The sequence below is a fragment of the Gopherus flavomarginatus genome, chromosome 24 (genome assembly GCF_025201925.1).
Source record: "Gopherus flavomarginatus isolate rGopFla2 chromosome 24, rGopFla2.mat.asm, whole genome shotgun sequence".
NCBI classification, from domain to species: domain Eukaryota; kingdom Metazoa; phylum Chordata; order Testudines; family Testudinidae; genus Gopherus; species Gopherus flavomarginatus.
In genome coordinates this window covers 8,149,802-8,276,931 of record NC_066640.1, presented here as the reverse complement: position 1 = coordinate 8,276,931, position 127,130 = coordinate 8,149,802, and the positions used below count along the sequence as shown (strand labels likewise).

The 127,130-nt window shown below is 54.6% G+C and overlaps 5 protein-coding genes across 9 annotated transcripts; 1 reads left to right on the top strand and 4 right to left on the bottom strand.

The window, feature by feature from the left end:
- Positions 1-5,774: 5,774 nt before the first annotated feature.
- SHD (Src homology 2 domain containing transforming protein D) lies at positions 5,775-25,898 on the bottom strand. Of its 3 annotated transcripts, none has more exons than XM_050933684.1 (7): positions 21,809-25,898; positions 21,134-21,710; positions 14,733-14,859; positions 13,789-14,010; positions 12,305-12,476; positions 10,896-11,015; positions 5,775-6,591 (listed from the first exon to the last, which is right to left on the bottom strand). In XM_050933684.1, the coding sequence occupies exons 2-7, from the start codon at positions 21,464-21,466 to the stop codon at positions 6,405-6,407; spliced, it is 1,161 nt and encodes a 386-aa protein (XP_050789641.1). In that variant the 5' UTR covers positions 21,467-21,710; positions 21,809-25,898; the 3' UTR covers positions 5,775-6,404. The 3 variants fall into 3 exon arrangements, with proteins under 3 accessions (XP_050789641.1, XP_050789642.1, XP_050789643.1); XM_050933685.1 differs by having other exon boundaries at positions 22,233-25,898; XM_050933686.1 differs by having other exon boundaries at positions 12,305-12,473; positions 21,809-25,897.
- Positions 25,899-31,884: 5,986 nt separating this feature from the next.
- YJU2 (YJU2 splicing factor homolog) lies at positions 31,885-41,643 on the bottom strand. The gene is made up of 8 exons (XM_050934508.1): positions 41,566-41,643; positions 40,839-40,939; positions 39,605-39,749; positions 39,008-39,142; positions 38,033-38,214; positions 36,049-36,169; positions 34,638-34,821; positions 31,885-32,959 (listed from the first exon to the last, which is right to left on the bottom strand). The coding sequence occupies exons 1-8, from the start codon at positions 41,587-41,589 to the stop codon at positions 32,841-32,843; spliced, it is 1,011 nt and encodes a 336-aa protein (XP_050790465.1). The 5' UTR covers positions 41,590-41,643; the 3' UTR covers positions 31,885-32,840.
- A 3,433-nt stretch (positions 41,644-45,076) lies between these two features.
- EBI3 (Epstein-Barr virus induced 3) lies at positions 45,077-55,531 on the bottom strand. Its single transcript, XM_050934466.1, has 7 exons — positions 55,444-55,531; positions 50,802-50,919; positions 49,394-49,633; positions 48,942-49,059; positions 48,510-48,682; positions 47,394-47,557; positions 45,077-46,678 (listed from the first exon to the last, which is right to left on the bottom strand). The coding sequence occupies exons 2-7, from the start codon at positions 50,884-50,886 to the stop codon at positions 46,526-46,528; spliced, it is 933 nt and encodes a 310-aa protein (XP_050790423.1). The 5' UTR covers positions 50,887-50,919; positions 55,444-55,531; the 3' UTR covers positions 45,077-46,525.
- Positions 55,532-57,117: 1,586 nt separating this feature from the next.
- Positions 57,118-83,812, bottom strand: ANKRD24 (ankyrin repeat domain 24). The gene is made up of 20 exons (XM_050933859.1): positions 83,774-83,812; positions 79,796-79,926; positions 79,277-79,365; positions 77,107-77,171; positions 74,498-74,555; positions 74,099-74,169; positions 72,934-73,040; positions 72,158-72,345; positions 71,654-71,682; positions 71,269-71,361; positions 68,879-68,980; positions 68,681-68,788; positions 68,236-68,280; positions 67,791-67,889; positions 67,477-67,549; positions 66,070-66,191; positions 63,834-65,381; positions 62,893-63,036; positions 62,254-62,319; positions 57,118-57,603 (listed from the first exon to the last, which is right to left on the bottom strand). The coding sequence occupies exons 1-20, from the start codon at positions 83,810-83,812 to the stop codon at positions 57,526-57,528; spliced, it is 3,255 nt and encodes a 1,084-aa protein (XP_050789816.1). The 3' UTR covers positions 57,118-57,525.
- A 7,308-nt stretch (positions 83,813-91,120) lies between these two features.
- Positions 91,121-111,486, top strand: SIRT6 (sirtuin 6). 3 transcript variants are annotated; one of them, XR_007771430.1, is made up of 9 exons: positions 91,121-91,238; positions 93,181-93,308; positions 98,754-98,936; positions 105,447-105,506; positions 106,790-106,885; positions 108,151-108,231; positions 109,453-109,576; positions 109,656-109,765; positions 111,012-111,108. XR_007771430.1 is itself a non-coding variant. In XM_050934500.1 (8 exons), exons 1-8 carry the CDS (start codon positions 91,173-91,175, stop codon positions 111,357-111,359), a joined length of 1,086 nt encoding a protein of 361 aa, XP_050790457.1. In that variant the 5' UTR covers positions 91,121-91,172; the 3' UTR covers positions 111,360-111,486. The 3 variants fall into 3 exon arrangements, 2 of the variants coding, with proteins under 2 accessions (XP_050790457.1, XP_050790458.1); XM_050934500.1 differs by lacking the exon at positions 109,656-109,765 and having other exon boundaries at positions 111,012-111,486; XM_050934501.1 differs by lacking the exons at positions 91,121-91,238; positions 109,656-109,765 and adding an exon at positions 97,106-97,178 and having other exon boundaries at positions 93,211-93,308; positions 111,012-111,486.
- The last annotated feature ends 15,644 nt before the right edge of the window (positions 111,487-127,130 follow it).

Here is a 127,130-nt window from a genome sequence, read left to right as displayed (position 1 = left end):
AGGCAGTGTGCACAGATCCTGGCAGCTGGGGCCGGGGGGGACAGAACAGGACCCAGCTATCCAACAGCTGCCCCAGATACAACGGTCCCCGAATCCCCTCCACTCCCCACGACCCCCTGCCCCAGAAGCCTTGCAGGAGCAGAATCAACACCAGTCCCAAGTGGGGGGAAGAGGCCTCTGGCCACCCTTCCTCACATCGAACCCCTCCAAGAGTCAGTCTCCGGCCGCCCGTCGGCCCCTGCCCCAGCGCCTCGGAAAGGCGATCAATAGCAGGAGCTGGGTAGGTTTTCATTCTGCTGCCCCGGCTCCTTCTCTGACAACTTTGATTAGACCAGCTGCTCGTTAGCGGCTTTGATCCCCGGGGGGAGAATCCCTTTATGCAACGGAAAAGGCTCCTGTAATTTCTCCTCTGTGAAGGGGCTGTGTCTCTTTGTTACCGATCAGGGCCCAGCCAGCTTCCTCGGGCACAGCCTCCCATGGCAGCTGGCGCTTGGGATGGCACCGGGGACAGGGTGTGTGTGTTGAGGGGGGGTGGAGAAGGGAGACTCTTCCCCCCCCGGCAGGTTACATATGAGATTGCCACCCCCACGTGCATCCAGCTAATGAACTGTTGTGAATTGGGGCCGATGGGGATCTGCCCCAGGCTGCTGCATTCCAGGCCTCGCTCCCCAGCCCCCACCATACCCCTGTGCCAGCTATCAGCCTCCAGCTAATTATCCTCGGCCCAGCTTGGCAGAGCCTGGTGGCTGCTCTTCCAGCTCCTTTCTGCCCATGCAAGCTTTGGGCAAATATTTATTTCACCCCTAGTGGCAGCACAGACCACAGCAAGGATAAGGGCCGTACTACTACTGTTAGGAGCAAAGGGAGCTTCTCCTTGTGCTTGGGGGGAGGCCTGGGTTTCCAGCTGGGAAGGTGGCAAGTTCTAGTCCCAGCGCCGTGGCCTGGTGTGAGCATGAGCTCCAGATGTGAGCACCTCCCCTGCGCTGCCGCTTGGCGTTCACAGCTCATTAGGTCAAGCCAGACACCGCTGACCCCGAATCCCACTGGGAGGTGAGCTTCTGTCCCCACTCTCGAGGGTGGGGGGAAGGGCTATTTAGAGCAGCTGGAGGGAAATCAGGATCCTGGGTTCTGTTCCCTGCTCAGCCACGTGACCTTGGGCAAATCAGTTGACCTCTGTGTGCCTCACTTTCCCCTCCTCTAAAACAAGGTGGGGTCACACCAAAGCAACTCGTGTGCAAAGCCAGAGTCCTCCTAGCTCTGGACGCTTTGAGATCCTGGGGGGGAGACATAGGGAGAGGGGATGATGGAGCGAGGGGATGGAAGAGAGGAAGGCTGGGGAAGCAGGGGCCAGAGCTTACAGAGCTGTGTCCCCCTAGCCAGGGACGGCTAATTGTTACAGATAGCCGAGGCCCCAAGCGCCATCAATAATTCAGCCCCGGGAAGTGCCAGAGCATGTCAGCTTAATAATGAATCAGCCGGCAGGGCTCCCGTAGCCCCACAAGTAGGGCACTTACTAAAAATACCCAGCGCTCACGCCTGCTGACTGCCTTTCGGCTCCCGCAGCGGGGTCCACGGGCTGGGCGTGGGGCTCGGTGGAGGTAATAAAGGGGAACAGGGCCTGACAGGGCAGGGGTGTCGGGCTGCATTGCAATCACGGGGTGGGGGAGCTGAGAACGGGGAGGCTGATCTGATTCCATTCGATTGCCCCCAAACTGGCCTTAACTGACCCCTCTGACCTGTCACTCCAGGGGATGGGCCCTCTGCTGAAAGCAGGGGCCCACGGCCCCCCCATCTGCAAGGCAGCAACTTGCTTGGGGAGCTGCAGGTGGTGCCAGTTCAAACAAAACTGGGGTGAGATCACTGCAGAGTCTCCCCTCTGTGGGGTCTGGTGCGCTGGACCCCGAGATATGGAGCCAGAGCCGTGGCCCTGTGGCCTGGGTCCTGGACTCCTGATGCCGCTGGGCGGACCCCAGAGCTGCCACGCCACAGCCCAGATTGCAGCGCCACAGGCCTGGCGCCCACCCACAGCCCTGGTCCCAGAGTCACAGACCCACGGCGCAGTCTGGATCCCAGAGTCCCCCTTGGACCCAGCCTCCCGTGTGCCCAGGCTGCCAGCTCTGGAGCGCCAGGACTCCACTGCCCCATCGCTGGCTGCAGGGACACCCAGTCTCGCATCAGGAGAGACGCTCTGGAGAGGGGCAGCTGAGGAAGCGGAGGGGTTGGCACGATTGGTTCCAAGCCCTTGCCGAAGCCCGGCTGAGATCAAACCACAGCTCCCAGGCATTCTGCAGGGGCTGCTGTCCGCCCCCCGCCACACACACCTGGGACAGCATCTGCTGAGACACCCCGGACACACCCCGCAGGGCATCCTGCCCTGCGCTCTGCAGACAGGACAGCAGGGGAGGCAGCTGGAGTGTGAGTATCAACCCCCTCCCTTTGCCTTCTTCCTCTTCTATCTCCTGACCCAGAATGCACCAGGATCCTGCACCCCCCCCCCCCAGTGTGTTTTGGCCCCTCCACCACCTTCCTGGCCTGCTTTAGTTCTGGAAACGCTCAGGGCAGGAACCGCTGAGTCAGCAATCCATGGGGATGGGAAACACTCTGCACTGCAGGGACTCGAGCTCTGCACCCCCTCCACTCCCAGCCCTGGTGCAATGGGCTCCTGCGCTGACCCCCCCCCGACGCTCTGTGTGGGTGCTTGTCTCTGGTGCACTGACAGCAGCTCTGGACGCTGTTCTGGGCCCACCCCGCTGGAAGCATTCAAAAGAAACCCTTGTTTTCTCAGGGGGTTGTGGGGAGGCAGGGGTTCAAAAGATATTTTCCTCCCAGAAATGTTCCTTTTTTTGGTGAAAAGGAAACAAATGACCCTTAGGTGTTGTTATCTCGGCCGCCTGGGTAGCGGTGGTGGATACGTCTCCAGCTACCAGCACTAGAGTATCTGAGGCCCAGCTCTTCCAAGTATTTAGAGTCCTAACACCATTGATTTCAATCCCTTTGGGCTCTGGGCCTGAGCATCTCAAAACCTCAGCCCCCGTCAGGCAGGGACGATTCCCGTTTTACAGCTGGGGGACTATGGCCCAAATAGGCTAAGGGATTTGCTTAAGGAAGCCTGCCGCAGAACAAGAGTCGAGAGCCCACGTCCTAGCCCAGAGCCCACCCGCGGGACAGTGCTGGTTCGGGCGAGACAGGGAGGGACATGAACCAAAACCGTGCAAATATGATGTTTTGTGGCCAGCTAGAAAGAAACTTTTTTTGTTTTGCTGGCCAGGCCGTTTTTATAGCGACGACAGTTTTCAAACAGTGTCGATTTCTGGTTCAAAATGTCGGGGTTGGGCCCAAAGCCATGTTTCTTCATGAAATAAACATCAACCCGCTCCAGCCTCGAGTGCTTTCTACCCTTAGATCTGACTCGTCCCATGCTACCAACAGGGAAACTGAGGCAGGCCGCTGTGGCCCACAGGGGTGATTCAGCGGGGTCAAGATGGGAATAGAGCCCAGGTGTCCTGCCTCCCAGGGCTACGTCTCATCCTTCAGCACCGCCACCCTCCCACCCATAATGCTCTGATGCCCCCCACTCCTCTCTCGCCCCCCCAGCCCAGGCTTCTTAAATTAGATGCTCTTTGATCCAGGACAACGTTACTAGGACTAGCCAAAGCTCTCAGCAGGGCAGCTCAGGGTGCTGGCCGGGGGCCTGCCTATCCCTGCCCCGCTGTCAGCTTGGGAGGAGGGTTTTGAGCGCCTGGCACGGGTTGATCGAGGTGTCTCTGTTGGTGGCATGGCCCCGTGTGCCAAGCCGGGCTGGAGGCTGGCTGGGCAGCACGGGCGCTGGGGCCTGGCTCGGTTTGGGGGACATGAGAGTCGCCCAGGAGCAGCTTCGGAGCCGGAACGCGCCAGCTTATTCCGCGCTCCCCAGTGGTGCCCTTCGGGGCGTCGGCATGGACTGAAATCAGACGCTTTCGGGTCCCAGCCGCCCGGCTGCCATTGTTCTGCGCCAGGCATCTTTCACCTTGAAGTGACAGGAGCTGCGATTGGCGGGCGGCCCCCGTTTCTATGGAGACAGTGTCCTCCAGGAGCCGGGGCTGGGATGGAGCCGGGCGGAGGGGCTGGAACTGACGAGGATGAGAAATGAGAAACAGGCAGAGGCAGATGGACAGGGAGACAGACACAGTCAGATGCTAAGAAAAGGGGAGGCAAGAGCTTGTCCCCCCTTTGCTGGTGGGAAGGGCACTGGTCGCACCCCCCTTTGGATGCCAAAAGGGTCTATGAATTAATCAGAAATCCCACCCCGTCCCGTGCAGCGCTGGATTCAAAGCAGAATGTGACCTCCCAGGGCCAGCGGCTGCAGGGCAGGGGCCAGTCCCCTGGGGTATGAGCTGGAGGGTGGGCGGGGTTCACCCCAGGCCTGGGCAGGGGGACTTACATGCATCCCATGTTAGCCAGTGTTGTATGAAAAATCGGGACAGACCCAGTGGCACCGCCGTGCCCACGCTGATGCATCCGTAGCCGTGTGTGCACATGTCCTGGAGTCAGCCTGTCACCCGCTCATACAGCGCCAGGCACTGGCCCGACTGTGGGTGGGTGCCTGTGTCCAGGTGGGGGAGAAAGGGGCTGCCCAGACCCGGCAATTGGTGAGGGTCTGCAAGGCGCAGTCACCCCGGCTGGCGCGGTGGGAAAGGCCGGGGAGGACCCACTGGCTGAGCAGAGCCCACGGCATCTGTCTGTGTCCCAGAGGCTTCCCCCAGCCCTGCTCCATCAGGCATGGCTGCCGCAGAGCCCTCAGTGCAGAGGTCTCTCCACCAGCTAAGACTCCACATCTCCTGAGCCGTGTATCACCTCAGCCCTGACACCGCCTGCTCTGAGGGGGCTGGGCCAGGCCATTGTGTCAGCACTGGGCCCATTTCTCCCCACCTGCCCCAACATCAGATCATGGCGCGTCCGCCCTGCTAATGAGGTGCCAGGGCCAGCCTGTTGCCCAGGCTCAGCGAGGGGGGCGGGCCGGGGGGCTGGGAGTGGGGTAAGCTGAAACAGGCAGCAGCCATCTTCCCCACTAGACCCCCAGCCCCACTCCAGCCGAGGTTGGCCGTCCCCCATGGAGGGCTGCTTGGAGAGCTGGGGGGACCAGCTCAGATCAGAAGAGCCACTGCCACCATGGGCATTAACTGGTGCTTCGGGGAAGAGGCCCAGGGCTGAATGGGCCAAGGGCAGGAAGGAGACAGGTGCTGAAGGAACTGAGGAGGGGGAGAGCTGCCCCCGTCGTGTCCTGGGTGGGGATGGCCATGTCCCAAGAGGTGGCCTTGTGGCTGCAGGTGCTAATTTACCTTGCCCAAGGCCAGGAAACTCTCCCAGTTACCGGACCCGGACCGGAGGGAGGAGACGCAGCAGCCCAGCTGGGGAGCCACCTTTGGGGGAAATGAGGCTGGGAGGCCCCCTCGGGCTGACCCCTGCTCTCTAGGAAGAGTCGTGTCCACTGGATCGAGGGGGCAGGGTGACCCAACAAGGGGGTCTGGGGAGAGGAGACTCCCCCCTCCCAACTGAGCCCAGCTCCCCAGGGCACTGAAGGCAGTTAGGTGCAAATGGGGCTTTTGGCAAATGTCACCTGCTCTCTGGGCTCGGATCTCGGAGGCAGCCCCTCGCCTACAGATGGATAGGAGACCCTCGAGCCCTGGGACCAGATCTGCTCTTGCCCATCGTCCCCTGGTGAGTAATGCAGAGCCCTGGGCCCCGGGGGACCCCCGCCCAGCTGGGCAGAGACAGACGGACGGGCTAGGGCCGAGTCTGGACTACGGCGTTTAATGGAAACCTATTTGCCAAGGCAGCACGAGCACACACGGCACGACGGCTCCGCGCACACACGCCAGGGGGAAGGGGGTCCACTCGGCTCAGGGGGCCAAGGAGCTAGTGGTGGGGGGGAGCTGGCTCAGGCGAGATGACACCAGGGGTAGGACACCGGAGAGCTGTTACATGAACCTACCATCTCTACATGTTATTGTGCTCAGAGCATGTCCCTCCCAGGGCAGGACTGTCCAGGACGGGACATGCTACAAACCTCCCTCCCACAGTGGCAGCATCCCGGAGTAGGGGAGACCAAGGTGGGGGTGGAGGGGAAAGGGAATCTCCCGGACAAACAGCTCCGAAGCAGAAGCTCCCAGATGTGGCTAGAAGGGATGACTCCAGGCTAACCCCTTTGCTGTGTGGGACCTTCCAGGACAAAGGCCACCCCCCCAGAGCAAGACGCAGGGGTTGGAGGGCATTGGACGCAGCATTGCAGCCAGAGCGACTTGCCATTGCTGCTTCGAAGCAGGAGTCCCCTGTGCTGAAACGGCCGGGCATTCACCCCTAGGGGCTGGGCTGGGGCCGGCCCAGCCCTTCCTCGTGGTCAGCAAGCACCCAGTGCCCCCCCCGCGTCAGAGGGTCTGCACGGCGACAGGGTACAGCAGCGAGAGTTGCTCGGCGCCTTTGACGGGCAGCTCCTGAGCCGTGTAGTAGTGGATGACCTCGGGGATGCTCTCGAAGGGGGCGCTGTTCTGGCCCAGCACATACTTGCTCTCCCTGGTCTTGGTGAACTTCATGTGCATGAAGCCATGGCTGCTCCTGGGGATGGAAGCACAGGGCAAAGAGCATTAGCAGCGGGCATCCCCTCACATAGGAGCCACAGGAGGAACCCCATTGGCCCTGAGCTCTTGTCTTTGCTGCGGCGAGCCACTAGAGGGAGATATGGTCATGCTAAGCAGAGCTGCTCGGCTGTGTGTCATAGGGCCTATACTGCTAGCTGTTGCTGGGGATTCTCCCTTATCTGAAGCAGCAACAAGAAGTGGTTTTTGCAGCAGGAGGCTCTGAGTTCTAGTAGCCATGGTACTCAGCACGGTGACAGCCATGCAGTCACTGGTGGCCATGTGCTCTGCCACGCTAGCCTCCTCCTCATTGCTCAGTGGTGGAATCTGAGGCCCCAGAGAAGGGGAAGCCACTTGCTCCCCATCCCAGCAAACCAGCCCCAGCAAAGAACCCGGGAATGACGACCGGCCACTCTGTCTGGTCATCGGAGCAGGGCACTGCAATGTCTCCAGGCCGGAGGATCCCAGCATAGGAATGTTGCTGGCTGTGGAATCCCTGAGCACCCTGGCAGGTTGCGTGATCCAAGCCAGCCAGGAGAGTGGCTGCTCTGCTATCTGGAGCCAGGCTGGGGACAGAGACAGAGCCCACCCCAGCCCCATCCCTGTGCAGGGATAAATATTTCAAAGCGCGCGGCGGGGGGAGCGGGGCCCTGGGCTCCTGCCGGGGATCAGAGCATGCTGCTGCGATTAACCTGATGAAATATTCATGCCGGCCGCTCCCCAGGCCGCATGGCTCACTCTGTGCACAGACAGCCAACAAAGCGCCTGCTGGCCTGGCCCTTTGATGTGCATGTCGGCCGCTAATAAGAAGCAGATGTTCCGGGCAGAGAGTTCACGGGGAGCTACTTGTCGGGGGGATTGCGCCCATGTGCCGGGGAAGGGCCTGGGGAGAGGAGACCGGGCCTCTTGCCCCTCTCCCATCCAAGGCTCTCCAAGCCCTTTACCGGCAGGAATGACTTAAAAACTTACCTGCCTCAGGAGGGAAGCTTAAGGAACTAAGCTTACAAGATGCTGATCCCCAGTCCCTTGCTCTGACCACTGGACCCCGCTGCCCTCCTGGAGCTGGGAACAGGAGCCTTTTCCCAGGACAAGTGTGGACTCTGGAGTCCACCCTCCTCTATGCTAACCCAGCAGACCACCCAGAGCTGGGAACAAGAGTCTGGACTCTGGTCCTCCTGCACAAACCCACTCACCCATCCTTAAGCAGTCCTGGGGTAAGAGGGAAGCTCCTCTCCTGGAGCAGTAACTGGTTTAAAGGCAGGAAACAAAGGGTCAATTTTCAGAATGGAAAGCGATAAATTGTGGTATCCCCCAAGGGTGTGTACTGGGCCCAGCGCTGTTCAACTTATCCATTAGTGACCTGGAAAAAGGGGTGAACAGCGACGTGGCAAAATTTGCAGATGATACAGAATTACTCAAGGTAGTTAAGGCCAAAGCAGACTGCAAAGAGCTACAAAGGGATCTCACAAAACTGGGTGACTGAGCATCATAATCCTGCAGTATAAACTAATGGCACAGCCACTCGAATACTGCGTGCAGACATGGTCGCTCCATCTCAAAAAGGCGATACTGGAATTGGAAAAGGTACAGAGGTGGGCAACAGGAACGACGAGCGGGATGGAACAGCTCCTGTATGAGGAGCGATGAAGGAGACTGGCAGTGCTCAGCCGGGAAAGAGATGACGAAGGGGGGATATGATAGAGCAGCAGTTCTCAACTGAGGGTCCACGAGCCCTTTCCGCTTCTGAAACCTGATGCCCCAAGCCCCAGCACTGAAGCCAGGAGCAGCATGGGCCTGAAGGTGGCACCCACCCTCAAGCCCCGGAAGCCGGGATCAGCATGGGGCTGAGGCCGGCAACTCCCTCCTGCAAGCCAGGAGCAACAGGGGGCTGAAGCCGGGAGACCCAGCACCCCCTCTGCCGAAGTTGGAAGCTGCACTGGGAGCCCCACTTCCCGTACTCAGCCCCTAGCTACTCCCTGCCTGCACCCTGAGCTCCCCCACTACCTGCACACAGCCCCCAGCTACCCCGTGCCTGCACCGAGCTACCCCGTGCCCGCACACAGCCCCTAGTTACACCTCTCCCTGCACCCTGAGCTCCCCCACTACCTGCACAGAGCTCCCAGCTACCCCCTGCCTGCACCCTGAGCTACCCCCTGCCAACACATGGCCCCTAGCTACACCTCTCCCTGCACCCTGAACTACTCCTCTGCTCACACAGCCCCTAGCTACTCCCTGCCTGAACCGAGCTACCCCGTCTACACACAGCCCCTAGCTACACGTCTCCCTGCACCCTGAACTACTCCTCTGCCCACACACAGCCCCTAGCTACCCCCTGCCTGCACCCTGAGCTACCCCCTGTCCACACACAGCCCCTAGCTACACCTCTCCCTGCACCCTGAACTACTCCTCTGCCCACACACAGCCCCTAGCTACACCTCTCCCTGCACCCTGAACTACTCCTCTGCCCACACACAGCCCCTAGCTACTCCCTGCCTGCACCTTGAGCTCCCCCACTACCTGCACACAGCCCCTAGCTACCCCCTGCCTGAACCCTGAGCTACCCCCTGGCCACACACAGCCCCTAGCTACCCCCGCCTGAACCCTGAGCTACCCCCTGGCCACACACAGCCCCTAGCTACCCCCTGCCTGAACCTTGAGCTACCCCCTGGCCACACACAGCCCCTAGCTACCCCCTGCCTGAACCCTGAGCTACCCCCTGGCCACACACAGCCCCTAGCTACCCCCTGCCTGAACCCTGAGCTACCCCCTGCCCACACACAGCCCCTAACTACCCCCTGAGCTACCCCCTTCCCACACACAGCCCCTAGCTACACCTCTCCCTGCACCCTGAACTACTCCTCTGCCCACACACAGCCCCTAGCTACCCCCTGCCTGAACCCTGAGCTACCCCCTGTCCGCACACAGCCCCGAGCTACCCTCTGTCCAGTCAGGGGGTGGAGGTGATGCTCCCTCCCTGGGGCCCGCTATGCGGAGCTGACTCAAGCCCCTCCAGCGGTTGCCCCCCCAAACAGAAGTAAAACTCTGCCCATGCCCAAGGGTCCCCCCCGGCCCAGAGCCCCGAGTTCGCCCCTCTGCCCGCTGGGCCCTGGCGTTTTTGGAGCATGTTGAGGGAGGCCGCAGCAAGAAAAAGGTTGAGACCCCCAGCGATACAGGTCTGTAAGATCAGGAATGGTGTGGAGAAAATGATGAATAGGTGTGAATAAGAGTGAATATTTGCTGCTTCACATAACACAAGAACCCGGGGTCACCCAACGAAATCAAGAGGCAGCAAGTTTAAAGCAAACAGAAGCCTCCAGGAGAAGGTAGCGTCCATAGGGCACCACTAGGGCTGGCTCTATAGGGCCGGAGAGCAGAAATGTGCCACTCCTAGGTGGACTCTGGCCCTTGGGGCAGTGACCGACAACACCATGTTTTCACCCCTCAATGCCCCCGTCCTTCACCCACATCAGCCCCTTGGCTCCAGGAGTCGAGATGCCCCATGTGTCCCAGTGCCAGGGAATGGGGCAGGAATGTAGCGATCACAGCGCCCACCCACCCCCCACCAGCCCCCCGCGGCCTGCGATGCATCCAGCGCCTGGAGGAAGTGAAGTGCTCTCCTCTGAGGTCAGTTTCTGCAGCCCCCACCTCCATCTCCTCCCAGGTCTGCAGGGTAAGAAGCAACCAGCTTCTCCCCTCCCCACTCTCCCTCCACACTCCCCTCCCCACCACAACCCCAACAGGTCGCAGGCCATGGCACACCCGCTTCCTGCACTACACAGGGATTCGGTGAGATGCTTTCTCTCCCACGCACATACCGTGGGCATGAGCTCTCGCTCCGACCTCCAGAGAGAGGTGTCATGGGAGCCCTGGGAAATGAGAGGGAGAGAAAGGGGGAGTCTAGTGGTTACAGCAGGGGAGTGGGAATAAGGACTCCTGGGTTCTACGCTTGGACCTTGTAGTGTGGTCTGGTTTATGGGAGTTAGCTACCGACTTGCACCTAACCCTCATGGGAGTCAGACCTCCTGGGTTCTCTACCCAACTCTGCCAATATCTCACCACTGGCGACCAGACCTTCCCCGCTCTGTGCCTCGGTTTCCCCATCTGTGCAACAGGGCTAACAGCTCCCTCTGGTGGGGGTGCCAGTTTAATTCATGACCGCCCACCTGGGAAGCTCCAGGTGGCTGGGTCATAGAGCTGCAGTGTGTCAGTACCCCCGCTGCGGACAATCCCCTGGCACAGCAGCTCTCCGTAGAGGCTAGGAGGTAGAGAGAGCAGGCGTCTCACCTGAGCGACAGGGAGTAGTCATGGTGGCTGGTTTCACTGTTCCGCACCAGGTAGCTGCCTTCTTTGCACAGAGTCAGCAGGGTCTCGGCATCCGCTCTGCTGATGGAGCCGTGGTACCACCTGGGGTGGGGGGAAAGGGAGAGGGTCACATAGCAACAGACACAGAGCTGCCAATGCTCACCATCAGCCTCACAATACCTGCTGTTTTTAGGAACATAGAACACAGGGCTAGACAGGCGCTCCTGGGTCTTTGGGCCAGTCCCCTGCTATCCCAGGCAACCCCATCATATCATCTCGGCCATAAACCTAGCAAGCTCCATCTTCAAACTAGCTAGGTTGGCTTCCCCTACTCCTCCTATTGGGAGGCTGCTCCAGAACCTCCCTCCTCACAAACCTTGTTTTAATTGCCTGCCTTTTCTCAAATCCCCAGCTTCTGGAGTCACGTGAATACAGGAGAATCTCAGCTTTCCTTTAAAAAATTAAGTGGGCTTCTAGCTCTCCTACTTGCAGAGAAAAGCCTGAAAACGCAACCCAAGAGCACCCTGAAAGCTCAGAACCAAGAAGGTAAATTGAAAGAACCTCCTCTCTGCAATGTTTTTAATCCCAGGATTGTTCAAGGCCATCTCATGGTTTTTGGGGGCCTGACTCAGGAACTTTGAATGCTCGGGGTTGGCCACACTGCAGGCAAGGTCCATGTTATCATGGCAAGCACACAACCCCCTGTCCCCCGTCCCACCCATAAAGCTACTTCTCCATCCCCCTGGACCTCAAGATGTCTTTTACACCAGTGGAGAGTGGGAGCAACACGCTACCACAACCTTTGCCCTGGTGTGACTGACCACCCAAGACATAGGGTGACTGACAGTGGAGCCTGTTGCTGCAATCAGCTGGGCTGCAGAACACGCAAGCCAGGCCTGTCCACACGGGGCACTCTGGAATGACTTAAATACCTGCCCCCTGTGGGCCCTGACCCTGGCCCTGTGTTCAGGTGTGGTAGCAGCAGTGCTTTCTGGGCACGTATCCCAGAATGCCCAGCGGTTCTCCAATCTGCGGTGCATTGTGGGGTGATTGCAAACCATCCCCTGGGAAGAGAGAGGTCAAACTCCCAGAATTCCTCCGGGAATTCCTTCCTCCTGTGACAGTTTCCACGGCATGTGACGGTGCCAGCGCTGTGTTCTGACTAATGACCCATACACATGCCTTGCCCCAGTGCACCCTGGGACAAATGCATTAGGGGCTCAGTGCTTTGGCCACAGTTGCACCCAACATGGCCGGCTTGGGGGGTGGTACACCCTCAGCTCCCGCCCTGTAGGGCCTGCCATCAGGGCATCGGAGCAGGCAGGGAACTGTGGATCTAAAGGACGCTGGTGCCCATCCAGCTGCCCGGTTTGCCCATCCCTGGGACTTACACCTGCTTCTCCAGTGGCAGCGAGGGGTCCACGCGCTCGGCCACGGGGGGGCTGCGCTCTGGGCTCTGTGATCGGCCGTGCTTGGGGCCTGCCGTCAGGTGCTTCGGCGGCCAACGGTGCTCTTTGTTCAGGGAGGAGGGGCGCTCCCAGTCGGGGTTCTCGAACTGCACTACTTGGGTGGGGGGAAAAATGCGTTACACAGGGAGGGAGAGATAGCAGGCTGCTCCTGGTCGGGCCGCGGTCTCCCGCCCAAGCTCAGCTGAGCTCTGAGTCCCCCTTGCTGGCTCCACCCTCCGCTCCCAGTGAGCCCAAGTCTCTTGGACCCCACTGATGTCAGTAGCTGGGCCCCACATCTGGTACCTGGAGGACACTGGTCCCATCTCCAGCCAGTATCATTGGTCCAGGGACAAAGGAGGGTGAACTCCTGCCCTACAAATGCCACCCCTGCCCTGTACCCAGCCTGGTGGGCAGAGCCTCACTCAGGCCCAACCCTTCCTCAGTCCGATTCCTCTTAGCTTCAGCCTGTGTTCCCCGGTGCCTGTCTGCCCACGCGCCCTTCGAGCTGGGGGACGCTGAGTGCCCAGAACCCTGCTCATTCAGAACCCAAGCAAACAATGTCAGAGCTGGAGCTCGGGATCCAAACTCTGCTCTCAACCCCACTCTCTGTGCCTGATCCCAGCACCCCTCAGCCTCGGGGGAACCCTGCATCCCATTGCCCCGCTACATTACTTTGCTCCTTCAGCTCATTAGGCCGGACACAGAGACCACTGAAGCCAATGGGAAGACGGCAGAGGCTGCAGGCTCAGGCCTGTGGCTTCTTTGCAGCAGGGGTCTGTAACCCCATGGAGCCTGTCTGGGACTGGAATGGAGCCCCTGGCCTGATGGGCCCTTAAGGTGCCATTAGCAATGCCACATCCTTTCCCTCTGATGCCAACTCCCGCTGCTGTGCCGGGCAGGGCAGGAGGTCGGGGCGCCAGGCCGGGATCAGGGGGTTGTAGAGAGTCCCCTTGGCACTCCCTCCCTTTTCTGGCACCATCATGCCTGGCCCTTGTTAAAAATGACATCCCAATGGCCTCTTTCACCCTAGAGGATCCCAAAGCACCATGGGCCTGCAACCCCAGTGACACACAACCCACCCAGGGCATCAGCTGGACACACAGCCCCCTGGGGGTGATGGGGATTGCAGCCCTGACCCTACTGGAAAGTGCTCTGGGGTGTTTAATGCTCAGGCAGAGCAGGGAGGATTTCAGGGCTTGGGATCTTGCCGGAAAGGGCTCCCCACCAGAAAGGCCTGGAGCTGAAGCCACCTGCCTGGGCAGAATGAACTTCCTGGGAATTTCACACCTGAGACTTAGCCCCAGAGCCACCCCCCTCCCCGGGCTCCAGCAGAGCCCCGTGTGCCTGCACTGCCCCTACATTCCTCCCCACAGAGACTGGCCCTTCCCTGGGGCATTGCCCGCTCAGCAGAACAGGGCAGGACACACCTGCAAAGGCCCGGGAGATGTGGTCTTTCTTCCACTCCCAGGGCTGATCGTACTCGTCTGCCGGCCGCTCGTCATCTTGGGGCAGGCGGCTCTCGCGGGCTGGGCTGGCCGAGCCACCCTCTGGGTCTCGCTCCTGCTCCTCATAGGGGGTGTCGTAAAGCTGCAGCCCCTGCTGGCACTTCTGCCCCCTCCGGCCCTCCCAGTCGCCTTTGCCCTGGAGATCTGGGAGTCCAGCAAAAGGGGATTAGTTGGGCAGGGCCAAGGAGTCCATGTATAGACGTGTGCCAGGGCATCGGGGCAGACAGCAGGAGGCCACATGCAGACGACGGGGTGGGGAGGGGGGCAGTAGATGCTCACATACATGGTGGGATTGGGTGCCAGGCAGCAGGTGCACAGATGCATGGGGGGGTACACTGGGTACCAGGTGCCCATGGACATGAGGGGAGATTGGATGCCAGGGGCCCATGTGCCTGGGGGGAGATTGGGTACCAGGTACCCATGGGAATGAGGGGAGATTGGGTGCCAGGTGCCCATGTGGATGGGGGGAGATTGGGTGCCAGGTGCCCACATGCATGGGAATACATTTGGTGCCTGGTGCCCACGTCCATGTGGGGAGATTGGGTGCCCGGTGCTCACAGGCATGACGGGAGATTGGGTGCCAGATGCCCACATGCCTGGGGGGAGATTGGGTACCTGGTGCCCATGTGCCTGGGGGGTACACTGGGTGCCCCCCCACTCACCCAAGGGACTAGCTAGCCAGGCAGGGGAGTTGATAACAGCCTTGCCCTGCCCCTTGGGCACAGGTCCCTCAGTGAGAGTGAGAGGCAGCATCACCGAGCGTTGCCCCAGCCTCCGGGTGCAGTCGCAGCTGGGAGCCACTCCGTGCCCAGCACCATGCAGCATGGAGTCCCCCTGGAGACTGCTCCTGCCCTGGTGTCTCTCACCTGCCACCACCCGCTGGGCGTCGTTGGGCTCCATGTAGCCGTTGTTCTCTGGCACTGTCTCCTCGACGTCCCCTGGCTGCTCCCGGCTGGCATCGAAGGGGTTGGAGTACTCGCTGTCGCCATTGCCCTGCGGGCAGGAGGGCTACATTCAGCGCAGAAAGGGCAGGGCTGGGCTCAGCGGCACCCAAAAGGCCCAGCTGCAGGAGCGTCCCGGGGAACCAGCCCGGGGCACTGATCAGCACGAGTCCCTCTCCCCCAGCACATGGATCAGGGACAAAGGGACTTCACTGTGTCCACACGGATGAGGAAAGGTTAAAACTGAGCAAAGACGCCTGAGGGGGGATGCAAAGGGTTGTTATAAAGACTATGGTGACCAACTGTTCTCCATGTCCACTGAAGGCAGGACAAGAAGCAATGGGTTTAATCTGCAGCCAGGGAAAGTTAGGGTGGATATTAGAGAAAACTTTCTAACTGTCAGGGGAGTGAAGCTCTGGATCAGGCTGCCAAGGGAGGCTGTGGAATCCCCATCATTTGGGGTTTTAAAGAACAGGGTTATTCGGTCCTGCCTCAGTGCAGGGGGCTGGACTTGGTGACCTCATGATTTCTCTGTGGACATGGGAGTTAAACTAGGAATCTAGTGAGAGCTAGGTAGGAGCCCGAACCCAAGGCCACCAGCAAGCTCATCTCATCAGAGGCCAGGTGAAAAGTGTAGAGAGAAGGAGAGGAGCTGTGAGCCTCGAATGCTCTGAGTCCAACTTCCTGCTTTGACACCAACTCTCTGCATGATCTCAGGCAAGCCCCTGCCTCAGTTTCCCCAACGGTGACACAGGGCTAGTGACACCTGCCTGCCTTTCACCTGCTTCCCGTGGGTTTGTTGGGGGATCTTTGCAGAGTGTGATGGAGAAGGAAGCACTAAGACTCAGGGCCGCCCACTGGGAGTTAGGCTCCTAAATATCACTGAGAATCTGGCCTAAGCTTTGTCACAGCCGATCCCACGTCTCTGAAGGCAGAGAGGCAGCAAGTGGGCTCGAGTGTGAGACGGGAAGGGCTACGCCCTGGTTGGAGAGATGATGGAAAGCAAAGAAATCAGCGGGACTGCGTGGCCGTGCAGCTTTGGAGCTTTTCACCTCTGGGGCTCTGGCCTGAATCCAGGCTGGGGCAGGGAGGCTTGGGAGAAGCTGCCTTCTGGTGGCTGCTCAGTGCAGGGGGTTATTTGAGCTCAGGGCGATCTCAGAACTGGCAGAACGCATTTAGCGCTGCTGTCGCTGCCAGCCTCAGCAGGAGGGAGCCTGCTGTCCTTGCTCCACCAGGTCAGGGGGTATAGGCAGGTAGGCTGGACAGAGAGAGAGAGAGTGTAGGGGTGTGTGTGCATGAGAGTGTGTGTGAGTGCGTCTGTGTGTGGGGTGTGCATGTGTGTGTGAGTGTGCATGTGTGTGAGAGTGCGTGGGGTGTGTGTGTGTGCATGTGAATGAGTGTGTGTGTGCACACGCATGTGTGTGAGGGTGGGTGTGAGGGTGTGTGTATGTGTGGGTGTGGGTAGGTGTGCATGTGTGTGGTGTGTGAATGTGTGTGAGACTGTGTGTGTGTGTGAGTCTGTGTGTGTGTGTGTGGGGAGGTGAGTGTGTGGTGTGTGTGGTGTGTGTGTGAGAGAATGTGTGTGTGTGTGTGGTGTATGAATGTGAGTATGTGTGTGTCTGTGTGTGTATGTGTACCCCGGTGCGTGTCTTGTCCCATGCTAGCCCAGAACGCACCCGTTCTGTCGATAAAGAAAACATCAGCCCGCAGCGCTATCAATCCTCCACCTTCCCCAGCGCACAATTCACAGACACAAAAGGGGAGAAATAGGGTCATTGCTTCGAGAGGCAATTTCCACGCGCCTGTCTCATTTGCCTGCAGCTCTCAAAACATTTCCTCCGCAGGCTGTTTGAGCATGTCTAACGCACTGTCGGGGGCAGCGAGCAGGGGGACACGGCCTGGCAGCCGGGAATCAGAGATGGGGGAGCCGCCCGATTGGCACGGGGACACCTGCCCCTTCGCAGAGTGCAGGCAGAAGCTGATACCGCTGCTCATCAGGGAGGACAGAGTAAATGGCAGCTGGGCTGGGAATTTCGGATGCAGGAGAGCTGGCACCTGCAGCTACTGTGAGGAAAGCCCGAAGGATCACCGCACCTCCCGCTGATCTCCTCACACCAGCAGCATGAGGCCTGGGAGGGATCTGGGTGGGAAAACAGGCAGGGGTACCAGGAAAGGTGCAGGAACTTCCTACTGAGTCAGCACTGAGTCCATGGGGCACTGAGGAGCTGTGTTTCAGACGAGTTATCAAACCCAGTGTGCTGAGCACCTGCGCTCATTACAAACCCAGGGGCAAGGCATTAGCCCCTGTGTCCTGGTCAAACTCCAGATGGGGAAATGACTCTTTGGTTTCTTTTTCACCTCCTGTCCTGAACTATTGTGCAGTGTTGCTGTGTGCTCTTAGAGTTGCCATGTTCCAGCCCAGAGATGGCTGCATTTCAGTGCTGGGTGAGTCAGCCCTACGCAGAGGCACTGTTAAACTGCTGTAGCCGTTCACCCTAGAGGCACCTGCATTTCAGCAGTGGATGAGTGATCCCTGTGCAGTGTTGTCATGCGCTGCTAAAACAGCTGCCGTGTTCCACCCCAGAGGTGGCTGCATTTCAGTGCTGGGTGAGCGTTCCCTGGATCTGTAAAGAGTTAAAGAAAAACAACTCCCCCGGTGAGAAGTATGGCCAGCAAAGGCCAGTATCCAGCAGGGACTGTCTCTGAACTCAGGGTGATCAGTAGCAGAGAGGCGTAAATCAGCTGTAATCAGAGTCACTCCTGGTGTAAAGGAGAGGAGGACGTGGTCTAGTGATCACAGCACAGGGAGTTATGACTCCTGGCTCCTCTTCCTAGCTCTGTTTGTAGGTCCACACTGCAAGCGAGGAGTGTGATCACAGCGGGCCTGGACGTGCCAGAGCTAGCTTGGCTCCAGCCAGGTCAGACACCAACAGCAAAGGAACCGTGGCAGCGCGAGCTTCAGTGGGGGCTGTACGTGCCCCCCAGGCAGGACCTGGGTACGGACCAGGGGGATGAGCCTGTGATGAAGTCCAGGCTGCTTCAGCTTCACCGCTATTAGTACCTGAACTAGCTAGATCAAAGCTAGCTCGGGTATGTCCACATATGGTGCAATCACACCTCCCCAGCTGCAGCACAGGCAGCGCCAGCGTCTCCATCAGCAAAGTTGGGGGGCCATTACGTACCCGCTTTAGGGGATGTCAGGCTTACCGAGGCACGATCGTGTAAACATCATGTTATTCCAGTAGTGCCTTAGCGATCTCAACCGAGATCAGGGCCCCCTTGCCCTGGGCACTGCATGTTCATAAAGTGAGAGACGCCCCCTGCCCAGAAAAGTTTCTGATCTAAAGAGATAGGATGGCCGGGGCACCAGAGGGGAAGGGATTTGCCCGACGTCATGTAACAGGGCAGTGGCAGAAGCAGGAATAACCCCCCCAGCTGCCCCAGCTCACTGCTCTCACCACTAGACCACGCTGCTGCTGAGCTTGGCAGTGCTAGTCTTACCTCTCTAAAACAAACGGGGGCTTTCTTCCTCCGTGGAACCCACTAAAGGAACAGTCCTAAGGCCCCCTCCCCCTGCCAGCCTTTGCCTGCTTGTTACCCAGGATGGTTAGAATCTCAGGCAGTCAAGGTCAGATCTAGGTTATTTCTGCCTGTAAAGTTGCTCACCTTCCTAACAGCTCGTGCCATAACCTGCAGCTGCTCTCAAGCCCAGGCCCTCCTGCGGAACAACCACGTTACAGGGTCACAGGGACGATTCGGCTGTGGGTTAGGTGAGCTGGCAATCTGCTGTTGACGGCCTGGAACCATAAGCTGGGTACAGGGTCCTCCCAGCTCCCCGCTCCACCTGATCTCACTCATGGGGTGGCTGGAGTTTGGCACCCAAAGCACAATCGCTCCTGGTATTAAATGTCGCCCACTTATCGTGTCCAGTGAATTAACCATCAAAGGTAGAGGCTGAAGATGGGAATTTATGGCTGAGGCTTTAATTATGGCGAGTGGGCAGAGAGGAGGAGTGGGGAGACAGGGGTTCTAATCCCAGCTCTGCCACTGTCACGTTCCCTCACCCTGGGCCTCACATCCCCCTGGGGAGAGCAGCACTGACCTCTCCCACAGCGGGTTGCATTAGCCATTGCTGGGCATGCTGGGATGGGGTTACCCTAACGCGCTGCCACCGCCAAACCCTGGGAGTGGGAATGCAGAGGGTGCATGTGGAGAGAGGTGTGAAAAATCCCTCTGAGCCAGCCGCACCCCTGCCCGCCTCACATCGCTGCTAACAAGGCTGAGAGCAGGGGTGCTAAGGAGGGCGGGAATCTGCGAATCCAGCAGCAGTCGCATGCATCTGAGCCTGCCAACAGCCTTGCATTTTGGGCTGGATTTCACAAGCTCCCCCATGAGCTCACTGATGTGCTGATGATCCCCTAGCCTGCTGCACCGGCCCTGTGTTACAGCCAGCTGGCCGAGGGCACTGCAGACCCATCCCCGCCGTCTGTGACCCGGACAGAGGGGTCAGCGCTGATCTCTCCTTTGGCAGCACTCCCAGCCTGTTGAGAACCCAGAGTCCTGCCTCCTCACTCCGCTGTGCCACCCACTGGACTCCTCGCTCTGTACCGTATGTCTACCCAGCAATCACGAGACATATGCAAGCTGGTTCTGTCCACACTCGCTCACTAAATATAGGACCCTGGGCAGAAGCTCACCCAGGTCCTTAGGAATCTGCTTGACCAGCTAACCTGGGCCTCTGCCAGTGCTGCCGCGGCTTCACTGCTCCGCTTGCTGGGGTACACTACACGTCCTGCCGTCGCACCTCCTGACTGTAGGGTAGATGTACCCACAGCGTCCCCCATCTCCTTCATGGAACATTAGAGCCCATAGTTGAACGGCTAGTGGAAAGGATGTGTCCAGAGTCTAGCGGATGGGGCAGAGGTGTCCCCGCATCAGTGCCCATGGGCACGACCTGCATGGGCAGGCACTGGCACAGCTACCCCTGCGCAGTGGCAGAATAATACGTCCATGGATCCACTGCTCCAAAGAGCACCACTGAGTGCAGCAGGCTGCAACCCTGTTGATCCAGGCCCGTTACAGACTTAGCCCATCACGGTTCCTGCCCCACTGACATACCCAGAATGGGCCACAGATGAGTGATTGCTGGACAGCCCCAGGCATACCCTGAGCAACGCTCCAAAGCTTCCCCCTCTCCCCCAGTGCAGCTCAGCATGCTGTCTGCATGGGCAGCTCTGGAGGACTAGCAGGGACGGAGCCGGGCTGGAGAGGTGAGGCTCAGTGACTGTCAGAGGAACAATACAGAAAATGCCACTTGGAAAGTGTTACACAGCATTAATAATGACCAGTATTCCAGGAGGACCGAGACGCCCCAGATAAGACCAGGCCTCACAGCACTAGGCATTGTACCTACACGCAGCGAGCCCTGGAAAGCTTACAGTCTAACCAGATGAGACAGACCCAGGGTGCGGCAAAGGAAGGCGTTTCGTTTTAGCCCCATGTTACAGATGGAAAACCGTGACCTGAAAGAGGGGAAGGGACTTGCACAAGGTCCCACTGGGCGTTGGTGGCAGAGCTCCAGGTCTCCTGGGCACCAGTCCAGGTCCCAGTCCTCCTCTCCAGAGCTATGAAACCAGCAAGTCGGCTCTTTCCCTGATGCTGTCAGGAAGGATCATTTATTGCACATTTCTTGCCAGAAGATGAAACAAACCAAAAAGCATTGCCGCCGCTTGAAATCTTTCACTGCCCATGGAGCCCCATGATAGACACTCCCAGTCCTCTCCTCCCCTCCCTCCTTCCTTTCTCCAATTCATGGGTGTATCCCACAATGCTCAGCAAACTCTCCCCTTGGGAGTAATTTCACACACTGCCAAAATGCAGCCACCTCTGGGGCACAACCAGCAGCTGCTTCGTCATAATAGCTCCCTGCAAAGCGCTGTAGGACGGGAAGTGAACAATGCTGAATCTAACTGCAACATCAGGGTCAATTCAGGGAAGCCAAGGGTCCTCACCAGAGTGGGCCTCTGGCCAGGCTGCTGGGCCGAACATGCCAGCTCTTACAGAAAGCGTTCAGGATCAGCTGGACACCATCCGCTGCACAGTGCGCCCGACCGTGGCCAGAACAGCATTGACTCAGAGCAAAGAGCACCAGTGATTGAATCCCCCATCCCACTGCATGCAGCACCTCGGAAATCCCCATCCAAGCAGAAACCTGACCCATCCCTGCTTAACACGAGAGATCTGATGTGACCCCAGGCCGAGAGGGCCAGGCCTGAGTGTGATCAGACCCCTGGAGGACAGCTGCTCAATAAATCCCCAGCACCTACCTGCTCTTGCCCGCCTTTGAGTTCTTCAGCAGCCGTCGCCAGCAGAGCTTTGCTTCTGTTCAGGTCTGTGGACTCCACTTTGATAAGCCTGTGTTTTGGGGAGGTGTATTTCCCTTCTGCACAGCCACCGGCAGCTGCTGTATTTGGGGAACCCGATCCCACAGGATCCGGCTCCAGTTTATTGTCGCTGTCTTCATAGGGATCCTCAAAATCCAGGCTCTTCTGCGCTCTGTAAGCCTTTAAAATCTCACTCTCCGTGTAGTCGGGCTTGGGGGGCTGTGGAGGAGACCTCCTGCTCCCAAAACTCAAGTAATCTTTCAGCCACTTGGCCATTTGTTCCAGCCTGACAACAAAACCCTGACCTCTCTGGGCAGAACAAGTGGGTCGGGAAGAGTACTCAACATGACATCAGATAAGCCTTAGTGGGTCCCCATGATTTATAATCCAAATTGGGCGTCGTTCATCTTCCTTTCAGGAGACCCTGGGCATCAAGGGGTCTCCAATGTTTATGTCTCAGACTGATGTCTTATCCCAGAGCGAGCTTCTCCAGGAGTTGGAAATGAATTGTCCTCCCTCCCTTTAAAAGAAGAGGGTTTCAAAGGTGTTTAATGCAAAACGAAAAGCAACACACTCCTGTCTGGAGACCCTATAGACCCTATGAAATAAAATACTTACATCAAACCAGATCTCTGTGTGGGGGTTGGATCATGGAAGGGTTCCACAATCTATTACCAGTTCAAATGCAATGGAAAATCGAGGGGAGAAAAAGTCTTTTTTTTTTAAAATGTCATCAACCCTGCACTAAGCTTCAAAAAATAGACACCTGCAGCCAAAAACCTGTCTCGAAAGAAAGCCCCCGAGTATCTTTCTAAGAGATCGGTTTTAATCCCTAAAACGGATTTGCGATACTAAGCATTTACAAAGCATTAGCGCTTTTAAAGGGGAAAGAAAGAGAGAGAAAAGAAATTTACCAGTTCATTATGGAACGATCAGATCTAAGCAACAACAGAGCATCCCGCAAAGACAATTTCCTATGGTCTGGAAAGAAACATATAAAAAAAAACAACCCCAAAACAACCCTAGACAATGAACATCTCACCCGTTCAAACACCAGCCAGGCACATTAATGTCCATTTAAAAACTGCCTTGACAAAGTTCCTCTTAAATACATAAATATATAACCAGTGGTTCTTTTAAGTCTTTGTTAGACTCCTCTAAGAGATCCAGGGAACGGAATCGCATTCTGGCTACATTTGCTTGTCAGATACGAAGCTGTGTATATATTTATTTCCCATCACCACCAGAAACTTCCTTGGTTTACAGTTAAGGTTGCTGAAGTGTCAAACCCTCATACACGCAATTCCTGGAAAAACAAGACAATCTCCAGTACACGCTGGCACACATCCATCATTCGGGTTTTATTTCTGGTGCAGGGGGGCGGGGGGGAAAGACAGTGATTTATTCCAAAGCCCAAACAGGGATCTTACAAAACAAAAATAATCATCAAACCTCCTCCCTCTTAAGAGACATTCACAAAAGCAGGACTGGAAAACTTTAGCAAAAGTCTAGCTTGGAAGAGTCCAGTTACAGCTTTCTTCTCCTTTGTTAGATTTGGAGAGGGCTGTTATGATGCTTTCCTCGAGAGCTCATCTCCTTTCCAGGATCCAGGAAAGCAGCTGCAAACACAACACAGCCCAAACAACCGCACCAGTGATCTCCAACCACCACCAGTAGCTTTTTGCAAGGCCACAGCACAAAGAAAAGGAGGCGGGAGTGGGAAGAGACTTTTCAGCCTTTTGCATCCATCAGTTCTTTCCTGTTTTCGGGGACCTGCGGGCTACTTTTGGGAGGAAGGAGGGAAGGAGCTGCAGCTTAAGGAAGCCGGTCATAGCTTTGATGCGGTTGTTGGGGATGATTTGGGGAAAGGCGGGAGATAAAGAAAAAAAATCGGTAGCTGGAAGGTCTGGAAGCCTCTTTGCAATCGTTGCTCCTGATACGTCAAAGGGTTTTTCGCCTCCTCCTCCCGGCCCTAAGGTTTTTGCATGCACAGCTCCCTCTAGTTTGAAAAGGTTACAGAGACCTTCAGCAAGAAGCAAGGCAGCAGCTGGAGGGGCAGATACCTAGCACTCCCCAGGCCTGGCTCCCAGAGAAGTGTCATCCCCTGCAACAGGAAAAGGGAGGCAGGAGGGAAAATGCCCCTTCTCCAGATCCCTGATGCTTATGGAGCGTGGCCTGGGGAAGCATCAATAGATTCAATTCCCCCCAGAGGCCAGAGCCTAGTGAAACTGACCAGGGAAAAGGGAGGGATAAGCTGAAATTGAGCAGGCAAAAGAAAGTTGGGGGTATGCAGAGAGGGGAGGTTTAAATCTCTTCCTTTTTCAGCCTTCTCCATCCCATCTCCCCCGGCTGTCCCTGGCTAGGCACGCCGGGTGCTCCATGGCGCCCAGCCCAACCTGAGGTGTGAAATTGCAAACTGGCTCTGCTCGCTAGAGAGAAGGTGGCCGTAAATAAAGAAGAGAGAGATCGGGGAGAGAGGGAAAGTGGAGGGAGGGGGGAATTAAAGGCGAGGGCAGCTGGAAGTGGAGAGAGAGAAATTGAGCCGATAGGAATTAAAGAAAAACAAACAACAGTGAGGCTGGCTAGACGGATGAGAAGGAGATGCGCTGGAGTCTGTTAAAGTGGCAGCTGGTTGCTCCCTGGTGGGTGGGGAGGGGATGAGCATCTGCAGCTCTGACTGGCCAGGACTATTTTGGGTGGGCAGATGAAATACTGTGCAAGCCAAATTTCACCTGGGGGGCCACCTGAAATGTTCTCACTAGATGAGTATCAGCCCTAGTCACAGCAGCAGGGGGAAATCGAGGTTGGATGGCTGGAGCACTGGCCCCGCTGGGGAGCTAGGCATGCTGGGTTCTAATCCTGCCACTGACCTACTGTGTGCTCTTGGGCAAGTCATTTCCCCTTCTGCTATTTAGACTGTGAGGTCTCTTGGGCAGGGACTGTCTCTCACTACGTCTCTGTACAGCTCCAAGCACAATGAGGCCATGATCTCAGAGCAGGCCTACACTGCAATGGAAGGTGTGTCACACAGGCATACCCAAATTAGCTTTAATCTAGTTAACAAGGCTACGAATAGCAGTGAAGACACGGTAGGCCGGGCTATTTTCAGCCACGTCAGCTAGATGAAAGCTAATGTGGGTTTGCCTACCCAAACTCAATCCTGTCCCCCAGTTGCAGTTCAGTTGGAGTGTAGAGATACCCTCAGCTGGGACTTCTAGGTGCTACTGTAATAAAAATACATTCATAAGAACTTACAGAGCTTTAAAAATATCCTTGGGGCTACATGGGTGTGTGTGTGTCTGTATGCTGCAAGCCCTGGGAAACCGGGCTCACAGGTGTAGTGTATGGAAAACTATTAACATGGGAGAGCTACCAATTTAAATGCTCAGGGGTTTTCTGGTTCTGCAGGCAGGAGCCTCTGTAGGGAAGCATGAACACAGCAGTCAGTTTGCATCCAGGAAGCCTAGAGTAACAAGGTGGGGTGAGTTGTACTTCTGGGAGCAGCCTGCTTTGTCTCTCTCTGCTTTTATCACCCTGAATTCTACAAAATAAAGCAGTGCTACGTTGCAACCTTCCAGTGAGACTATTTTATGTTTTCATCTCACTTCTCTATTTGTATGTTATGAAACATAACAACAGGCTCTTACTTCAAGCTGGTTGGAAAACGTTGAAGAAAGCTAGATGAGTGGACATTTGAAACACCACCCCATTTCTCAATTAGCTCTGCTCCTAATTAAGGCTCAGGCCTGCTAGTTCTTCCATGCCAGATTGATACCAGTGGGTTTTGACGGACATAGATCTACTTGCAGGATTGTGGGGGGCTAACCTGGTGTCCTTTGAGATTAAGAGGGCAAGTGCACAAGTGCCCTCAAGAGTTACTAGCATTCAATGTACTGCGTGTCAGGTAGGCACGGTTCCTGCAGCCATGGTCCTGAAGTACCTGCCCAATGCAAGGCAGCTCTGTATGGAAACAAGGGTCCATCTACCCAGAGCAGGAGCAGGGCCCTACTGCTAGGTCCTCAAAATTATTTAGGTGCCTAACTATCAGTGGTCATTAGTGCTCTGTGGTTGCTTTGTTTCTTTATGATGTATAAAGACCTAACATTATACATTCAAATCTTGTCTACTGTTTTTCCTGGAAGACTTTATGGACAACTGGAAAACTGGGAGGATTACACCACCACATAGCAACCAAGGAAGTGAAATTTCAGCCATTGAGGGTTTTTTTAAGTCAGACTTTTCAAAGATCTGGGTTCATTTGGTTTTGTTCACATAGACCTTTGAGTTAAATCAGACAAACACTCAGGAGAAAAGCTGTCTTTAAAGATTCTTCCCCACTTCAGTTCTCTTGCCTTTCAAAGAGACATCCAGCAAAAAAACAGGGAAGACCAGATTTAATCTTTCTGCTTTTTCTAAGGTTAAAACCCCCTTCATTTTTTCTTTTTTTTGGAGAAGGAAACGAAATCTTTCAAGTCTTCCTCATTCATCATCAAGCGGCCCAAAAGGGCACAGTCTCATTGTTTTTCCTTTAAAGCAGAGATGACGTCCTTTCAACCTGAGCCCTGAACTCTGCTGCCGCTTCCCTCTGAATGTTCTGCCTTTGGTACATTGTAGTCCTGACTTCAATGTAGCTTTTTGTACTTAGTAGTCATAAAAATGGTATCGTTCTTTGCCACCTCCTGGGACACTCATCTATCCCTCTGTTTCAGAACAAAGAATTCTCCCCCCCACCACTCCCCAATCAGCAATTGAGAAGTAGCCTAACTGTGTTTCTAGGGGGAATATGCGTAAGAGCCAGCTAATTGTTCTGTTTAATGTGCTCGGCTGAAAAACATTCTGTCTAGCAGAACAGTTGTTGACAGATCTCATCAAATATAAATACCAGAGCCCTATATAAATATCCAGCATCTGAAGTATTAATGTTTGAAGAGGCTGCTAATTATAATTCACGTGCCAGGAATGTTCATTGTTCTAGTGACAGAAGAATCAAAAGGAAAATCTGATTTAGCCTTTTGTCTTTTGTTTCCTTTAAATGCAGGGGGGTTAAAATTTCTTCTGTCTCATTCCCCCAAGCGAGTGCACACGCCCAAAATAATCTGGGTGCGTTAAATCCATGCTGAAATAGGTCCCTGTTTGCTGTTTTTAAATGAGGGTTAATTAGTGAAATCCTGCTCATTAATTAGGGCTGGGAATACAGGGCCTGATCCCACCTCTGGGCAAGTCAGTAGACAGACAGACATTGAGTTCAGGGAGCTTCAGATCAGGCCCATAGCCCAGCCAACCACTGCAAAACCCCCTACAGTGCAGGCAGGCAATGCTGCTATTGGTAGAGCCGGGGCTCAACCCTGCTTGGCACCAGGTTAGGCCAGAAGCTTCAGCACAGGCAAGCTCTGTAACGACCCAGGGTACCAGGGGGGCTGAAGTGCGTGCTGTCATGGCTTCACGGCTCCAGTACGTGAGCTAGCTTGGTATGTCTACACAAGCGGCAAACACACACACCCCATGACTGCAGTGCAGACGTCCTCGAAAGCAGCTGGGCTTTGAAACTTGGAATATGGCAAGAATAGGCTGAAAATCCAGGACCAGCGGCTGGAAATCCAGCTAGACACGCCACCTACGCTGGACCTTTTAAGCAGGGCCCAAGTGGTGAAAAATCAAGTGGTGTTTCACCCCACCTCTGCCTTGGTATCCTTCGCGAAGCAAAGTGAACTCCCTGAGGGATGAACTTATTGAGTCTGGCACATGCTGCCCCTCGGCCGGGGTACCGGGCAGGATCTGGAAAGAGGCTGGCCTAGAACTGACCTCACCACAATGGTGAATTCTCCCCCAGCCCTAATTATGTGAAACACTTCAATAGAACCCCATCACCGCCATGCGGGTGGGGAGGAAAATGTAGACGGCAGAATGGTCTCTCCAAGGATACAGTGGATGTCGCATCGACTGAGTCATTCTAAACTGGAAAAAGTGCTCGAGATCGCGCTTAAGGGAAGAACCCAGCTGCAGCGAGGGGACCAGACACAGCCCAAAAGGGATCTTTCATCTCTCTCCGATGGCTAAAATGCTGTGAAAATGCTCCCCCAAAGAGGAAGAATGGGAGAGTTCCCCGGTCCGCCCCCCAAACAGACTCAACTGTCCCCCTGCAAACTGCCCCCCAAAGCATCATCGGTACTCGCAATTCCCATTTTCTTTCCCCAGTGCCGCTGGAGGACAGCAACAGCAGAGATCAATCACTGCTCTGGGTAATGAAAGGAGATGAAGAAGCAAACAGCTCTGACACCTCCAATTTATTACCCCAGGCTGAGCCATTTTTAACAGGGAGTAATGCAATTGTGCTGGCAAAATCAAAAGCCTCCGTATGGGTTTATTACACGGCGTGCTAAGCCAGCGGGAGCTGCTAACCTGGAGGCTGAGCAGGGCTGGGAAGGTAATAGGATGGAGCAAGGTTCCCCCAAGCACAGCAGTAATGAAGAGTGCCTCGGGGTAGGGGGTAAAGAGGGATGCCACCACCCTGTACACAGGATCAGCTCAGCCACAGACACTTCATGAGCAGTGGAAACGCTGGTCCTGCTGCACGCCCGCCTCCCATGGCAATGAAGGGCAGCTCTGCAGGAGGAGAAGCAGGCTGGGGGGGGAGGAGGGAGTTGTGACCTTGCTTTGCAGATCCAGACAGTGATAACACTCTGCGCTGCTCACTTGCATGTCGTGCATGTGGACAGTAACCACTGGGGCCTGGTTTGTATCTGTCTAAAGTGATCCCTAGGCTGGGCAAATGCCACATTTCACTGCACAGATTTGAAGGCGAGAAGAGACCATCATGAGCATGTAGGGTGAGTCCCTGCCTAATATGCAGGCAACAAGAGCTGTGGGCCAATGACCTTCAGGAACCCGGTTAAAGGGCCATCCTCCACATTACCAGCCAGAACCCTGAGACTACAGGAGCTGCACCGGCCCTGCACTGGCCAAGGGCTGAACGAAATCCTTAACCGCTCCTCGCCCTGCCGTTGTGTAAATCCAGTCTGCTCAGCACCGCCCTCCGATGACTGCGTGACAGGGAGGCACCGGGTGACCGACATAACTATTCGGCAGGATCAAGCCCTAAATTGCAACTTTAAGGGCTAGTCCGTGCAGTGCTGCAGGGCAGACTATGGGGGTGTGAACTGAGGGGTGCTCGAATGTATTGCACAGGCTCTAAGAGCCCTGCGTAGACCCTGCTGGCGCGAACTAAAAGGTACCTCGCTCGCATGGATGCCGTCCTGTTTCAAACAGCGCTATGTTAACGGGCAGTAGGTACCTGTTAGTTCGCGCCAGCAGGGGCAGTTCGAGCACTCTACAGTTCATACCCCTGTAGCCTGCACTGCGGCACGGTGCAGAAAAGCCCCATGGTCCAGATCCTCAAAGATATTTAAGGCTCCTACCTTCCATTGGTTTCAGTCCCTTTGAGGATGGCCATAAATAACTTGCGCTGAGTCTCCCATTTGTTACAATGAACACTTGTTACGGTCACCTAATGCTGTTTCTTAATAACACTTAGTAACTCTTTTAATAACACTTTGCCTTTCCCTAGCACCTTCCATCCAATGTTCTCAACTCGCTCTACGAACGCACATTAGCCAAGTGTCACAAACACTCTGCCTGGCAGGTCAGAGTGGCCTTTAGCAGACAGGGAAACTGAGGCACAAGGAGGGCAAGCGGCTTGCCTATGGCCAGTGGCAGAGCCAGGGATAAAACCCCCCTGCTCCCAGGCCCATACCTTACAACAAGCCATACTCCCTGCCATCTTTGCCACTGTCTCCCTCTTGTCAAACGCCTGGGAGACTCTCCCAACAGTGCTACGCAGCTGGGAGACCCAGGGAAACGCAAGCCTGACGGAAGCCAGCTCCGATAAGGTTTGACAAGCGCTGCCTGAAGAGGATGATAACGATCGAGGAGGACAGAGGGTGAAGAATGGAACAATTGGGGAGGCAATGAGGCAGAGATGGATCGTACCCCGCACCTTGGGTGACCAGACCACAAATGTGAAAAATCAGGAAACGGGTAGGGGGTAATAGGAGCCTACATAAGAAAAAGACCCCAAAATCAGGACTGTCCCTATAAAATCAGGACATCTGGTCACCCTACCCACACCAGGTAGTGGAATGGAAAGCCCCTAGGATCATGTGATCAGATGGGGACGGGGGTGTAAGTGGCCATGGCAGAGCGGATGATCCTGCGGATCAAGGAGCAGTGAAGGCATGTGGAAAAGATTCGCTGGTAGCAGGCAGGCAGGCTCATTGGAGGGGAGGGCTCCGAGGTGGCCCATTGAAAACGGGGCTGGCAGGCTCTTCTGTTTACCTGGAATGAACTGAAGTCTCTCAACTCCAGACAGGCACATGGAGCACCCAGGTTACACTAGAAGCTGAGGAAATAAGGACCCGTCTCTAGTGCATGGCAGCAAGATGGATGGGCTTGCAGAGCAGGCATCACTATGGGACTTTGGAGTACTGGCTTCAAGCCCCACTTTTGCAGCACACTGCCTGGGTGACCTCAGGAAGAAAGTTGAGAGAGCCCTGGGCTACCCACCCCCCCGCTGTGAATGAGGCCACAGCAGCCTTCTCCCTCACTCTTTGGGGCAGGGACAGCCCTGCTGTAGGGGTACATACAGCACCAGGCACAATGGGACCCTGATCTTGCTTGGGACCTCTGGGCGCTATTGTGATACAAATCACGGCGAGTCGCGGGGGCTAGCAGTGGGATGTGGGGCAGAAGGGGGAGGAACCTGGCACATGGGAAACAATCTTTTCAAAGTGTCACCCAGCAGCTGTTGCCACATGCGCACAATGCCACAGCCCGGTTCTAACTGGCTGCCGAGAGGGAGTCTGATCACAGAAACGCTGGTAACATTCTGACGAAAGCAAGTCGTCCCTGCCACGGTGCTCCTCCAGCAGCGGCAATGCGGTACGTGTCTCCTGCCAGGGAGAGCACGGAGTCCTCCCCGTTGTCATCACAAAGGAAAAGCGACCGAGGCCCAAGAGAAATGGGATTCCATGAGACAGAGTAATTCCATTGATCGCCGTGGGTAAACCAGAGCCGCAGGGCTGCTACACTCATGGAGCCAGCAGGTCTGGCGGAGGCAGACTGGCACTGCTTCGCCAGCAAGGCTGGCTGCACCTTCCTCAGCTCCCCCAGGGGCATTCGCTCACCCTTTTTAGATTAATCTAATTACGAGAGTTCGGAATCCCATTAATGTCTCTCAGCAGAGTGAGCATCTCCTGGCTGCCGGCTCCTTTCCAGGGCCTGGCTGGGTGCACCCCCGAACGCACCATGCAGTTCACACACAGGCTCCACAGCAGGAGCAGCCCGGCCCTTGCCTTTCCAAAGGAGCGCCCGTCCCCTGCCAGCCCCCACTCCCAAAAAGGAGGCAGGGGAGAGTGAGACCAAGCAGCAGCACTGGATGACAGCGTCAAGCGTCTCCCTGCGGCTATTGGTTTAACCTTTGTAAGGCTGGCAGGAATTCAGAGCACTGCTCCAGTGCACAGCTCGCCCCTCCTTACGCCTGACAGTGATCAGACAAGGCCCTGCTGTGACTGCCCCCCTGAGCAGGGCTTCCAGCCTTCACAAGGGCAGTCTCTGGCTCGGCACACCCCTAAATCAAAGCCTCTGGCAGACGCATCCTCCTGGTGCTCTTCGCAGGAGTCGTGGATTTCAGTAAAGCTACAGCTGGGCAGCTTCACCCTCCCTCCACAGTGACAGAGGGGGACACTCAAGGCTTCATTTGCCCCTTGTGGTCACTCTCCGCTGCCTGCTCCTGAGCATTCGGGTAACGAGCTGCTGGAGCTGGGACTGCCTTTATGGGGGCGGGGGCCCAGGCCATAGTTAGGAATGACTTGAGACAAAGAGGTTATTGCCTGAATCTCGGCCAGTTGTTTGACCTTGTCTTGTCTGACTCACCCAGTTAGAAGGCCACAGGAAGACAGAACGGGGCAGGGAGAGAGGCCTAGAAACCCCCACAGCATGTCATGGGAAAGCTGGAGAACCCAGGGAAAGTACATTACACAGAGCTAGGAAAGGACTTTGGGGGAACAGAGACCGCAGGGTGGTTTGGGGTTTTTTTTCCTGACTCTGCTTGGAGACCTTAATGGGCTTCAGGACTCTGGGAAGGTTTCGCCTTTCTCTGCAGCATCGGGCATGGGTCACTTGCATGTTTAAACTACTATAAATGGCGGATGCTCTGTAACTTGAAGTCTTTACATTGTGATTTGAGGACTTCAGTAACTCAGCCAGGCATCAGGGGTCTAGTACAGGAGCAGGAAGGGGTGAGGTTCTGTGGCCAGCGATGGGCAGGAGACCAGACTAGATGACCAGGATGGTCCCTTACGATCTGAAAGTCTATGAGCTAAGGACACAATAGCATGAAGCAAGCACGCAGTTGCTGAGCTCGTCTGAATCCTCTGCATATTCTGTGGGCACAGATTTGATCCAGGACTTTAAATCTTTTCCATCCCCACTCCAGCGAGTCAATTAATTAATCCACCCTCAACATATTCCTGTAGACCTCTCAGGCAGGTGATTTAGTGACTCCCTGTGTCTCAACTAAAAAGGTCACACACGCAGCCAGCAAGAGAACCCAGGAGTCCTGTCTCCCAATCTCCTACCCTAACCACTAGGCAACACCATCTGAAGACCCCTTTACAAAGAATGACAGGAGAAGGGAGAAATGCTCTTCAGAACTCTTTATTACATCTGAAGTTAAACATCTGTGTTTAAAAATTGCATGATCCTCATGGGAAATGAGAGGCGCTAGCGCTGCCTCTAACTTTAGCACAGGCTAAATGTAGCAACGTTGAGGACAGAAGAGAAGATCGCAGCCCCATGCCAAGAATTCAGACACGGGAAGAGTTAACAGAGGGGTCTGGAAACAGACTGGGTTTTACAGGAATTCCAGGAGACTGCTGCGTGGTGAGGGAGATGATGGTATATAGAACCACACACTTCATTACCCTCCACTTAGCTGCTGCTGACAAGGTTTTCGATAAGACACAGCATGATGGATTCCAGCCACAGTGAGTGACCTGCTGCTCTCAGCCCCTTCCGACATGCTTTGGGGCTCTGCTCCTGCTATCGGGCCAGGCAGCCACTTTCTACTCCCTGATCTCCCCAAACACGTGGTCAGGAACCTTTCTCCGAAGATGCTGGAAACATGCCTGAAAAGAGGAAGCTTGTCTCATCTAATAGAGATTCTTCCCCTGGGCAGCTCTGGTTTGCTGGTGCCACCATCACTCACGACAGGCTGACAGGAGCCCGGATTGATGGATGTTTAATGGGAAGAGATGCCTGGAGGCAATCTGCTTGCATTGGAAGCAGTCCCCCTGTATCCCAGTTTGAAGGAATGCTGCAACATGACGATATATTAGGGGTTTCCAGGAAGGGAGGGCAGCTCCGATTACACACGACTGGCCATGTGTGCAGACGGCCTGGGAATCCCACGGGGAGCGTCTATGCATAAGGACGCCAGCTCTCTGGCAGGATTCGGTTGTTAGGACAGCAGCTGCCTGGTGGTGGGGTGGAGAGAGGAAACTCTGCCCTCACTGCATCCCATTGTCAACTCCTGGCTTCGCTCTACTCCAGCAGGGTAAGGAAGCGGAGCGACAGCTCTCAGCAGAGACCCACAGACTCAGTCACTGGTACTGTCTTCGCTGTCGGAATACGCCCCCAGCAGACTGAGGGAAGAGCCCTGGGCTGCTGATGGGGGCTGGGTCACAGCAGGTAGCGAGGAGCTCCAACTTCCAGCATCTAGAAGCCAAACAGAGCAGGTTCAATCATTCACACCCCACACCCATGGCTGGAGAACAGAGAGCTGCACCTTATGGAAGCCCGAGGAAATCACTCCTGCTCTTGCCTGGATGGGCACTGCCATGTTCTGAGCACCCGCTGCAACACCAGGCATTAGGACCTGGCATAAAACAGTTTCCTTGGCACCTTGTCTGAATCTCAATGAGGATTAAAAGGTTTGACGTTGAGATGGTTGCATTTCTATGGAGGCTCCCCTCCTGCCCCCTGATGGTGACATAAGAGAATGGAAACGTCTGAGATACTTAAGCATAGAAGGCTTCCACCTAACTAGAAGAGGGTGAGGTGAGTCAAACCTCAGTCTAACACAGATGCTGTCTGTGAGGTGGCCTCCAGTGTGTGAAACTGTCTTTTGTGTACAAGCTCTCGAGCTGGAAAGGGGGGCGGAGGGACTGCTGTGTGGATCACATTGGGAAAACATCATTCAACTGGGCCATTCATGAAACACCAGGTTTGGATCAGCAGCCAACGTAATCTTACATAGCACCTGTCATTCAAAAAGATTAACAAACTACCCAGAGGGCTGGGATCATTTCCCCAGCCATCAAAATGCAGCCACCTCTGCGTTGGAACACAGCTGCTGTTCAACAGAACAAGGCAACCCCACGCAATGGTTTAAGACAGGAAGGAACGAATGCTGTGTGCAACTGGAAGTGAGGGGAGTTTGGGGAAGGCAGAATCGCGTTATCCAAATATCACAGCATACAACATAACCTCCCTCTACAGTAAAAGGAGATTTAACCAACTTAAAAGGAAGATGAAAGATGGCTTCTGATCAGCTGCGGGCTGTTCATGTTACTGCAGCAGACAGCTGTGCCAACTGCCCTAACCGCACTGTGGAAAGTACGTTTTGGAACGGCACAGTAAATTCAAACCCCATGGCTGGTCTCGCATTACCCTCTGTATTACTGTAGCACCTAGGAGCCTCAGTTATGGGCCAGGACTCCTTTGGGTTAAGTGTTGTACAGACACGGAACAACCAGAGGAGCTGTTTTATGAGCAACAATATCAATATACACCTCTACCTCGATATAACGTTGCCCTCGGGAGCCAAAATATCTTACTGCGTTATAGGTGAAACCGTGTTATATCGAACTTGCTTTGATCCACCGGAGTGTGCAGCCCTGCCCCCCCGGAATGCTGCTTTACCGCGTTATATCGGGTCGTGTTATATCGGGGTAGAGATGTATTTATCATGGTACTTCTACAGACTGGCACCATCATTGTATCTGAGCACCAAAATGTTAATATACAAGCTGAGACACTGGCAATCAGCCCTCATGCATCAGAGCACAAGCTCTTTGCCAGAGCGGTCAGGAAGGAATTTTACTTCCCCATAACAATGCGCTATACGGGAGGCAGGAGAGAGGAGACAGCTTCCTCTCTGAAACACTGGGCATTAGCCCTGCTGGAAATCCCAACACCCAGACTTGATGCCATTCTGGCAAAGTTCTATTGGGTCATGAATTACTAAACTGCAACATATAACTGAAGACAACATAGACACATGAGATTAAACTGCTTGATGTCACCATGCTGTTAGACCCCACCTTGGTGGGCTGGAGTTAAGTGGCTAATCAGATCCCACATCGCCATGCAGGTGAGACTGAACCAAAGTTACCTGAGCTCTGCTTCCCTGCTTCCCCACACTGTGTAGCCTGCTTCCCCACACCGTTAGCCGTGGTGGAGCCCGGGGTCTGTTTCTTCACAGTGACCAGGCCTGCCAGCTGGGACTTGCTGTTCAGTTTGCCCACACTCCTCTCCCAGCTTTCAATCTTTAGCTTCTTACTCTGGGGCTCGGTATCCTACAGAAGGGAGCACAGATATTAACATTTTCTGTCCTTGGATCCGCTAGTGGGGGAAGAGAGACTGTGCAAAATGTTACATCTTCGTCAAAATCAAGGGTGGTTTGGAGCTGCATACACAGAGGTAACATGTTGCAGAGCAGCAAGGAGAAAGCCCCTCTCTGGATAGCTAAAGGGTGTCAAGAAAGGATTTGGCTAGGATGGGATAGCGCATTGTTAAGTGCAGAGGAACGAAATCAGCCCAGGAAGATTCAGGCTGAATACCAGGGAAAGCTTGCTGTCACAGAGATCGAGAAGGCTGTGGAAGAGCCTAGCCAGGGCTGATGCCCCGTTGCTTGGGGCATCCACAGCAAGCCTGGAAGAGACACTGGTCAGCAGGCATAGTTGTCCATTGGTAGAGGGGTGATCCAGATGTGTGCAACAGGACTTTCCAGTATCCAGCTTCTGTGACCTCACGTGTTGGCTGCTGGAACAACCACTGGGTTTAACACACTAGTGACTAGATGGCTCAGAAGGATTAGCACTGGGACAGGGAACATTTCACAGCTCAACTCCAGCCTGGCTTGGGAGTCATTTGAAAGCTTTCAGAAGCCTGCACTGTTTGACGGTCTCAGTGGACAGGGATCGACATCAAAAAGCGACATCTGCAAATGGCACTAACTGGCCTGTTTGCTGGATCCTCTGTGGAGATTATACCAAGGACTGAGCTCTCTCCGCCTCAGAGCAAGCATCAGAACAATAGGCTGGGATCATGCAGGGGCGCTTGCCCTGATGTGTATAAACACAGGGCTTCGGTCTTCAGGGCTGTCCCGCTGGCATCTTCCATCACTGCTAATCTTGCATTGATGTGACTTCAGTTTGTACGATGATTAAACCAGGGAGCAAAGCCAGAAGCAACGTGCTGACCACTGAACCATCATCAGGCATGACAGTAGGGGTGGGGGCTCTTAGCAGCAGCTCACCCCCATGGAGATGAGCCCCTCTGCTAGCTGATACAGGCTGAAGTTTACTTCGACCAAAACCTCTCATTTCTTCCTTTCAGTCTAATACACAATGAGCCACATTTTCTAAACTAGGCACGAAAAGAGGCAATTGTGTCTCAAAGTCTCCAAACCCGGGGACTTCTCATGCAGTGTGGTATGCTGGGTTTTAGTTTGTCCCCTTGTGGAAAAATCTCCCATCTTGGAGAGCCACAAAGCTGGAAAAGCCCCTACCCCCAGAATTTACCTCCTGCAAGATGTCTGTGGGTTTCGCTTTTGGTACTGATCTTGAGGGCACTTGGGCAGCTTCCTCATCAGAGTCAGAGTCTTCCAGGAATCGCCTGCTCTGGGCTTGTTCCAGCATAGCTCTGCAAATCAAAGGGATCCCCCAGAGAGGTGTAACAGAGTGACTTGATTACAGTCTATATGTGCCCACATGGGCAACAAATATTTGGTAATAGGCTCTTCAATCTAGCAGATGGAGGTAGAGCACAATCCAAGGGCTGGAACTTGAAACTAAAATTCAGACTGAAGTAAGGAGTTACATTTTTAATTGAGAGAATAATTAACCATTGGAACTATTTACTAAGGGTCAGTGGTGGATTCTCCATCACTGGTAACTTTTAAATCAAAACTGGAAGATTTTTCTAAAAGATCTGCTCTCGCAAGTATTCCAGGGCAGGGGGTGGGGGGAGCAGAGGACTCCAGGTACTGTCCTCGCCTGCAGGCACCCCCCCTGCAGCTCCAATGGCCAGGAACGGGGAACTGCAGACAACGGGAGCTTCGAGGGAGGGACGTACCTGCAGGCGAGGGCAGCACACGGAGCTCTCTGCCTCCTCCCTTCCCCTTCCTCAGGGGCCGCAGGGACATGGTGCTGGCAGCCTCTGGGAGCAGTGCGGGGCCAGGGCAGGCAGGGAGCCTGCCTTAGTCCCGCTGTGCGCCGCTGCCACCCTGGAGCCATTCAAGGTAGGTGGCACTGCGCCAGAACCCGCACCCAAAAACCCTACTGCACCCCACACTCCAGCCCTGAGACCTCTGCCACACCCTGTACCCCAACCCCTTACTCTGAGCCCCTTCCTGCATACAACACCCCCTCCACACCCCGCACTCCCTCCCACACCCCAGCCCCCTGCCCCATCCCTACATTACATGGCCCTGCATGCAATTTCCCCACCCAGGTGTGGCCCTCGGGCCAAAAATCTTGCCCACCCCCAGACTAGGGGATGGTCTTCACTATGGGGAGATTGCTGCTGCAATCGATGCAGCAGGGTCGATTTAGCAGGTCTAGTGAAGACCCACTAAAATCGACGGCAGAGCACTCTCCGGTGGACCCCAGTACTCCAGCTCTTTCAGAAACATAAGGGAAGTCCACTGGAGAGTGTTATTCACGTAGCTGGGAGTAGCATAATTTAGATCAATTTACCTCGGCAGTGAAGATAAACCCTAGATTATCTTCGTGGACTTTTGGCCTTGGAGTCTATGACACAATAAAAACCATCCACCTTCATGAGACCTGCAGAGAGCAGTGTTGTCCTGCACACACTATAGTTCTGATATGTTACAACTGAGCAGGGACAGGCACTCTGCCAGAATTCAACAGCTCCCACAGAGCTGCCAGACACCATCTTCCCTTCCTAGTGTTAGCTGTTACGGTTTAGCAGGCCTGGAATCCGTGCAGCACTCCAAGTCCCCTTTTTAGGTGCAGTTCAGTGCTGCTGAAAGGTCTTTCATTTAGCCCCAGAATATTATCATAGACACTGCGGTAGGGTTTCTCCCCACACCCTGACACAAAGGTACTTTAGCCCTACACCCTGGAAGAGGCCTTCTCTCAAGGAGAGTTCAGTCTCAGAGGCCAGCTCAGTTTCTGATCTCTTCGCCGAAAATGCCAACTGGGACCATGATTTTTGGCATGCAAACGCCTCCCTGTGGAGGAACAGGTCACTTATATTTCCCTTACCTCTTTCAGTATTAGGGCCACCACTCCTCATGTGTGTCCTTTACCTGTTATGTCTAGATAGGTGGGACATCAGCCATCCTACTAGATCTCCTCACATCCCAATCCTCAGATTGCAAGTGTTACCCTCCTTTGGATCTCTGGCACTGTCCCTCCCATTAAAATAGTGTGGGGGGTGTTAATATCATTGCCCACCCCACAGGGGGCAGCCTGGAAAGTGTCACATATCCAGGTGTGACCAGAACTCAAATATGAGCAACATTTCCAGCTGACTCACTTCATCTCCGTCTCATCCTCCTCTAGCTCCCTTCGTTTCCGCTCCTCCTCATAGTCCTTATACTGCTTCAGCATAGATTCAAAGTCCACATTTGCCTGACGCTGGTTCAGCTCCTTCAGCTCTTGCAGGTTCTCCAGAACCTCCATCTCCAGCTTGGAGTCCTTTGTCCGGTTCTCCAAAACCTAGCAGCGAAAGCCGAAAAGCCCTTGAAGTACTGGGTAAGCCACACCGACAATTCAGGAACTGTATTATAGAACCATAGGATATCAGGGTTGGAAGGGACCTCAGGAGGTATCTAGTCCAACCCCCTGCTCAAAGCAGGACCAACTCCAACTAAACCATCCCAGCCAGGGCTTTGTCAAGTCTGACCTTAAAAACCTCTAAGGAAGGCGATTCCACCACCTCCCTAGGTAGCCCATTCCAGTGCTTCACCACCCTTCTAGTGAAAAAGTTTTTCCTAATAGCCAACCTAAACCTTCCCCACTGCAACTTGAGACCATTACTCCTTGTTCTGTCATCTGGTACCACTGAGAATAGTCTAGATTCATTCTCTTTGGAACCCCCTTTCAGGTAGTTGAAAGCAGCTATCAAATCCCCCCTTATTCTTCTCTTCTGCAGACTAAACAATCCCATTAGCTTCCATTACTAGTATGGCAATTCAAAAGTGCCTGCAGCCATGGTACCCAAGCAACAGAGTTTAGCATGAGTACTAGACGTGCAATAGCATGAGTATGGGGAGCCTCGTTTTCAGATCTTTAGAAGTTCAAGCAAAGATTGTGGTAAACTCCCTTCACTCATTCCAGGCTAAGACAGACCTTACTGCCAGCAGGGACCCCAGTTACCAGCTCTGCCTAGGCCAGTTCCGAAGTTGCAGAACTGGGGCAGTAGCCTCCTTCAATGCACTGAAGCACAAGTGGCCTGAGGCCTGCAAATCTCAGTCTAATATTTAGGACTTAGGGGAGGGCATTCAAATACCTTCATGGGATTGTTCAGCTCTTCCTCCTCTCTCTCCTTCTGCACTCTCTTCTCCTCTTCCTCCAACAGCTTCTCAGCTTGGAAGTTCCGAGTGGCACCATGTTCCATGGTGTAGTCTGTGTTCTCAGGATCCGTCTGAGGAAGACAGGGGCAACGTAAGGGAATTATTATGAATGTGCCACAGGCTGCTACTACTCCAGTCACTGTCAATCCATTCAGTGCTGGTAATGAACAGCCAGGATGACTTTCAAAGCAACACATAAAACTACACAAAGCACTTCAACCTTGTTTTATTCACATCACCTTCCAAAAGAATGATTATTAATGCCCTAGAAACACCCACTGTACTCGGACATTTGAGCCGCAATAGTGCCCTACTCAGACTGTGGATGAGACACTTTACTATTTGTTAAAAAGGGAATAGAGATGACGTAGTTAGGATGCAAAATTTGACCTCTGGTTATCTTAAAATAGTAGCATTTGTTGGGAACCATCTAGGACTAGAATGGAGATCTCCTGACACTCACTGCCCTGATCTACACCAGGGTGCCTCCCCCGAAATCAAGAGCCCAGCTACAGAACTCTCAAAACCTTCACCTTGAACGTGATTTCTGCCAGGCAGCGGGTGCACTTGATGTAGAAGCGAAAGATGGGAAGTCCCAGGTACACTTCATTCTGAACCGTCTCTTTGCGAGCATTAAACTTCTTGCCTTTATAGATGTATTCACCGCAAGTCTTGCACCTACAGAAAGCAAAGAGAAAGTGAATTAGGTCTACAATGTAATACAAGACTAGAGAAAGACAGGAGTCTAACTGACAAACAAGGGGGCTGAGCCTAGTTTTAATGGGCATTGTAACTTGAGAATCACATTCCCATCTGAACATTTGGTGCCTATTGTTATCCATAACCTCTAAGATGACCAGAACAGAAAGACATTAGATACATTGCTATTTTTTCCATTTAATCTTTGATCAGTGTCACTTCTGTTGATTGACAGTTGCCTCCCTCTGACATACTGCTCCAGAGTGGGGCATTCACCTGCACATTCTGGACATTTAGGTACTTATATAACCTTCATCACTGCAGTTTCTCAGGACCTCACCGTCATTAATGGATATTATTATATAATTATTATGTGTGGCCAGATAGTTAAAAAACAAACACAGGGCATTTAGACACAGGGCTGATTGGGTAACTTGCCCAAGCTCACACCACAAGTCTGTAGCCAAGCCAGGAATTGAACCCAGGTCGCCAGAGTCACATCCACTAGACCATCCTTTCCACCTCCCTGGTTTCTGTGAGGTTTTTACAGCAACAGTAGAGGCTGAATCTAAATAGGCAGGTGTGTCCATCATAAAGAAAAGCCTGAGTGGACTTGAGTCTGGTCATGCTGCCCTCAGGCCTGCCTGAAAGCCCCTTATGAATATGGCAGGGGAACATTTGGTCAGCCCTGGCATTTAAGCATCAGGCTATATGTGCATACATAGTAGTTTGGGAGTGTGTAGATTAAGCCATTCTAGAGGAGATTCTGATATTTAGTTAATAGCTATACAAAATTGACTTGCCCCCAAAAAGGTTATGTCCATTGTAAATATTGTGGTGCACCCAGTAACTCGCTCAAAAAAAAGCAGCCAAAGCCTCACAAGCATTCCTTATTACCAAAATCCAGTCAGTATGGTCAGCAAATAGCTAGATTCACCCTCCATCCCAATATATGGTCAGCTCGATGGAAACACAGTAAAGAACCAAGGGGAGGGATATCCTATGAAACCCGCCAAACTCTTCCCATAGGTTCTCCGGTACATGTATTGCCAGCAACACCTCCCTCACCTCATGTTGAACGGGGCCATCAACCGCACAACATATTGCCGGTCCTTTGGGAGCTTGAGCTTTGGGATTTTAGACGGATCGAAGTCCGGCGGGTAGTATTTCTACAAGAACAAAGCAGAACGGGATCAGCGGGGAGGCTGTGGGGTGAAGGTGTGAAGTGGGGTGGGGGGGAGGGTATCACCCATTGCTCCAGCACTTTGGGATCCACTGAGGATTGGAGCAGGGCCTCCAAGTCAGGGTTCCCCACACTCACTTCAGAACCTACCCACACGCAAAGCTTATAAGGCCTCTCAGCAGAACAGACACTGCCCCCAGCTCTCCCCTCCCCCGCTACGGGCCCCCAGCTCTCTTCCTCCCCTCCCCCGGTACGGGGCCCCCAGCTCTCCCCTCCCCCGGTACGGGGACCCCAGCTCTCCCCTTCCCTTCCCTCCCCCGCTACGGGGCCCCCAGCTCTCTTCCTCCCCTCCCCCACTACGGGGCCCCCAGCTCTCTTCCTCCCCTCCCCCGCTACGGGGCCCCCAGCTCTCCCCTTCCCTTCCCTCCCCCGCTACGGGGCCCCAGCTCTCCCCTCCCCCCCCGGAGCCCCCAGCTCTCCCCTTACTCCCCGCCCCCGCTACGGGGATCCGGTCCCGACCTCCCCCACTACCGGTCCCCTCCCCCGAGACGGGGCCCCCAGCTCTCCCCTCCCCCCGTTTCCGGGCCGCGCCGCACGCTGCCCCCGACTCACATTCAAAACCTTCCTCTCCGACATGTTGCCCCCTGCTTGTCCCCAGCCCGAGTCCGCCCCGCGCCAACTCTCCGCCCACCACAGGCACTTCCTGGAGCCAGCCCCCCCCGCCCTTCCATTGGCCGGAACAAAGAGACGCCGAGCATTCCTGTTTCCTATTGGCTCACACTGCCGCCCATCACAGGCAAACCCCGCCCACTGACTCAGGTGCTGCAGCTAAAGAGCTCCGTCTACGCGTAAAGCCCGGCCGAGGAAGGTTCCGGGAGGCGCTGAGCCGTGGCTGCTGCAGGGCTGGGTCAGGATTAGAGGCTCGATGGGGTTCAGTGCATTGGCCGCGCCTAGGGGCTGCTCTCCCAGGACATTTCAAACCCTCCTATGTAGTGTACAGAGAAAGCAGGGGCAGCAAGTGGCCCACTCCTGAGTTTGCGCATTGCACGGAGCCGTGCAAGGTTCATAGTGCAATGCCACGCTGGTCTCGCACTCAGCACCGCAGGGGCAAGAGGGCCCAGAAACAGGGGAGCTCTCACTGCCCCTGAAAAGAGCATGCTCCAGCAATGCTCGAGTTTTATACATGTGCTCCTCCGCCATGGGCGGGAAGAGTTGCCAACCCTCCCGGTTTCACCAGGAGTCTCCTGGAACTGGGCTCTTTCTCCCGGAGGCTACTGAAGCCAAACCAGGAGAGTTTAGGCCACTAAATGTCTGGTGGTGCAGTGAGGCTAAGCGCCGCTCCCGAAAGCAGACAGCACATCCCTGTGACCCCTAGGGGGGAAGTCAGGGGGTCTCTGGGTGCTGCCTCGAGCACCGAATCCGCAGCTCCCATTGGCCAGGAACTGGTGTGTGTGCCTGAGGGCATGGACAGGGTGGAACCCACCCCCCTAGGGGCCACAGGGATGAGTGGGCCACTTCTGGTAGAGGTGCAGGGCCAAGGCCAACGGGAGCCTGCCTTAGCCCCACTGTGCCACTGCCCAGGAGCCCCCCGAGATGAGCACCACCTGACTGGAGCCCACACCCCTTACCCCCTCCTGCACCCCAATCCTCTGCCCCAGCCCTGAGCCCCCTCCTGCACCCAAACTCTCTCCCAGAGCTTGCACCCCACACCCCCTGCTCCAGGCTCCAGCCCCCTCCCATACTCTGAACCCCTCTGCCCCAGCCCAGAGCCTGCATCTCAACCCTCTGTGTGTGAGATCAAGCAACAGAGGGAGGGAGGGATGGAGTGAGTGGGGCGGGGCTTTGGAGAAGGGGCAGGGCAGGGGCCTCAGGGAAGGGGTGGGGCAAGAGTGCCAGGAACCACGGCCAATGAGAGCTGTCAGGGTGGCACTTGGGACAGGGGCAGCGTGCAGAGCCGCCTGGCCATGCCTCCTCCTGGGAGCCGGACATGCTGGCCACTTCCGGGAGCTGCCTGAGGTGAGTGCCACCTGGACCCCACACCCTTCACCCCCTTCTGCACCCTAACGCCCTACCCCAGCCCTGAGCCCTGTCCCACACCCAAACTCCCTCCCAGAGCCCCCTCCCACACACTGAACTCCTCAGCCCCAGTCCCACACCAGAGCCCACATCCCCAGCCAGAGCCCCTCACACCCCAGCCAGGAGCCCCCCTCTGCACTCTGAACCCCTCATTTTTGGCCCCACCCCAGAGCATGCACCCCAGTCCAAAGCCCTCGCCCCCTCCCACACCCCAACCCCCTGCCCAGCTTGCTGAAAATAAATGAGGGTGGAGAAAAGCAAGCAACAGAGGGAGGGAGGATGGAGTGAGCAGGGGTGGGGTCTCGGAGAAGGGGCAGGGCAGAGGTGTTCGGTTTTCTGTAATCGGAAAGTTGGCAACCATAGTAAGGATATTTACTTTGTATATTTACATGTGATATTGACAATGTGTGCTCTCATGGTTATAAAGCTTTAACTTTTTGAATCTCAAAATCTGTTGTCATTAAATAATTATTGTTTCCCATAACAGTGAAAATTTAAATAGATACAAACTGGAAAAAATGCTTCAAAATAAGCAGCAATATTTTCCATCCAAATCATAACAGAATAAATAACGAACGCTGCCAAACCTATGTATAACACAGGCCATAGGGCATCCCTGAATTAATTCCTGTTTGAACTGAAACATATCTGTTAGTGCAAACGTCCAATCTAGATTTAAAAAACAAATTTAATCTTACTAGGTGTGACAAAGTGGGACTGTTTTTAATGTTTCCTCTGAATACTGTGTGGGTGCCTCAGTTTTTGGCCGACACTGTGTTTCCTGGCAAAATGGCCCGGGCCCTTCTCCCCTGTAAAGGGATGCTAAAGGTATGGGAGAACAAAGAGATCAGGTAACCTCCTGGCCCGGGAAAGAGACAAAGGCCAGAAAGGAGAGGTTGGAGGGGGGTTCAGTTTGGAGCTGGCTGGGGACGGGAAGTGAATGCAGACAGGGTTGTCTGGCTCGCTGGGCCCCAGAATGGACCCGGCTGAGGGATCCTGTTCTCTGTACCTACAAGCTCTGTTTTAGATCGTGTTCCTGTAATCTAATAAACCTCTGTGTTACTGGCTAGCTTAGAGTCACATCTGACTGCGAATTGGGGGTGCAGGACTCTCTGGCTTTCCCAGAGCCCCACCTGGGTGGACTCGCTGTGGGAAGTGCACGGAGGGGCATATGCTGAATGCTTCAAGGTCAGACCCAGGAAGGTGAAGCTGTGTGAGCTTCTTGCCTTGCCCTAAAGACAGTATGCTCCAAGGGAGAGGAGGCTCCCCAAAGTCCTGACTGGCTTTGTGGGGAGCAGTTCCAGAGCATTGCCCAGGGACTCCGTGACACTAGAACATAAGAAAGTCCTTATAAAATATACTAGAACAACAGGCAGGGGCGGCGCCAGGGTTTTTGGCGCCCTAGGCGCAGGGCCGGCTCGCCGGTCCCGCGGCTCCGGTGGACCTGCTGCAGACCGCAGGACCTGCCGCAGGACCAGCAGACCGTCCGCAGAAACGCCTGCGGCAGATTCACCGGAGCTGCGGGACCAGCAGACCGTCCACAGAAATGCCTGCAGCAGGTCCACCGGACCAGTTTGCTGCCCTCCCAAATCCTGGTGCTCTAGGCGACCGCCTAGGTTGCCTAAATGGAAGCGCTGGCCCTGACAACAGGCCAAAACGCTCCCCTCACACTAAGCTGTAGTTTCAAATGGATATGGTATTCTTACTTCTCCCTATCCTACACTCTTGTGTCAAACAACCACCAGGCTCAACCCCAGAGGTGGCTGCATTCAGCAATCCTCAAGTAGAGTATTTTGAGGCCTGATCCTGCAGACATTCCCTGCCAGGCACAGAGCTTTCTAATGTGAGGAGTTTACTTCATAGGATCGTTCATGATACTAAGCAATCCTGTGCTCAGCAGCAAAAGCATTGGCAGGATCAGGCCCACAAACTGAGATGCTGCAGAGCACTCGTGTACTTACCTTTATACGCACGGGTAGCCCCACTGGTGTCTTACTAAGTAGGGGTGTAAGTCTTTGCAGGGTTAGGGGCTTAGACTGTAAAACACTTTAAGGAGTGGACACTTTGCAACGAAAGATACTATTTTAAAAGTAAGATTTTTTTCTCTTCTTTGTTTGAATAGCCTCTGTCTCTTGGTAAAAATCTAATAAAATAGACGGTGAGTAGAAATATGATAAACCTAGATCCCCAAAGCTGAAAAGTACGTCAGCCAGACCATCGCTTAAGATAAATGCCATTTATTCCTTTTATCCATTCGCTTTTTGATTTCTCTACCTTCTGCATGAAAGAGCACCTTCTCGGATAGAACGCCGAAGCATTCGGACTTCTTTGGCTAAAAAGTGAGTGAGTATTTGGTTATCCTAGATATGTTTAACCTGATTACAAGATGCCTTATCGATAGGAAAACCAGACATATAAGCTATGCCTGTGGACACGGAATATTCCTATCCCGGTGACATCAACACACATATCAGTCGGTTACAAGCTCAGCTGCTGCTCATTATAAATTCGCTGCAAAGCCAGAAAATACTTGCATTGTTCCAAGGCAGTGACAGATGGGAGATGAGACGCTAGTGGCATATGATTTGGTCCCACAGGGCCTCCCGTGCTGTCTCCTCTTTAGGAGTAGGATGGTGGGTCTGGCACAGAGGACAGGGATACAGGGAGAGGAGGGCATCCATCATGGGGGAGGATGACAGGAAGGGAACTGGCCAGAAAAAGGGCAGGAAAACAGAAGACACTGGGCCCTGGGAAGAGGGTCAGCCGGCCTGGGTGGGGACCCACGCTCAGGAAGAGGATCCAGTATCGACAAAAGGGGCGTTGGAAGTGAACTGGCCACAGCCTGCCTTGAGGCAACGGCCTGGGGAAGGAGTGACCTCCTGCTGCCAGCTTGGCTTTGAATGAGTAGCTGAACCATGCCTTGTCCAAAGAGCGGGCTTTGGGCTGGAATTTAGCCCCGTCTCTCTTGGGAACCAAGTTCTGAGTTAGCCCTGCTAGTAGGGGAGGGTTAACTGAAACACACAGCCACCCCGGGGACCTCCCGAGCCTGCTCTGGAGATGGGACTGTACCAGGTTCATGTCCTCGGTGAACTGGCCCAGAGGGGCCTTGTCCCACACGCCTACCAGTGGGGCACGTACTTCTCTGCTCCAAGGAAACTCATCCCCAGTGTCTGAGGCCCACAGCAGGAGCCCGTAGTGGGTTACACAGGGCAGCAACAACAACAAAGCCCCAGCAGCCAGGGTGGCAAGAAGTGGGGGCTGTTACCCGCGAAGGGCTGGGGGCGAGGAGAAGGACAGAGAGGTTTTGAGAGCTCAGCAGCAGAAAGGAGTATCACAGCACAGGGACTCTCTCCCATCCCAACCCAGCTCCTGTGTTTTCTGTCAGGTGAATTACAGCCACCTGAGGGGAAGGCGAAGGTGAAGGCGAAAGCAAGTCAAATCTTGACCCCGCTGGGAGGCAGGTGCGAGAGATTCTGGCCGCACCAGACAACCCCGCTCACGGCTGTGTCCAGGGGGTGCCAGATACCAGCGGGCTCCAGGTGCTGTAGTTGCCATAGTCCGTGAAGTCCTTGGCTGCCACTTGCACGTGGTGGACGGCTCTGGGGCGGATCCCAGTCAGGATGAAGGAGGTCTGCTCGTACGGCCCGATCTGGGGGTCAACACGCATGGTGGAGGTGGGGTTAGGCCGGGAACCTGCCTGCAGGGCCACCCACAAGGGGAGGTTGCCTAGCGGACTGGGAGGCAGGAAACAGAGCTCCTGTACCTGGCTCTGCCTTGGGCTCGCCCCTGGATCTTGGGAAAAGCTAAGGTACGTAAGAGGAGGCACCGTGCTCAGCGCTGGACAAGATGCTGTGCAGAAACATGGAGGAGGAGGAGGAGCAGCTGTTGGATGCTTAGCGCACCAGAGGAAATGCCTGAGTGGATCAGATCCGGGGCCCACCTAGCCCAGCCTCCCACCTCAGACAGTGGCCAGCGCTCGCTGCCTCAGAAGAAGGTGTAAGAATCTGCCCCCAGGAGGAACAGAGCCAAGGGACAGAGAATTGGGGTGGATGGGGATCCCCTCACCTCCCTATTAATCAGCTCTCCAGCTCTTCAGCACACTCAGAAAAGCAAAGCGGCGACTCTCTGCCCTCGCCCAGACCCTGCAGTCCCGGTGTGGGCAGCGGGCAGGACGCGACTGGAGCCATTTCTATGCCAAAGCAGATAACGGCCTTGACCCAGACGGGTCCTGCCCGGCCCTGGGAGGGCAAACGAGGCCTTTTCCAGGGGGTTGAATGCACCGGCTGCCCTCAATGCCATCCGCGAACCAACAGCAACCCGCAAACTGCTGGAGCCGAGAGAGCTGGGGCCTCGCGGGCACTCACCGTTCGGTTGCTGTTGGCTCCTTCCCTCGTGTAGCGGATGAGGTACTTCAGTGGGAAGTACTGCGGGAAAGGCCAGGAACTGGGTGGCTGCCACTCCAGGAGCAGCTTCTTGCTCTCCCCAGGGACGGGGGAGACCCTCAGGTCTTCCGGGGGATCTGGCCGGACTAACAAAACACACAGAACACTCACCCCGGAGCGCCTGGCGAGGCCGGCAGCCCGAGTCCTTCCCTCCAGCGGCAGGTACAGCCTCCTTGCTTTGCCCAGCAGCGCCCGCTGGGGAGCCCAGCATGGTGAGTGTCCCAGGGCTGTGCTCTTTGATATCCACCAGGGGCCCTGCTGGGGCCCATGAGACCCCAAAGTCCTCATGGTAAGGTCCAGCCACTGGAGACTGAAGCCCTCTGTCATGGCACCGTATGGCGGGGGCAGGGGAGGTTTCCCAGGCACAGCTCCCCACTACAGAGTCTCACCCCAGAGCTAGAAGGAGCACTTCTAAGCATAGGCCTGCGGTGATGAGCTTTGGGGAGTGGTGCCTGCCCATCGCGCAACGGGCTTAGACCCACCAGCTCGTTGCGCAAAGGCCTCCAAGCGGCCAGCAGACCCGGGGGACTTTCCATCCCAGGTGAGCTGCGTGACCCAGCAAGGACCTGCTCCGTTTTGGCTGGGATTCCCCACGGAGCCCAAGGGGGGATGGGTCTGTCCTGCGGGTCTCCTTTGAGATTCCCAGTCTCCCTCCCCAATCCAGCCAGTCCCGCTGGTATCTGAAACGCGACGGTCAGATTCACTGAAATATCTTCTCTGGGGCCCCATGCTCCACTAGGTGGACCCTCCTCCCCAGCCCCATTACCTGGGTCACCAAGTGCAGGGATAGCACAACCGTGGAGGTGGCATAGAACCCAGGAGTTCTGACTCCCACTCCTGCTGCTCTAACCAAGACAGGTTAAGTGATGTGCTCAAGGTCAGCTCTGAGAATAGAACCCAGGAGTCCTGACCCCCCGTGTCCTGCTCTAAGCATGGTACCATGCACCCTTATGCCCTGGAGCCCTGCCCCCCAGCCCCCAGAGATCCCTGCCCTCCCCTCCCCATGGCGGCCTATCCCAAGAGGCTGTGAACTCTTACTGATCTGCTCCACGATGAAGGGGAAGAGGTTCATCGTCACACCCAGCGGGTTCACGGCCGTCACGTTCAGCACGTAGGGGGTGATGGAGAACATCTGGATGTCGCTGATGGAGCAGCTGCTGGCCCCAGCCCATGGCTGGACACACTCGTTCTCCTTGGCCCCCATGCCATGCCTGCAGCAGGGGAGGACGCAGCTCTCTGTCCAAGGGGCTCCTGGTGCTCACAGAGGGTCACATACCCCGTGGGCTTTGTGCTACCACGGCTCACCAGGGTAAACTGGCAGTCTGAGCTCACCTCTCACCCCAGCATTTGAGTGATGCCCCAAGAGTCGGCTGATTGCACCTGGGGACTGAACTCAGAGACCACCTAGAGGTCAGGTCCTCTCTTCCTCCCTCATCCCCTTGTCCTCAGCTGGCCCCTGAAGGATTTTACCTGTATGTGGTGATGAAATACGTCTCCAGGCGCGGTTCAGACGCCAACTTCCAAGTACAGTTGACGGTCTGGGGGTAACTGACAGCCCAACACTCAACGGCAGGCTTCTCGGGGGGCGCTGCAGGAGGGGGAGGGACGGACAGTCACACAGACATTGCAGGGGAAGCCGGACTATATCCAGAGCAGCGCAATCCTGGAGCAGCACACGTCACCCACCCCACTCAGCCTGGTACTCTGTCCCTGGGGGGGCCCCACTGATCAGCCTGCCCCAGCCTTCGCCAACAGAAGCAGCTCTTTTAGCTCAGGCAGCAGCAGAGGCATCTGCATTGAGAGCCTGAGGTCCCGGGTTCAATTCCCCACTCCTGACAGCCTGTGACACAGCAGCTGTGGGTGCTGGGGCAGAATGAGAGAAACCCCCCCCTCCGACACACAGAAAGGAACAGCACACTCACAGCCCACCCGCAGCCGAATCCTGCGCAGGGTCCTCCCAGTGCCGGGGTGGTGGCAGCTGTATTCCCCCTCCTGGGCCAGGCTGGCGTTCCGCAGCAAGAGCTGGTCCTTGTCTCCTCCCGCCGCGGCCTCGGACGCAGCCACCTTGGTGCCATTCACTCTCCATTCCACCCTCCCGCCAGGAGCGTCGCAGCGTAGAAGCAGGTCGGTGCCAAGTGCGCCGTGCTGGACGTGGCAGAGGCCTGCAACGCAAGGGGGGAGCTGTCACGAGGTGCCCGGCATGGTGCTTGGGCCGGCAGTGGGTGCTGCTTTGGGGCAGGGGTTAAAAGCCCCCAGAGGAATGAAGTGCTCAAATCCCATCATCATTTAGGGGAATTCAGAAGGGAGCAGGAGATCATCTGGTCTGATCTGCTGGGTATCACAGGCCGGAGAATTTAACCCAGTTACCCCCATTATGAGCCCAGTACTTGTTTGGACAAAGCGTCTCTTCCAGACAGGCCGCCAGAGTTGATCCGAAGGCACCTAGAGATGCAGAATCCACCACTTCCCTCCGGAGTGCGTCCCGCTGGTTAATCCCCCTCCTTGTTACCGCTGGGGTCCTGGTTCTCATTAGAACGTGGCTGGCTTCAGCTCCCAGCCGCCAGGTCTTGTCCTGCTTTTCGCCGCTAGCTTAACTGGCCTAACTCCCTCCGCAGCTTTTGAAAGCTCCCCCCAGGCTTGTGACCCAGGGGCCAGGACACCAAACTGGAGAGCCAGGACTCCTGGGTTCTCTTCTTGACTCTGCCACTGACCTCATAGGAAATGACTGGCCCAGGAGTGGGCCATTCCTAGCACGGGGAAGTTCCCAAGACAGGTGGTTCTGCCCAGTGTGATCCTGGCTAAATGGGGCTTGCAAAGCAATGTGACCCCCCCAAAGGAGGCAGCCTTCCCTCCTCCCTGCCCTTCTCGTTGTTAACCTAACGTGCCTAGCGTCAGTTCCACGCGTGATGTTATCCCCTCGTTACGATTAATCTGTAGGGGCTGCCCACCGGCCAGCATCAGGCAGAAGCCGATCACCAGCTGGGGTCAGGAGAAATTCCCCTCTCCCCCACCCCCCATGATCTAGTACCACCAGGGTGACCTGACGTCCTGATTTTATAGGGACAGTCACGATTTTTGGGTCTTTTTCTTATATGGGCTCCTATTACCCTCCACCCCATCCCGATTTTTCACACTTGCTGTCTGGTCACCCCAAGTACCACCCTCTGCTGCATGCGTCATTGCCTGGGTCGGAGTCAGGCTACTGGGCGAGATGGCGCATCGGAGTGCAAGGGACCATCAGCTCGGCGTATCCTGGCGCCACGGAACAAACCCCACAGCCACACAAAGCCTTGCTAGGGGCCACTAGGAAAGGGCCCTTCCCCCTCATACCCTCCTCTCCATCGCTCCCAGCCGTGCTGCTGCAGGGGGCGGACCAGGCCGGCAGGACCAAGGTGACGATCACCATCCACTTCATTTCCCAGCAGGTGCCGGTCAGCAGCACGGGCGCCTGGAGAAAAAGGCGTCAGGAGTGGAGCAAGATCAGGGTCTGAAAGTGGGTGTGGCTGGGAACAGATAACACCTTCCTGAGAGGTGCTCGACCCTGGGGAGTTGGGGCAAGAGATTGACGTCATTTATGGATGGGGTTTGGGCTGCATGAAGGCAGCATCATCCAGTGGTTAGAAGAAAGGGCCTGGGACCTGGGTTCTATGCCCAGCAACTGGGCAAGTCCCTTCACCCTTCTGTGCCTCAGTTTCCCCTCCCCCCTTTGTCTAGTTAGGCTGTGAACTCTTCGGGGCAGGGCCCCTCTCTGTCACTGGGTGTCTGTGCAGGGCCCTGCTCTGGGTTGAGCCTTCTGCTTGCTACTGGCGGACGGCTAAACAACAATCCTGCGGTAAGGAAAAGCATCCTGCCAGCCAAGTGCAGAAGATCTGATGCTGGGGCGGAGGCCCCATCTCGAATCCTGTGCCACATCCAGCCAGGCTGGTGCCTGGAAGAGCAAACGGCATGTGCTGGTGGTTGTGCTCCAGGGGAGGGAATCCATCCCTGGGGTGGGGCAGGCCACCCCACTCAGATTCCTTAAGAACGGCCATACTGGATCAGATCAAAGGTCCATCCAGCCCAGTATCCTGTCAACCGACAGTGAGCAGTGTCCCAGAGGGAGTGAACCTGACAGGTAATGATCAAGTGATCTCTCTCCTGCCATCCTGGCTAATAGCCATTAATGGACTTAACCTCCGTGAATTTATCTAGTTCTCTTTTTACCCTGTTATAGTCCTGGCCTTCACAACCTCCTCAGGTAAGGAGTTCCACAGGTTGACTGTGCGTTGTATGAAGAACTTCCTTTTATTTGTTTTAAACCTGCTGCCCATTAATTTCATTTGGTGGCGCCTAGTTCTTATATTATGGGAACAAGTAAATAACGTTTACTTATTTACTTTCTCCACATCACTCATGATTTTATAGACCTCTATCATATCCCCCCTTAGTCTCCTCTTTTCCAAGCTGAAAAGTCCTCGCCTCTTTAATCTCGCCTCATATGGGACCTGTTCCAAACCCCTAATCATTTCTCTGAATCTTTTCTAGTGCCAGTATATCTTCTTTTGAGGTGAGGAGACCACATCTGTACACAGTATTCGAGATGTGGCGGTACCATGGATTTATATCAGGGAATAAGATATTCTCCATCTTATCTCTATCGCTTTTTAAATTATTCCTAACATTCTGTTCGCTTCTTGATTGCTACTGCACATTGGGTGGACATCTTCAGAGAACTATCCATGATGACTCCAAGATCTCTTTCCTGATTAGTTGTAGCTAAATTAGCCCCCATCATATTGTATGTATAGTTGGGGTTATTTTTTCCAATGTGCATTACTTTACATTTATCCACATTGAATTTCATTTGCCATTTTATTGCCCAATCACTTAGTTTTGTGAGATCTTTTTGAAGTTCTTCACAGTCTGCTTTGGTCTTAACTATCTTGAGAGGTTTAGTATTGTCTGCAAACTTTGCCACCTCACTGTTTACCCCTTTCTCCAGATCATTTATGAATAAGTTGAATAGGATTGGTCCTAGGACTGACCCTTGGGGAACACCACGAGTTACCCCTCTCCATTCTGCAAATTTACCATTTATTCCTACCCTTTGTTCCCTGTCTTTTAACCAGTTCTCAATCCATGAAAGGATATTTCTCCTTATCCCATACAACTTAATTTACGTAAGAGCCTTTGGTGAGGGACCTTGTCAAAGGCTTTCTGGAAATCTAAGTTCATTATGTCCACTGGATCCTCTTGTCCACATGTTTGTTGATCTCTTCAAAGAACTCTAATAGATTAGTAAGACACAATTTCCCTTTAGAGAAACCATGTTGACTTTTGCCCAACAATTTATGTTTTTCTATGTCTGACAATTTTATTCTTTACTATTATTTCAACTAATTTGCCCAGTACTGATGTTAGACTTATCTGTCTGTAATTGCCAGGATCACCTCTAGAGCCCTTTTTAAATATTGGCGTTACATTAGCTAACTTCCAGTCATTGGGTACAGAAGCTGATTTAAAGGACAGGTGACAAATCATAGTTAATAGTCCTGCAATTTCACATTTGAGTTCTTTCAGAACTCTTGGGTGAATGCCATCTGGTCCCGGTGACTTGTTACTGTTAAGTTTATCAATTAATTCCCAAACCTCCTCTAATGACACTTCAATCTGTGACAATTTCACAGATTTGTCACCTACAAAGGACGGCTCAGGTTTGGGAATCTCCCTAACATCCTCAGCCGTGAAGACCGAAGGAAGGAATTTATTTGGTTTCTCTGCAATGACTTTGTCGTCTTTAAGCGCTCCTTTTGTATCTTGGTCATCCAGGGCCCACTGATTGTTTAGCAGGCTTCCTGCTTCTGATGTACTTAAAAAACATTCAAGTATCAGAGGGGTAGCCGTGTTAGTCTGGATCTGTAAAAGCAGCAAAGAGTCCTGTGGCACCTTATAGACTAACAGACGTTTTGGAGCATGAGCTTTCGTGGGTGAATACCCACTTCGTCGGTTGCATTTCAATGCATGCAATAACAAAAAAACATTTTGTTATTACTCTTGGAGTTTTGGGCTAGCTGGTCTTCAAACTCCTTTTTGGCTTTTCTTATTGCATTTTCACACTTAATTTGGCAGTGTTTATGTTCCTTTCTATTTACTTCACTAGGATTTGACTTCCACGTTTTAAAAGATGCCTTATCTCTCACAGCTTCTTTTACGTGGTTGTTAAGCCACGATGGCGCTTTTTTAGTTCTTCTCCTGTGTTTCTTAATTTGGGGTATACATTGAAGTTGGGCCTCTATTATGGTGTCTTTAAAAAGTGTCCATGCAGCTTGCAGGGATTTCACTCTAGTCACTGTACCTTTTAATTTCTGTTTAACTAACTTCCTCATTTTTGCATAGTTCCCCTTTCTGAAATTAAATGCCACAGCGTTGGGCTGTTGAGGTGTCTTCCCACGGCAGGAATGTTAAATGTTGTTATATTATGGTCTCTATTTCCAAGCGGTCCTGTTATAGATACCTCTTGGACCAGATCCTGCACTGCACTCTCACATGCCTCTCCCCTCGTGGGTTCCTGTACCAGCTGCTCCAAGAAGCAGTCATTTAAAGTGTCGAGAAACTTTGTGTCTGCATTTCGTCCTGAGGTGACATGTTCCTAGTCAATATGGGGATAACTGAAATCCTCCACGATTACTGAGTTCTTTATTTTGATAGCCTCGCTAATCTCCCTGAGCATTTCACTGGCTCTATCACTGTCCTGGTCAGGTGGTCGATAGTAGGCTGGGTGAGTGGTTGTGGCCCTGTGGCTGAGAGGTGCCCCTGTGGTGAATGCTGCTGTTGGGCAGACATAGGAAAACCCTGCTGCTCTCTGCTCAGGATGCACCAGGGCAGCACATGGGCTCCAACAGCCATGGTGAGGTCAGATTGTTTTACTGGCAGCCCAGCAAGGCAGGGACAGAAAAGGGGAATTTTTTAGCTGACAAAATCTTCTCTTGCGAAACCGTGCTCGGAGGCAGCCTGACCTACTGGTTAGAGCACTGCCCCAGGGAGACCTGGGTTCTATTCCTAGCTCTGACCCTGGCCTGCAGGGTGACCTTGGGCAAGTCACATCCCTGCTCTGTGCCTCTGTTTCCCCATCTGCACATTAGGGGTGATGACAGTGACCACCGAGCTTTGAGATCTACTGCTGGGAAGTGCTAGAGAAGAGCTAGGGCTTAGCATTAATGTTCCCCCACGGCCCCAGAGCTCTGCCTTTTAGCGGGGTGAATTCAGACCTAGGGGCTCTGGTGAACAATCCTATGTCTCCGCTAGGCAGGTCTCGTGTGGCAGCAGCTCCTGGGCCAGCTGGTCTGTTCTCTTGTTCAGCCTCCACAGCCCCTTCGCTCCTGGACAGCCCTGTTGCCACAGCCCAGGCTCTGCCAAGGCCCTTACCCACGTGGTGAACCCACATATCTGAGAGCCTCCCCCTCTGTCAGGGATTTGAGCAGGTAGGGTTACAGACCGGGGGGCCGAACACCGGGTGAGTGAAGGGACACAGAAGGGGTCTGTAGTAGAGCTAGGAATTAGACTCAGATCTTCCCAAGACCCAGCCCCATGCCTGGCCCCTCCGCCATGCTTCATACTCCGGTTAGGAGGGCAAGTGGCCAGGAGAATTTTGTCCTGCCTGGCACTGAGCTGAGGAGCCGGCCCACAGCCGTGGTTTTCGGTCAGTGCCAGATCCAAACAGCTGATGACCTAGATTCTCACCTGGACATTTTGGGAGGGGGAATGGGGGGGATCTCTCACTGGTCATCGCCCCGAAGCAACTCCACCAGTGCGCTCAACGGTTGATAGCAGCTCAGATGCCAGGAGGGTGAGTTACCCACCCCTCTCCTGGGCGCAGAGGAGGGCATGAAAGACAACAAATATCATGGCTTGGCCCCACGATGCTTCACGCCAACCACACGAGCAACAAACAGCCCCATCTGCTATCAAAGCCCAGAGGAAACCGGAGACTCACCCAACGCGCACAGCCTGGTGTCCTGATGCCGCTCCAAACCAGAGCCGACTGCAGGAGCCTTGGCTCGGGAAGCAAAATCCCCGTCTGACCTCAGCACGGCGGCTGCTCACTTCCTTGCACACAAAGCGCTCAGGAAATTCACGAGCTTTCCCACCAAGGTTCCCAGAGACAATTTGGCACAAACCACCCAGCCCACACGTCCCTGCCCCGGGCAAGGCGGGGGCCCTGGAATGGCATCTGGAGGGACAGCAAAGCACAGAGGGAATTGGTGTCGGGGGGGGAGGTGTTTAGTCGGTCTGGGCCGAGCTGCAGCAGGGCAAAGCACTTTTGAAGCAAGGGTTTTAGAAAAAGGCAGGGGCTGGATTATTCAGAGGCCTGATGCTTGGGCAGGGTTTGATCCTGCCCCTCAGAAGCCAGTGGGAATTACTGCTCTCACACAAACGCGAGCGGGGTCAGCCTCCTAGTATGCATCGTAACGTGGGGTTCGGGAGTCCAGCCCCCCGGCAAGTGCAAAGCTGTACTCGGGGCAGACACGGACCGGGCCCCAGGGGCCTGGATGAATCTCAGGACAGCGCAGCCGCTTTCGGCCAATAGCATTCTTGCTAAACTTTCCTTTTTTTAACTAAGGTTTTGACTCCCAGGTGTGTCTGGGGGAACCCCCTTCCCAGGTGACACCCCCCAACCCCAAATGGCTAGTCCTGGCGGAAACCATGAGCAACAAAAATCCCAAGCTCTCCCCCGACCAGCTCTCTTCCATCATAGCCTGTCCCCAGAGTCCCCCCTGCTGATAGCACTAGGCTCCCCCACCTCCACTGGGTCAGTCCCTGGCTGAAAATGGGGCTGGGAGTGCACCCCCCGGGATGACATCACCGGGATCAAGCCAAATGTTGCCATTTCGTGGGGTGCTGTTAACAACGTTTCCCAGCTGGCCGAGTAGAAAAGGAGCATTTTGCCTCTGGACCGCTGGCTATGGAGCTGGCCTCAGCCACAAACGCAATGAGTTTGGCAGGGTGTCAGCCCAGGCCCCATGAAACGAGCCAGCAAGCGATGGTTAACAGTCCAGCAGCACTGGCTGAGTCTGCTTGGTGGGGGCGCAGAGAGTGGCACAGGAGGGTTGCGGCTGTGGGTTGGGACTGAGGGGCACTGAGAGTTGGGGTGATGGGGGGGGCCTGCAGGGCCGATGTGCGTTGGTAGTTAGTGACGTGGGAAGGCTACGCAGGCCAGGACTGGAATAACAGGTGGGGTGGGAGCTGCTGTCCTGGGGTAAGAGACCTGGACTGGAACAGCCGCCAACTGCAGCCCCCCTGCTATTCCAGCCCTAGGCTCCCCCCACACCCAGTTCTGCCAGCGCCCCTCACTCCTGACCCGGAGCCCTCCCCCCCCCAGCTTTTCCAATGGTCAGCTGCAGCTATAACACCGTCAGTGCACCCCCGCCCCCGTGGAGGTCCAGACAGGCCCCCATGTCAGGAGAGGCTCCAGCCTGGAATGGCAGGGGTGGCAAGGCAGGAGGAGGGCAGCAGTGGGGACATTCAGCCCAACATCTGCCCCCGTCACCCTGGCACCAGCTCCCGCATGTACGACCCACCCCCTGCACATGTCCCTTCCCCACGCAGGAAAGCCAGCGAGCCTCTGCTGAGTGAGTATAAACAGTTTATTGCTGTGGATGCTCTGCTGAGAGCCGCAGGCAGGAGCTGGTGAGTTACCGCAGCCTCTCCCCTTCCCTGCTCCCTTCTGCCCACGGAGCGAGGCTGGGCCCCTCGCCCAGCGGCATCGCTCGGTCAGGAGCCCGCCTCCCCCGTCCCTGCCGAGATGAAAGCACTGACGTAAAGGGCACCTTCCAGCCACCCGCCCACGGGCACCTCCCAGCACAGGCTGCCCAGGAACAGGGAGCAAAAGGGCCGCCTCAGTGGTCACTCAACACACGTGTGCCTTGATTTCTGGTGAGGAAGCATGTGCACGGGGCCTCGCCACGCCGCTTGACGCTGGAGTCCAGCCGGTTCTGTGTGCGAGTCTGCTCCGCTCCCCTGTGGGGAAGACTCCCCTGCTCGGAACCAGGAACCGGGTTCCCTCGCCCCAGGGCGCTCATCTGCCTTGCTCCTGCAGCTGCTGCATCATCAGGATCTGGTACAAGAGTCTCTGCACATCTTCGTCCATGTGGCCCTGCAAAGGAGATGCAGGCGGGGAAATCACACCGGTTTCCCTGACAGCAGGTCAGCAGCTGCCCTGACTCGCCGTCCGCCAGCCCCACTGGCTAAGGCAGGGCAGGACCGTGCCGACTCCAGAGGCAGCCATCTCAGCAGGCACCTGGCAGCAGAGACGCTCTGGAGCTGAGCAGAGCCCAGACCCCTGCATCTAAGCCAAGGAGGCTGCTGTGCTCCCACCCACACCCTAGGCAGGAACACATGGCCACCGCCGGATGCTCAGTTCTGCTGGATATGGGCTCAGGATGCAAAGTTCAGCTCCAGATCCCAGCTGCCCCAGAGGCCAGGGGAGCCCAGAGCTGGGGGCTGGCTCTGACCCAGCACTACATTTCAGGAGCTCAGATGGAGGAGAAAAAGGCCATTCCAGTGCTGGTTTCCCCACTTTTCACAACCACTGTCACAGACACACACGCCTTGGACCTGTTGCACGTCCCGGGCACGGAGACACAGACATTGCCACGTCGGCACCGCATGCCTCGGACACGCTGCACATCCCGGGCACGGAGACACAGACATTGCCACGTCGGCACCGCATGCCTCGGACACGCTGCACATCCCGGGCACGGAGACACAGACATTGCCATGTGTGCACCGCACGCCTTGGACACGCCGTACATCCCGGGCACGGAGACGCAGACCTGGCCACGTGTGCACCGCACGCCTTGGACCCGCCGTACATCCCAGGCACGGAGACACAGACATTGCCACGTGTGCACCGCATGCCTCAGACACGCTGCACATCCCGGGCACGGAGACACAGACATTGCCACGTGTGCACCGCACGCCTCGGACACGCCGTATATCCCAGGCACGGAGACGCAGACCTGGCCACGTGTGCACCGCACGCCTCAGACCTGCTGTACATCCCAGGCATGGAGACACAGACCTGGCCACGTGTGCACCTGTGACTGTGACGAACTGGGAAAGTTCTTAATGTTTTCTCTGAATACTGTGTTGGTGCCTCAGTGTCCCCATGGCAGTTCTTAAGTATCTGGCAGAGCAAAGGGCCAGTGCACCTAAATGCCTGACACTCTGTCTCCTAGCAACTGATGGCCTGGGCCCCTCCTCTGCAAAGGTGCCAGCTGAAGGTGTTGGAGACAAAGGGATCAGGTGACCTCCTGGCCCGGGAAAGGGGCTGAGGAGAGAGGAGAGGCTGGGAGGGGTTGTGAGTCTGGAGCTGGCTGAGGGCAGATATGGGGGTCAGGCTCACTGCCCCCCAGAATGGACCCGGCCGAGGGGTCCGGTTCGCTGTATCTACAAGCTCTGTTTTAGACCCTGTTCCTGTCATCGAATAAACCTCTGTTTTACTGGCTGGCTAAGAGTCACGTCTGACTGCAAAGTGGGGGTGCAGAACCCGGTGGCTTCCCCAGGACCCCGCTGGGGTGGACTCGCTGTGGGAAGCGCACGGAGGGGCAGAGGATGCTGAATGCTCCAAGGAGAGACCCAGGAGGTGAAGCTGTGTGAGCTTCTTGCCCTGAACAAGTCTGCTCCTAGGGAGAGGAGGCTCCCCAAAGTCCTGACTGGCTTGGTGGGGAGCAGTTCCAGAGCACCCCCCGGGGACTCCGTGACAACTGGTGGCAGCGGCGGGACGTACTGCACCCCGTGAATGGAGCTGCTTGCAGTAAGTGACTGGGGAGCAGTAAAACAGAGGAGGGATAATGAGGACCAGGCATGCTGAAGGCTCAGAGTGGGACGGTTTCAGGGGGCAGTTAACCTCTGGGAGTGTGTGACCAGCGAGAAGGACTGTTGGAGTAACAGGGTCCCCCTGAGGATTGCAGCGAGCAGTCTCAGGGGCGGAGGAGCTTGCCGCTGGACCCTGGGAGAGAGAAGGATTTTTGCAGTAGCAGGGTTCCCCGGGGGATTGCAGGAGCAGTCCCAGGGGCGAAGGAGTCTGCAGCTCGACCCTGGCAAAGAGGTGGTGATCACGAGAAGGGCTGGCACACCAGGGGTTCTTCCTGGAAACCATGGGGGAGCCAAGAGCACACAGGCCTGTGAGTCCAGAGCCACTTGGGAACGGTGAAGTGATGGCCTATCACCATCTCCTTGAGAAGGACATTGTGATCCTGTGCACAAAGAGAGGGTTACGCATGGGGAAATTCACCAAGGCACAGTTAATCCTGCAGTTGGAGGAGAAGGACCGCTCTGAGGAGCAGATTCCTGGCCCAGATGGGGCTACAAGAGGATCTGAGAGCAGCTGGAGCATCAGCCAGGCATCCCCGGGAGTCTGGTCCCCAACCAGACGAGGGTCTTCACGATTGGGTTCCCCATCAGGAGATTGGAGATGGATGGGATGGGAGCAGAGCCTGAGAGAGCGAGAGGACCGTGAGAGAAAGCAAGAGCCCGAGGAAAAGCTGCAGGAGAAGCAGCAGCAGCGTGGACTGGTGATGGTGGATCAGAGAGACATAGGGGGCTGCCCAGGGGTTAGTGGGGAAACACGCCTGCGGGGGCGAGACCCTGGGACAGAGAGAACTGTGGTGGTGCAGCCCCAGATGCTGAGGGACTGTGGGACCTGGGTGAAGTTCCCTGGGGTGAAGCCCCTCGCCCTGCCTATGGCCCAGATCCCTGTGCAGACACAGGAGGGGTTGGGCTGGCTGGTCGTTGGGGTTCTCCAGGATATCGGCTGGGAGGCCCTGTTGGGGGGTGACTGTCTCCCCATGGGACAGGATCCAGGCCCCGCTCCTGTAACGGCTGAGGGTTTGAATTCAAATCCAGGGAACCAATTGGCTAGGATGGAAATGGTCAGTGAAAATGCAAATAACCTGGCTGGCAGGGGGGAGGGGCTGCAGGGCTCAGGATACCTGCCTACCTATAACCAGCCCCCTGGGGCTGAGTGGGAGGGAGAGATGCTCCCTGCCCCCCTGCACACCGGAGTGGGGGCTCACGCTGGCTCTGATGCTGTGACCAGAGCAAAGAGCTCGCTGCCTGGCCCCACTGGGACAGCAAGGGCAGTGCTGAGCACGGGGGCAGCTGAGATCCCAGCTGAGTGGGGGGACACCCGGGCAGGGCAGGTCAGCTGCCAAACAGGTTTGCCTGGTCCAGACGCGCTGCTGGGAAGTGATTACACAGCAGGGAGGGAGCTACCAGGGACAGGGCTCAGGGGGGCTGTTCTTTATGTTTTCTCTAAATACTGTGTTGGTGCCTCAGTGTCCCCTAGGCAGTTCTTAAGTATCTGGCAGAGCAAGGGCCAGTGCACCTAAATGCCTGACACTCTGTCTCCTAGCAACTGATGGCCTGGGCCCCTCTTCTGCAAAGGTGCCAGCTGAAGGTGTTGGAGACAAAGGGATCAGGTGACCTCCTGGCCCGGAAAAGGAGCTGAGCAGAGAGGAGGGGCTGGGAGGGGTGGTTAGTCTGGAGCTGGCTGGGGTCGAGGAGTGAAGGGTAGATGTGGGGGGTCTGGCTCACTGCCCCCCAGAATGGACCCGGCCGAGGGGTCCGGTTCGCTGTATCTACAAGCTCTGTTTTAGACCCTATTCCTGTCATCGAATAAACCTCTGTTTTACTGGCTGGCTGAGTCATGTCTGACTGCAAAGTGAGGGTGCAGGACCCTGTGGCTTCCCCAGGACCCCGCTGGGGCAGGCTCACTGTGGGAAGCGCACGGAGGGGCAGAGGATGCTGAATGCTCCAAGGAGAGACCCAGGAGGTGAAGACGTGTGAGCTTCTTGCCCTGAACAAGTCTGCTCCAAGGGAGAGGAGGCTCCCCAAAGTCCTAACTGGCTTGGTGGGGAGCAGTTCCAGAGCATCGCCCGGTGACTCCGTGACAGCACCGCATGCCTCGGACCCGCCGTACATCCCAGGCACGGAGACACGTGACATTGTCATGTGTGCACCGCATGCCTCGGACACGCTGCACATCCTGGGCACGGAGAGGGAGACACAGACGGGGCCACGGGTGCACCGCACACCTTGGACCCGCTGCATGTCCTGGGCATGGAGACACAGACGTCGCCACGTGTGCACCACACGCCATGAACGTACTGCACATCCCGGGAATGGAGACACACCGTGGCAAGGAGCGTGCACTCGACATGCACACACACACAGGCATACATGTCTCACAGGCTCCTGCCTTCTGCACAAGTGTCCTTCCACCCAGCATGACCCACCAGCTCCTGTCCAATGTGTCCTGAGACCCTCCGCCCTTCCTCCAAACTCCTGCTCGACTCCGAGGGACAAGGCCAGGATTCCCCACTCCCAAGGAGCATGGCACTTCTAAGGTCATATCCTTCAAGTGCTGGGAATCTTGGGGGCAGGGACAGAAATCAGGGGTTTTTGTAGGTCCAAACAGGCCTAGTAACCAGTGTCTGAAATGCTTGGAATTCAGACAATCACCCACTACACGCCCATTTATACTGGCACACCCATGTGCAAACACCCCCCACCTCCACGGACACACATACGTGTACAAACACGCACCCACGTATACTGACACATACGTGTGCAAAACCACACCCACTGATACTGACACACACGTGTGCAACTCCCCCTCCCACCCGCTGATTCAGACACACAAACAGACACACGGCCGGATACACACAGAATAGCGAACGCACATGCTCAGTCATCATGAGATACGGCGCTCCCAGCCCAGCCCTGCCCCCTGCGCACTGACCTGAATCGCGCAGAGCAGGTGGGTCCGGTAGAGCGAGACGACCTTGCAGTGGTGCGTCTCCATCTCCTGGAACCAAGGCGAGAGGTGCAGGGGTCACACTACAGTCCCAGTGGGACCAGGCCACTCTCCACTCATGACCCCTCTGACCAGCGCCCCCCTGCCAGACACGGCACAGAGCTGGGGGAATCGGATCCCGCTCTGGCTCTCACACCGAACCCAGCCGAAGGGAACCAGTGTCACTCCCCTTCTGGTACGCAGCTAAAGCAACTCCCTCAGTGCTGTATAAAGATGCGACTGTTTTAGTGCAGGGGGACGGAAGGGCAGAAGGCATCAGGCCAAGACACACTGGCCCAGATCCTTAATGGGAGTTAGGCGCCTATTATACCTTTGTGGGGCTGGGCCCCTGAATCAGCATGGTCTACGCAGACCTTGGAACCAGCGACTCTGCTGCTTCCACCTGCCCGGACAGTGCCCCCAGGTCCTGAGCTGCGCGGCAGTGTCCAGACGCAGCCGAGGTCAGCACTTAGCCCTGCCGTCCCCGAGCCCAACAGGGGACTAACACCGCAACGCCCAAGGACCCGCTCGATGGCGGGCTCTGCTCCTCCCCTCTCCCAGGTCCAGCTGGTCCCAGATACCCACGGCCAGCTGCTGTTCCAAGGCCTTTATCGTGCCCTGCAGCTTCGCCACCTCCTGCGGGTTCTGCTGCTTCCCCGGGCCGGAGAGCTCAGACAGGCTGTTCAAGGCCTCCTTCAGCTTGAAGACTTCCTTGGACAGCTCGGTGATCTGCAAAGGCGAAGGGATTGGCTGGTCACGAAGGGCTGGCTAAGTTCGCCGGGGCGGGTTTGAGTCTAGGGCAAAGTCTCGCATGATTATAGGACCCGCAGCACAAGGGATTCCAAAGCCCAGCTCCCCAGCGCCACCCTCTCGGCCAGCCCGCCGCAGAGCCAGAGCTGCTTGTTAACCCTTCGGTTGCTGCTGCTTCCTCCTGTGAGAGCACCCGCATTTCACTGGGGCATCGGCCCTTTGGGCAGCAGAAGGGCGCGATCTGCTCTGGGTGGCGGATAAACAGCTAAAGAGTCAGCGGCGCAAACATCTGTTGCTGGCCAGCCAGCTCCTGTCCCTACTGGGGGGAGGTGGGTTGGTCTCTTTTGCCACAAATGGTGACAAACAATTTGGGTTTTTTTGGAGGTTTTTCGCTCCGTGACCAAAGATTGCAAAGAAAAATTCTGTCTCGTTTCCCTGGGGGAACCTCCCCCTCTCACTTTCTCACCCTTGTGCCTAGCAGTGCCAGGCAGCGGCGTTTCCCCCTTTGAAACAAACATGCATTCGGAGAACGCTGCGTGGCCCCGGCCCCACCTTTCACCCCCATCATGTGGCTCTATTGCGGTCAGGGAGCTGGGATCCCCAGACCCAAATTTCACCCCTCTCACGGTGGCTCTATCTCAGGCTGGGCTCTGGGGTTGCCAGACCCAAATTTCACCCCATCCCATGGCTCTCTCGTGGGCAGGGCTATGGGGTCCCCAGTCCCACATCGAACCTGGCTCTAGCACGGGCAGGGTGATGGGGAAGCCCAGACCCACCTTCCTGTCCTTCTCCTTGACCAGCTTGGCCGAGTCCTCGATGCGGCCATGCAGCTCCTGGATCCGGCCCGACTCGGCCCGCAGGCTCTGCAGCTGCTTCTCTGCGGCGGCCAGCTGGGCCTCGGCCGCGTGCTTCTCGCTCTTCATGAAGAGGGCCTCGCGCTGCACCTGGAACACCTCCGTGCAGGTCCTCTCGTGCTTGCGCTCCAGGTCGCTTAGCTTCAGGCTCAGCGTGCTCACCTCTGCCTGCAGGTTGCACCGCAGCTGCTCGTGCTCCTCCCTGGGGACCGTACCCTCCCGCATGCTTGCCAGCTCGCCCTGCAGCCGCGAGGCCTCCTGGGCTTTGGCGGCCAGCTCTTGCTCCAGCTGCTCGGCTCTGGCCTTCAGCTCCCGGACGCTGCTCTCCAGGGCCTCCTTAGCTCGAGTGTGCTCCGCCGGTGGGACCCACTCCCTCCTGTACCGCTCCGTCGCCTGCTGCAGCTCCCTCGCCTCCCGCTGGGCGGCACTGTGCCTCTCCTCCAGCTCCAGCAGCTTCTTGTTGGACTCGGCCAAAAACCCGCCCAGCGCCCCTGCCTTCTCCTCCTGCTCCTGCCTGGAGATGCTCTCGGAAGCCAGCTGCTCCTTCAGGGCGCTCAGCTCCTCCTCCTTCTTGTCCTGATCCTCTCGGAGCTGGGCCTGCACCTCCTCGTACTGCCCCCTCAGCTCCTCCAGCTGCTCACGGAGCTGCCGGTTTTCCTCCTCCAGCCTCTGGCTCTCCGAGAGGCGGCCCATCACTCGCTGCAGCTCCCCGGCTCCCTCCTCCACGCTCCTCCTCAGCTGCTCCGCTTCTGCCTCCGCTTGGCAGCACCTCTCCAGCAGCTTGGCCTTCTCCGCGGCGGCTTCGCCCAAGGACACGCTGAGGGCCGCCCTCCTCTCCTCGGCGGAGCAGCCTCGACTGGCTGCTTCTTCCTGGGCACCCAGGCGCCCCTCCAGGTCCTTCACCCTCTGGTCTCTCTCCAGCAGGGCCTCCTGGGCTTTCTGCAGAGCTGCCCTCACCGTCTCCAGCTCACTCCCGGAGCTCTCAGCCGCCTCCTGCTCCTCCACGGACAGGATGCCCAGCTGGATCTGCTCCCGCAGGAGGTGCACCTCGGCCACAGCCGCCTCGTGCTTCTCCTGCATATCAGCCAGCATTTTGGTCAGCTCTTCCACAGACACATCTCCAGCCCCTTCTTCCCTGCTGCTTCTTTCTGCCGGCACCCTGGCCTGGCCTGCCTCCCAGCCTTTCCCCTTGGGCTCAGCTGGGGCATTGCTCCTCTGCAGCACCTCCTCTAAGGTCTGGATCTGCACCTCATATTCAGCCTTCAGCTGCTTGTAAGCCTCCACTGGGACTAGCTCGCAGGAGGGATCGTGGGGCCCACTGCCTTCCAGAGCCTGCAGGGCAGCCTGGGCCTCGGCATACTGCTCCCTGAGCTGGCTGAACTCCGACTTGAGGGAGTCGTAGAGGGCAATGGGGACGAAGTCTTCGGCCGGGCCCACGTCACTCTCGTCTTTCTCGTAATTCTCCAGGATCTGTGGAGGGTGGGGAGAATAAAACCATGAGACTTGCTCACTGGGATCCTGAGCCCCGACTATGCAGGTGTATTACAGCAGCACAACACAATGGTGCCTGCCATACACAGCAGCTCGGCTCCCCTGGCCCAGAGCTCCTGCACCCTGAGATGCTTCCTAGGGCCTGGTCTCTTCTTCCATCAATTACACCAGTCCAGTTACCCCAATTTACACCAGTGTGGGAGGAGAATCAGGCCCTGCAGTTTAACTGCACAGCGGGCTATGATACAGCGACAGGGTTAGACAGCAGGGCCTTGGAGTACAAGGCAAAGGAGCAAAGATTAGGCTGCGAACGGTAGAAGCTGGCAAAGGGAAGCCACCCAGAAAGCCTTCTCCAGAGGCCAGGAGTTGCGTGGGAGAAGACTCTTGCACAGTGACATTACAAAGGTCAGGGGCAGATGGGAGAGCAGAGAAGAGGCTGGAACATGACTTCAGAAGGCGTCCCCAGCAAATCCGAGCCGGGCCCTACAGCGAAGCAGGGAGCCTGCAGGGCCATTTGAAGGGGGTAGCAGGGGCGGCTGCCTAGTTTGATGTCTCTGCACACACAGTAAGGCAGGTGGCGGCGTCCTGCACCTGCTGAGTCTGCAGAGCCCATGGAGAAGGGAAGCGCCATCGTGTCATCAGGGAACCAGAGGGATGGAGCAGGTACCTGTATCTTCTCCAGCAGCTCCTGGTTTTGCATAGTGAGCGACTGCACCTGGCCCTGCAGCGTGGCCAGCAGCTCCTCCGTGGACAGGCTCAGGGTCTTCTTGGACAGCAGCAGCTCTGCCCCTGAAAGAGCAGCAGGACCCCCGGCCCCCACCAAGACCCATCACTAACTAACCCTGGTCCTTGACCTGAACAGCTCCACCCCCCCCGAGAGCTGCCCCCTGCCACCACCTGCTTCCTGCAAAACCTTCCCAGGCGTTTTCCAGCACAAGCCCAATCCTGCAAGGCGCCAGGGGCCCTCCTCTCCCATGGGAGCCGCTCACGGACCGCACCCCGGCCCAGGGCGGTGCTCCATCCCCCAGCGAGGGCTGGGCCTGGTGCGCTGGTGGAAGGGCCTGCCACGTGCTTGGCGAATACAGCCCTGTCTTTCAGCCGGGCAGCAGGATCTTGTGCTTAAAAGTTCGCAGAGCCCAGGGTCAGTCCTAGTGTGACGAAGTGGGGGGGTTTCTTGGTTTTTCTGTGTTTTCCAATGGGATGCATGCAGAGGGGGGTGGGACTCAGTGTCCCTGGGTGTTACTGGTTTAACGAGGGGAGGGGAGAGGGAGTTTGTTGGTACAGAGGACCGGAGAGGGAACTTGGGACCCCGGTCGATGGGCTGGAGGATGGAGACCCCAGCGACTGGTGACCTAGTGACCCGGAGACCCAGCTCAGGAGTCACAGCCGGTTCTGGCCAGTGGGAGGACAATGGGCTGCGAAGAGAGGACCCCAGTGACCCGACCAGCCGGTTCCAGCCAGAGGAGGGCTGAGAGGAGATGAGGCCCAGGCTGTCCTGTTTACGACCCTGTTTACCTGGAGAGAAGACAATGGACAGAGGCAGGGTTGGGGCCAGGATATTGGAGGCCCAGCTGGGAAGCAGGGGGGCTCTGGGCTGGAAAGGGGGAGCAGGCAGAGCCCACCTGGCTGCAGGGCGACTGGGATGTGCTGTGCTGAGGGAGGCCAGGCCTGAGGCCCTGAGAGGTTCCTGTGCTGTGTTCAACCCTCAATAAACCCTCATGTTTTATCTGGCTGAGAGTCGCTCTGGTCTAGAGAACAGGGGGCATCAACCCCTTCGGGGGGTCCAGAGCGAGAGGACTCCCTGAGCGGGCCCACGGAAGAGACAGACGTGCTAAGGCTCAGAGAGGTGCGGCTCTAGGAGGTGGAGGGGCCTGACCCCGAGAGAGAGGGGACCCCCACAAAGGGCTGCTGCACTGGAAGGGACACCCCCCATGGACCGCACAGGGCCACGAGTGGGCATGATCTGTGAGTCCGTGACACCCCGCTCTGCAGGGCACGCTCAGCCCCTCGCAAGGCCGTGCCCTCAGTGCAGAGCCGCACCAGCACCTGACGGGCCCAGGGCGCAACGACCAACCTGGGAATTCCAGCAGGTCCCCCTCTTCGTCCTGCAGCGTGTCAATGTCGTAGCTGGTGTTCTCCTTCTCGTTCTGGGGCACAGACAGGCAGGGAGTCAGGGACCCCCCAAAGATCACAGCTCCCCCATTCCCTGCGCTCTCCCACGGCGCCAGTCACTGAGCCAGGCAGCAGCTGATGCTAACCAGGACAGCACCAAGGCAAGGCTGCCCTGTCCCTGCAGCAGCTGAGCCAGCCTCAGGGAAAGTCCCACAATTCACTGGGCTCCTGCAGGACTCAGTAAGACCCAGCACTCCGTGTCCCCTACTCTCCTACCTCCAGCAAGGAGAGGCGGCTCCGGAGCACTTCAACCTCCTTCCCCAAATGCTCCTTTTCCCCCTCACTGTCCGCCAGTTGCTGCTGGAGCTCTTTTATCTGGATCAGAGAATTAGACACATCATTAGATCCGGACACTCGCGCCGATTCCCGTCCGTATCTTCCGAACTAGATGGGGTGGATCTTTAACAAGGCCTTAGAGCCAGACCAGAGCCCAGCAAGGATCCATTTAGTCTAGTATCCTGTTCCAGTGGTGGCAGATCCCAGATGCTTTGGAGGACAGATATCCCTAACCTGGCACTGGCATCCCAACATTTCCTCCTGACCCCCTGCTGATGACCAGTTTATGCCCTGAAGCATCTGCATGAAGCCATTTTCCCTTCCCATCTCAGAGACCATTTGGAGCGCTCGAGTCCAGTCTCCGGAGACATAACACCTGGCCTACCTCCTTCTCCATGGAGCGTAGGGAGTCCTCCTCCAACTCCAGCCGCTAGTGGGAACACAAAGAGAGTCCAAGATGGTTAACTCGCTGTGCAGCCTGGTCCTCCCCATGGTCATGCATCAGCAGGTCTGATCGTGGGCTCAGAGCCGCAGAATGGGCATCTGACGAAGTGGGTATTCATCCACGAAAGCTCATGCTCCAATACGTCTGTTAGTCTATAAGGTGCTACAGGACTCTTTGCTGCTTTTACAGAATGGGCAGCCAGGCTCTTCCAGACACGAGATGTCCCCTCTCACTTACCTCCCCACCCACCTTGCCGGTGCAAGACGCTCTAGCACTAGCCAAGGTGATGCCACAAGCAGCTCCCTTCCTTCCCATCCTCCTTCCACCAACCCACCCAGAAACCTGGCTCCCCCCGGCTTGCAGGGTGGGGGTATCACATCAGTACCTCCTGCTTCTGCTTCTCCTGCTGCTGCTCCAAACCCTTGATCTTCTGCAGGAACCGAGCCCGTTCCTGCCTCAGCCGGACGATCTCCTCGTAGGCCTCCCTGTCCTCCTGTGGAGAATCCCAGAGGTGGGGCAGTCAGGGAAGAGTGGTGGGTACCCATCCCGCCCCATCCCGGTATCCCTGCCAGGGGATCCTCACCGTGTCAGCTGGGGCAGGGCGAGCCCTGGCAGGCTTGGTGGTGACTATCCGGCTGCTCCGCTCTGTGGAAGGGGAGCTGTGCTCCGGAGAGTGTGGGGTGTGCTTGAAAACAGTAACAGTCACACAGAGAGAATGAGGAGCCATCAGAACGGTGGCTGGCTTAGCCAGGAAGCTCCCAGCTCTGTTCCCACAGAAGTCCCGTTATGCCTTCCACCAGAATGGCTTCACACAACACGTGCAGGGATCGTTTCACCCGATACCCCGATGCAGCCACCTCTAGGGGGCAGCTGTTTCATACTGCATGTTGGTTATGGAGATAAAAGCAGGGTCTCGGACCCAACTGCAACCACGAGGGGGATTTCAGGGAGCAGGCTGGCCCTGTCAGCTGGAGTTTGGCCAGGACACTGGGACTGCCTCGTAACCAGAGCACTGTGGTGGGACTCAGGAGCCCTGTGTTCTGCGCCGATCTGCTGGGTGACTTTGGGCAAACTGTGCCTCAGTTTCCCCCTGTAAAATGGGACGATGATACTGCTGACCTCCTGTGGAGATCTACACCCAAGTTTTGACAGATGGCACTTCCAGCAGCATGGGGCCTCCTAATGAGGCACAGACTCAGAGAAGAGCAGCTCCTGCTGCCTCACCATCTCCCAGCCAGCCACTGACCAGGCCTGCCCCTGCTTAGCTTAAGTGACATGGCAGGGTCACAATGCTCAGTGGCCGGGCAGCTGGAGCCAAAGAGGGGCTAAGACAGGGCTAGGAAATCCAGAGGAGGGCCGGGGGCTGGACTTCTTGTTCTCCATCAGAACCCTGTCATGGACAACACACTGAGTGGTGGACCCAGCCCTTGCCTGCCGACACCACCCTCACCACCCAGTGAACAGCATTCGGGGAAACCCTCTTTGCAGACAAGCGACCGGACCAGGGCAAGAGAAATTAACTAGAACCCGCCCCCCCCATGCCCAGCTGAGATCTACCCCTGGCCTGCCAGTGCCAATCTGCTGCTGGACCATGACCATTTGTCAGAGCCAGGGGCACCCGCCTCACAGGCTGCCAATCTCTCTCAACTGCCGAGGGACACAAGTCGATCGTGCCTAGGAAAGACCTGGGGAAGAGCTCGCTGATGCATTAGCAAGGTCCCACGGGGCAGGTAAATGCCTTAGGGCTGCACAAGGGAAGGATGGCACAACGATTAGGGCATTCGTCTAAAGCTTGGACGGCCCGGCTTCAATTCCCTTCTCTGCCACAGACTTCCTGGGTAACCCTGGGGAAGTGACCCAGGCCCAGATCCTCAAAGGTACGTTGACGACTAATTCCCATGGAAATCAACGATTTGACCTTAAGAAACCTGGGCCTCAGTCTCCCCATCTGTAAAATGGGGCCCATGGCACAGGGGCATCGTAGAATCATATCATAAAATATCAGGGTTGGAAGGGACCTCAGGTGGTATCTAGTCCAACCCTCTGCTCAAAGCAGGACCAATCCCCAACTAAATCATCCCAGCCAGGGCTTTGTCAAGATGGGCCTTAAAAGCCTCTAAGGAAGGAGATTCCACCGCCTCCCTAGGTAATGCATTCCAGTGCTTCACCACTCTCTGAGTGAAAAAGTTTTTCCTAATATCCAACCTAAACCTCCCCCACTGCAACTTGAGACCATTGCTCCTTGTTCTGTCATCGGGTACCACTGAGAACAGTCTAGATCCACCCTCTTTGGAACCCCCTTTCAGGTAGTTGAAAGCAGCTATCAAATCCCCCCTCATTCTTCTCTTCTGCAGACTAAACAATCCCAGTTCCCTCAGCCTCTCCTCATAAGTCATGCGCTCCAGCCCCCTAATAATTTTTGCTGCCCTCCACTGGACTCTTTCCAATTTTTCCACATCCTTCTTGTAGTAGGGGGCCCAAAACTGGACACAGTACTCCAGCTGAGGCCTCACCACTGTCAAATAGAGGGGAACGATCACTTCCCTCGATCTGCTGGCAATGTCCCTACTTATACAGCCCAAAATGCCTTTAGCCTTCTTGGCAATAAGGGCACACTGTCGAGTCATATCCAGTTTCTCCTCCAGTGTAACCCCTAGGTCCTTTTCTGCAGAACTGCTTCCTAGCCATTCGGTCCCTAGTCTGTAACAGTGAATGGGATTCTTCCGTCCTAAGTGCAGGACTCTGCACTTGTCCTTGTTGAACCTCATCAGGTTTCTTTTGGCCCAACCCTCTAATTTGTCTAGGTCCCTCTGTATCCCATTCCTACCCTCCAGCGTATCTACCACTCCTCCAAGCTTAGTGTCATCTGCAAACTTGCTGAGAGTGCAGTGAGGATAAACGCGTTAAGGATTGTGAGGCGCCACATGCAGCTGTGGGGAGGGGAGAGGGAGGCAGAGCCGGTGGCCCCCTCACCTGGCTGGAGGTGCCGGGGGGCGGCGGCGGGGCTTTCCTCTTTCTCGGGGTGCCGTTCCTCTCGCTGGCCAGAGGCTGGCTTGGCGACGTCGTCTGTGGAGACACCGACGGGAGAGGGCTCCAGGCTCTCTCAGCAAAACCCGACTTGGGGGGCAGGAGGGGGAGCAGCAAGGACGGGAGCAAGTTCAAAGGAGCATCCCCAGGGGCTCCTAATCCCTCCCCGGCCCTGGAAAAGCCTCATGTTCCAGGAAGGCTTTCGCAGGGCCTCTGTTCTCCCGTGAGCCCGGAGAGCCCTTCCCCTGCCCAGGACGGCCCAGTTCTGTGAAAGCCCCTGAGCGGCTGGATCGTGGGGCTCTCTGCTGGGCCAGGCCCCCTGCGTCTTTACCTGTGACGTTCGCTCAGCCGACTCCTCTTCTGCAGGAGGCAGAGGGGAGGAAACAGAAACCAGCAGGAGGTTAGAGGGGCTGGAGACACAAGCCACCCACGGCCTGGCCCCCTCAGCTCGAGGGGGAGCAGACAGACAGGCACCGCCCTGGGGCTCCGGGCTCCATGCTACCATGTGGCGGATGCAAACCTGGGACCCAACTCCCATCCCTCAGCAGACGCACACTCAGCAGCCCGTCACTCTCCAGCACCCCCCTCTGGCCAGGCCAGGGAGAGGCACTTCCCATCCAGAGTTTGAGCAGCTGGGCCAGTACAAGGAGGGGGTGCCTCATAGACCCCCCACAGTGGGGAAACACACATGCTCCCTGCCCCCACCCAGCAGAGTCAGGCCAGTCACCCCACCTGGAAAGCAGGGACGTTATCGCCTCCCCGGGCAGGGGTGAGATGCTGCTGCATGGTGCTCTGAGACCTCAGGAAGGATGGGGTTTGGCCAGGGGCACCTTACCGCTGGCCCAGGAGTGGCGCTGGGAGGCGTCCTGCAGGTAGTGCTGGATCAAGGCGTTCCCCGTGGCCAGGCCGTAGCGCGCTGCGTCCTGGCCCCTGGCGTCCACCATGCCGACCCGCGCCCCAGCATGGACGAGAACTTCCACCGTCTCCATGCTGCCGTTCTCGCAGGCCAGCATCAGGGCTGTTCTACAGCGGGGGTGGGGGGAGAGAGATGGCCCCACTCACCCTCCAGAGCCAGTGGCATGGGGCGGGTGAATTGGATCTCTGCTGGGGCCAACTCTCCTAGCCCTTCTCTCCTGCTGCTCCTGGCCCCTCTCCCCTCTCCGCTCCGAGGACAGGACTGCCTAGGTTTGCAATCAGGCTTAGGGCAGGCAGGATATTCCCCCAGCAACAGGCCCGGAGCGAGAACCCCAGCCAAACTCCAGCAGACACTGCACAGGGAAACCCCATCTCAAGGCGGGGAGCTCACCTGCACCATCAGCCCGCCTGCGCGGGGCAAAGGCGGGATCTGTGCAGGCCGTTTAGGTTACGGCTTTGTAAGACGCTTCCTCGCAGATCCGCAGCCAGTGCCTGCCTGACTCATCCCGCCCGCCTCGAGTCAAGACGGAGCCAGGCCCTGAGGTTGCCAGCTGGAGACCTCTGGCCCCTGGTCAGATCCAGGCTCGCAGTCCTGCCCAATGGTAGGACTCATTTCTCCGCCATGAGTCTCCCCACCCCGCACTTTAACCCTCTCTTCTCCAGCCCCATTTCCTTCCAGGGCCCTTCAACGCTCACCTGCCCTGCTGGTCTCTGCTGTTCACAGCAGCTCCGCGATGCAGCAGGTACCGGCAAAGCTCCGAGTGGCTCATCTTAGCTGCCAGGATCAGAGGGGTGCAGCCATCCTAAAGCAGGGGCATGGCAAAGGAAGGTCAGTGGGGGGAAGGTGGGAAATGAGCAGCAGCGGGTAGCCGGGCTCGGATACAGCCCCCTTCGCTGTCTGGTACCCGCCTCCTGGGAGCGTCCTCCCATCTGTCCAGAGCTAGACCCCACTGCAGATAGACAACGAGCCCACGGAGCACACACTGTCCCATTACCAGGCAGGCGGTCAGGGATAGACACCAACCCTTCTCTTAATCATAATGACACCTGGCTCTTCTCTAGCGCTTTCCAGCAGGGGAACTCAAAGCATTTCACAATCTTTAACCACCCACCGTGAGGCAGGGCAAGGCTATTATCCCACTGTCCAGAGGGAGAGGCACAGGAAGGCTAAATGATTTGCCCAAGGTCACACGGGAGGTCTGTGGCAGAGCAGGGAACTGAGCCCAGGTTGCCCAACTCCTAGGTGAGTGCCCTAACCACTGAGCTGTCCTTCCTGAGACAGGACGAGATATTATTTCTCAAGGTGGACACCATGTGCAAAGAAAAAAAACTACATAGAGATGTAAAACCCCGATGCAGCTAGTGAAAACCCAGCTCCATGAGCAGCATAAGCCACGACTGCGGGAGAAGTTCTCCCATCAACATAGCACTGTGCACATGAACACTTATGGCAGGAGAACTTATGTCACTCAAGGGGTGGAATATTCACACTCCTGAGTGACATAAATTTTGCTCAGGCCATAGTGTAGATATAGCCTTAGGTGCAAGATTCTTCTTCGCTTCATGTCCTTTAACACCGGGCATTATTCTGTCCATCTCAGGTACTTACACAGCAACATCCATTAGGAGCTGAAGGTAAAATGGGTATATCTGTTATTGCTGTGTTCTGTTTAGCTGCTGCTGCGTTCTATCCAAGAAGTGGCTGCATTTCAGTGGTGGGTGAGGTGATCTCTGCACATCTGGGTCTCCACTACATTACACCACCTTTCCAATGGAGAGTAAGGGGCACCTAGGCTTGTGGTGACTTTCTGTGCAGCAGAAATCAAACAAAGCATAAACCTGATGGAAAGAACCACCTCACCTTGTCCTTAGTATTCAAGGAGGCCTTGAAATCGCAGAGAACCTCTGAGCATGAGATGCAGCCGCTGACAGCTAGAGAGGAAGAGAGGGACCGTGAACCCCTGCTCACTGCCCCTGCCCCTACCCCCATGCCAGGATCTGGCCCAGGCTGGCAAGTCCCAAGGTGCTACACTGGAGAGAGCATATTGGATCCACGTGGCCCATCACCATGGAATCTGGGCACATTCCTGGCCCTCACTCCTCTGTGCATTCACCCTTCTGCACAGCCACCTGCCTTTGAAATCCTCACTATTGGTCAAGTTACTGGCAGGCGGTTTACCCAGCTGATTTGACACCCACGTTTAAGATGGGGGAGTAGGAGAGGGGAGGATGCAAGTGGGACGGAGGGTCCTCTGCTGACCTGCATGGTGCAGCGCTGTCCGACCGTTGCTGTCGGCGCCATCAACCGGGCAAGATGCCTAATGGGCAAAGAAGATGGTGAGTGAAGAACAGGGGACAACCACCTTCCCAGTGGTGTGGGAGTTAAAAAAAAAAAAAAAAAAAAAAAAAGAGGAAGAAGAAGAGGGTAATTTGTCAGAGAGACCCATGGGTAGGTACTACTCTGTGTCAGCAATTCTTGTCAGGCCTGACGTATTCACTACACCTAACACACCATTGTCATGATATACACCCAAAAGGTTGCCTGTAATAAGAACATACGAATGGTCATACAGCCATTTAGCCCAGTATCCTGTCTTCTGACAGTGGCTAATGCCCGATGCTTCGAGGGAGCGAACAGAACAGGGAATCATCAAGTGATCCATCTCCTGTCGCCCATTCCCAGATTCTGGCAAACAATACATCAATGGAAAACTAGTAACTTGCCGATCGTTAATATTCTTGTGTGATGTATGTACGGGGTGTATATAAAGAGTTATATGTACTAGAATATTGTGCTTAAAATGTGTTGGGCAAGCAATCCATCAGACCAGTCTGCCTTAGATAAAGGAACATGTATTTGCTTGTCTGACCAGCCTGGTTGCCAGGCAGAGACAATGAAGGTACGTTTCCATAACAGATAAACCAAGCCATCAACCTAGCAAATGAAGGAGACAGCTTCCAGGACAAAGACAAGCAGTCTGAACCTCAAATGATAAGCAGTTGACTCAGCGGTTTACATTAGTGTATTATAAAAGTGTCGCAGGTACGGTCTTTTATGAAAGCCTATGACAGGAGAGAGAACCTTGGTCTGGGCTTAGTTGTCAAAGAATACATTGCAAAGGTTTCCTGGATTATAAAAAGAAAGGGGAGAGAACCCCGTAGAGGACCATCACTTGGAGGATTCGAGGGGGCAGAGCTCTTGAAATCACAGAAGGTTGAGTCCTTCAACCAAGAGGGCTGAAGTTTCTGGGAACTAAATTGAGGTGAGAAACTTACTTGGGCCAAGACTGTAACTTTCTCAAATCAAGTTTTCGTCTTAGAGGCATCTTTTTACTTCTGCTTTGTTTGTAAGCCGTTCTATCTTTATTCCTTACATTTGGGATCCCTCAAGCCTCTGACTTTTTGTTTAATAACCTTCTTCTACTTTTTCTATAAACCAATGCAGGGCTGTGATTGAAATCAGCGTGTTTGTCAAACCCCAATTAAATTAATGAGCTGCTGTATATTGACTCTTCAGGGGGGCAACGAAGTTAATAATGTCTGTGTGTTCCAGGAGAGGGCTGGATGCTGTAGAGGCAGGCAGGTTTTGGGGAAATTCAAGACTGGAGTCACTCTGCAAACAGTACCGGGAAGATGGAAGCCGGGGTGTGACCCGCATGCTTGTCTGCTGGCTGTGAGCCACAACAGCACAAGATTCCAGGCACCCAGCGTTGCAGGGCACCCAAAATGTCACAGGTAAACTAACCTGAACTAAAAACCACATTCCCCACATGAGAAGTGCTGCTCTGTGGTGACACCTTCAGCAAATCCCTGGCTGCCTCAGCAAGGCACCGTCTGAAGTCACCCACACAAGGAAGGGTAACTGGCCAGGATCAAGGCCCCCTTTTCTATGCAGGTGCCCACCCTGTAATGCTAAGCAGCGGAGTTCTGCTGTGTCCAGTCACTCATTGCTGGGTTCAGTAGGGAAGGCAGAAGAGACAGGCTGAGGGATGGGATGTATTGACCTAAACTCTATCTTGCTGACCAATTCATGTAATAGCCTCTGGAGGAGACCAAACAGCTCAGGGGGTCATTCATGGACTTGACAAAGCTGGTCAGAAAATGGGATTTTCCCCAGGGAAAATTTTGATTTTTTTTCACCAAAAACTTGCACACTGAAAGATTTTGGCTGAAAATTTTAAATGTCTCAAATGCTGCCATTGTGCCTCGTGGGAGCTGTAGTTTGGGTGCCCCATGCTCACATTCTTTTCTATAGGCAAGGCTGCCTGGTCGGACTACAACTCCCATGATGCACCATGGTCTACCTTCTTGGCGAGGGGAAACAGGTCCATCATGGGGGTCCCTGGCCATAGTGCATCAAGGGAGACATAGTCTGGCCAAGGAGCGCAGCCTACAGAGGAAAACAGGGCTGTGGCAACTGAACTACAACTCCCATGAGGCACTGTGGCAGCATATCCCAATCAAAATATTTTGGTTTTTGAGGGATTCTGGTTTTTTACACACATAAAAAAACAAACAAAGTTTTTCCCTGGAAAGCAGACACTTTTCACAAAACACTTGGTCAACATCCCAATTTTCCACTGAAAAACAGTTTAGATGGCAAATGTTTGACCAGCCCTAGTACGGAGATTTCACACCTAGATGGCAATTCTAACCCTGCCTAGGTTGTTCCCTAGCCAGAAAGGTCGCATGGACAATTTCCCTGCATGGCCAGGAGCTTCTGCAGCAGGTGAACCCTATGAGGGCTGCTATATTCCCCACAAGCTCCCTGTACCCTGATCTCTGGCCCTCGGTGCTTCAACATCAACAATGGACACATCCCTCCCTGTCAAACTCCAGGTTCCCACTGCTCCTGCTTGGCTGACGTACCTGCAGCAGTTTGCTCACGCACTCTGGGTGGCCGTGTTTCGCAGCCAGGTGGAGCGCATTGTACCCTGGAAAGAGAGAGACTGGCAGGGTCAAGAGGTAATCATAATGATGGCGATACTTTATACGTGCCCCCAGGGAGATCATAACAAATCATCAGCATCAAACAATTTCTTCTCAACCCCTGGGCCCCACCCCGAGGCAAGTAATTGACATCCATGGATCATGTCACCCACCGCCAAATTGCAACCATTTCTGGGGCAGGACACAACAGCTGGTTAATAGTTCACAGCAGCGCTACGGGGTGGCTTAAGAAATGGGGACTCCTCTGGCCAATAAGAACCGCACAAGAAAAGCAGGGAGACAATACAATTTGCCAAGCTGGAATCTGACTAGGAATCCAGGGTTAACTCTCCTAGCGTGAGGGAAAGCACCATCAAATCAGATCTGGAATCATTGTAAGTAACCAGGAGCCAAACAGTAGGCAATCCAGCAGCAGAGTGCCCCCTAGCACCCTGCTGGGGCACTACTTTATTATCAGCTTGGGAGAAAAAGACCACAGCTCACTGAATCACCAACACCCCTCCCATCCAAAGAGCAAACTGACCAGACCTTGCTTAGCTTGTGAGATGCAGCAAAAGCCCAGCACAAGGCAGGCTGCAGGATCTCACTGAAGTGCTTCCTATGGTGTAAATTTTAAAATATTGGGACCATTTCTATTCGGAGTCTAAAGCACGCAGAGGAGACACCCAGACCCCTCCTAAGAGCACAGGACAGTGGTTCTCAAACTTTTTTTTCCACAGACCACTTAAAAATTGCTGAGGGTCTCAGCGGATCCCTTAATAATCTTTCCAAAAGTTGTTTGTACTGTTAGCTAACTAGTGTAAACGGCTTTGGATAAAAAAAAATGTAATAATAATTAACGTTTTTTTGTTCTACAAATAAAAGCACACAACTCTTGTTTTAATATCAGTAGGCTTACCCTTCTAATGCGATGGATGTGCCCTCTCTCCCCTGCCGCTGCAGCCCCTGAGCTGGGGCTGGAATGGAGGGGAGTCTCTCCCTCTCTCCCCTGCCACAGCAGCCACAGAGCTGAGCCTGGGAAGGAGGGGGGGGGGGTCTCTCCCCCATCACAGCAGCCCCCGAACTGGGGCTAGGAAGGACGGCCGTCTCTCCCTGGCAGCCACAGCCCTGGAGCTGGGGAAGTCGCCTCTTTCTCTAGCTACCGCAGCACTGCCTATCCCAAATTTCCCCCAACCCCTCTTCTCACCTCACTGCCCCCTCCCACCTACCCCTATTCCCCCCAAGGACACCACCTCACCTTACATGTGCATCTTCTCCAGGGTCCAGGCACCTAATTAGTGGAGCCACACCTGCGCGGCTCCACTAATTAGGTGGGTGGCCCTTCATTCGCTTGTGTGCGACTGCCCAGGCGTGCACCTTAGAGGGAACTATCCGCGGCCCACCTGAATGGAGCTCGCAGACCACTGGTGGTCTGGGGATCACAGTTTGAGACCCTCTGCTCTAGTATGTGGAAGCAGTTGGTGCCAGATATGCCTTTGACACACACTACCAGCAATTGGCAAGCGCATGATGGTTCTTATCCGCCTGGGACATAGCCCGCTGCCCTAACCATCCCGGTTAGAACTGCGGTGAAATGCAGGGTCCCCACATGTAGCCAGGCTCCGACAGACACAAGATTTCTCATTGCCCCTTTTGCCCGTGCTCAGCTCAAGCCTGCAGGGGCGTTTTTAAAGCAAGAACGCTGAGCAGCTTTGACGACTTCTTTCCAGGGATCACCAAGCTGACTCAGCAGCTGTGCCAGAGATTACAGGGATTTGGGGAGATCCGTCCCTTTTATCCCAGGGGAGGGCTGGCGAACGACCAGGAGAACAATGAAGATTGGACTAAAGGATCCCAGAGGAGCCTGCCACTCCTCAGAAAGGGAAAGCTCGGCAGCTCCACAGGAACGGGCTTGATTCTATAGCTGGGAAACACAGAAATTAGACAGGGCAGAGATCCATAAGGTCCCATTTAACTCCTACCCCCCCTCGGACAGTACAGGAGCGGTCCCAGCAGCATGTTTTCCACTGCTTTGTCCAGTTTGAAATGGCCCAAGTCAACGTCCTCACTGTCACGTCACGTCAGGGCGGAGTCAGACCGCGCTGCCTACCCGAGCTGTCTGTGGTCATGGCGTCCGCTCCATGAGCGAGCATCACTTCCAGGCAGTCCACGTTCCCTCTCGTTGCAGCCAGGTGGAAACTGTGGCACAACCAAGGAGCTCCCATCACCATCCACACTCCAGAGACCCCTCCCGCCACCCCCTCTGCTTAAAAGGCCAGAGTCCGAGAAGTTTCCGTATATACAAAAAATCCTTAAAAAACCCCAACACATGACTAATGTGTTTCCTTTCCAATCTCTTCCCCTCTGGTTTGTTTTTGTAGGGTTGCTGATCAACTCTTGGCCACACCCACTGGTTTGTTACCATAGGGCTGCTTGTGAATGGGGGGAGTGGCTGTGAGAAGCAAAGACTCTGAGAGAGGAGCCTTGGGGTTGCTCTCACATACGCCACAGCCCAGGCAGGCCCCAAGCTATGGGGAGTACAATGGTGCCTTAAAGCTATCACCTCAAACCCAGAGATGGGGGGAACCAAGACTCTGGCCCAGTCTCTTTAGCAGGGATAGTGACTCATGCGGATTTGCCCTCTGAGTCCAGTTTGGTGGGGACTAGGCCCTTGCGGAGAAGTAGAGACGTCACCTTCTCGGGGTCGTTGTAGTCCACGGCCTGTAGGAGCTTCTCATCATTCTTACCCCAGTCATGGCTCTGAAACCCAAACGGGCAAAATCAGGGACTTCGGAGCCCTACCATAGCTCACCAGAAGGGGAGGGGGAAAAGGATACATCCAACAAGTTGGGATGCTAGCCTGGGACCTAGGAGCTCCGGATTCAATTCCCTGCTCTGCCACAGATTCCTTGTGTGACCTTGGGCAAGTCACTTAGGTCTGTTGATGACGGCTTTTGAAAAACGGCTTTCCTTCTTCGACGCGGTGCTCACAAGCCAGTTCCTCCAGCCTCTCTGTGGGTTTGCTACTCTTCTCTGAACTCCCTGTGGTTTGGCTGGCAACGAGGTTCCAGGGAATCCCAGCTGACATCCCGCTTTGATCTCCGTGCCTGCCAGAGACATTTTCTTTTCGTCTTGTAACCAGCTTTGTGTTTGACTTTTCTGTAAAACGCTGAGAATCCACCAGTCTGTGTTGCAAGCTGCCACTAACACACAGGAACCAAGTGAGCCAAACTCCACTCAGAAAACTCATGGGAGAATTCGTGGGAATCTGTGGGAACACATCACTTTCCACCTCCTTCCCATGCCACTGGATTAAAGAATACCTCTCATGGGGTTCATCCCTCGCTTGTCTCCCTGCAGTCAAGATGCAGCCACAGCTCCCCATTAAGGTCATGATCCTGCAAAGACTTACGTACGTGCTTAGATTTGCACGCCACGGTGCACGTGGCTAAGCATGGGCACCATCATCCCATCGGGGCAGCAGGGTTCCACATTTGCTCTCCCCGGATACTGAAGTGCTGGGGTGCAGGTTTAATTCAATGACACCGAGCACTGGTGGAGGGAAAACACTGACACTCCTAATTAAATCGAGAGAGTGGCTGCTATTAAGGACAATTCAGCTGCGGTAAAAATGGGAGTCACCTTTAGAGAGTGGATAATGTCATCGATTCCTGCAGGCTGGTTCCTAAACCGCTCCTAATCCCAGGGCCAATACAACCGCTAGCCACCTTTGATGGTCCAGCCCTCAGCACCCCGGGCCGCACTGACAACACCAAGTGGGATGGGTGCTGAGCCAGCCCTGCAATTCATCCTGAAATCAACAGAAGCTGCAGGCACCCAGCTCCTCCCTGGAGCACATCCCACTACGAACAGCTGCCTTGTTCTTAAAGAGCTCATTGAGGGGAGCTCACGCTGGTGCCAGGAGCCTAGAATAACCCATGGACAGGTAGCTAAGTAGGGGGCCTGGCATAGGGGTGAGGAGATTGACGGGTAGACTGGGGTCGGGGGCAGGGGGTGCATGGAAAACCCGGGAGGGGTTGGGTGGGGTGTGTGCAGGGTCAGCCCAGGAAAGGGATTGGGTGAGAGGTGAACATGGTGCAGCACAGGAAGAGGGAGGGGAGGGGGAACCACCTGGAGGCAGGGTGGGGGCTGGAGGGACATGCACAGCTTAGGCAGCTAAGGGTGCAAGTGCCAGGGAGGGCAAGTGCACCCCGGAGCTGGAGGGACAGGGGCATATGCTCCTTGCTGAGGTAGGGGGTGGGGTCAAGGGGTACATGTGCAGGCCACGGAGCTGGAGGGTGAGGGGTCCATGTGCAGCCTGGGGAGCTGGAGAACAGGGGGTGCATGGGTGGCCTGGGGAACTGGGGGGCAGGGGGTGCATGGGGAGCCTGGGGGGGAAGCTGGGGGGTGAGAGGTGCATGGGGGGCAGGGGGTGCATGGGTGGTCTGCGAAGCTGGGGGCAGGGGTGTATGGGCGGCCCACAGAGCTGGGGGGCAAGGGGCACATGGGCAGCCCGGGGGGGGGAGTTGGGGATCAGGGGAGAACGTGGGGAGGGGGGTGCATGGGCAGCCCGGGGAGGGGGTGCATGGAGAGTCGGGCTGGGGAGCTGGAGGGCCGGGGGGAGCTGAGGGGCAGGGTGCGCATGGAGAGCCGAAACGGGGAGCAGGGGCTCCATGGGGAGCCGGGCTGGGGCGCTGGGGGGCAGGGGGTGCATGGAGAGCCCGGGGGACAGCTGCGGGGCAGGGGGTGCATGGACAGCCCGAGGGGGAGCTCAGGGGCAGGGGGTGCATGGACAGCCGGGCCGGGGAGCTGGGGGGCAGGGGGTGCATGGACAGCCCGGGGGGAGAGCTGGGGGGCAGGGGGTGCATGGACAGCCCTAGGGGGAGCTCGGGGGCAGGGGGTGCATGGACAGCCGGGCCGGGGAGCTGGGGGGCAGGGGGTGCATGGACAGCCCGGGGGGGAGCTGGGGGGCAGGGGGTGCATGGACAGCCCTAGGGGGAGCTCGGGGGCAGGGGGTGCATGGACAGCTGGGCCGGGGAGCTGGGGGGCAGGGGGTGCATGGACAGCCCGGGGAGGAGCTGGGGGACAGGGGGTGCATGGACAGCCCGGGGGGGAGCTGGGGGACAGGGGGTGCATGGACAGCTGGGCTGGGGGGCAGGGGGTGCATGGACAGCCCTAGGGGGAGCTCGGGGGCAGGGGGTGCATGGACAGCCCTAGGGGGAGCTCGGGGGCAGGAAGTGCATTGAGAGCCGGGCCGGGGAGCTGGGGGGCAGGGGGTGCATGGACAGCCCGGGGAGGAGCTGGGGGGCAGGGGGTGCATGGACAGCCCGGGGAGGAGCTGGGGAGCAGGGGGTGCATGGACAGCCCGGGGGGGGGAGCTGGGGGGCAGGGGGTGCATGGACAGCCGGGCCGGGGAGCTGGGGGGCAGGGGGTGCATGGACAGCCCGGGGAGGAGCTGGGGGGCAGGGGGTGCATGGACAGCCCGGGGAGGAGCTGGGGGGCAGGGGGTCCATGATAGTCCGGGGGTGGAGGGGAGCTGGGGGGCAGGGAGTACATGATAGTTCGGGGGTGGAGGGGAGCTGGGGGGTCAGGGGGGGAGCTGGGGGGCAGGGGGTACATGATAGTCCGGGGGTGGAGGGTAGCTGGGGGGTCGGGGGGGGGAGCTGGGGGGCAGGGGGTGCATGGACAGCCCGGGGAGGAGCTGGGGGGCAGGGGGTACATGATAGTCCGGGGGTGGAGGGGAGCTGGGGGGCCGGGGGAGGAGCTGGGGGACAGGGGGTACATGGACAGCCCGGGGAGGAGCTGGGGGGCAGGGGGTGCATGGACAGCCCGGGGGGGGAGCGGAGGGCAGGGGGTGCATGGACAGCCCGGGGAGGAGCTGGGGGGCAGGGGGTACATGATAGTCCGGGGGTGGAGGGGAGCTGGGGGGCAGGGGGTCCATGATAGTCCGGGGGTGGAGGGGAGCTGGGGGGCCGGGGGGGAGCTGGGGGGCAGGGGGTACATGATAGTCCGGGGGTGGAGGGGAGCTGGGGGGCCGGGGGAGGAGCTGGGGGAAAGGGGGTACATGGACAGCCCGGGGAGGAGCTGGGGGGCAGGGGGTGCATGGACAGCCCGGGGAGGAGCTGGGGGGCAGGGGGTACATGATAGTCCGGGGGTGGAGGGGAGCTGGGGGGCAGGGGGTCCATGATAGTCCGGGGGTGGAGGGGAGCTGGGGGGCCGGGGGGGAGCTGGGGGGCAGGGGGTACATGGACAGCCCGGGGAGGACCTGGGGGGCAGGGGGTACATGATAGTCCGGGGGTGGAGGGGAGCTGGGGGGCCGGGGGGGAGCTGGGGGACAGGGGGTGCATGGACAGCCCGGGGGGGGAGCGGAGGGCAGGGGGTGCATGGACAGCCCGGGGGGGAGCTGGGGGGCAGGGGGTCCATGATAGTCCGGGGGTGGAGGGGAGCTGGGGGGCCGGGGGGGAGCTGGGCGGCAGGGGGTACATGATAGTCGGGGGGTGGAGGGGAGCTGGGGGGCAGGGGGTCCATGATAGTCCGGGGGTGGAGGGGAGCTGGGTCGGCCCCCGCGGGAGCAGGCGGCGGTCGGGGAAGGTCGGGCGGGACGTACCGCGAAGGAGGCGGCCGCGCAGAGGCAGATCTGCTTCATGGTGCCCAGCAGCGGCCGGGCCGCCATCCACCCGCCCGGCCCGCGGTGCCAGACGAGCCGGGCGCCCGCCGGGGACCCTCCGCCGCTGCCGGCTCCCGGCGCCGCCGCCCCTCTGAGCCGGGCGCCAGCGGCAGCTTCAGTCACAGCGGAGGATCCGCCTCCCTCCCTCGGCCGGCGGCTGGGGAGCCCGGGCGGCGCCTGCCCCCTGCCTGCGGAGAGAGCCGGGCAGAGCCCCCCCGACCGAGCCCCCCCGGGGCCAGGGAACGGAGACCCCACCCACCCCTATCCGGGGAGCAGAGACTCTTCCCTCCTCTCCCCACCCCCACGTGGGGACCCCAGGCATCGGGGGCCTCCTGCAAGGCCAGGGAAGCAGAGACACCCCCCAAGCCAGGGGATCAGGGTTCCCAGGCAGGAAGACCCCCCACCAAAGCCAGGGGAGCAGAGGCCCCCTCCCACAAAGATTCCCACCCCAAATCAAGAGGACAGTGACCAGGGGCAGCTCCAGGCCCCAGCACGCTGGTCCCCGGCGGACCTCCCGCAGGCAAACCTCCGGAGGCAGCCTGCCTGCCGTGCTTGGGGTGGCAAAATCCCTAGAGCTGCCCCTGACAGTGACCCCAGGCCATAGGGATGCCCATCCCCAAATATTAGTTTACTAACATCGGCCTGTGACCCTGGTGGGGACATTGGGGTCCCTGTTTCCATGTGGCTCTGAATGAGGCTGACGCAGTTTGGATCCTACTTTGGCGTGATCAGAGTCATGGGGCCAGGAATCACAGGCTGAGGCTGGAAAAAGTCCCCCTAAATCACGTTGGGACAGGATGCGCTGGGACTTCCAGGACCCCGGTGAGCAAAGGGTCGAGCTCGGCTCGGCTTGGCCTTGCCCAGATGCCCAGGGGAAGGACCGTCCAGGAGTTGCTAGGAAGGAGTTGGGGGGAGAATGTCTGTGGGAAGGGAAGACGGTCCAGAGGCACAGGGCACTCTGAGTGTTACCCTTTGAGAAGAGGACCTGGCTGGCTACCTCTTGTTTCCTGCTGAGCCATCCCACCAGTTAATAGGTTTATAGGGCAATGTGCTAAATTAACGTGATGTGATCACCGCGCCTAGCGCTTTGTACTTTTGGGATCCATAGAGCTACAAAGGAGGTAAGTATTTTTATTCCCCTTACATAGACTGGGGAAACTGAGGCACAGAATTGCCAAGTGACTTTTCCAGAGGCAGACAGGGAGTCAAGGAGAGGGCTGAGACTAACATCCCAGGCACGTGCCTACTGCTTCTCCCATGCTAGTCTGCTTGGAAACTTTAAAAAAAAAATAGTACCAACGCAAAGCTATTTATGTGGAATGTGGACACAGTATCCAGTTCCTCCCATGAGAGCTCTGTGTCTGCTAGGTATGAAATCTGCAGCCCTGGCACCCAGACGGCAAGGTTAGAGCACTCTCTCTCTGCCTTCTAATTTGAGGTTGGGTTTTTGTTCCGAGCTCCATTTCTCTGCACATGTGGGTGATCCACCGACTGTCTCCTCCGGAGCTTCCAGTCGGCTCAGCCGCTGCCTTCATCTTACAGCTGGGAGCGGAAACGCCGTTTTATCCACACTGCGGGCACAAAGCTAAAGCTGGAGCTCTGGAGTCCTCCTCTTTGTTGCTAAATAATTGAAGAGTGTTGATTTTCTGTCTCCTAGGCTTAATTCCGCCCCAGTGGAAACCTGACGCGCTTGGCTCTGCAGAGCTGGAAACCTGAGTGAGAAACCGCTCCTATACCATTGCACGGCAGCGACCCTGTTCTGTTGGACTGATCCACCCAGCAGCAGCTGGAGAGCTCTCCGTGCCAGGTGGAGAGCAGACATAACTGCATGTCTGGCTGATGAGCGAGTGTGCGTTGGTATCCCCAGGCACAAGGATCTGTCCATGCAGAGTCGGCTGTAGAATTGGGGCCTAAAATTCCACCTCGGCTCCCCACTCCTTCTCCTTTACTCTGCCTCATTTTTCTTTTCTCTGCCCTTTACTTCTGTCCCTTCCTTTCTCTGGAACGATTCTGTTTCCACTTGGAATTTGATCCATTGCAAAGAAGCAGCTGCTTCTGACAGCTGAATCACTGACTCGGCGATTGCACCCTGTCGCACTGCGATATTACAGAGAATGGCCCTGTGTCAGGGAAAGCCAGTCTATATGCTGCACTCCACAGAGAGTGGGAAGAAATAGCTTCCTCAGGCCACTGGCCTGAATCCCAGTGAACCAAATCCTGCTAACCCTACTCCCAGGAGTGATGAGAATACTTCACACTTAGAGCATTTTGCATCCATTGCTCTCAAAACACTTGGCAAAGGTGAGGGAGCAGTAGTATCCCCATTTTACAGATGGGGAAGCTGAGGCATAGAGGGGCAGTGACTTGCCCAAGGTGAAACAGTGAGTCAGGGAGCTAATTGGGAACAGAGCTAGGTTCCCCTGACTCTCAGCGTTGTGTCCTGTCTGCTGTATCTTAGTGACTTCAATGGAAGCACGATTGGGCTGACTGACTTCAATGGGGTTACTAGCTGTCCCAGGCTGGCAGCTTTTGCCTGAAGTATCCCACCCTCTTTGCAGCTGTTAATTTTTCCCAGCAGGATAAAGGAGGTTCTGCTGGCTCACTGAGTCAAGGAGGTGGGAGTGGATCTTTCAAGAGAGGACCTAGAGAGTGGGCTGAGCACTCTGGAGGGAGGAACGCTAGGACCAGCCAAGCCTGGGGAAAAGGCACGATCTGAGCTTTGTGGTGCTGTTGTTAGTGTTTTGCTAATAAAGCCAAATCTCGGGGAGCAGGTTGGTACCTTTGCAGTTCAGATTGGGAAAGAAACTTGCTCAGATGACATATGCAAAGGCCACAAACAAGCCTTGTTAGTTGTCTTCCTTTCTCTGTTTCCCGTCACTCTGCGGTCACTGGAGTATCGACACTGAAGCGGTGCAGCAGTGCTGCTGCAGCATTTCAAGTGAAGACCAGTAGACTCACCACTGTCCAGAGACGCCCATCTACCCCTGGGTAACTCCACTGCACTCAGCGGAGTGCAGAGATGTAAAGGAGGGCAGGGTGAGGCAGTGCATTTGCAATTCAGCGACCAGTTCTGTGGCCGCGTGAGACAGCACCGACGCTGGCTGTCCCCCAGAAGATGGATGGCCAGAACTAGGGTAACACACTGAGTAACACATACGGGTGAAAAGGGGGAACAACAGTGGACTAATGACAGCACAAGAGGAGGGGAGGAGGCCATCATTCTACCCTGACCAGGACACTCTGAACCAGGAGGGAGCCAATGCTGAGGGATGTTCAGATTTCGTTCTGTTGAACCCTTGGCTGGAAAGATAACGACTTCAGCATCTTCCTCATACAGAATGGGGCCCAGAGCTCTTCCCAGGCTGACTGTATGAAACACACTCTTTGCAACTGCTAGGTGATGGACCAAGAGTGGATAATGCTGCATCCTGTTGAAACTGCCAGGGAGGAACTTAGGTTGCTAGAATGTAAATGACCCAAGCTGTCATTTGGCCGCGGGTGGCAATACCCTCACTCTTGCAAAAATGTCTTTAATGTGACAAGCAGTCAAAGTTTCCGTTCATTTCTCATCTCCAGCAGCACAGTATCCACTAGCATCATGCTGGGGCATCAGTGCCACAAAGGAGAGCGCCCCCTACTGAATCACCAACCCCCCTTCAGCAATACTCACTTCGGTCTTTTTAAACTTGGCCTTCAGGCTTTTCATTCTGGCTTGAGTTCTCACGTTCTGCCTCTGAAGTCTCTGAACAAGGAAGATAATGATGTTTTAAGGTACCAGTGAAGCCTGGTCTCTCTATCAGAAGCTAAATGCCGGGTGTAAATTCAAACATTCCCACCTCTCCCCCCATCCCAATGAGGCAATCAAAAATTCTTTCAATGTTTAAAGATGGAGCTGCCTCCCGTCATGATACATGACACCAGACCAAGTCACTCAACAGACTGCTGTGTACGAGCAATGGGAAGACATGGTGTAGCCTTCATGAAGGCTCGAGTCTCTGTATAGCGCAGAACGGTGCTCGGCTCTAGCCAAACATTCAGACTCATGCAACCTTCTGTTACTGACTTGTCACCAAAATGAGCCCAACCATAGGGCAGTGGTTCTCCATCTATTTGCCACTGTGGGGCACATATGCAGCTCTCTGTCTTACACAGGCCACATCCACACAACACATATACTACCTGTACGGCCCTGAGGATGTCACATGGGCTGCACAGGCCGTGGGTTGAGAATCGCTCGCTTAGGGGGTGCCAGATGCTGATTTCAAAGGCACATGTCCCTTCTCTTCCATTTGTTTGCTCCTATCAGCATCAACTGCCTCGGAACACTTGATGTTTGATTTCTCGCCTGTACTTGGCCGGGATAGGGACCTGCCAGCCTGTCGCTCTGTGCTCTGCCACTGAGCTGCATCAAGTCATGTGATCTTTCCATCAAGGTACCATTAGCCTGCACACTGTGTTAGAAATGGGGTGTCTTGTCCTCTGGGCATACCATGGCAGGATGCATGCCACGCTGTGTCCTGTTACTCTGGCCTCTGCCTAGTTCACTGAACACTATATTACATGTACATCTAGTGTGCCTTTCACCTGAGGCTCTCAGAGCATTTTAGAGCCAATAAATGGAGCCTCAGAACACTCGTTAGAGTCAGACATTCTTACTTCCATTTCACCAGTGGGGAAACTGAGAGACGAAGCTAAGAGTTGCCCAAGAGTGACTGGCAAATTGGTGGTTCAGCTGAGAACAGAAACCCTGAGCTCTGATTCTGAGTCCTCTGCTCTAATCACTAGATAGCACTCTCTCCCGCTCCTCACCCCACACCGGATTGTTAAATTTGCCTGGGTCATGCCTTCTACTGTGCCGAGGCAACTGCCAGGAGATGAGCTGACTCGATGCAGCATGGCATCTTGATATTGCCTTGGAAACATCGAGATCGCTCTCTCTCACAGGGGAACGTGCCTCCTTGCTAATTTCGCTATTCTCAGCAGCTTTGTAGGGTCCTCTTCAGGACATGTCCACTGCCATGGAAACATACCTCTCTGCAGAGTGATTTAGATGGCTTCATATATTTGACCCAACACTGACTGAGCTCCAGCAGCAGAGATTTCCGAAACCTGCATTGGAAGGGCTCAGCAGAATGGGGTGGCTATTCACTCAGCCCTGGGGCCTTTCCATCACCCCTCCCAACCCCCTTCCCTACCTTGCTGATAATGCTGAGCGCAGCAGGGTGGGCTCCTTCTCCCTCACCCTCTGTTCTGTGCCCAGGGCAGAAGAAACTGAGAAGTGTCTCCTTACTTCAGTCTCACTGAAGGAATCTCACGCTACCAGAGGTGGCGCAGACGGAGCTAGCTGCTGGCACCACCAATGAGGACAGGCAACGGGGTGGGACTTAGCTGCAGTGGGAATTAAGTTACTCACCTGCTACAGGTACAGTTACCTCTCCAAAGCAGGATGCTGCTCAGTACTGAGTGGTGGCGACAGCACTTGACTGAACACCTTTCTGTGCATAGGGGCTGCCTAGCCCAGTTACGGGTGCTCAGCAGCTCTCGGTTTGTGACCAGGCCTTATATATCTGCCTGGCTGGTGCTTTTCACTTTCTGCTAGCTCCCAAAAATCAGGCTACATAGTCTCTGCACCATTAAGGACCTGGAAGGCAGCAGCAAAAGGAAATGATTCACCTGCACCAGGATCTTGTTCATTTAGGCCCAACTCAGAAGTTAGGAGCCTACGTACCTTTGAGGACCTTGGCCTTATTTCTTTAGACCGTGATGCTGCAACCTGCTTCCTGGGGGTGAAGCCCAGCACTTACATGGAGCCCCATTGAAATCCATCAGGCAGGTTCTGTGCGGTCGCAGACGCCCATCCACGTGGAGCAGCTTGGTGGATCACAGCCTTAGTTTGTTGTGTGAAATGTTCCCTTTTGGCATGAGTTCCAAACGGGCAGCTCCAGGCACCAGCACATGCCTGGGGCGGCAAGCTGCAGGGGGGCAGCCTGCCGGTTGCCCTGAGGGTGGCAGTCAGGCTGCCTTCAGCGGCGCGCCTGAGGGAGGTCCACCGGTTCCATGGTTTTGGGGGTGGGTACGCCAAAGGTGTGGGACCGGCGGACTTCCCGCAGGCATGCTGCCGAATCCGCATTACCAGCGGACCTCCCGCAGGCGCGCCACCGAAAGCCGCCCGACTGCCGTGCTTGGGTTGGCAAAATACATAGTGCTGCCCCTGGTTCTAAAGGCTTGGGTCCACAAAGGTATTTAGGGTCGTAACTTCGATTGCTTTCAATGGATATTAGAAACCTAAATACCTTTGTGACTCTGGGCCAAAATGTTTAACCCTTTTATTAAATGATGTGTTTCCTTTCTCATAGCGCCTTTCAACTCAGGCTCTCCAAGGGCTGAGTCTGCCTCACACAACCCCACTGTGAGGTGGATATTATTTCCCCAAATTTACAGATGGAGAAACTGAGGCACGGAGCAGTGATGTGACTTACCCAGGATCACCTGTATGAAACAGTAGCAGAGTCAGGAGCAAAAACTAAGTATCCTGACCCCCCCCCGCCACCCAGTCCCATAATCATTAGGCTCTAATCACTAGACAACGCTATGGCTCTGCTTCTGTACTGATCACTGTGCAGATGGAACCCCTATGCCTAACACAGAGTTTCTTGCAGGATCGGGGCCTGTGTTTTCTAATCATTTCTTTATTTTCCTATAACAACCATAGCATGGTGGGCATGTTGTAGATGGACAAGGAGGTACGTTCCCTGCCAAAAAAAGGTATAGTAAAGTGCAAAGCAAAATCATCCAAAATCTATTATTTAAAAACCCTCAAAACCACAATTTTTCAGCCAATCTCAGCATTTGTGAGGCCTGACTTGTGATTTTTCAACTCTCAGGGATGACGGTGGTGCTCAGGGCAGGGTCTGTTCCCTAGGACCTGTCCTTTCCCAATAGCCCCCCTGGATACGATGACCAGACAGCAAGTTTGAAAAATTGGGAGGGGGGTAATAGGAGCCCATATATAAAAAAGCCCCAAATATCAGGAGCATCCCTATAAAATCGGGACATCTGGTCACCCCACCCCCGGAGCCAGGGGCACAGGGCCAGCAGGCACAGCCCACCCCCTCGGGCTCTATGACTGAGCTGTGCCCAGCTACTGGGGGTGACAGTTCTTGCCAGGAGCTAACATGGCGCCGGGTGGCGCTGTCCTTAGACCTCTGCGCATGCGGCTTGACAGGAGGTGGCTTCAGTCTGCCCTGCCCCGCCGCTTCCGCCCTCCCCCTCCCCCTCCCCTAGAGGAATTGACAACAAGGAAAACTTTATTGGTAGCGGGCCCGGGGCCGGCGGCGCGATGTCGGTGAACTACGCGGCCGGGCTCTCCCCCTACTCGGACAAGGGCAAGTGCGGCCTCCCCGAGGTGAGCGTGAAGGAGCAGCCCCCCCGGTCCCCCACTGCCCCCGGGGATCCCCTCGCCCAGCATCGGGGGCGTCCCCGGAACGGGGCCCTGCGCTCCCCTCCGCTCCCCCCCCGGGTACTTCCCCTCCGCTCCCCCCCCCCCCCGGGGCGCTTCCCCTCCCCCCCAACGGGGCCTTGCGCTCCCCTCCGCTCCCCCCCCCGGGGCGCTTCCCCTCCCCCCAACGGGGCCCTGCGCTCCCCTCCGCTCCCCCCCCGGGCACTTCCCCTCCGCTCCCCCCCCCGGGGCGCTTCCCCTCCCCCCCAACGGGGCCCTGCGCTCCCCTCCGCTCCCCCCCCGGGCACTTCCCCTCCGCTCCCCCCCCCGGGGAGCTTCCCCTCCCCCCCAACGGGGCCCTGCGCTCCCCTCCGCTCCCCCCCCCGGGCACTTCCCCTCCGCTCCCTGCCCCCCGGGGCGCTTCCCCTCCCCCCCAACGGGGCCCTGCGCTCCCCTCCGCTCCCCCCCCGGGGCGCTTCCCCTCCCCCCCAACGGGGCCCTCCGCTCCCCCCCCCGTGCGCTTCCCTCCCCCCCAACGGGGCCCTCCGCTCCCCCCCCCGTGCGCTTCCCTCCCCCCCAACGGGGCCCTCCGCTCCCCCCCCCGTGCGCTTCCCTCCCCCCCAACGGGGCCCTCCGCTCCCCCCCCCGTGCGCTTCCCTCCCCCCCAACGGGGCCCTCCGCTCCCCCCCCCGTGCGCTTCCCTCCCCCCCAACGGGGCCCTCCGCTCCCCCCCCCGTGCGCTTCCCTCCCCCCAACGGGGCCCTCCGCTCCCCCCCCCGTGCGCTTCCCTCCCCCCCAACGGGGCCTTGCGCTCCCCCCCCGGGGCGCTTCCCTCCCCCCCAACGGGGCCCTGCGCTCCCCTCCGCTCCCCCCCGGGGGGCGCTTCCCCTCCCCCTCCCACGGGGCCCTGCGCTCCGCTCCCCCCCCGGGCACTTTTCCTCCCCCCAACGGGGCCCTGCGCTCCGCTCCCACCTCGGGGGCGCTTCCCCCCCCACACAACGGGGCCCTGCGCTCCCCCCCGGGGGCGCTTCTCCTACCCCTCGGGGCGCTTCCTTCCCCCTCCCCCGAACGGGGCCCTGCTCTCCCTTCCCCCCCGGGGGCGCTTTCTCTCCCCCCAACGGAGCCCTGCGCTTCCTCTCCCCCCCCAGGGCGCTTCCTTCCCCTTCCCCAACGGGGCCTGCTCTCCCCTCCCCCCCAGGGGCGCTTCCTTCCCCCCCCACGGGACCCTGCGCTCCCTCCGCCCCGGGGGCACTTCCTCTCCCCCTCCCAACAGGGCCCTCCCCAGGGGTGCTTCCCCTCCCCCCTCCATGGGGCCCTGCGCTTCCCCTCCCCCCTCCACGGGGCCCTACGCTCCCCCCCCGGCACTTCCGCCCTCCCCCCCCCAGGGTGACCAGATGTCCTATTTTTATAGGAACAGTCCTGATATTTGGGACTTTTTCTTATATAGGCTCATATTACCCCCCACCCCTTGTCCTGATTTTTCACATTTGCTGTCTGGTCACCCTACCCCCCAGTGGGGTGCTGGGCTCCCCTTCCTCCCGCCCGGGGGTGCTTTATTCCCCCCCCCCGGGTGTTTCCTCTCACCCCCCGCCCCCGGGGGTGCTTTCCCTCACTGCACTGACTCCTCAGCTCAGGGAAGCAGATTTGAGGTTTAAATCTGAACATCCTGAGGTCACTTAGCTGACGTCTCCCCATGCCAGGCCATGAAGTTTGGCAGCCAGCGCTGGTTTATTTCCATGCGGTGATAATGCATTTTTTTCCCTCTTCAGTCAACTTGTAATCTAGTATTTGGCATGCCGTGCAGTTTAGCGGGGTGACCTGGGTGCAGGGGCTTATCCACCTTCCTGTGTGCTGGCATGGCGAGGACGCGTCTCTCTGGCTCTCCTTTTCCATTTTCCTTTCCCCTCAGATTTTTGACCCGCCAGAGGAGCTGGAGAGGAAAGTATGTGCTTTAGCAGACCTGATAAGGGGTTCTTCCAATATAGTGTTTCACACAGGAGCCGGGATCAGTACGGCTTCTGGAATCCCTGACTTCAGGTAAGGGCACTGCCTGAAGAAATCTGTAATTGCTGAACCAGTGTGGCCTAGTGGTCAGAGCGACGTGCTGACTTAGAACTTGGGGGCTCTATTCCTGGCTCGGCCACTGACTCACCATAGGCAAGTCTCTTTGCCTTTCAGTGCCTCGGTTTCCCCCACCTGTGAAAATGTGTCTGGCTCACAGGAGTTTGGCAAAAGGTTAATGTTTATAAAGTACTTGGAGATCCTTGGAGGACAGATGCTGTTGGCTTGCAAGTGTTATTTTACTGGGTTAGTGATGGTATTTGTGGTATTTATAGAGAAACTAATCAATGAGAAATGAATAGTTGTCTTATGGCTCCATCCCTGATACTTGGCCAGTTAGCCTGTGTGTTAAGTGTGGTAGGGAAAATAGGCCATTTCTTTAGTGCCTTATAACTGTTACTTTGGGAAAACTCCCTTTTTTCTGACCCTCTGATAAATGGAGGTGAGAGGTTTCCTCTCCTTTCTGTCGACAGTCTCTGCTCTAGTTTGTTCCCAAAGTCAAAACCTTGCTATTCAGTAGCTAAAGTGGGCTCTGATGAGGCACTGAAGTCAGTGAGATGATTCTCTGAGGCTAGCATCATAGAACAGAATGTCAGGGTTGGAAGGGACCTCCGGAGATCATCTAGTCCAACCCCCTGCTCAAAGCAGGGCAAATTCCCAGACAGTTTTTTTATTTTTTTAAACCCCAGTTCCCTAAATGGCCCCCTCAAGGATTGAACTCAAAACCCTGGGTTTAGTGGGCCCATGCTCAAACCACTGAGCTATTGCTCCTCCCTGTAACTTTCATCAACCCAAGCAGTGACAGTACTGGGTATCTGGTATCCTCTTTATATAGCTTATTTGTGCGTGCTGGTTAACAGCGTAACAACAATACAGAACAGTGGTCTCCAACCTTTTTGTGGCCAGTAGCACGTTCATGTTTTCAGAAGAGTGTGGCAGGCGCCAACAATTACTCACATACAGAGCCGGCTCCAGGCAGCAGCGGTGGAGCAAGCCCGTGCCTGGGGCACCACATGCTATGGGGCGGCATTCCGTCCATTCTGCAGAGCTGGAGCGTTTTTTTGTTTTTGTTTTTGGCGCCAGTGCTGGGCAGTGCAGAGAGAAGCCAGTAGGACAGAGAACACAGGCGCCTGCAGCCCTGGAGTACTCTGTCCCCGGCAGGCACGGGGCTCTGGCTTTTCTCACCTGCTGGGCACTAGGTGGGCCCCTCGCCTGCGGGGGACAGAGAACACCGGCACCTGCAGCCCATAGCCCCAGAGTTCTCTGTCCCCGACAGGCGCGAGGCCGCGGATTCTCTCCAGCTTAAGCCACAGCCCTGTGCTTGCCAGGGACCAAGAACACCGGCGCCCGCAGCTTGCAGCCCTGGAGTTCTCTGTCCCCAGCAGGCGCGCGGCCACGGCTTCTCTCCCCTGCTGGGCACTAGGTGGGCACACATAAATGCCCCGGCGGGTGCCATGGTGCCTGCGGGCACCACGTTGAGGACCACTGATATAGAATAAGCCCAGTAATACTTAACTTCAGAAAGGGGAAAAAATGGAGGAAGCTAGCTGAATGGAAATGAAAAGTTGAAATGCCTTCAAACTGCATGGAGACTATTTAAAAACACCATAATAGAGGCTCAAATTAACATATAACCCAAACGAAAACAAAACACTGAGGACTACAAAAATGCCGCCGTGGCTAAACAGCAGCATAAAAGAGGCAGTTAGAATGCAAACAGGCGTCCTTTAAAAATCGGAAGTCAGACCCTACTGAGGAAAACAGAAAGGAGCATAAATTCTGGCAAGTCAAATGTAAATGTATAATTAGCCAGGCCAAGAAAGAATTTGAAGAGCAACCAGCGAAAGGCACAAAAACTAACAGCAGGTTTTTTTTTAAATACATCAGAAGCAGGAAGACTGGGGTCATTGGGCAATGGAGGTGCTAAAGGAGCACTCAAGGAAGACGAGGTTGCTACGGAGAAGCTAAACAAAGTTTTTTGCATCAGTTTTCACTGCAGAGGATGAGGAGGAGATCCTCACACCCAAACTCTTCTTTTTTGGCAACCTATCTGAGGAACTGTCCCAGATTGACGTGTCAGTAGAGGAGGTTTTGGAACAAATTGATAAATTAAACAGTAATAAATTACTAGGACTAGATGGGATTCACCCAAGAGTTCTGAAGGAACTCAGATATGAAATTGCAGAACTGCTAACTGTGGTATGTAACCTAGCACTTAAATCAGCCTCTGTGTGACATGACCGGAGGGTAGTAAATGTAATGCTAATTTTTAAAACAGGCTCCAGAAGTGATCCACGCAATTACGGGCTGGTAAGCCTAACTTCAGTCCTAGCTAAATTGGGTGACATTATTATAAAGAGCAGAATTATCAGATACCTAGATGAACACAATATGTTGGGGAAGAATCAACGTTGCTTTTATAAAGGGAAATCATGCCTCACAAGGCTTTTAGAATTCTTTGTGGGTGTCAACCACGTGGACAAAGGTGATCCGATAGTCCATATAGTGTCCTTGGACTTTCAGAAAACCTTTGACATGGTCCCTCACCAAAGGCTCTTAAGCAAAATAGGCATTCATGAGATAAAAGGGAAGGGCCTCTCTTGGATCAGTAACTGATTAAAAGATAGGATACAAAAGGTAGGAATAAATTGTCTGTTTTCACAAGGGAGAGAGCTAAATAGTGCCTCCCCCCCACTCCGGGGGGTCTGTACTGGGACCTGTGCTGTTCAACATATTCATGAATGATCTAGAAAAAAAGGGTAAACAACAAGGTGGCAAAATTTGCAGTTGATGTCAAATTTCTCAAGATAGTTAAGTCCAAAGCTGACTGCAGAGAGTTAAAAAAGGATCTCACAGAACTGGCTGTCTGGGTGACAAAACGGCCAGTGAAATTCAATGGTGATAAGTGCAAAGTAATGCACGTTGGAAAACATAATACCAGATATATAGACACATAATGATGAGGTCTAAATTAGCTGTTACCACTCAAAAATGAGATCTTAGCGTCACCGTGGGTAGTTCCCTCAAAACATCTGCTCAGTGTGTCATGGCAGTCAAAACGGTAACAGAACCATTAGGAAAGGGATAGATAATAAGACAGAACATATCATAATGCCACTATATAAATCCATGGTACATCCACTCCTAGAATTCTGGTTCTGGTTGCCCCATCTCCAAGAAAAAAAAGGAGACTTGGGAAAGGACAGAGAAGGGTGACAAGAGTGATTAGGGGTGTGGAACAGCTTCCATATGAGGAGAGATTAAAAAGACTGGGACGTTCGGTTTAGAAAAAAGATGACTAAGGGAGAATATGATAGAGGTCTATAAAATCATGAATGCTGTGGAGAGAGCGAATAGGGAAGTGTTAGTTACCCCTTCACATAACACGAGAACCAGGGGTCACCCAATGCAGGTTTAAAACAAACACCGCACACAGTCAACCTGTGGAACTCCTTGCTGGGGGATGTTGTGAAGACCACAAGGATAACTGGGCTCAGAACAGGACTAGATAAGGTCATAGAGGGTAAGTCAGTCAATGGCCATTAGCCAAAGGTGGTCAGAGATGCAGTCCCATGCTCCAGGAATCTCTAAACGTTCAACTGCCAGAAGGTGGGAGTGGACGACATGGGATGGATCACTTGAAATTGCCTTGTTGTGTGGGTTCCCTCAGACACACCTAAGGCTGATCCCTGTCAGACACCGTATACTGGACTAGATGGACCAGGGCTTTGAGTCAGTTACATTTAGAACGCTTGATTCATTCTGTTTTCCAGGCCCAACTGTTCCTCGTAAACAGCAAGTGGTGCTGTTTCTCTGCAGACCTGTCTGAGCCGCCCCAGAAGCAGGGTATGCATGTTGGCTCTGGGCAATGCAATTTCTGTTAGGCTTTTGGCTGCAAACTTTGTTTTCTGGCACAGTAAAATGCCCCACCGTGCTTGTTCCTGGCTGGTAACTTTCACTTTCAGTAGTTATGGCATCCATCAGCCTGTCTTGCTAGTGAGGAGATTCCGAGTCTAAACTGAATGGGGTTCCTCTGGAACATCCTACTAAGTGGTAATGTAGTGGTGCCCAGAATCTCCTTGGTGGTGCCACTGGACTGCAGACTTGTGCTCTTACTAGGAGGTAGGAGAGCATTACTATCCATGTTCAAATATGGGGAAACTGAGGCACAGAAGTGCATTGACCTGCCCAAGGTCACACGGTAGGTAGCACAGTCTAGAACACACATTGGCCTGCATTCCATTTGAAGGGTATAAAGGTTAAAGTGGGGTGCGTGAGGGGGGAGAGTGTTTGTTTTAAGGGGATGTCTCCAGGAGTAATGGGATACAAGCGGGCTCAGCATCAGAAAGCATTTGATAATGGAAAGATCTCAGACTGAGGACTCGTCTCTCAGGGGAAGTTGTGGAAGTGCCATTGCTCAGTTCATTTAAGATTGGGCAAAGCATTGGAGATTATTCCCTACAGTATAGTCCTGTCCCAGAGCTGGCCTAATAGGTCTCTTCGGTCTCATGATTTCTGATTTGTGTCCAGCTAACCACACGGTGCCCCCAGCCCCCGACACACACACGTTCCCCAATCACTGAATCTGAGATACTCTTGAAGTTGAATCTAGAGGCCACTTAAAGGATAAGTGTATGTGACACAGTAGTAAATGAGGGGCAATTTCTACGCGAGCAGAGTCCTAGCAGGAAAACGAGCAAGTGGAGGGAAGATGAAGTGCATGGGATGGAGCTACTGTCTTACAGCCTCTTGGCTGAACCTCCGGCTACAATCGACAGTCCTCCTCAGCATGCAAGTTACATGTGAACTCCATGTGGGGTGCCTCGTGCCACCACTGAGCAAGCCTCTGGATTTGGCCAAAATGAGATGGCTGTGGACTCTGCCCCTGGCTTCCCTTCCCATCTAAGCATCCCTCCTTCCTCATTTGCAGAGATTGTGCCCTTACTGATATGTCAGGCAGTGATTCCTCCCTCGGCTGCTCCTATTTAAGCCCAATTCCATTTCACCTCTATCATGCCCCGTGGTCTGCAGGCAGCTTTGAGCACTCCACTGCAGGTTTTAGGTCCACTGAGCCTTGCCCTCCATTGGATGCTCTCCTTCCAGTCCTGCCCACTCTTCATACCTGTACTTCCACTATCGAATTTGATTTGGGTCAGTGCGGAAGTTCTCATTCTCATCTTGCTAGTTACTTTTTCATGTTAAAATGTTGCCCGCAGTAGCACTGAATTAAGCACCGAGGTTACAGCTGTAGGGCCCAGGCATGTTCTCGTTACATCAAGGACAGGAATGCCATAGTAGCCGGTCACCTTCGTTTAGCAACTCACTTTGCTCTCTCCCCCTTAATTAGGGCTAGTGTGGTGTCTGATGACTGCTGCCTGCAGTTATAACTTGACTTCTTTCCCTTCGCCCCCTCTCCAACAGGGGGCCCAATGGCGTATGGACTATGGAGGAGCGGGGATTGTCCCCCAAGTTTGACACTACCTTTGAGAACGCGAGGCCTTCCAAGACCCACATGGCGCTGCTAGAGCTGCAGAGAGTTGGCATCCTGAAGTTCCTGGTCAGCCAAAACGTGGATGGCCTGCATGTGCGTTCTGGATTCCCACGGTACTGCACCTCCCTTATCCATCTACCCAGCAGGGCCCTGTAACAGGCATCAAAGCCTGCCGTGTTGTTGCTTTTTATCGAGGGCAGCTTTGCAGGATTTTGTGTGTGTGTGTGGATGCTGCACAAGTCTCTGCTAATGCTTGTAACAAAATAGGTATTAACGCTTCAGTGCTCTCCTGAGATGAAAGCAATGCCTGGGCCCGAACCCCTTCAGCTTTAGAAGCAACATGGCTTCTTAATCACATTTGTACTAAAACAGCTGTTAGCCCCACTGCTGTAGTGAGTGTGTGGTTGGAAACTACAGGATGCATTTGGAGGGAATAAGATGAATTGGATCTAAAGACTGTGGGACTAGGACAGAGGCAGATATAACAGCATCAGCACTATGTAATGCTCTTGTGGTAGTACCATGGACCAAGCTAAACCCAAGTCTTCCTGTATTGCTATTTCTAAAGGGGGGAGAAGGGGGGCTTAGTTTGTTTAAGGGCAGTGACCCATATAGTCCCAGGACTACTTCCCAAAGCTGTGCTGGAACTCAATACAAATGGATTTGAATGCCCTCCAAGATCTAGCACCACCTCTGTTAAAGGGCAGACATTGGCTTATATAAAGCAGCCGGTATTGATTGCCATGGCAAGCATCATGATTGACTGTGTCTGTAAGGAGTGAATTTGTGGACAGGTTACATCGATCCACTCTGCCATTGCCTTTCTTTTGTGGGCTTATGGGGGCTGTTATCTTAGCCTGCTAGTTCTACCCTGTGTGTGTCAGTAGGACCCTTTCATGTGAAAACGAGAAAACTTCCATTTGGTCACAAGCTGATCTAAATTGTATTAATATTTACAGAGCGCTGTTAGTGTGCAAGGGGCTGTATGGAATTACATTGTATCTGTCGGGAGGTGTCTTGGGGTAGAGAGGGAATGAAAGTCTGATCAACTGATGGCTCCGTGGCCTGCGTTACAAGAACCGAATTTGTGTGCACATGGGAACAAAGTGCAACCACCCCATAGAGGCAGGTGCGGGCCTCAAGGCTACAGATCCCAGCATGCGGTGGGCTGGATGGAACACTGCATGCTGGGATTTGTAGTTTCTATGGACTGCATCTCTGTTCAAAAGGAGGATAACTAAGGGCTGCGTCGTAACATTCCTTAGACCGCATATTGGCTACCACACCTCTTACGTTGCCATGTCTGTGCTTCTGATTAGACCAAAGTCAGCTTCCCTTTACTAGTACGGTGCTGACACAGATAACGTAATGCTTGTGACAAGTGCTGGATTGTTCGTCTTATGGACTGAAGTGCCCTCTTGCAGATCAGATCCAGCAACCTTCCCCCAGGCCATCCTGTCTATGCACCTCAGTGCTAACCTAGAGGGAATTTGGTCTCTGTAACCTATTCAGGCCTTGGCTTCTTTATGAAAACTGCCAACGAGGATGCAGTTCGTGGCCGTTTGTTCACACCTCTCCCCTGGAACTGGGCTAACGACATCAAGCTCGTTTCAAAAAGGTTAATTTGGTTGTCTTAACCCATTCACTGCTCTGTGCAAGCACAGCTTCTCATGTGGTTCATCTCCAAGTAGTGCATTTTGTAGGCGTTTTTGTTCTAGATAAAATGGGTTTTGTCAGATAAGGTTAATAAACTCCATCCCTACCCCATCTCTTCAGTGAGAAGACCTTTACTGGCGCCTGACTGGGTCTGAAGTGCCTTTAAATTATGCTTTGCTGCATAGATCTGTAACACTTTTGAAAGGGCACAAGGGGGAGATGGTCCTGGGTTTCAGGTTAATCTTCGTTTTAGCAGCACTGTGGTTTACTTGATTTGTTTGCTTCTCTTCCTGCATCCTTGTTATAATAAAGTCCAAAACGGCACGGCATTGTGCCCCCAGTTGCGAGCTGTGCACTTGATTGACGTGTGGATGCAGGCTCTCCAATCCCCATGTGTCTGGCGGTAGAGACCGAACTGCACGTAGTCAGGTAAAGACAGCTTCAAAGACATCCTCAAAGGAACCTGCTTTTCCATTAGCTCAGTCTGAAAAAGGCAGCTTCTTCCTTTGACAGAAACTTTAATCTACAATAAAAATACCCCAGACAGAACATTTCTGACACTTCAAACAAATGAGTTATTTGCCTTGTGTGCCGGAGTGCTTGAATCAGGCTGGCAGATGAGAATGCAATTTTAATTCAAGAAAGAAAATATAAAGAAGAGGTGAGGAGGTGTGTGAATGGGAACTTGCTTCCTTGGAGAAGATGCATCTTAGAAACAGCATGACATGATGTTAGCTAAGGAGCAAATCTAGCAGCTGTCTGGCTTGAGGAGATATTTGTTTGTGTTCTCGTCCCATGAGATAGCTCAGAGCTTAATTTGTTTTCTTAGCAATACAAATGGCCCTTTGACAAAGTCCCACGGGAGTGATTAGAAAAAACACGGTTCTCTACAAATCTGATTCATTTTCTTTTGAATGTGGGGGAGTCAGCTTCACACCTCAAGAACGTTCTAATGAGAGCTGTGACCATGGGCTATCCCAGGGGTTCTCAAACTTCATTGCACCACAACCCCCTTCTGAGAACAAAAATTACTACACGACTCCTGCCCCAGGCAGAGGGGGACAAAGCCCAAGCCCGATCTCCACTGCCTCAGGCAGAGAGGGCCAAAGCCCAAGGACTTCAGCCCCAGGCAGGCAGCCTGTAACCTGAGCCACACCACCCAGGGCGGAAGCCCTCGGGCTTCAACTTCGGCAGTGGGACTCAGGCTTCAGCAAATCTAACACCGGCTCTGGTGACCCCACTAAAATGGGGTTGTGACCCACAGTTTGAGAACCACTGGGCTGTCCCGTTTGGTCTCTCTGGTCACTCTCTTTTTAATTTTATTTTTTATTTCTGTGACTTGGTGTGTACACACACTTGCAGCAGTTAAATTGAAGGGTTGGGGTTTTTTTTGTAACTGGCTTCGTTTAACTGATGCAGTTTCTGTGGGTGGGCAAGGCCTGCGGGTCACTCTTAAGTACTGATATGAAAACATGGTTGAAAGAAGTTGTTTTGTATGAGAAATACTAGACTCTCATTTCAATCTATGAATGAAAAGTTTAACAGTTGTAAAATGGTAAAAAGGAAGTGATTGAAACAATAGGAGAGCAACTGAACTGCCAAAAAAGCCCAGAGCAGAAGGGGAAAACATTAAACCGCTGGTTATTGAGGGGTGGGTGATGGTAACTGTTAGGAAACTGTGTGAACCTGTGAACTGTTAGGACTTGGTTTGCTAGAATCTAGATTACATGGACACAACCAGCGATGTGGTCCTGTATAAAGCTAGTTGGCTCAACCTATTTTTAGGCTTCAGTATTGAATTTGGAAGATGGCAGTTTTCCCTCCTAGCTAAAGTAAATGTCAACGCTACTGATCAATATGGCAAATGCTCACTAATTGCCAAATATCAATGTGTGAATTTCTGAGAAAAAATGGGTAGATTGAAAGAAGTGGTAGAAAACAAGTGTCTGGAGTAGTGAAAATCCATGATTCTGTCTAACTGACAATATTCACACTGCCTAGCGTTGATAAGCAGAAAGCATCCATGCTCATCTTGGACTGCGGGAAATCTGTTTTTTTTTCCTTCAAGATCAAAGGTTATTGAATGAAATTTTGCTCATAGAAGCGGAAAAGCAAAATGTTGAGTTTGAGCCTGCACGTGAGATGGTTTTCTTATCCCAGTGCTGGGCTTTCCATCAGTTTCATTCAGGAGCAATCTCTGTTCATCAACCCCAGAAATGGCAAGGATCAAACAGTAGCTATGCCGTGAAAACAACTGAAAGGCAAAGACTTGACTTGACAAGGGTTGCAGCCTTCTCTTAGTCTAATTTCACCATGTAGCAAAAACTGAGCAATTTGAAGAAAGTATTGAAGCAGTGTGCCCTGGATATTCTTTTCCAGACAGACTTAAATGCCCAGGCCCATAGTTAGATATTGTAAGCGAAGAAACAAGAAAAATTACAGGAAGAATTAACGTTGCCATTTAATTCAAGATGGTTTAATATGAGAAATGACCTAAACGTAGCTAGATGCATCCATATATTCTACTTAATATTCCTGCCTTTCATATGGGAACCACGCCTCCTCCTCAGAAGAATATTGTTTCCAAGTTGCTGAAGATCCTATCCAAGAATACAGAGAAAAGTATGACAGAGGCTTTTGCCTTTGACCAGACAATGATAATTAAGTGGGAGAAAAGGTGATATCTCTGGAGCAGTCATCCTAAACTACTTCTATATGGGGATCGAACTTTGTAACAGCTTGACTATACCCCCTCAGGGTAGTAGAAACTAGGAGTCAGTCAACCCCTGTTTTCTGGGATCTCTCAGTGGAAGAAAATTAGGCCCTTAAAGAAACAGTAGCCTGGGTTTTCCCCAAGTATTAACTATTCCTCTGGGACCATCCTCCTCTCTCCCATCTCCTGCACTTCGTCCGCTCTAAAAATCCCAGGAACCTTAAAGGGACACATCACAAAACAGTTAGTGTTGACTAACCTCCTTGTCCCTGCTACCCTTAAGGGGATTGTCCCCCTGTTACAAGCTCGTGTAAACCTCACTAAGACCCTGATTCAGCAAAGCACTTAAGCCCATTGAAGTCAATGTGACTTAAGCATACACATAAGTGCTTTGTTGAACCGGAGCCTAACTGCATACGTTGTGCTTGCAGAAGAATTATTGAAATTCTACAGTCAGCCTTGTGGTTGCTGTCCCCAGCTTCCAGTGGCTGACTGCCGAACTCAGGGAGGCTCTGTCTTCACATCTGCATTTGGGGAGCAGCTGTTGAAAGTTGTACTGAGCACAAGGGGAGCTTTGATCAAAACAAATCATGCACTTTCCACAACAAAGGACTTTACAAAGAGGCACTGATCTTACAGAAGCACTTGAAGGTGGTTTCCGATGTACTTGACAGATCAGGTTGACGCTACGCAGTCTTGATGCAAATCTCTTGATGTCATTAACACCAAAGAAGTGGAACGCCGCAAGGACAAAATAATAATAATTAAAAAAAATCCCGTCTCCCCTCTGGAGCCTCCTGCATGTCACAAAACTGCTGATCAGGAGGTGCGGGGGGGGGGGGAGGGAGGTGCCGATCGTGGGCAGGAGGCACTAGGAGCAGGGTGGGGGAACTGATGGGGGGGCCTGCTGACATTTGTAAATTCTGGCTCCTTCTCTGGCTCAGGTTGGCCCCCCCCCCCCCCTTGTGTATACAATCTGAAACTCCTCCTTCCTTCTCCCCTAGGATTTCACAGTGAAAATTGAACCTCTGGAGTAGGGTGTGATGCTGTGCCACAGGTTGGTACATTGAAGTGGTGGCAGTGTAGTCATGGAAAACAGTACAGTTCAATTCCAGACATTGTCTTTTATTTTATTTTTTTGAGGCCTGCTTTTAGCATTAATCAAGTATGTCCTGGTGCATTTGGCTTGGTTTGGGTGAAACGTCATCCTGGGCTAGGTGCCGAAAGAGCAAGCAGGTGGGTAAACGTACATCCTCTGTATTGGAGGCCACGTACCAAAGGGCAGGAGGCCTAACTTGTTAGATGCGGGATGGTCTTGTGCAGTGGTTGCCTGACGTCACTGGTTCAAGTGCCACCTTCTCAAAACCCTGTGAAGTGAATGGCTGGAATCCCCAGCCCGGGTAATACGAGTGATACGTGTACCACTGCTTGGGAGCCCCCAAGTGGATAGGACACTGCACGGGAAGGCAAGAAACCAGGGTTGTATTACTGGCTCTGCTAGTTGCCTACTGGGGTCTTGGGGAAGTCACGTCCCCTCTCATCGCCCGTTTCCCCCTCTCATCCTTTGTCTTGTCTGTTTGGATGGTTAATGTTTGGGGCAGGGGCTCTCTCACTAGATGCATGCACAGAGCATCCTGATTTTGGTTGGGGCTTCTATTAGTTGTATTACGGTAGCTGCTAGCGTGGGAACTCTGTTGTTGCGTTTAACTTACAGAATTGTTGGCTTTTCCTCTGAACCTACTTAGATTGTGAGCTCCCCAGGGCCAGGACAGTCTCTCTCTGTTCCCTTTGTACATCACCTTGCACAGTGGGGGCCTGATCTAGGACGCTACCACAATGCAAAAACATACATAAAAAGACACATTATTCTTTCTTAGGCATCAATACACTAACAGAGGGAATCCCATCAGCTGCGTTGGATTAGGCTTGTGGGTTTTGGGTTTTGGGGAGCTGTGGGAAACTGGCAGCAATGCTGAGGGTGCCAGCAGGAGATGGCTCACCTTTAGGATGACTCAACCTATGGCGATGCCATCAGAGAAACCTTTGGGTCACGTGGCCCGATCCCTGCCAGCATCGAGTGTTTCATCCAGAACAACCCCTTTCATCTGAGTTATACATTGTCAAAACCTTAACTAGAGACCGTGTAGGCCTGATGTAGCCACAACAGCTGTAAATAAGTCTCTTGAGCAGCCTGAGTCACCAAGGGGCAGCGTTGCCTCTGGGTTTCTGTTAATCTTTGCTGTTTCTTCTGCAGGGACAAGCTGGCTGAGCTGCACGGGAACATGTTTGTGGAGGAATGTGTGAAATGCGGCAAGTATGTCATCCCTGAAGGTCAAGACACACTCGTTTGTAAAAAGGCAGCGTGAGTGAATTTCTCCACTGCTGTGCTGCTGAGAGGCATCGTGCCCCTTGGATGTGTCTTTGGGGTACAGATGGCCACTGCAGTTCTGGATTCTGTTATGTAACTGTTGACTCACGTTAGAACAAAGTTTGATCACCACATGAACCTCTGGCAGATAAGCCCATGGTGCAGAGAGCTTAGAACATACGATATGAGCAAATCTGTTCTATACAAATCCTGAATAAACACTTAAATCGTGCCATTAAGTGTGAGAACATTAACTTGTGCCCCCACAGAAGATCCTCACAGCTCCTGTAATCTGTTCATCATATTGGTCATGCCCAGTTTAAATATCAGTGGTCTCTCCACGTAGCAAGGTCTTGTACATGTTTGCCACATAAGAATAAGAGGTCACAGCAGTCTGGATTTTGTCTTTTGATTCTGGGAAGTATAAATCCTAAATTCTGAAGTTATTGCTCTGAACTCCTTGAGAGGGAGATTGCCATGGGTAGAACTATGGTGTAGGGACAAATTGATCCCTGATGTAACTGTTCACTTCACTAGTTAGACTGGGGATGGATTTGGCCAATGATGTTCATCTCCAGCTTCTCTTAGCACCAAAGGGGCATGATTCTCAGTATATTTATGCCTGTATATTTTGGGGCAGTATATTTATGCCTGTATCTGTAATTTTCACTCCGTGCATCTGAAGAAGTGGCATGTTTTACCTACTAAAGCTTATGCCCAAATAAATCTGTTAGTCTTTAAGGTGCCACCGGACTCCTCGTTGTTTTTGTGATTCTCAGTGTGTTCTCTGCCTTTATATCTTCCTTCCCATTACTCAGTCGCATGGTCTAGAACAGGGATCGGCAACCTTTGGCACACGGCCCATATGGGAAATCCACGGGTGGGCCAGTACCGTTTGTTTACCTGCAGCGTCCGCGGGAGGCGGCAGCCAGCACATCCCTCGGCTCATGCCGCTTCCCGGAGCCCCCACTGGCCTGGAACGGCGAACCTCAGCCCGTGGGAGCTGCGATTGTCTGAACCTGTGGATGCTGCAGGTAAACAAACCATCCCGGCCCTCCAGTGGATTTCCCTGACGGGACGCATGCCAAAGGTTGCCAATCCCTGGTCTAGAACCTGGCTGGTGCATTCTAGCATCTTTCTTATCTACGCACTTGCATGCTAATTGCTGTGAACAGACTCGTTTTTTTGTCTTGCGCTCTGAATCGCCTCCTTTCTCATTGCATATGAAGGCAGTACGTGCGGGACACCATCGTGGGAAGCATGGGCCTCAAGCCGACAGGCAGACTGTGCGATGCCTCCAAAGCAAGAGGGCTTCGTGCCTGCCGGTATGTATCGTAACGACAGCCTGGGGGGAAGGGAAGGGCGTCCTGCAGAAACGTACCAATTATGAAACTCCTGGACTCTGCCATTTCCTGGTTGTGTGTGGCTTTGGTTTTTACCACGTGGCGCAGTCCAAGCGTACCTGGAGGGCTCCTCTAAGTACTCAAGGAAGGGCCAATGGCTCATGTGTCTCTGTGTTAGGAGTGGGTGAGTTCCTACACTCCAACCCCCTTGGGTCCGGTTCAGTCTGTTAAACTCTCTCCTGTGAAAAGCAGAGACTGTGCAGGAGATCTTCGAAAGTACAAATGGGAGCTTGGCACCCAATTCACATCATCTGTCAATGGGAGTTGGGTTCCTAGGTGCCCTCTGAAAATCTCCCCCTTCTGTTGCTCCCTGAATACTGGCTACACGCGGGTCAATTGTGGCTGGAGTGCGCTGCCCTGTATGGTTTCTGTGTTGAGAGGGGCATTCTCTCTCCTGTAGCAGTGTATTTGATTCCACTCTGTCTCGTTGCTGCTTGCATTAGTTATATTTAACAAGGAGCTTTGTTTTCAATTGTTCAGCTTTAAGGGGGAGATTCTTTGCAATGGGATTTTCATCGTAACTTGGGCTCATGGCTGGAAAGGCGGCTCTGTGAAATTGGCATCTGGAATCTGCTCTGTGTGCATTTCACATGCCCTTGCTATCTTCAGTGACGCACTTCTTTCTGCTGCTCATTCCTGTTAGCTGAACGTAGGTCTGGGCAAGAGAGAAAGGGCCTGATTCTCCACGCCTCTGCACCCGCTAGGGTCATTGACACCAGTGCAAACTGGGTGTAGGATACCACCGTTTTGACTTAGCTCTTTGCACCAGTATGGACTGATTTAAGTGACTGCACATTGTCCAGAGCAACAGAAAGTCAGTCTCACGGACTCCATTCCAGCTCGCCCATCGTCACAGAATTGTTAGCGAAGCTCCAGTTGCAGAGCCGCATTCTGACCTGTGGGCTTCACAGGTGTAACTGAGGGCAGAATGTGCCCTACGGAATCTTGGTTGCTGAACTCAGCTTGACTCTCAGATCCCCTGCTGAACTTATGCAGGCAGGAGTTAGAAAATCCATCTTTCACGTGGAGCTAATTGGATATGGAAATCAAGAGCCAGTAAATATGAAATGGCCCAGGGTCGTTTGATCAGTCTCTCCTCACCAGCTCTGCAGTTGGGTCCCTGATTTTTCGCTTGTCTGAGAGCAAAGCTAACCCTGTTTCCGGTTGGATTTTTTTTTATTTTCCAGAGGAAAGTTAATAGACACCATTTTAGACTGGGAAGATTCTCTGCCTGATCGGGACCTCAGTCTAGCAGACGACGCCTGCAGGTATTGCTTTCCACAGCACTGTGGTTTGGCCCCGTTTGTCTAACACCTGGTACTTCAGTAAAACCACCCGATAACTTGCTCTGAGACCTCTCCAAGCTTCTTGCCGTCTGCTGGGATGCATTAGGCTGTTCAGATACTTGGAATCTGATCTGCCATTCCCAGTTCACTGCCCTTTCGTTCCAGGATTTTAACCCTGTCTAATCCTTAAGAATGATCGTAGCTGGCCACAGTTAGAAATTGCAGTGGAAGCGTGTTACTATTGGAGTCCAGGGTCAAAGAAGAATAAAGTGTATTGAGCGCATCCCCTAAGCAGATCCTCTTTTCCTCCTGGAGACAGAGATTGTACCTGGCCTATCATCAAAAGGCTTTGCAGATAGGGTAAATGCAGCATTCAGAGACCAACAGCTTTTGTGAGTAAGGTGGTGGCTGGATGATCCCAGGTGCTGGTGGTATTCCCCAAGAGGGAAGGATATTTCCTGGGTCTTGTTCCGTATTATTGATCAAGCATCTTAAGAGGACGTAGCAATGTACATTAAATGACTAGTGCCAGGTAAATAAGTCCCTGCCTCACAGATCTTACAGTACAAAGGGACAGTTCGCATGAGGAAGTGAAAGGACGTCTAATTGTTGCTGCGGGGGCTGGGTGGACAAGACTTTCCAAGGCCTGGTTTGTTATTATTTATACTGGCGTAGTGACCAGGATCCCCTTGTGCTACACCAGGGGTTCTCAAACTTTTGTACTGGTGACCCCTTTCCCACAGAGAGCCTCTGAGTGCGACCCTCCTTATAAATTAAAAACACTTTTTTATGTGTTTAACACCATTATAAATGCTGGAGGCAAAGCGGGGTTTGGGGTGGAGGCTGACAGCTCGCGACCCCCCATGTAATAACCTCATGACCCCCAGATTGAGAACCCCTGTGCCTGATGCTTTACAAACACAGATGCGAGAGAGTCCCTGCCCACAAGAGCTCCCAGTCTGAGGTAGAGTCTTTGCGCATCATTTCAAATGGCGTTTTGTTCCCTGATTTCACAGGTTCCAATTCTGAACCTAAGTTGAGCTGCAGTTTCTTATGACACTTGTGCCATATGGCTCGTCAGAGGGGCAATAAGACCTGGCGGGAGCCTGGCCTTCTGTCTTCTTAGAGAAGGGGGCTTCAGTCATTGAGACTGGCTCTGTTCCCTTTCAAGAGTTCTCGCTGGGGTTTTTTTCCCGCCTGCAGGAAAGCTGACCTGTCAGTCACTCTGGGGACCTCTCTTCAGATCAAACCCAGTGGCAATCTCCCCCTGCTCACTAAAAGGAAAGGAGGGAAGCTGGTCATAGTAAATTTGCAAGCAACGAAGCACGTGAGTTAAAATGCTTTGACTGGCGCCTTGAGCTCAGAGCTGCCCAGCTACAGTCTGACAGGCCTTGGTTTTATTCCAGCCGTAGCACCCAGCACTTGTGGGTGCTTGATTGACTCCTGTGAAAGTGGGTCAGTCCAGGAGCCAGGCCGCCCGCATACAGTGCCAGCTAGAAGAAATCAACCTAGTTTAGTAAGTAAACGTGCTGGGTCCCCATCGCTAAAGACCTTAGATCTTTGATTAAAAATAAACCTTCCAGTGGGATCAAAACCCCTCACATATCCCCAGGTGAGTTGGAATCCTGAGTGTTAATTAACCCCCCGGTTAGTCCTTGCTGCGAGACTATAGACTTTGACCAGTTTTATGTATGTTCTGGCCTCCCTCGAATACCCGAATCATTAGAATCCTGTTACATAACCAGGGCAGTTTGTTTCTAAGACCCTCAAAGTGTATCAAGGCCAGAGGTTGGGGAAAAAACCATTCGGGTCATCTAGTCCCTGTCCCAGACAGTGCAGGAATCTTCCCTACAGAACTCTTTCTGTAGTGATTCAAATGGTCTATTTCCACGTTTCACATCTCAGAGCCCCATGTCCCCTCCATGCCCTCCCCCCCCCCAAAATAGAGAGGCCCGTAGTGCTGCCGTTCACTTCCCTCCTGACCAGAAACATGAGGATGTTTGTGACAGTGGCCTGCCTGAAGACCACCATGTGTTAATGGGGTTACCTTGTGTTGTTGGGCCTCCCCCAGGTTGTGTCGCTTCCGGACCTTGTCACATCCTGGCTGAAAGGCTCTACTTTTCTAGCTGTCTTGAGGGTGATTCTCACTGAGCACTTCCCAGGGGTGTATTTCTGAAATCCACACAGATACCTAGCTCTTAAACTCCAGGAGGAATAATCCCACCTCCTTATACCACCAGCTCAACCCTTATTTCTGTATTGTGATAATTGTAGGGACGGTTTTGAAATCTCTCCCAAATGTTGCCTGGCCAGTGTGGAGCTGAGAGTTAATCCATGGTGTGATGCAAATTGCTAGGAGTTGCAGGACCTTGCCCAATTCATGCGTGCACACAGAGCCCTTAAAAACCAGAGTAAAATCATTGGGGTCAGATCTCCCTTGAGAGAGTCCTCAAATTGCTTGGTGTTTGGAATTCCCCTGAGGCTGGTCAGCTTTGTCCTCCGCCTGCCATAATGGGGAGAGAGCAGCCGCATATTAGAGGCCTGTGGCCCCCAGACTGCAGTTGGGGATTCTCTAATAAAAGGAGGTCAGCAGCTCCTGTCATCTGGGCAACCAGAAAGCTGTTGGATGGTGATCCAGAGCCGGGCTGGATTTTGGCCTGTTTTGTAGAGCTGACAGGCTCCTGCCCCCTGGATGCACATGTAAGTGCTAAGGCTGGAGAGACGTCAGCTTCCTGAGCCTGTTTCCTGTTTCTTGGCCATAGGACCGGCAAGCCGACCTGCGCATCCACGGCTACGTGGATGAAGTCATGACAAAGCTGATGAAGCAGCTTGGTCTGGAGATCCCTGAGTGGATGGGGCCAGCGGTGGTGGAGAGTTCTGAGCTTGTGAAGCCCGAACCAGCCCTAAAACTCGACCCAGACGCTCAGCGCCCAGCCAAGGAAGAGCCCTGCTCCCACCACAATGGCACGGCAGAGGGGGCTGATGGGATATGCGCGGGGCTTGGCACTGCACGCGAGGAGCGCTGTGACGGTCTGAAACAGGAATGTCCAGGCTCAGGCCACAGTCCCGTAGCAGCCAAGAGAGTAAGAGTGGAGTCGCTGCTCACCTGAGTTAGACGTCTTTGCTGTTGGTCGTTCGTCTTAGCAGCTAGCCGGGGCCGCTTTTCCTACTGTCCTTTTTATACCTTGAAATATCACCCCCCCCCTTTTGTAAGTATTAAATATACTTCAATGATGAGTGTCTGTGCAGCTGCATCGGCAGTCATGGGAGGGCTGGTTTCCAGCTACCCAGCAGTGCTGCTGGAGTAGGGGTAAGTTGCTGCTGCTTCGTCCATCGTGACGGTAGCTGACTGCTGACCCATCCCCTGCCGTCTGGTCTGCGTTGCTTGGGAAAGTAATGCAGAATTCCCTCGGCTTCTCTGGCAGATCTGCCCTAAGGGCTACAAGGTCTGGCTTGTCATGGGAGGGGCAGCAGGAGCTAATGGAGTCATCCTCGAGCAGCGCTTAGCCAGGCGACAGCACCAGTGAGCTGACCCCCAAATCCTGCGCTGCTCACGGATGAGAACTGCAGCCTTGCTGTAATCAGGAAGCGGGTACATGTCTGTTGCGCGTCCTGTGGGCCATTTCCTCGAAGATCTCGTGTTTATGCGTGCACACATCTTGCGGGCAGGGTGACACTTATTTCCCATTTTACAGGTGGGCAAACACAGATGCAGAGAAGTGCGGGTAACAGTTTTGAAGTCCCGTTGAAAGCCAGCGGGTCTCGGGCGCCGCTTTAGAAAACGGGACACAGGCTTTTAAGTCAAGAGGCACTTTTTGAAAATGTTACCCTCTGAGACTTGCCATGGGCTCGTCCATGCCAATGGCAGAGCCTGGCTTATTTCCCTGTTGTCCTTTCCTTACTAACCCTCCCTCCCTGCTGCGTGGCATTAAATCCAATCATTGATGTCAGCAGGTCAGGTCAGGTCAATGGAAGAGCCTGACTTGCCTCCGTTTGTTTTGCTAAGTCTGCGTTCTCGCTGGCTGAAGGCCCTCGCAGGCCTGCTCTGGGCCCCTGGGAACACTTGCAGTCTAGCTACGTCTTACTCTTCAGGCTTTGCAGACTTACTGGCTGAGGTTCCTCGCAACGAAAGGGCAGCTACTGTCCAGCAGCAAGAGGGATTCAGCCGGACTCCATTTGGCATGGCTCTGTGTGATCGTTAATACGCGCCACAAGCAGGGACATCTCTTCTTTGAGTAGGGCCCAGTAGCAGGATTCAGTCACCAGAGCGCAATAGGGGCAGACACTTTTGTTGACATAATGAGATGCAGCGATTTGCCCTTTTAATGCAGCCTGGCCTCTGCTAAGGTAAACAGATGGTAATTGCAACTGGCTGATAAGTGACATGGCAGAGATTTGCTTTGTGGTCATTGGCTTCCTCCTCCTTACATATGGTGTGATCGTTTTTCTGATTGAGGGCAGGCTGTAGGGAACGCAAGCTGTGTGGTCCCAGCTGACTCCGTTCCCCTACTCAAGCCTGCCGCTGGGGACTGGCTCACTCCATGGTAGCTGAGTTTATACTTGCAACCGTCTGTGGCTTAGTGGTAAAGAGAGATAGAAAAGGTTGGGGGTGCAGGTGACTGGCTGAGGGTAAATTGTCAGTATTTATATTCCTGCCAGTTTTCCAGCGCAGGCTATTCTGAGCCACTTGGCAGAGTCTAGGTTAGGATGCAGAAACTAGGAGCCAGTTTCCAGTCTCCGACTCCTGGTCAGAATTCGAAATGTCCGAGAACATGCTGTATCCACAACCTCCAATACATCCCAATGGCTAAACCACAGCAAGGGGGACAATACGAGTTGCTGTCTAAAAATACAACTTGACAAAGACTGTATGTGTTGGACCAGACTTACACTTCAGGCCCTGGCTATTGTCACTTAATGATCTCATGGTACTTGGTATAAGAGTTGGCGTTAACTCCAGTGACCTGACGCTCCTCTCTGGTAGTTATTCTGCCTACCCCATTTCTCTCCTGCGGTTTCTACTGGGTGTTCTATTCTTCACTTCCTATCCTAAACTGCCGGGGGCGTTACTGTGCTCTGTTAAACCGCTGCTGGGCTCCACCCCAGAGGTGGCTGCAGTTCAGTAATCCCTACACTTGCACAGCACTTTCCTTCCTACCAGGGATGACATGAACCTACAGGCAGGGATGGCTTTAGAAAGTGCGAGGCCCAATTCGAACATTTTTGGTGGGGCCCCGGCAGGGATGACTTAAAAAAAAAAAAGTAAAAAAGCCTTTCATTTCTTAGCAACCGGTTCCCTATAAAAAGTTCTGATTTAAGGGATGTACCACATTATGTATTTTTTGTACCAATAGGGTTACCATACGTCCGTATTTTAAATTTTAAAAGTTCCTCCCAGATGGCGATTTAAGAACCAAAAAGCCTGACATGTCCGGGAAAATACGGATGTATGTTAACCCTACCTAAAGTTTTTTTTTTTTTTAAAAGATGGGCCTGAACTAGAAATGAGCTCCATTTCACATGTGTGGGTCCCCCCCACTCCCTGGGGGTGTGCTAGGGTGACCAGATGTCCCAATTTTATAGGGACAGTCCCGATTTTTGGGTCTTTTTCTTATATAGGATCCCCTGACCCCCTGTCCCAGTTTTTCACACTTACTATCTGGTCACCCTTGTGGTGTGCACATGTGTAGGTCCCAGCTGCTCCCTGCCCCCCTTATTGAAGCAGGTGTGCAAGGTTACTGCCCTGGGAACTGCAGGGCACCAGTGGACATGGGGCTGGCTGGAGGCAGGGCAGGGGCTGACTGGAGGTAGGATCTGGCTGCAGGCAGGGCAAGGGGTGCGTGACTGGTTGGAGACGAGTGTGGGGTGGGCTGGCTTCAGGCAGGGCCACAGGGGAGTGTGACAGGGGTTAGCATAGTTGGAGGCAGAGGAGTGCGGGACTGGCTGGCTTCAGGCAGGGGTGTGTGGCAGGGGTTGGCTGGAGACAGGGCAGGGAGTGCGAGGCTGGTGTGGGTAGGGCAGGGGGTGTGGGGCTGGCTGCAGGCAGGGACTGGTGCAGGCAGGGCAGGCGGTGCGGGGCTGGTGTGGACAGGGGGTGCAGCAGGGGCTGGCTGTGGGCAGGGGCTGGTGCGGGCAGGGGGTGCAGCAGGGGCTGGCTGTGGGCAGGGGCTGGTGCAGGCAGAGCAGGGGATGCGGGACTGGTGTGGGCAGGGGGTGCAGCAGGGGCTGGCTGTGGGCAGGGGCTGGTACAGGCAGGGCAGGAGGTGCGGGGCTGGTGTGGGCAGGGGGTGCAGCAGGGGCTGGCTGTGAGCAGGGATTGCGGGTACAGGGGATACAGCCCACCCTGTATGGTGAGTGCCCCCTCCTCTGCCGGGGTAGCAGCAGTAGCCCGGGGCTCGGGCTATATGAAGGGCCCGGGGCTGCTCTGCTTCCATCACACTGGCCCTGTAAATAGCCGTGGGAGCCCTGGGGAAGTGGCGGGGCTCCATCAGCTATTTAAAGGGCCGGGGCAGTAGAAGCAATGGGAGCCCCAGCCTTTTTAAATAGCCCCACAGCCCTATCCCAGGGCTCCAGCAGTAGGGCTCTGGTGGCAATTTAAAGGGCCTGGGGCTCCAGCCCTCTGCAGTTGGAGATCCTCTGAGATGCAAATTGTTAGCTACAGCAAGGAAGCCGGCCATACGCCCACAGCTGGACAGGGATGACTGGGGGCCAGGACTCCTCAAAGTCTGCTGTGCAGTCTACACGTGGTCCCACAGTATTGAAACACGGCTCGTGGTCACCCCTTTGCCTTGCAGCAGCATGCGAGGCTGTAGCAGAACAGCTGTCGCTGGTGCCCTCAGTCCATCTGTAACTGCTATTAACCGAGTTACAATGAATGTTGGGCGCATTTATTTTAATATTCTGTAAATATACATGCAAACGGGGTGCTGTTCTTGGGACCCTGGCAAGTTACCGGTGAGGGCCGGGAGTGGAGCTGCACCTGGCTGTGACCCCGGTGCCCACCGCAGCACAGCTGCAGCTCTGCTCCCACCCCCGCCCCCGGCCTCTCCCCTTGCCGTGTCTCTGGCCTCGCTCCCAGCCCAAGACCACCCCCCAGCAGCAGCCCTCTTAATCCTGTCCACACCTTCCCCATTCTCCCCCCCACCAGCAGCATCCCTGCTCCCAGCCCCAGCTCTGGGGTGTAGGGGGGCACGGAAGGGTAAGGAGGGGCATGACTCTCAAAAGTTTGGGGACCACTGACCTAGCTCTTTCTGCTGCTCACCAGATGATTCTGGGGCTTCACGCCCTTCTCCCACAAAGGCTCCCCCCAAATTCTTTGGTCCTTTTCCTGCACAGAAAGAGATGTCTCGAAGATACACCCTGCCATTTTCATTGACAGGTGGCCTGTGTATGAAACCTTCTCTGGCATGGGTCCCTCAACCTGCCCCTTGAGGTCTTGCCAGGTTCCGGGAAATCCAGTTAAATTCCACAGATCTCTGATTTTGGCTGCTCTTTGTGCTGTCTGAGGTTGGGCTGTGGATTCCATCCTTCCTGGAGGTGATCTCGGGGGGGGGGGGGGCCTCGTGCGTTATTAATCTTTCCCAGCGTGACATCTGAAAGCACTTATCTGAAGAGGGTTGGTAAAATTTAACAAGGTGTCGAAAGGCAAATGGACCTTGTGCCCATGCCGTCTCCTTGGTGTGGAGATTTCATTGCTGATAGCGCTGGGGGATTATCCCGAGGGTGCAGAATTCTCTTGAAATGAGCGTTACGGTGACATGTGGAATATTGATGTATTCCACGGGGGCTCCTGCTTGTCTTACTGTGTCAGCATCTTGTTCCTTGGCTGTTAAGCAGAGCCGATGGAGGACAGCCCCGCTCCCACAGCTTGCATATCATCATTTGGAACCTCATTTATGATTTATCTCAGTGGGAGCGATCCAGAGGGTGGAATAGAAACATGAGCTGTTTAAGCAACAAGCTGCGAATTTGAGCAGGGCTCACTGCTATTATTATTTACTTATTTGGATGACAGGAGCATCTGGGAGGCCTGGCCAGGGTTGGAATGCCACTGTGCTAGGGGCTGTACAAACAGAGTGAGACAGTCCCTGCCCCCAAAGAGCTTACAGTCTAAATGGACACGGTGGGAGGGGAAACTGAGTCACAGGGAAAGTGAATTACCCAAGGCCACCCACCAGGTCAGTGGCAGCACTGGAAGAGGAAGGCAAGTCTCCTACATCGCAGTCCAGTGCCCTGCCTATTAGGTGTGGGGCTCTCAATTTTTCCAGACTATGGTCCCCCTTTCAGGAGTCTGATCACGTACCCCAGGTTTCACGTCACTTCAAAATCACTTGCTCACAAAATCAGACATGACAATACACAAGTGTCACAGCACACTGTTACTGACAAATTGCTGGCTTTCTCATTGTTACCATACAATAAAATAAATCAATTGGAATATAAATATTGTACTTATGTTTCAGTGGATAGTGTATAGAGCAGTATAAAGTCATTGTCGTAGGAACTTTTAGTCTGTCCTGACTTCGCTAGTGCTTTTTATGTAGCCTGTTGTAAAAGTAGGCAAATACCTAGATGAGTTGATGGACCCTCTGGACAAGTGCTGAGTACCCCGAGGGTTGAGAATCACTCTACTAAACTACACTGCAGGCAGCGTGTCCATTTCCATCAGAGCATTCCTGTTCTTCAGGCCGCCAGTTTAATAAATTCGACAGGCGTCACTGATCAATAGCTTAAAAATATCTCCTGAAATCTTGATTTTATTAGAGAAACGGGAAGAAACAAGGTAGTTGGAGCAATGCCAGAGTGGCACATAAAGTATTAATCCGGGGAAGGTGATCTCAGCTCTCTGGCTCTTTGGGTTTCTGTTTCTATGGACGGCTCTTGCCAGCTCCGATTGCTAGGTTCCTCCCTCAGGATGCCGGGCTTTGGTGTGAATTTCAGTCCTGCTGCGGTTTAGGCTGCCTGTCCAGGCAGGCAAAAGAAGCAGCCATGGACTCTACTTTCCTGTTGCTGGAGTGGAAGTATGGTCCAGTGGTTAGGGCATTGCCTTGAGACTTGTGTTTGGGAGACTTCCTCTGTGACCTTGGGCGAGTCATTTTATTTTTCTTTGCCTCAGTTCCCCCCCCCACCAGTCCATTGTGGATAATAGCCCTGCCCTACCCTGCAGGTGGAAGGGAAAACTGAGGCACGGAGGGGGGAGTAACTCACCCATAGGGGTGATGGGATGGATAAATACAGTACGGATCATGAAGTGCTCACACTATGGAAACGGGGACCAAATAAGTACCTAAAATGCCTAGAATGGAACAAACACCCCCATTGCTGGGAATTGTAGCTACTCCTCTGGATTGTCTAGCAGCAGGGTCTGTGTCTGGAATTTGCTCCCAAGAGTCTAACCAGTGCTCTTGGGCGTGCATCAGATCCACTGGTCTGAGCAAGACTTGGCCAGATCCCTAAGGTGCATCAAACACCCAACGGTGCAGCCCAAGTACCATAAATCCATTTTCTTCTCCTATCAGTCTGGGACAGTTGGAGCAGGTTGGTGTCCCTGGAACAGCTGAGAAAGAGTTGAGCCAGCTTAGACCACTGCTGTTGCTTAGGGGCTGAGGAAGGAGTGAAGGAAGCCTTCTGCTCCATGGAGGAGCTGTGTGAAGAACAGGAGAGGGCTACGTGGGTAGAAGCCTTGTTTCAGATGCATCCCCATCCGCTGCTACTGATTTTGGTGGGGAGGTCAGGCAGGTAGGGGAGAAGTGGCTCCATGCAGTCTGAAAATGGATTGAGCTCTGCATGTCGAGTAGCAAACGGCGTGAAGATCAATGTCTGGGCACTCGCTGTGTGTCTTCCCTTAGCAGAGCATAGTGTTGTCCTGCGAGGCAAAAACTCGAAGAAGAAGATGCAGCTAAATCCGAGCCTGGTGCAACTGGAGGAAACCACGTGGTTGCGTGGTTTCCAGGTGGAATTACTTGTGAAAGGTTGGATCTGCGCTCCTCCAGCCATCTAGCATGGACTGTGTCATTGCAAGCTTCCCATCCGCACTCAGCCGATGGATCCTTCCCCTAGAACGGGACGGGTCACCTCTATGAATGAGCCAAGCCTAGTCCTCGTGGCCCACTCATGATTTAGTCTCCCTGCCAGTGGGGGAGGCTCTACCTGTGCCATGGGCACCTGTCCTACTGCAAGTACGTGCCCTCTTCCAAAGGCAGCAGCTGGTGAAGGCCTGACCGGCGTTGGCCTGCCCGGACTGTGATCTGTTGAGTCAGATACTGAAGGTTCCATGTCCCCTCCTCGACCCCCCATCATCCAGCCCCACCCCTGTTCTCAACAGCTACATAGTTTAGGGGGAGAGACAGCATGTCCCAGGGGGTTCTGCTTCCAGTTCTGCTTCGGACCCACTGAGTGACATCAGGCCCCCTGTCTGTGTCTTCCTCCGCCGCCCCATAGCTGTCTGGTCCATTTAGACTGTGAACTGTCTGGGGTAGGGGCTGTCTCTCACTGCCCGTTCAAGGCCTGGCACATGGGGGCCCTAATCTCATGGGGTCTTCAGGAGATGGAGGGCTTCCAGATCCTGGCCATTCCCAGGCGTGGCCCAGCGCTTTGCTACATAAGAGCTTGGCAGCGATGATGTTGCTAGGGCCATTACACGTCTCCCTTTCTTTCTGCACCTCGGGTGGTATCACCCGGCTCTGTAATTGTCTTGGATTGCAGTGAAGAGTGGAATTAGCTTTTGATGGCTCCTGATTGAACAGAGAGCGGAGCCGCCAGCCGAACAATCCCACCGACAGTGTATGAGAGGGAGCAGGCAGGTGTCTCACAAAGTGGAGCAGTTACCACCTGCAGCCCACACAGATCAGGGCAGGGCAGGCTGGTCGCCTAAGAGGGGGGCATTTCACAGGACTGATTTCCCCGAGGGCCATTTTCTCATTTATACTGAGGGCATTTATACGTCTGTCCCCGTGAAGAGGGAAGTGACATAAGAACGGCCAGACTGGGTCAGCCCAAAGGCCCATCCAGCCCAGTGTCCTGTCTTCTGACTGTGGCCAGTGCCAGGTGCCCCAGAGGGACTGAACAGAACAGGGAATCACCCAGTGATCCATCCTCTCTCACCCATTCCCGGCTTCTGGCAAACATGCTGCTTGCGCAGTGTCTGTACTGGAAATGAGAATCCGATCCTGACATTTTTGTCAACATTTGCAACCTTCCTGCTGCATTGACAGGGCTTCTGCATTTCTTGCATACGATGGTGTTTATCCCCCTGCTCTTCTCTGCTTGCTTCCTCCGTTGGCTCAGCCGCAAACATCTAACGCAACGGAGGGGACTCCTAACCCCTGAACGGTGCGAAATCCCAGGTTCCTGACTGTGGCTCTGAGCCATTTCCGCTCCTCAGGCCTGGTTTGATCCATCCTCCTGGCATGGCCTCCCTTCAGAGACTTCACTGGCTTCATTTTGCAGGGCTCCCTGCTGCAGTTTCCAATACAGCGACCTCGGCTTGAGTGTGAACGATTTGTTCAAATTGCATGCTGAGTGGGGGTGGGGGGGGGCTGCTGCTGCTGCCTCCCTGAGATGTGTGTATGCAGCTTCAAGCCCAAGGGACCTTCCAGCCCCCCAATCTGATGGGCTGCTGGAAGAGTTCAGCTGCAGAGCTGCAGCTCTCTGCCTCGAAGGTGGGGAGAGGCAGAACGCAGGGGCCTGCTAGGCTGGCGTTTGTGGTGGGGGGGTTCAGGCCTTAGCACAGAGGTGGGTGCAGGCTCAGGACACGGTAACTGAGTTTATTTCAGTTAGTGAAGGTGCACCGAGAAAGCAGGGTACTATGGAGCACTTACAAGCTGGGACTGGCCTTTGGAGCCGACCTTCCCCATCAACCCGACTCTGGGATCTGGTCACTAGCAGGCATGCTACACCCTCCCCGCCTTTGCCACGGAGTTTCCACCAGCCCGGCAAACTATACAGACCTCTCTGCTCCCCTGGCGGAGATGCTTCTCCGGAGGAGGAGGCGCGAACAGAAGCCTTCCCTGGAGTCCTCTAGTGCAACCACCCTGTGGATCTCCTTCACCTGGGAGAGGAAATTCAATAGTGCAGTGCTGGACGCTATGGGAAGCCCTGAGCCGGGGAGCTGTTTGTTCCCCCACGTTTCCACTGAAGTGGGACATGCCAGCCCCAGCCCAGAGAGAAAACATTTGCCCCCTGCATGGCAGGTGAAGAGTAACGAGGCTTTTGGGGGGGGTTCACGCTGCTTTCCCTGCCCTTCATCTGCTTTCTGAGCATTACAGGGGACGCGTTACGGTTCGTTGTCCAAAGCAATCTTAGCGCGGGGCTCTGCCAGGGGCTTGCTGGCTGGGCCTGTCTCTTAAGCCAACGTTTTTCTAAGTGGCCAGCGATCTGGGGTCTCTAGGATTAAGTGGCAGGCTCAGGGAAAAGCAATTAGAGCCGCTCTGCGAGAGAGCAGCTGCCAGGGGGGCCAGGCACTTGGGAGAAAGCGAGGAGCCCTCTCCCATTGATCACCCTCCCTCCCCGGCCCCTTCGCCTGGGCACCATCCACCAAACACTGGATCCGAGGGGGAGGGATGGTTTGATTAATGCTGTGCACTAAGTAAACAGAGGGGACATCCCCCCAGCAAAGGCAGAGCAGTGTTTGTCACTGATAGCGTCCATCAAACTGAAATCGCAGGCAACTTCCCCTGAGACTGTGTCATCTTCTGGAGGGATTAGCTCTGTTATTTCCCTGCGGGCTCTTTCTTCACCCTCCGACCCCCATTGGTGCGTGCATCAAGCCAGCAGCCAGAGAGCTGGCCGCCCCACAGTGATGCTGCTACCCCTTTTGACCCAAGCGATTGGCCAAAGTTATGGGTCTTACAGGTTGTTTTTGCTAGTGATGGATTCAGGTAAATGTCTTGTTTCCCTGAGCACACATGGAACCAAGTAGCAGGAGGGAGTTTCTTTGCTTGCAGCTCCAAGCCTCTTTCAGCCAGCCCTCTGCCCAAAAAGCACTCTCTAGGCTTTTCCCAAGGGTCGTGCCTTCCTTGCTGCTGCCTTCACTGGGGCTGTTTCTCTCCCAGGCATCCCCCCTTCAGCAAACACACCCCACGAGGCCCTTGTGCCCATGTGGTTCTAATTCCTGAGCCTGTGTTGTGGTTTGAGGCCCCCATTGTTGCCTACTTTTGGCCCAAATGAAGGGTGGTGGCTACACTCCGTTGTTCCAATGAGGTTTAGCCCAACCTATCCCAATATTTGACCCCCTTTTCCAATGGATTTGAGCAGGAGGCAGGGGTGCTGTGTAAGGCCCATGCTGCAGTACCTGGGACAGAGTGCACGCCGTGGGCTGAGTTTGCTAGTTCTCTAGTTTTGAAAGAGGCTGAGGTTCACCACCACTAGAGGCAGCAACACACGTGTCTCCTCCAGGAAGGGACTTTGACCAGGAGTCCACTATTAACTAACCCCATAGGAAGAGACAAGAGCAGAGTCTTCCAGATCCTTGACATTCCCAGGGGAGGCCCAGACCTTTGTTCTTGCTGGGGCCATTATATATTGCTGTTGCTGGGGTCTATTCAACAGCTGCTGTGGCCCACCTCAGAGGAGGCTGCATTGCAGTGGTGAACAGTGACCTCACCCCCATGGTTTGCAAAGCCCTGTGGGGATCCTTTGGAAACCCCACTGCCCGAGCCTTTCCCCGCTGCCTTCCCCTTGCCAGAGTCTTTCACGACTGTGCGTGGTGTGATAGACCCAGGCCCGTTGGGAACAGCAGAGTAGTAGACGGGAGATATACTGGCCACTGGATAAGCAGTTTTCTGTTCCTCGAGTGACCAGAGCAGGGGCTGCTCCAGGCTAATGAGAACACCTGGCTCCAATTAACGTGCTAGGAGTCAGGTGAGGCTGTTCAGCACCTGACTCTAATGAAGGCCCCTCTGATGCCGTAAAAGGGCTCGCTCCAGTCAGGCTAGAGGAGGGGGTGGGGTTGAACTGGGAGCAAGAGGTGTGTAAGAAGCTGAGAGTGCAGAGGCAAACTGCTGGAGGACTGAGGAGTACAAGCGTTATCAGACACCAGGAGGAAGGTCCAGTGGTGAGGACACAGAGGGTATTGGGAGGAGGCCATGGGGAAGTAGCCCAGGGAGTTGTAGCTGTCGCGCAGCTGTTTTAGGAGGCACTATAGACAGCTGCAATCCACAGGGCCCTAGGCTGGAACCTGGAGCAGAGGGCCAGCCCAGGTTCCCCCCAGACCTCCCAACTCCTGATCAGACACAGGAGGAATTGACCTGGACTGTGGCTTCTACCAGAGGGGAAGGTCTCTGGGCTTTTTTCTGACCCACAGGGTGAATCTTTGAGGTGAGCAAATCCGCCAGTAAGCACAGGACCCACCAAGGTAGAGGAGGGACATTGTCACAGTAGGTACACACCAGAGTATGGCTGCAGCCTGCCCTTCACTGCAAGGTAGCTACACCTACCCTGCCGGCTGCTGCCAGTGTAGATAAGGCCTCGTGGTAGGGTTGTTCTCTCTCTCTCTCTCGCTCTGTCTCATGCAACATCAAAGCAGCCCTGTTTGGTTGGCGTGTTTTCTGCCGTGGTCTCCTGGCGCTGCCTCTTCCCTTTGATCTCTGCTCCCTTTGCAGAGCTGAATGGAGAAGATGGTGATTTGAAAATAACTCTCCGGGCTGCGCATTGCTGCCTATGCCAGACAAGGCATCTGGGCTTGTCTGTTTGTTTATGCAGCTGGAATAGCTTTACAAGGTCCCTCTCTGACCTGCATGCAGGTTCCAGGGAGGGCAACTGTAGGATCCCACACCAGTGCAGGTCACTGCAGTGCACCCAGCTGACTCAGCCAGTTCTGCCCATACCATGTATGTGCCCTGAGGAGGCAGTGTGGTCCAGTTGCTAGGGCACGGGCCTGGCAGTCAAGGGTTCTGTTCCTGGCTAGACCTGCTTTGGGAACTTGAGTGAATTGTTTGCCCATCTGCAAAATGGGGATAATGAGTCTGACCTGCTTCATAGATGGGGTCGTAAAGGCTTAATCAACTAATGTCAGTAAAGTGCTTTGAGATCCTCAGATGCAAGGTGCAAATTATTACAGGTATGGGTGGGCTAAGCTGGAGGTGATGGGTGAGGGGCAACTGGGGGTAAAGACACTCAAGTCTTGACTGTCTGGGGGGCTGATTCCTCCCTGCCATGCACCTATGCGTGCCCATTAATGACAACTCAAGGCGTGTGGCAGTGGGGAATCAGGAGTGAGGTGAGCCTCATGGCCTCACTCCTTACTGAGTCACAGCAGCTTTATGTGCCAGTGGGATGCCACAGAACCGGAGTCACACCAGGACATCTCCGGCGTGAACCAAGCACACTGCTGAGGCAGGAAGTCAGTGTAAGTTACACAGCTCAGACTCCCTTATATCCGCCTTTGAATTTGGCCCGATGATGGCTCTCTTCCTCGTTCGCAGTGGGGAATTCTGATCTCAGGGATCCCGGTATACCCCATTGATTGCCAGGAAGTGACTCCGGCTTGACGCTGAGATCAGAACCCTGGGCCAGTGGCTGATGCTTCCCCAGGGCCAGGAGGCTGGCTGCTTTCTGCACAGTTGTGTTTTGGGTGTGTGGCTGATTGGGAGTTGGGGCTGGTTTTCCCCCTGCGCTTCCTACCTCTGTAAATCCGCTTTGCTTAAGACCATTGAGAAATCTATAGGGAAATGAATTGATTTTTAGTTCAGAAACATTGATAAAAATGAGGTTTTCTTAAACAAGGAGACAAAAAAAAATCCCAACTGAATTTAAAAATCTATTGTCTGATTTAGGGCCCAGTTCTGCAGCCGCTGAGCACCTTGGCCCTGCCTAGGAAAAACTTCCTTTCTGTAAAAGCAGTCGGACAATGGACCAGGCTGCTGAGGGGGGTTGTGGAAACTCTTTTGCTGGAGGTTTTCAAAAGGAGGCTGGAGCCATCTGTCTTGGACCCAGCAAGTCCTGCATCTTGGCAGGGGGTTGGCCTGGCTGGACCTTGCGGTCCCTGCTGACCCTACGGTGCTATGATCCAGCATAGCACTTAAGCATGTGTTGAACTTCAAGCACATCTAAAGCCCTCCTAGTCAGTAGCACCAGGGACAGGCTGGAAAGGAAGCTCCTACTTCAGCCCTTTGCTAGACTGGGACCAGAGCACTCAGCTCATCTGCAGGATCGAGCATTTAGGGCTCGACCCCAGGCAGGGCCAGTCTGCCCCCACCCCACCAGCTGCACTCAACACCTGGCAGAATTAGGCTCTTAAACTTGCTAGTGACAGCAAAGCGAAGGGTCTGGTTCTCCTCTGAGTGGGAACAAGTCCAGCGCTGTACCCGATTTACACCTCGGGCCCAGGCAAGAGCCCAGGCTCTGAGAGTTTGAGGCTGCAGCTTGGTCCTTGACCTCTTCTTCATCCTTCCCCCCCCCCCCAGCCCCCTCCTTCAGGCCCTTTTCCACCCCCCAGCCCACTCCTTCAGGCCCTCCCCTTATGGCAGCTACTGCCTGGGGTAGAGAGTTCTGACCCCTGGGGTGGAGAGTTCTGACCTCTGGAGCAAAGGAGACCACAAATCAATCACTTTAATCTCCAGCTTAGAATTTCCCGGCTCCTGAGCTGCAGGGAAGTGTCACGTTCAAGGCGGTTTGGCTGTTCGCTGATGCTGTTTATTAGTCTCGCTTAAGCCACCCAGGGCTTCGATGGTGTTTTCCCAGCTGCCCTTCAGCAGCCCTTTGAACTGAGCAGAGCGAAGCTGCGTGTGTAGATACCCATCAGCTCCATTTGTGGCCACAGCAAAAGGGAGGCGAGGAAGCTGTTTCTACAGCTGTGCGTTCACATGGGGATCGCATCAAAGGGTGACACACAACGTTCACAGGTGGGATCAGAGATGAGCAATAAAATACTTAATTAGAAGCAGGGCTCTGACATTTGGGTTTTACATTTATCTAAAAGGTTGTGGCTCCCCTCATCCACGAACAGCCAAGGGCTTCTGCTGTCAAAGCCGCTTGTGATTTCCATTGTGTGGCTTCATTAATTCACAGACATCAGCCTCTCCTGGACACCTGCCCTCCCGCACAAGCGCCTGTCGGCTTCCGGTTATTGATAAGGGAGCTGGACTGCATGGCAGAGCCCCTAGCGTCTCGGGGCTTACTGTGCTCGACACAGTATGTCTGACAAAAGATAAAAGGAGATGGAGTGGAGTCTGAGACCACCCCACAGGGCTTTGCAACAGTAATTAAGCCTTACCCACACACTGGGTCAGTCTCCTTATCCCCCTTTTATGGAGGGGAAACTGAGGCACAGAGCGGGATCAGGACTTGCCCCAGGCCACCCAGTGAGACCATGGTAGAGTCAGGAACAGAGTCAAACTCTCCTGACCACCTCTCCTGTGCGTTCACTGCTGAACCCTGCTGCTGTCACCGTTACCAACCCTGGGTCAGATTCTCAACTGGTGCAAACCACTGGAGCTCATTGGCGCTCCGGTGAATTACACTGGCTAAAGATCCGTGCCCAGGCTTTTCTTGGGGGTTACGCCAAGGGCCTAAGAGAGGGATTTTCAAAACCTCATGGCTTCCACTTAGGCACCTAGATAAAATAGTTGGATTTCCAAATGCAGAAATGTTGACTCTCTCTAGGCTGCAATTTGACATAGCCGGGGACCCGACGCTCAGCTTCGCCAGTGCAGTGCCACTGACAGGAGCATTGGGACAATAGTCTCGCACCAGACGCATGGGTCCTCCTCAGGCTGCTTAGTGTGCATAAGGCAGATTGGAGCAAGAGAGACTGAGACAGCTCCTTCACCCTCCGGGAAGCCGGGAGGAGGTAGAACATCCAGGCCCCTGGCAGGCCAGGGAGTAGAGATCTGGGTGAAGCTCCTGAAACTCCATTGAAACCCCCTGGCCTGGATTCAGCCCATTGTGTTGAATGGGGTCACAGAGAGCAATCAGTGTGGGTGAGGAAGGGTTCTCAGGGGCAGGTTATCCCATATCTGGGTTTTCTTGCCACTTCCTCTGAAGCATCTGGTGTTGGTCATGGCCCTCAGGTCAGATCACTCCAACCAGGCTGACATTCTTGTGACCCGGCACGCAGCGTTTACAACAGAACGTCACCCCATGCTGCCGCTGGCTGGAGATGTGGCAGTGTCATGGCGTAAAACAGCGTGACGCAAGGACAGTGTGGTCGAGCCCAGAGCTGCAGAACGCCATGAGATTATTGAGTGATGGCTTTAGAATAATAAATGTTGGGTTCTTTTTATTTCCCTTCTGGCTTTTGAGCTGTTTGGGTACCCTGGCGTCACGTTGTCAAGCTTTTCTCTGCAACCACAAGGGCTTGAAACTTACTTTCCCTCTGGAAGCTGAGATTCTCCTGCAATTGCATCATTCCAGCAGCTGGGGCTTTAAGGAAAACACTAGCTAGCATGATAAAATCACAAATAGACTGTGCTGCAATGACTTTTGTGGCTCATAGGGGCTCCTCCCAAGGACCCCAGCTGGGCTTCTGACCCAATTCATCTCACTTCTAGGGGTGTAAGAGACTCCTAGGAGAGTATGACATGGTGCATAGAACGTGGGAAGTGTCCATATTAGTTTTTATAAAAGTTGTATACATTTCTCTGCGGGTTTGGTGGGTATTGCATTGCTGGCTAATCCTGTAGTAACCCAGGCCAGGGGCTGTAGAGAGGAGGAGCAGACCAATACTTCCAATAGCTAATATTGCATGGGTGCCGAAGGCGGCACACGAGCTGATTTTCAGTGGCACTCACACTGCCTGGATCCTGGCCACTGGTCGGGGGGGGGGCTCTGCATTTTAATTTAATTTTAAATAAAGCTTCTTAAACATTTAAAAAACCTTATTTACATACCACAATAGTTTAGTTCTATATTATAGACTTATAGAAAGAGACCTTCTAAAAACA

What these genes read in the sequence shown, in the direction of transcription:
- SHD (XM_050933684.1), bottom strand. Translation starts at nt 21,466, where the DNA reads ATGGCCAAGTGGCTGAAAGATTACTTGAGTTTTGGGAGCAGGAGGTCT. An exon ending in CATCTCCCGGGCCTTTGCAG is followed by an intron (nt 12,477 to 13,788) that starts GTGTGTCCTGCC and finishes CCCCCACCCAAG; the next exon opens with TAGTGCAGTTCGAGAACCCC. An exon ending in GACTACTCCCTGTCGCTCAG is followed by an intron (nt 6,592 to 10,895) that starts GTGAGACGCCTG and finishes TTCCATCCCCAG; the next exon opens with GAGCAGCCATGGCTTCATGC.
- SIRT6 (XM_050934500.1), top strand. Translation starts at nt 91,173, where the DNA reads ATGTCGGTGAACTACGCGGCCGGGCTCTCCCCCTACTCGGACAAGGGC. An exon ending in TCTGGAATCCCTGACTTCAG is followed by an intron (nt 93,309 to 98,753) that starts GTAAGGGCACTG and finishes CCTCTCCAACAG; the next exon opens with GGGGCCCAATGGCGTATGGA. An exon ending in CTAGCAGACGACGCCTGCAG is followed by an intron (nt 108,232 to 109,452) that starts GTATTGCTTTCC and finishes TCCCGCCTGCAG; the next exon opens with GAAAGCTGACCTGTCAGTCA.
- YJU2 (XM_050934508.1), bottom strand. Translation starts at nt 41,589, where the DNA reads ATGTCGGAGAGGAAGGTTTTGAAT. An exon ending in CCACAGACATCTTGCAGGAG is followed by an intron (nt 34,822 to 36,048) that starts GTAAATTCTGGG and finishes TCCCTTCTGTAG; the next exon opens with GATACCGAGCCCCAGAGTAA. An exon ending in AGCAGGGAAGCAGAGCTCAG is followed by an intron (nt 32,960 to 34,637) that starts GTAACTTTGGTT and finishes TTTGGCTTCTAG; the next exon opens with ATGCTGGAAGTTGGAGCTCC.
- ANKRD24 (XM_050933859.1), bottom strand. Translation starts at nt 83,812, where the DNA reads ATGAAGCAGATCTGCCTCTGCGCGGCCGCCTCCTTCGCG. An exon ending in GACAGCGCTGCACCATGCAG is followed by an intron (nt 74,170 to 74,497) that starts GTCAGCAGAGGA and finishes CTTCCTCTCTAG; the next exon opens with CTGTCAGCGGCTGCATCTCA. An exon ending in TCAAGGAGAAGGACAGGAAG is followed by an intron (nt 63,037 to 63,833) that starts GTGGGTCTGGGC and finishes TCGCCTTTGCAG; the next exon opens with ATCACCGAGCTGTCCAAGGA.
- EBI3 (XM_050934466.1), bottom strand. Translation starts at nt 50,886, where the DNA reads ATGAAGTGGATGGTGATCGTCACCTTGGTCCTGCCGGCCTGGTCCGCC. An exon ending in GATTCGGCTGCGGGTGGGCT is followed by an intron (nt 49,060 to 49,393) that starts GTGAGTGTGCTG and finishes CCCCTCCTGCAG; the next exon opens with CGCCCCCCGAGAAGCCTGCC. An exon ending in TATTTCATCACCACATACAG is followed by an intron (nt 48,683 to 48,941) that starts GTAAAATCCTTC and finishes CCCCTGCTGCAG; the next exon opens with GCATGGCATGGGGGCCAAGG.